This window comes from Argopecten irradians, chromosome 5, assembly GCF_041381155.1.
Source record: "Argopecten irradians isolate NY chromosome 5, Ai_NY, whole genome shotgun sequence".
NCBI classification, from domain to species: domain Eukaryota; kingdom Metazoa; phylum Mollusca; class Bivalvia; order Pectinida; family Pectinidae; genus Argopecten; species Argopecten irradians.
This window is the reverse complement of record NC_091138.1, coordinates 28,043,006-28,187,184: the sequence shown is the minus strand read 5'-3', so window position 1 is coordinate 28,187,184 and position 144,179 is coordinate 28,043,006. Positions and strand designations below refer to the sequence as shown.

General features: G+C 34.7%; 6 protein-coding genes and 1 long non-coding RNA gene across 11 annotated transcripts; 4 read left to right on the top strand and 3 right to left on the bottom strand.

The window, feature by feature from the left end:
* Window positions 1-5,261: 5,261 nt before the first annotated feature.
* On the top strand, window positions 5,262-14,508 carry LOC138323417 (transcription factor MafK-like). The gene is made up of 2 exons (XM_069268026.1): window positions 5,262-5,797; window positions 9,204-14,508. Exons 1-2 carry the CDS (start codon window positions 5,786-5,788, stop codon window positions 9,666-9,668), a joined length of 477 nt encoding a protein of 158 aa, XP_069124127.1. The 5' UTR covers window positions 5,262-5,785; the 3' UTR covers window positions 9,669-14,508.
* Window positions 14,509-15,385: 877 nt separating this feature from the next.
* On the top strand, window positions 15,386-17,828 carry LOC138323418 (uncharacterized). Its single transcript, XR_011208543.1, has 3 exons — window positions 15,386-15,817; window positions 16,351-16,455; window positions 17,450-17,828. It is a non-coding gene; the product is annotated as an uncharacterized lncRNA (long non-coding RNA).
* Window positions 17,829-34,688: 16,860 nt separating this feature from the next.
* LOC138323416 (conserved oligomeric Golgi complex subunit 6-like) lies at window positions 34,689-52,902 on the bottom strand. The gene is made up of 19 exons (XM_069268025.1): window positions 52,747-52,902; window positions 51,884-52,027; window positions 51,192-51,263; window positions 49,894-49,952; window positions 49,606-49,717; window positions 49,205-49,287; window positions 47,850-47,920; window positions 47,091-47,184; window positions 46,611-46,687; window positions 45,577-45,714; window positions 45,180-45,244; window positions 44,369-44,460; window positions 42,580-42,694; window positions 42,080-42,211; window positions 40,448-40,615; window positions 37,838-37,945; window positions 37,257-37,310; window positions 36,376-36,455; window positions 34,689-35,150 (listed from the first exon to the last, which is right to left on the bottom strand). Exons 1-19 carry the CDS (start codon window positions 52,852-52,854, stop codon window positions 35,003-35,005), a joined length of 1,920 nt encoding a protein of 639 aa, XP_069124126.1. The 5' UTR covers window positions 52,855-52,902; the 3' UTR covers window positions 34,689-35,002.
* Window positions 52,903-73,370: 20,468 nt separating this feature from the next.
* LOC138323415 (uncharacterized) lies at window positions 73,371-104,352 on the top strand. Of its 5 annotated transcripts, none has more exons than XM_069268020.1 (7): window positions 73,371-73,707; window positions 74,833-74,960; window positions 95,017-95,165; window positions 95,853-95,937; window positions 96,285-96,429; window positions 99,691-100,072; window positions 102,963-104,352. In XM_069268020.1, the coding sequence occupies exons 2-7, from the start codon at window positions 74,865-74,867 to the stop codon at window positions 103,240-103,242; spliced, it is 1,137 nt and encodes a 378-aa protein (XP_069124121.1). In that variant the 5' UTR covers window positions 73,371-73,707; window positions 74,833-74,864; the 3' UTR covers window positions 103,243-104,352. The 5 variants fall into 5 exon arrangements, with proteins under 5 accessions (XP_069124121.1, XP_069124123.1, XP_069124122.1 ...); XM_069268022.1 differs by lacking the exon at window positions 73,371-73,707 and adding an exon at window positions 74,530-74,630; XM_069268021.1 differs by lacking the exon at window positions 73,371-73,707 and having other exon boundaries at window positions 74,750-74,960.
* A 127-nt stretch (window positions 104,353-104,479) lies between these two features.
* On the bottom strand, window positions 104,480-121,580 carry LOC138323414 (uncharacterized). The gene is made up of 17 exons (XM_069268018.1): window positions 121,420-121,580; window positions 114,160-114,249; window positions 113,842-114,008; window positions 113,401-113,574; window positions 112,803-112,968; window positions 112,333-112,477; window positions 111,888-112,016; window positions 111,656-111,741; window positions 111,013-111,204; window positions 110,447-110,628; window positions 109,689-109,830; window positions 109,182-109,553; window positions 108,529-108,840; window positions 108,076-108,261; window positions 107,570-107,760; window positions 105,830-106,010; window positions 104,480-105,292 (listed from the first exon to the last, which is right to left on the bottom strand). Exons 1-17 carry the CDS (start codon window positions 121,508-121,510, stop codon window positions 105,186-105,188), a joined length of 2,913 nt encoding a protein of 970 aa, XP_069124119.1. The 5' UTR covers window positions 121,511-121,580; the 3' UTR covers window positions 104,480-105,185.
* Window positions 121,581-123,073: 1,493 nt separating this feature from the next.
* On the bottom strand, window positions 123,074-136,094 carry LOC138323413 (NAD-dependent protein deacetylase Sirt7-like). The gene is made up of 10 exons (XM_069268017.1): window positions 135,936-136,094; window positions 134,078-134,215; window positions 133,600-133,704; window positions 133,131-133,201; window positions 132,786-132,858; window positions 132,443-132,541; window positions 130,716-130,952; window positions 128,922-129,042; window positions 128,511-128,577; window positions 123,074-128,139 (listed from the first exon to the last, which is right to left on the bottom strand). Exons 1-10 carry the CDS (start codon window positions 136,080-136,082, stop codon window positions 127,008-127,010), a joined length of 2,190 nt encoding a protein of 729 aa, XP_069124118.1. The 5' UTR covers window positions 136,083-136,094; the 3' UTR covers window positions 123,074-127,007.
* A 187-nt stretch (window positions 136,095-136,281) lies between these two features.
* Window positions 136,282-138,233, top strand: LOC138323412 (thiosulfate sulfurtransferase-like). The gene is made up of 3 exons (XM_069268016.1): window positions 136,282-137,015; window positions 137,163-137,321; window positions 137,656-138,233. Exons 1-3 carry the CDS (start codon window positions 136,436-136,438, stop codon window positions 137,787-137,789), a joined length of 873 nt encoding a protein of 290 aa, XP_069124117.1. The 5' UTR covers window positions 136,282-136,435; the 3' UTR covers window positions 137,790-138,233.
* The last annotated feature ends 5,946 nt before the right edge of the window (window positions 138,234-144,179 follow it).

Here is a 144,179-nt window from a genome sequence, read left to right as displayed (position 1 = left end):
ATTACATCTATCATCTAACAATATATATTGTTTATAAGTGACTTAGTCACACTGGACTGTCCTATAAATTAACCTTACTACACCTCCCATCATCTAACAATATATATTGTTTATAAGTGACTTAGTCACACTGGACTGTCCTATAAATTAACCTTACTACACCTCCCATCATCTAACAATATATATTGTTTATAAGTGACTTAGTCACACTGGACTGTCCTATAAATTAATCTACTACACTCCCATATCTAACATATATATGTTTATAAGTGACTTAGTCACACTGGACTGTCCTATAAATTAACCTTACTACACCTCCCATCATCTAACATATATATATATTTTTATAATGACTTAGTTACACTGGACTGTCCTATAAATTAACCTTACTACACCTCCCATCATCTAACAATATATATTGTTTATAAGTGACTTAGTCACACTGGACTGTCCTATAAATTAACCTTACTACACCTCCCATCATCTAACAATATATATTGTTTATAAGTGACTTAGTCACACTGGACCGTCCTATAAATAACCTTACTACACCCATCCATCATCTAACAATATATATTGTTTATAAGTGACTTAGTCACACTGGACCGTCCTATAAATTAAATTACTAACTAACATTATATATTGTTTATAAGTGACTTAGACTCACTGGACTGTCCTATAAATTAACCTTACTACACCTCCCATCATCTAACAATATATATTGTTTATAAGTGACTTAGTCACACTAGACCGTCCTATTAACTAACCTTACTACACCTCCCATCATCTAACATTATATATTGTTTATAAGTGACTTAGTCACAGTAGACCGTCCTATTAACTACCCTAGCTACTCGTGATAGTGACTGATATACACGATTTCAGTCTTTCCTTTCGTTTTGGGTGAAAGTGTGTAAAAGGTAAAATGTTGTTCCATTTACACACACCATATGTCTATACTAACGAGTACATTTGCTTCATATATATATAACATCACACGAGGTTTTTATTGTCATATTTTCTTATATCTACTTTTTTATCCTCGACTGGGTTATGATAGTAATGTTTATTCTGTTTAGTTATCACCACGCAGTTCAAATTTCATTATCTATTATAAGCATGACTGTTAATTCTGAATAAAATACGTACACTTATTGTGTTAGCTAAAGACTTGTGATTTATTCTCCCACCTCCTCCTTAATTAACTCATTTATCCCTGAACATTCAAACATGACTGGTCTAAGGACTTGTAACGTAGATCGTGATAAAGTCTATTGTGTATACATGTGTATATATGTACTGTACTATTATATAAAAGGACTCGATATTGGTACATTTTTTTGTATGTACACAGCAGTGAAAGTAACCCCTGGAGTACCGAGGATGACCCTTACCTCCCCTCCTCCGTTTTATCCCTCCCATATCCTTTACTCCCGTCTCTTCTTTTCTTATTCAGGTCAAAAAAGTCTGTTTAGTATTACATTGGCAAAAAAACAACCCTAAAATGATGGCCGAAACCGGAGTCTGAGATCGAAATTCCGACTTTTTAAAAAAAAATTCGTAGAAAAGTGGGGAAAAAATTAGGGTCGGGGGTTAAAAAATTAGGATCGGTTGGGTAACCCTAAACAAACATTTTTTGCGCCTTATTGCTTCTCTTTGACCGCTCTCTATACTTCCTTCACTCAAAACATCCAAACTAACGAAGGGAAGTAACTCTCATACATCAGAAAGCCCTATCCAAAATAAACTGCGCAATTATATGGACATTGTCCCACGGTAACAAATGAACCTAATATCACCATTAAAACTATGAGTTATAAACATAGCTAAAGCCCAATACAAAAAATATACACAAAACGCCCACTCGTTAAATACAATATGTACTACATAAACAGTACACGGGGACCGAAAGTTTAGTTCATTATTTTGATGAGGTAAACCGTCTCTCCTCGACGCACAATCCCTCAAATCTTAAAATGACCGGATATCAACGATAATTTGAAGGAGTGTTCCAAGTTTAAAGCTCGCCACATTTTTATCAAAAACAATGATCCAACACGGTCTTAAATGAAGTTATCAGGATATACTGTCTATTGGTGCATGTAAGAAAAGTATTCCCATGGAATTTCCCCAGATTCCAAGAAATGTTCATAACACAGACTCAGGCAAAGGTCGTGTAAATAGGCACTGTTGGAAAACCCCAACAAAATCACTATTAATACTTACTAAAATGTCAGAAATAGTTCACCTAGATATTACAAAATAGTGAATTGTCAAAAAGTGACAAATCAAATTATTTACGGCAGGTAAACGTGCCGTAACACCATGCGTGTATTATCTAACAGCTATATATATAGTCATGGTATATAAAAAGATTACTTTTAAACAACTTCATTCTTGTTCAATATGATATTATACCCAAATATCTGGCCTACCAGGACCCAATTTCTCGAAACAAACTTATAAGTAGAAGAAACGGACTTACATGTGTATAAATAAAAAAAAAACACAATTTAAAAACGTTACCTAATGATAATAATGAAGTTTTGATTTCAGTGCGTCAATTTTCGTTTCGAGAAATCGGAGACGGGTATATGTAGGTAGGTGGGGATTATTACGTTATGTGTTTGTGAGGGTAACGTCATATTTTATTCAGAGAAAACGATGCGACTTACGTATGCGTAAACTAATGACATCATGATCAACACCTACTCACAATAATGTAATATACAAAGACTAAATACCTTGGATTAAATTCCACATGCCATGATAAGTATTTCACGAAGACTATTAATTCACATCTAAAATAATAATTTCTGCCTACAAATAAATGACATTGCAATCAATTATTACCTATGACTGCAACGGCAGATAACGAAGACAAAATACACACATAAAACTAAAACTAACAAGTCAAAAATAACCCCATAACAATAGCAGTAGTCTTTATTTCCTCCAAACTGAAGATTACAACATCAATAATGTTTATACAAATAAAAACATTAATATACAAAATTATGAAATTATGGTGGAAAATTTGCATAACAATTTTTAATTGTTATTGAACATGTAGTTGTAAATACATCTTTTTATGTTACATTCAATCTGATTATAGTTTTAATGACATAAATGACTATTCGAGTAGTTGCATGGTGAATAAATAACTTCGTTAATATATACAATCACAATCTAATTGATTAGTTGTTGTAGAGAGAGAACATATTGTAAATATTTATAACACAGACAATTCTAAAATCTTCTAAATTTTTCTTCTGTGATCTGAATTCTAATTCGCTTCCAAAAACTGAAGGGTTTATATATTATTTCATCTTCAGGTAATGAATGTATATACTGAGTAAAAGTTAAATCCATCCCTAATTTATCCCTATAATTGGTAGTAAGATCACATCTTAAATTATCATTCCACATTGATGAGAAAATTTTGTTGAATTTTCGTTTCTCATTTTTACAGTTAAATTCATTATAAAATATGTCTTGTCTCTATGAACAGGGTTATTCTTGGATATCATACATAAACAGTGTTAACTTGTAATGAATATTTCTAAATTTTCGGAAATCATGATCGTTTGAGATGTACATTCTCTGAATTAATTTCCTTGTTGTCTTGAGACAGACATTTTTTACAATTAGTTTTCCATTTTCTATTATTAGGAAAAATACAGTTATCTACAAAGTCATGTACATGATTATACAGACCTACTTCTGAATGATTCTTAATAAGTCAGGATAAAATCTCTGTTGGTGAATTAAACTGTTTGTCCATAGAACAAATGCAATCAGTCGATTCAAAAATATTTTAAATAATAATGTATTTCTCTTCCTTCTACACAACATTAAAAAAATAGCAATTTATTTGTATCAATAATACTTTCAATGAATGACCCTCCAATATGACTGCAGCACATGTCAGTGCGAGATTTTTTCTCTAAATCCCTGAATATTCTAATGCAATGATTCACAGCCATACAGTGCTGAAGCATAAACTGTATATTTAATTATTTTACATGACGTGATTGGGTTTAAAGCCCGTGTGTGTTTACCATTTCGTATAAGTTCAACGGTACCACTTTTTATTCTGCAACATGCTCTGGAAATACGATTCGATGAATTCAACTTTTGGATCTAGACTACATGTATAGGCCTAGATGTGAACTTTGGCTTTCGAGAAGATGGACGGTCACTCCAGACCTTTCCCTCTTACTTTTTCCCATGGACATGAAATATCTAACGTCATCTCTTGTTTCCTTTTCAGTTTAAACTTAAAACAGTATATTGTACAACAATAAAATAAACAAAGAGGGGAGCTAAGAACATGCGTTGATACTAGGCCTAATAATGTACAATCATACGGTAAATAAACCAGCGTTACTGAAAATAATGTTGAACAACAGGGGAAAATATATACTTTCTTGTCGAGTGTCCTGACCTGGAATCGAACCAGGGTCTCTGTCGTCAGAAAAAAACCATACTCCGTGGCATCAGCTGAGTGACCAAAATTACATAATGTAAATGTGTATAAGTCACACCCTCTCGTCCCTTCTAAAATAATTATAAGGTTCTTGTTTATTTTTGTTACGGAAGAAATTACACAAAAATCTACGTGTATGTCTGAGAAATATAATAAAAAAAATCTTCAAATTAATCCTAATAATTCAATCTACTTAAAAATAATATATCCAAAATTCCATCCCTTGAGGAAATCATTACGTCGTAATCAGAAGCGACGTTACAAAGACGTCATTTTTAATAGGTGAAAAAGTAAATTGTTAAACCAATGAAAAGTCAAGATTGAATTATTTCTGATTGTAACTACATGTACAATGATACTAGGCCTATTATAATTTTTATTTATTGATGTAATTGTTACATAAATGTACATGTATGTAAATTGAATACCATTTATATAATACATGTATCAATTCTTGAAAACAACAGCGTTTGTGTTTGATACAAATGATCGAGCTGTTTAAGCAAATCTCTTTGTAAAACTACATGCTATACATATTCTATGTACAGGAAATAATAAAGTAGATGTACTGTTCTGGCGCCTTTGTTTTGGTTCACCAAGTGCTTGTCTCTACCGAGAAAAATGTACTCGATAGAGTACAGTCAGATACAAGGTTGGCTGATTTTCTCAGTATCCAATGTCTGATCACATCGTACATTCGGAAGTATTCAATTTAGCTAGCTATCACTGAGACACAGATGAGAAAAGCGTGGGTTGTTTGTTACATAAGTATATATAGATCTATATCGCTGTGTATAACTGGCGGATTAGAGCGATAGCAGCGCCCCCTGAATGAAACTACGCAATAAGATCGACTGTCTTTGTTTACACGCTAACACAACCGCCATTGTATAGTAACTGTCCCCGTAGCGACTTAGTTGGAAAGGGTGTCCCCAAATAAACTGTCGAGTTGCCTATCTCTGTCCATTGTTTACCGGGTACCCATGGGATTGGCGAGTCTTTGTGGTGTGATTGTTGTGAAACTCAGTTGCTGATTCATCAGAATATGGCGGGGCCATTCGGTTCGTGCTGAGTCATCATATAGCACTGCGTCACAATATCGAACAGAAACGAAGTCCACGGGCGCAAAATACGCAACGAGCCGAGAACTGCCGAGTCGCATTTTTACTACGTAGAAACAAATCTACAAGTTTTCACATTGACTGCGAATCTAGAAGTTGGATATTATTTCAGTGAATTATTCTAAGGAATACCTTTAAAACATCTGTGAAGTTGGTTTAGAAGAAAACACGAAAAATGAGTAAAAAGGTGAGTATCGGTTGTATGTCGGTCACCATGCTGTTTGTACTACGAATCCTATGGCGTGCTAGCTTTGTTTACGTTTTTGTTGACATTCACAAATTCGCTTCATGTGCTACCATTAGCCACTTGAAGTCGATTTATAGTCACTATATAGTTAATATTTGATAGTTTTTCACATATTCCATCATGCAGACATGAAAATATGGTGTTTGTTGCTTTGTTTACTTGTTGAGAAATTACGCTGATCCGAGCCTATTGTGACTAGTCCACGTGATGCTTTGTGTGAGTGTACTGCGCAGGAAGGAGAGTCTCTAGTAAACAAGACATTTTGAACGTATTAAACTAACAGTCTATTTGTTTGAATTTATATATACATTGGATTTTCTGTTTGTGTGGTAGTTTTGTTTATCTTTCAGATATAAATTCATATCGAAGTGTAAAAATTCCAAAGGTGAATTTCGTTATATATATCCACAATTTAAACGTTGTTTCCCTCCATAAATAAGTTATACGAATTCAAAATCTTTTCGTTTTACCTAAGGTGTATTCAGAAAATATCAGCTGGATTTTATGTAGGCCTAATTCCGGAAGAAATAACGACAAAAAGAAAATAATAATAATAAAAAGAAAACATGTAGATTTCTATCTCTTTCATACAAAGTTATTTTTTAAACGATTAACTTTTGTTAAACGATTTTGTATAGATAAAGGTCTAAAGATCCTTAAAACGGAACAACCAACTGTTGCCATTATAATGTCTAATACATTTAGAATTATGAATCAGCCATTGTTATTGAAAAATCAATACAATGGACGTGTAATTGTAATTGTTCATTCTAAATGATTTGTTTAAATGTGAATATTTTGATCTTGTGAAGAAAGAGACATCGCCAGTCTTTAACATTAATGACGTTAAATTAATAATTCAGTGAATAAAATGATGAGTTTTAAAAGGAGAGATGGAGAAGAAACCTGTTTGATCATCAGTTCCGACAGAAAAATCAATCAATATTATGAGTTTTTTTCACTGGCTGGTGTTATTCATCGGTATGAGTCACACGGCCGTTCCATTTTCGGATTGTATACTGTGGCTGGGCCGAGTCTCCGAGGAGACGTGTGGAGGAATGGGCCCACCTCGTCATCACACAATAGCAGCGTCGTCTAACAGGTGCCCTTTGTTGTCTGTAGATCATCGTGTTACTAGGAAGTGGAATTGATGGAATAAATAATTTCTTCAAGATCCCTTTATTGTATCTCCAGATTTAATAAATAAAGGAGAAGATATGTAATAAACCCATTTCGTCGTGTGTGTCACAAAGACTCAAATGTCGACTCTTCTATCATAGTCAGTGGTTAATTAATTTCTTTGTTTCCGCTCGCATGTGTCACTCGTGCTTCAATTATTCTGTAAATTAATTAGAAGTTTTAATGTTTGAATATTTTAATAAATACGCGCTACTTTATACGTAAGGTTGTTCTGTACGGTATTTGTGTATTGTCCGTGATCAGCAGTATTTTGTAACAATCGATAAACTGTGCCGCGTATACAAACTAGATCTACCTTGCCGAGCGCATTCCTGGTGACGTCGTGGCCGAGACACGATCGAGAGGTAGATGTAAAAGTGTAAATAACCCTTACAGATTAAGGTCAACGGTCTGTTATTGGCATCTCTCCCACGGCGCGAATGAAAACTGTGTATCGACAATATCTAAAATAACTCAGGAAGCTTCTAGATACAGGTAAACATTGCGTCTAATTATAGGTATGATTTAAATGGAACAGTGGAGAGCGTCATGTTTATTATTTGTTATGAAATACTGGTTACCAACCACGCTAACAGTAGGAACACTGTTGTTAGGTGGCTGTCGTAATACAAATAAATTCCAATTGGAAAAACCTGCCCGGTAACGGTTGCTATTATCATCAACTCGTATTGGGCCTCATCCAAAACTACTAAGCACCTGTGTATGTTTAGATCTGCGTATTTGGCAGCCTCGCATATTTACACCGAACCGATTCATAAAACTGCGCAGTTTATTCTCAGCCATTAGTTCAAACTATTTATGTTATGCAAGGAGATATTTTCATTATTTAGAATAAAAATATACACAAGCTGTCCAATTTGTACCATCATTGTAATGAAAGAAATGAGAAATTGAGGACCTTGCTTAATAAATCACCTATTTTATCTACGACGACCGAGATCTGAAACGTAATGTAGATATATGCCGACACGCAATAAATCTCCCTTGATGCAATTTACAAAAAAAACCTCAAAAAGCATTTAAAATTCAAATGTTGAAAATTTGAGCTCGATCCTGTTAGAGTATTCGCGTTACAAGGTGAACTGCCGGGACAAGTTGTTTGTGTTCTCGAGTTTGACATGTAAAATAAATCACTTGGTATTCTAGGAATTTGTTTACGTTGTCTTCTTGTTCTACGTGTTCCCAAGTTACTATTAATAAACATATTTAGTACAATGAAAAGGTAAGGCGTAAGATGAATCACATAAATTTGGTTTTTCCGACAAGTCTACTTGACGAGAAGCCATTTTCTTTATCTTTTAAAACTGCTGCATGATCACTGTAAATATATAGATTGCGTCAGTCGTGTGACTATGATTAAAAGTTGTTTATAGAGATCACGCACCGACTCGCCTTAACACAAGGAAGTATGCTTCCTCTAAATAATACACCATAAAACGTGTTGTCAGTGTCTATGTTACCCTTTTATAAGCTGACTAGGAGGTTTACACCGCGACTGGGTACAAAGAAGGCACAATAGCATGTCCTTGTAATCTTGTTTATTGTCTATAAAATACATATTGTACATCCGTATGGATTGCATCATATTGCGCTATATATGTAATGCTATACACAATAAAACAGAACAAAGAATACATACAAATGATAAAATTACTAATAAATGAGTTGAGAACGTAAGTTCTTTTAAATGTGAGAAACATTTTAGAGACGGGGCGAATAAAAATTGGTTTGTTGCCGACTCCAATATCAGAGACAGATAAGCTACAGTGTGATGTGATAGGTCGAACAATAAATTACCAATACAATAAAGAAACAAAGGCAGTTAAAAGCATAGAAAATCCTGCCTACAGGAAAGACCAGCTGCTCCAGAAGAGTGAACGTCTTCTTTCTCAAGAATAATTTTCATAGAAATCAAGACTGGTCTTGCATTCAGTCACAATTCAGAAGGAAGAGTAGACGCTTTAAGTTCAAAGATCTACAAATAAATCCAATTGCAAAGGAACATATAACTTAACCAAATAGCAGAATATTGTTTACATCCCATGGTCGTATTGAAGTAAGCGTGTTGACAATCTCAAATATTTCACTCTAATAAATGTTACTGTCATTGCCCAGTTACTTATGTCTTTGTTTCATTCATTTCCAGATTTTCATGTCCTTGGTGAAGTCGGAAAGTGAGCGCGCCAACAGGGTGCCCGTAGTGGTATCCCACAATTCCCAGTTGACGGATGACGAGTTGGTCGCCATGACGGTCAAGGAACTGAATAGGATATTGAAAGGGATGCCGCGGGAAGAGGTAGTGAAACTCAAGCAGCGGAGACGAACTCTTAAAAATCGTGGTTATGCTGCAAATTGTCGGGAAAAGAGGTTGTCGCAAAAGGAAGAGTTGGAATACGAAAAAGATCATCTTCGTGCTGAGGTCCATAGGCTGAGGCGGGAAAATGAAGGTGTCAAAACAGAGCTCGGGTCGCTCAAGGACAAATACGATGCGCTGCAGAGGTTTGCCGAGGCTAACCGGATCAAAGTGTTAACACCACCCCTCATGTTCAGCCCACCTCATCATCATCACATGGACGCCATGATGGTCAAGTCAGAACCATCGCAGGCGTAGCTTCCGCCATTTCTGTCTGACTCTCGCTCTTCTATATGTGTCCGTAACTGTGTTGGATTTATTTATTTGTAAACGTATGTTTTTGAACGATCGTTTGACTTTCTACTATGTATAGTGGTATGTTGTCAGTCTTTGTGTAGACTTATAATGAAACTGTGTCAAATATGTGAATCAATGGAAATATTCGCTCAGTGTGGTACTGGACTGATACACACGGTGTGTTCATTATTATGGATCGGTAACCCTTTGTCAAGTGACCTGTCAAATTAGGACAGGTGATGTACTCTGTCCTTGTAAGGACAGGATTTGGACTGAAATTCCTGTTTAGTTGAGACAGGAGATGGACTAACTAATGCTTTGTCCTGTCTAGGACAAGTTTCGGACTAAAACCCTTACTAGTCGAGACACTGAATCCACAAACAATTTATCAGAATCAATTTGCTCCAATCAGCTAGAAGTCTTTTGTAACTGTTAGAAATTACTCACAAATATTATAACAAGTGTTACGAATGTTCAATTAACTTGGCAAAGGCTTACATTTCTAAAATTAACGAAAATATGATAGATGCTAAAATATGAGGCGAACGGTGCTGTAGACTAGACGATTTTTATACGGTCATATCATTGAAGTTAGAGATTTTATATTTTGATACCAATAGCGTGTGTTCATCCTTATAACGATGGTTGTGTATTTTGAATAATGTTTTGATGAAGAGGGGTGTGGTCACACATGGTAAACTTGACCACACCTACTCGTCAAAGTTCCAAAACATGAGGCAGTGGAGTTCCAGCTGTTCGTGTCATGTTTCATCTACATAGGAACTAATTTGTTTTGTAAAAACGTCATTTTCATCATTAGATCAATGTTGATTTCGTAGGATTTGTGAAATGTCAAGACACGAGAAAGGGAAATCCAGTCCATTTGTCCACATCGAATGCTATTTTTTTGACAAATTGTATATTTGATCATCATTCCATCAATTTTACATAGACGTCTGCTATTGATATGTAAGACTGTTATATAAATCATACTACATAACTCTCACTTTATCCGTATAACATATTGGACCGCTATCTTTAAACTTGAAATGATAAAATAGAAATGACTGAACATGTTTGCCAAAAGGTATTCTTTTTATTTGTTCATTCTGGAAACTGTATTGAAACCAATTTTGATACTTGAAATTGGAAGATGATACCATTATTGGTAAAAATATAAATTCATACAAAATAAAGGTATCATTTTCTTATAATTAGCATATTCTTGCCAAAATTCAGTGCTTGAAAAAGTTGGTATGTCGAGCAATCAGCCTTGGTCCTCCTTTCGTTTTCTCGTCGGTATCAGAAAAGAATTATCGGATGTGTTTCGTGTAGTGTTTAACGTTCTATATAGGACAGTTTTCTGTCGGTGTGAGGCAGTGTTGTGTATATTGTTGTAAGAGCTATTTTGGGTGTGTCCAACATGACACTTGAGGTTTTTATTTTTGCCGGATATGAACATTCCAGTTTAAAACGTGTACATTGACGGTAATTGTTTACCGTCAGGAAATGGCATGAAACATTTAAAAAGAAATGTTCTACGTGTTTTTGGAAAGGTTGGAGACAATTTTCGACAAGTGTTTTAGAGGGTGACTGATATAGTAGCCTCTTGGTTTATAACTTCATCATCATGTTTCTGGGTGTATACAATGGAGGCCAAATTAACGTTAATATATGTAATTTTTTCCTTGGTTTAGTTTATCTGTTTCCGTTCTTATTAATTTCCAAATACGTATTCCTCATTATCATTCCTATCTGTGGTTCCATCAGACACTAGCCTCTGCTAGACACCTGTTTAGCCTACCAAACGGCAGTATGAATCATCAGTGCTGCGTTCATTGTCTGCCATGCTGCCAGCATGTTGTCTGGACGATTGGTTATTTAGAGAGTCACATACTGTTCAGACCAGAGGTACTTTCTGTTATATCACATTACATTCTGATTGTTTTTATTACATTTTTGCCGTCCATTTTGTCACCAGTTTATGATACTAACATTATTTAGTTACTAACACACCCCTTCTCTTATTGTTTGGAACAATGCTGTTGGATTACAATTGCATAATGGTAGATTTAGTTGAGAGATTTGCCGTCTGCTGCCGGTCCATTGTTAAGCGCACGGTATCGATTTTGGCGGTAGATGATGTCAGACCCCATATGATGGATGGGGAGTGTTGGAATGTACTACTACATACCATACAACCAAATATTTCACGCTTGGCTGCATTTATACATAAATCTTAGACAGGTAAACTACTGGGCGTAGATGTTATACACAGGACAGGTAAACTATACCTATATCACTTGGAATAAAGCTGATTCAGCCATTCCAATATATAATATCGCACAATCGGGCTTTTGTGACGAATCTGTCAGCTCAGCGAAAAACTTGATTCTGACGACGATGCGGAAATGGCGAGAAAATCCGCGGAGTGTATTTTAATGTTGTTTTAAAGGGGGGTCGTAGTACTATATATACTGTAGTAATTTCTATGTAGTTGGTTGGTTTTGTCCTAATTTCAGTGGAGTATCCAGTAATATACACAGATCAGATTAAATACGCGAGCAATAAAAGGGGGTCACAATTACAGCTCACCACAATGTTTTGAGGTTTAGTTTTTGAAAAATACAGCTTGACGTCATACAATGTAAAATAGTTCTTCATTTTTCACTGGTTTGTGTTTGCAAATTAAGTACAAAAATATCTACATGGAGTGTGATTTTTGGAGAAATAGACTTAATTGTATATGATGATGATTGAAACAAGATTGTGGTTTTATAAGATAAATGTTCAGCACGGGGCAGATACATTTGGGTGATAAAGAGTTGTAGCGGTTTAGATGGAGGACCATCTTGTTACAGGGTTCTGTGTATTGGCAGACATTCCATTTAGATATTTATGATGTTTTTGACATGTTGAGTTTTCTCTTAACGATTATACGGGATTGTTTCCAGAAAGAAACTTTGTTATTATTTGACGATAGTGCTTGTGTTAATGTAGTACATATATAATATATATATATAGATATATTTACGTGTATCCATGTTTGTGTCTTGTTACGTTTTTATCTTGCTGTACATATTTCAGAATATATTATCCCAGGACTAGACAACGTAACAATGGTCTAGTGTTTATTTCATTAGTTTGTAAAACCTTTTTTTTCGAGCAATCGCTGGGCAATTCCCTTTATCATGTCAATTTTTTTTTATTAATTTTGATTTTATTTTTATTGAAAAATTTTGTTTTCATGGAATTCTGTAAGCATGTTTTCGGATGTAAGTTAATGTTATCTCAGACATTTGATGGTCAAAACATAATCAAATAGACATTTACCAAAACCTAGAGAGTAAAGCACATGCTACCAACTGGATGACTTGATTTTATGAAATATCAATCTTTATCCTATCCCTCTTTGTGAGAAAGTTTATTTTGACTAATACAGTATTCCGGATAAATTCTTTTAGCTACCCGAAAAAACATAAGCGTTTTGTTTTTCAAATTTGATAGGGAAACAAGAATATCACCAATATGGATTGATCAAATTCAAAAGGTTTTAGTTGTTGGCACGCGATCCATCAAAATAAAATTGAAAAAATAGGACATGACGATAAGTTGATCTATTTATAGAATTGCTTGTTTTATGGGCCAATCTATTAAAGTTGTGCTGGTGACGAGTTATGATATATATAGAACAGCTGATGACGAGTCAATCTATTTATAGTCTCACTGGTTACGAGTCAATCTATTTATAGTTGTGCTGACAACGAGTCAATCTATTTATAGTTTAACTGGTTTCGAGTCAATCTATTCATAGTTGAACTGGCAACGAGTCAATCTATGTTTTCACAGCTTTGTGTATAGTCCTTGCTGGGGATTAATAATAGATTAATTATGATTATATTCTGCTGATCACAAGTATATATTTATTTGACATGTATGAAATTAAAAAAACGTACGTGAACGGAATGTATGGTGCAATAGACTTGTATGTCGATGGAATTGGATGGAGGTTTTCTTCAGGCAGCTCATGTTTAATATGTTTACAGTTTATCGATAGACAAGCTTGATTAGTGCTGTGTTTGTTACAGTGGTTACGTACTGTATTTCATTATCAGATGATTTTTTGGTTTCTTTTTATGTGATATTATTTATACATGTAAATATCCTAGACGTAGTGTCCAAATTTTTTTGTTTTGTTTGTAGTTTTATGCAAACATTCTAATCTGTGTCACATTTACTCGATCAAGTCTAAAGAAATCTTAAAGAACAATGCTAAATGTGTTTTGCTTTTATATTGAAAAGACATAATTTAGTCATCATTAATTTGATAAAGGTTATACTTTGAGCTTATTTTAAGAGTTATCAAGTTCGAGTAAATGATGACCAGGTTGTCATACATTATTTGTACGACTAATCAAACGGGAATCCAGTAATATTGCTCACAACCCGCGTATAAGGTGACGTAAGTACACAAAAGATGGTAGTTTAGATTCTCTTGATTCACGACCGATATAACCACCTTACATACTGGGTGGCTAACTTTGGAGTATATTGACGAAGGCAACCGATGAGGAATTAATTCCTATTCAACATTGCAGACTTATTTTCACATCTGATGAAGTGTAAATAGGCTTGTATGTACCATACATCATCACATTCTGAGACTCAAGGATCATAGGTTGGGCGCTTACGCGACCTTACTGTAGGGGAGAATGTAATTTATGTCAGTGTGTAAAAGATAAGAGTCCTCTCACTCATTACTCATTGTATCATTTTCATTCAATAAAAGTTTGAAAACTAATTACATGTCTTGTGGTTTTGTATTCAATTTCGAGATGTTCTAAGATCTCCACAAAACGTACTGTAACGTTTGTTACTCTGGACGGGCTAGCATCCCGGAACAATGCCAAATGGATAATTGGACGGTGAAACTAGCAGCATTTCATTTGAAACTGAATCGGATTAGATAAAACAAATTGTAAATCTGCTTAGGGATTTAATGTTACCTTGGTTACGATTAAAGGTTACCTGAATCTGAAATCCGAAATGTTCGTAGATAGAGTTTTGCGAAATAAAGGTTCCCATAAGACCACATTGACAGGCTGTATCGTTCAACTTTAAATGTTGTTATTATCAGTTCGAACTTAGTCATAAATCCATTTTATTATATTTCTGGGAAATAAGTAAGTAATTTTCTTTGAAAGCTATCGTTCGTTCTGTTGAGCGACAACTTATTATACGTGAATTCAAATAAAAGAAAAGTTAATTACACCCATATATCAAAACGAGACGGGAAGGGAAAGACGTTATACTTTATATCTCCATTTCATGTCGGGAGCGCTTCTATAGCAAATGGTCGAATATTTCGATAATTACTGACTACGATCTATAAACACCATGGATAGTCGTTAAGACGTTTTGTCTTCGCAAATAACAAGTGGGGAGTACTACGTACCAGATTATCAGTACTATAATAGTATGGTAAAAGAGTACCAAAGACAAATGTATATCTGACGTTTGTTTTTAATTATTATGGTCAATGAGACACAAGAATCAGAGTGTAGTCAAAACAATGAGACATTGGCCTTCTACAATGATTCGGATACATTTTGCAATGTGGTAGCTGAAATATACATTACATTGTACATAAGTAAGTAAATCAGTAAATGGTAGCAACATCGACTAGACCCTTAATAAGAATGTTGTGAGTAAATATCACGTACTTAGTTGGAATGTTGTCAATTGTACAAAGTAATACGTCAACATTGTCAGGTAAGGGACCGAGGTCAAACAGCACCACAGGGATATCAAGGTCATTGTGTAAGGCATGTTGGGTTAGTGTTAGTGATCTAGGATGTCAGAAAAGCAGACCTTCATACGACTATTTCTGGACTGACGCACTAATCGGGCACGAACTATGAGATATGAATCCAAAATGTTCTCATTCGACGACGGCACAAAGACACTGTCTATGTTGGTGCCAGGGCTTTGAACGTGTACCAAATATCCCAGGCCAACACGAGAGCTGTGGTAGTGACCAAAGTGGCGTACTTGACGCGCCTGGAAAAAACTAAACTGAGCACACTTTATCAGTTACCTTCGAAGTCTTGGTACGTACCAAGAAAGGGCAGGTTGACAGCTAGGTTTGGCTACTGGCCCAGTATGGGAAATCCACACAGGAATCACAACATGGCAGTATTTATAATAACAAATAGACGATTAATATTATAACTAAAATAATAGTTAGTCTTTTAAAAGTACAAACTGTTGGTGTGGTCATAAATAGTTATCATTAGTGAAGTGTTAAATTCTAACTTATTTCGTATTAAGTTGTCATTTTTATGATTTTATATATAACGCCAAATTGTCATAAACTTCTGTCAAATTGAATAGATATAAAAAAAACAGCATTATTTTTCGTATCTTTTTCCTTCTTTTCCTTGTTTTTTTTCTCTCGTCTTAGATTAATTTTACCATTATTTTTCATGCCCGTTATACAGAAGCACAACAAGGTCTTCGCCGAACATATACCTCGGCCAAACATGTTCTACCTGTGATTTACCGCGATAAAAATCTCCTATTTAAACGTTTGATTGTTGGATCTTATTTACATTTTGATATAATCTATGTTGTCTTTTTTTAGCGACACAGAACGGGTGGCGGAGAAGAATAGCCTATCGGAGTTTATCAGTACCAGTCAGGGACATGGTGATGACCTCACGGGGTCCCACGCTAAACCTTACTACATGTATGTCATGATCTAGATCTCTATCTAAACCCAAACGTTATTTCAAAATAAAGCTGGCGCGCTCGACATCGACGCAATCAATTTGAGTCCTGGATAATATTTAAATAATATACTAACCCAAATTTTTAAAGACAGAATTATTGTGTTCATCAAACAGATTTTATACTCACGAGTAAAAATTGACATCTATTATATATATAGAATATCCTGTTTCTTCTGCCCACACATCTGCCACTTGATTTCATTCTAAGGTTTGACTCCGTTGTCATGACGGCGGTACTTTATAAAGCTGATGACAGTAAGATGTTTTAGATTACAGCATATTAGTTTTTCTCCTTTATTTTCCTATATCAAGCTTAGGCTATCACCTAAACAGGATCTTCTTCTTTTGTACGTGAGATTAATTCCTGTTGATATGTCTAGATATCTGTTAAAACTGTCCCTAGTTTAACTGTTTTAATTTTACCTCATATCGTATTTTATTTTAAATTTTATATCATATGGATACATTGTATGGGTACCATTGTAAGCAACCTATTTCCCCAAGTATATAACGATCTCCTTTGGACATATTACAGCTACCATTGAATTTTGCCCACGAACCAATTTAACAAAACCAAGGAGCATTTTGGAGTACTATGGTAGAGAACCTGTAAAGATGCCTTTAGACAATTCAAAAGGCCCCAAGGGATGTTTTAATGTTGCCCTTCCGAGGTGTACTTCAGGGTTCCTTTTTTGGTCCAAAACTACATCAAATTGATGTTCAATATCGTAAAACGATATCATATTCTGAAAATTATATATTTCTTGTAATACATAGTAATACAAAATGCACCCGAGTTCGGTTAAATTGGTTCATGGGCAAAAATATTTGGTAGCTGAAACAGGTCCGTTAACCAAAATTCGCATTCAAGGGTTATTTCTATTATCTCGCCTGATCTTAAAACGGGACCTTCATATTTTAGTTAAAGTAGGTTTGTTTATTTTTGTACAGAAAACGGGGACCGCCATTCATTTTGGATGACAATTGAGAGTTTTTTAGATAGACGAAGAATAACATTGAAGGGCGGCAAAATGACAAGGTTGGCAAAGGAATTAGGTAAAATAATGTCTATTGATTGCACATGAGACGGAATCTTAGTTGAGGTTTTGCGATCACTTTTATTCCAGCATCGTGCGTCGTTTTATATGTTCATGTAATTCATATTTCAGATTTCTACAAATCCAATGAAAATAAATATGGTCAGAATCATTATAGAATGAAGAGTTTCTAAATTGTTAAAAAATACTTCTACCACAATAGGCGGTGTTATTCAACTATCACATGAGATGGAATCTTGGTTGAGGTTTTGCGATCACTTTTATTCCAGCATCGTGCTTCGTTTTATATGTTCATGTAATTCATATTTCAGATTTCTACAAATCCAATGAAAATAAATATGGTCAGAAACATTATAGAATGAAGAGCTTCTAAATTGTTAAAAAATACTTCTACCACAATAGGCGGTGTTATTCAACTGTCAGGGTATCAAATAAACAATGCAGCTGTTGATTAGCAATTTGTATAGGCCTAACCCACGTGGTATTAACTCTGTAAGATTGGCTGACACGACACGGCGAACTTTTACCGAACTAAATGTACTTATTTCTCAGCATCACGTTATCATTTTTCAACATCATCATTAATCGAGTGACGTCATGCTATGTTGTGATCGTGGCTTGCATTGACGTCAAGGCTGCTGTTGGATATAGCGTACAGTATGTGACGTGGTCGTTGTGTCAAAAACGTTACGTGCTTACCTGTGGTGTAAAAGCTGTAACTCGTTTTGGCGGAAAAGGATTTTGGTATATAAACGATTCTGAAACGACTTGAACTTGATTACAATGGCTTGTTGATTATTTGGCGGGAAGTAAACGACACGGCTCTACCGTGCGCGTGCTTTATATAGTCCGACAATGGGTGTTATATTGTTGAAGTAACTTTGAAAATTTTTCTTAAATAATACGCCAAATGAAAATTATTTCACCCTAAAGTTGTTTCCAATGAGAAAAAAAATATATGAATTAATTCTTTATTAAAATATGACTTTTGAATATTAATTAGTGCCTTTTCGTTGATGAAAATATCACTACATCTTATTTGCATATCTCGGCAATCACATGTTACCTTATCTTCGTCGGATTTCTATCGGCTAAAAGCGGATATAATTGTGGTAGAAACAGGTCACACGACTCGTGTGGTTGATGAATATGGAATTTATTCCACATTCTTAAGTTGTTTTGTAAAAGTTACAAAAGACACTGGATAAAGCTCGTGTCTTTTATATTTTTTAAAAATAACTCACTCCTGTGGAATTAATTCCATATGCAACAACCACTCGTTGTGTAACAGCTATTTACATGCGTATCAACCGAAGATAATATATTGAATGATAACGTTTGGCGAATACTGGTCATACACGATCAGCTGATGGTATTTTATGATTCATAAGAATGATATCAAGTTTGTCTAGTTATGCTTTTAACTGACAATTTTAGTGATATTTGATCTCTGGGGATATTAAGCGACTACTTGTGGTATAAGGTTGAGGAGGATATTGAATAAACACGTGTGGTGATAGATTAATATTGTGGTGATAAAACAGGTTAATGAACGACTAGTTATGGCTCTAGGTTGAAGGATATTGAAATATTATTTGAGTGGTAATAGACCAAGAAAGAACAACTAAATGAAAATAAGAGCTTCGAAAATGGCTTTTGTATAGCCCATGATAGACGTGTGTCCAGAACACTTGTCAGTTGGTCGAAAGTGTTGGCTGACAGGTACTTACCGCTAGGTAACAATGATATAAATTTGAAAAGTCAGGTTTAAATTGAGGTTCAAAATACTGATTTATATGATGAATAAGCTACCTCGATTTGGAGATGAGCGGAAGGACTCGAACGCTGATATTGATTCAGTACCGATAGTTTTAATAGTGGATTCCAAAACTTTAACACCTTGCTCAACGGAAAATCATTAAGTTGATTGGTATTCATCAAGTAATTATTGATGATAATATTGTCTATTCATTGCACTCGAGACGAAATTTTGTTTGAGATTTCGCAATCATTATTGACTATTGACGATGATAGACCAACGATGAATAAAAAAGAAACTAATTATATGATATATAAAATTTTAAGGATGTTTGGCCTACAGATATATTGAGTGACAAGCTATATGGAAGGATATTGCTTTTCACAGTTACGAAGTTTTACATGCCATATTTAGCAATGTGTTGTGTGATAAATGTTACAGGAACAACAAATTAACAGTTTTATTCCTGGTTTATGTTAAACATAAGGATGGGCAAAAAGGAAATTTCATAATTTCTGTTCTCTATGCAATGATAAAAGATGTATAGTGACACAACGTACTTAGAGGGTCAAGATAAGATCCGGTAGTCCATGGTGATGGTGACACGTCCAAAAAGTGAGGAACGATCGTATCACCAAGTCCTCAGCTTTCTGACTTATTAACATTGCTCGAGGAATTCAGAGGTATATCCGAATAGTATATATATACATCACAACCAGAGAATCGGTAGCATATGATTTTTATATAATACATATTTCGTAAGTGCTATAGGAACAAGCTAGCCAATAATACGCTAATTTGGTAGATGGATCTATGTGAGTGCACTAGGGTTGTCTGTTCGTGAATGTCTCAGTAAGTGCACTTATCATATAAAGGAGAGAACAAGGTCACGAAATAACAAGTGTTTAAACGAGATTAAATACCATACTTGAAAATACATCGATGCTGCTGATGTGCTCTGGCATATTCAAATTGTTGAACACATGTTATTTCTTGTTATGGACGTGTCCAAGTGTGAAAATAATACCGGCACGACCGATATTTGGGGCTGTTGTAATATTAATGACATTGAGAAAAGGAGTCATTTACAAGAGTAACATTACACAGGTAAATCCATGATATACAGTCAGCAATAACCACTAAATATAACCACGTTACCTTTATTTCACCCATCCTAGACACAAAGCACCACTACAAAGGAGAACTAAGACTTTATTTACACAGTTATATATATTCACCAGATCTACATGCACGGATTTAACACTTAAAACAAAGCATGCCCTGTACCAAAGGATGAATATTCAACTTTTATGGTGTCTGGAATAGTAAACCGCATTCCATTCATTTTTGTCAAAATAGGAAGAGAATATTTGATTTAAATTACTAATACATAGGAATGTAGCACGACAGAGAAAGGATTTATGAAAATTGTAAATTTAGTAAATGTCGTCAGCAATACAAAGCTGTTTTGTGGGATAAACCATTAAAAGCAGGTAGTTAAATTGTGGAAATTCAGATAGGGGATTGGGAAAACCGGAATGACACATTTATTCATTAATAAAGAAAGTGCATTTAATCACTTTAGTAACACTTATGTATGATTATTGATTTTTGTATAGATACCTCCTGTCATAAACGTGTGGATATATTCAATTTAATACATGCTACGTGTCCCAGGTCAATATCTAGGACAACCGTTGTCCGATCTATAATCAGCTGAATGACATCAGCACTCGATTTTATAACTATTATCAACAGATAGACATGCCTCGTTCTGGCTCCCGTGCGGTTTTACATGCATATTTTAAATTCCTGACTGTTGATTCAGCCCACCATTCTACTATTGATCGACTGTGTCACCGCAATCGGACAGACATATTGGAAAGTCCAGGTCTCCTCGGCACCAGTACCTCCTCATAACTAGCGTTACATCACAGAACAGATTGCTACCGGCCTCAAGCACAATTCTCTCACGATAACCGATAGATAATAAGGCTTTTCTTTCATTTATTTTACAAATATTTCCATTAAAAGTAATTAACATAATGGTCATATGGTCGGCAGATCTGAATATTCGTCATCAACCAAATAAAATATAAAGATAATTTAATAGTTGTAATCTTACATTCTGAATAAATATATTATAATTATAATTTGTTGTACTTTTTGTCTTATCTTATCCACTTTATAATATCATACCTTTAACATCATACACAGTAAAATACATATACAACTTAGATTACATTGTAACTAGTGTATAATCCTTATCATAGACAGCTGACTACACCTATAATCAGACTATCTCTGATGTAAAATGTCAGTCGATCTCCCATATCTCCAGATCTTTCTGATATATTGATACATTTGCGCTCTGAGCATGTCTAATTAGAGTATTACATGGATACACTAGGTACAGAGCTACTAGTGTCCCGTGTAATTAAATCAAAAAGAGACATGTGTATTATAATGACACCATTCATGCTTTTCAGAGTATATTACATTTAAATAATATCATTAAACAATTGTGGCCCTATGTAATGATCTACTGTTTTTTCCGATAAAAGGAAACAACTGTAATGTATAGAATATTTATTTTGACTTCAATTTTTCAAACAAATAATACAAATGTTATACCGTGGACACATAAGATTTATCTATCTTGTTAAACTGTTGTGTGGCTAAAGTGGCATTTATACAGTTCCGTGTATGTTTTAGTAAGACATTTTTGTGTTTTGTATTGATGAAATATAATAACATGTATATATGATGTACTGTATCCCATACTGATGAGTAATATAGATGATAGACTTGTTAGTAATTTTGCATATTGTACAGAGTTATGTATCAATTATGACGTCATTATTTTGTGACCGATAATCCCTGGAAATTATGACGTTACGCTCGCTAACAGATGACGTCAGAATGGATACCTACACGTAAAGACCGATAACTCTTCGATTTGCAAAGACGGAATAAAAAATTCACGTATAGGAAAGAAGACAACTGACATAAAGAGAAATGATATTTTCGTCCTCGTTTTATATAAGTATATCTTACCTTCAGAATGCTGTACATCGTAGTTTGTAAATCAACATGTTTTTGTGTCAAGCGATTTAAGTTCGCCGACAATTAGAATTCACGTAAAATATAATCGCTGCAAAAGAGTTTTAGTTACAACATTAATAATAATTACATAGTAAATCGCGAATTTGAATCGCCGTTAAAAGTTTTAGGAATTTAAACATAAAATAAGTCTCCGTGAAAAGTTGGATTACATTGCATGTTTATCACGGAATATCGGCAACATGTTGGAAAGTGTAGGCTTATGTATCTAAAATGATATCTGTATAGTACTTTGTCATGTTTATGTATGTAAATAAATGCCAGTATTTTATGTAATGATGATGTCAATAAGGGCTGATATGATATTGATACTCCTCCCAGATGATCGTGAGTGGTTTAAAACGATCCGGATACGGATGATTTGTAACCAAACACTATTCAGGCCTTAATAATTCCTGAAAAATGTGAATATACCACGTGTACGATTTATACACAGCCTTTGTATCAGAATAAACAACTTTATGTAATGCGATATCATCGTCATGTCTGTTATATTTTTATCAAATAATAACACTATAATAAGTACACAAAGCACAGACGGACCAAGAGATTTAAATATTTCGTGAAACCCAACAGGAAAACCCAAATGCTTTCTTAGAAACCATGTAAAGAAACCATGTAATAGAGAGTTGATATTCCATCACGTTTGCAATGAATAGGTCAAAATGATTACTAACATCCGGTTCACTGACGATTGTCAAAATATTGTTTTATTACACAAAGTACAATCAACCGGATCTTAAAATAGGAATAAAAGGAACTACGAGTAAAGCCACAAAAAAAGAAAGAAAAGTGTTTTTTTTTTATAGATTTTTTAATTTTTAAGCTAAATAAAAATAATTGTGGTTCTGGATATAACTTTCAACATACCGTGACAGCCTTTGCTTATAATGCAACTATCATACACCTAAAGTGTTATATCTGAGAAAGATGCTTTTATAGAGCTTTTACTTTCAAAAAAATACATCTTTAACTGAACTCGTGTAACAAAATGCTGAAATAAATTTAACACATTTAACACTATGACATCATATGTTCCTTCATGTAAATGAACTTTTGAGCACACCAATACGATAAAAGGTCACCCTGAGCAAGAAAAAGGACCACTTGTCTGTTGCTACATTGTAATACATAAACAATGAAAACTGATACATCACCAAAGTTTCTACTGTAATCCAAACCAATGAAATGTAGTTGAAAGAGATCAGTAACAGCACACGTAAGCACTTTGGAGGTTTTTGAAGTAGAAAAAGTTCGATTTGAGCTGCATGCAAATGACCGGATCCTTGTCAAGGAATTTTAAGTATTCTTTATAAGGATATTTTGATGAATTAAGATAGCAGGACCACCTGTGTATAGCGAAGGAGCATCTGCCTTTAAAAGAGATCTTATTAAATCGTATTTCAGATATTATGTTCAATACTAATTAAGAGTTAATGTAGGTATAACACCAGGAAGTAGATATATTATATTTCAGAATAATTTCGAATATTAACATCCACATTATTGTCTTACAAGCGTATCCATTTGTTGAAGTAGAAGACGCTTCCTGCTCTTGATCACCTGGTCGTACTGTATATTACCAATGGCCTTTGTATGAATCTCTATGTGTTCCTACACCGACAATACAGGAGTTTTATTATTTTGTAAGATGTTATTCTTCGTTGGTTAAATGTGAATGTAAGTCGATATTCTTTCTTGTTAAAAATCCATTTTAAATCAACATATAAGTGTATATATATAATCATAAACATTTGAAAAAATCAATTCAAGATGCTCCACCGCCGACAGAGAATAAATTGTACTCATCATTTAAACAATAATTTGCTTTTAATCGCGTTTATGTATGTCAATTTAACACAACAAATAATACAACTTATTCATTTTGCTTTTATTGCATGCGCATTCAGTACTCTATTCCGTAAAGGACATAGTGCCGTATATTTTTTTCGGGATGCAATTAATTATCTTTAATATTTTTAGTTTGAAATGAAATTAGAAACCCATACTTTTCAATAGTGGTAATGGTGCAAAGTAAGTAACTTTTGTAACTGAAGAAAAATACTAAATCGCCTGCTCCTGTTTTTGACAGAGAAAAATACTATTCGTTAGCGATGGAGCATCTTTAACACACATAACTGAATATTAACGACTTGAATTACGATTATGCAGAGTAACTCTCTGTGTATTGATTCTATGATCAAAATGACTACATGACGAGGTTACTGAACTATCACATTATGAGGTTATCGAAAGATTATTTCTAAAATAGTACAGTTATTCCACAGCGACACATCGTAAATACACATCGAAACATTAAAATACAGTTACTAGAAAAAATTTTAATATCTTTACCGTCGTTATTAATAGATAATGCGTTTCTAATAAATAGGTAGGCAGTACGTGATCCTGAGCACAGCACTTACACCATCAAGTCTACCAAACTTTGACTTATGGCCCATTCTGTTTTTGCTTAATCTGTCTGACGACAAGTAAACAACAGCAGAATGGTAATAAAGTAGTTTTTTCTAAAATTCAATAAAGTTGAACTTTCTTCTATGACGTGATGCCATTACTTCTTATAAGATTAACCTTAAATAAATTCTGAGTTTAACAATAACAACTTCCATATGATTTGTTTACTTATTTCTATTTTTTAGTAGATATCTGTAGTCGAGGATTGACGAAAATCTTCACCAAATATTTTTGTTAATTGTATAACAGTAAATGTTGACAGATTAAATCAATATTACGAGTTTTTATAGGTTTGCTGACAATTCCATAAGGGATTAGGATTTATTGAACATATCATAAAACACGATACCACAAAACCTTTATTCAATATTTATTATTCAAGAATTCACTTTTATTAAAAACTTTGTAACATGATTAGGCTATATAAAAAAAACTTTCGGAGTAAGCTCTTTATTGTATATTTGAGACCACTTTCATCAACATTCTTTATTTTAAAGAACTCTAATGTAAAATGTATCCACAGGAAAGCTTATAAAAGTTAAGGAAAGTTTCGAAGCATTTTTTTTCTCAACATACAAATGACATGTGTGATACTTTTCACTGGAGAACCTTAATTACAGATATATTCCACTAAATGAAGGAACGTTGGCGAGACTGGGACCATTTCAAAATTACCATTCTTGTTGTCATTATAATAATTTGGTATGCCTGTAGGTTGTATTTTAGGATTTTGTATGGCTTTCTTTTTTTTATAATTTACTTTTTATTCAGGTTTTTCATCAATACATGTACAATATACAATGTATGAAAATGCTTGCACTCATCTTTCATTCATTTGCACCCACTTAAAGATATTGATTTTTTATATTCTTTCAAAAAGTATTTTACATGGTAATCAAATACATTACTAACACACATAAACACATATATATATCTACTATTTATTCCTAACAGGTTGCATATTGCGTTTAGTTTATATTAGCATATATTAGTTTAAAGTTAAAGATTATGTATTTTATTATGATTTCAAAGTGTGAAAACTATAATACATACAATTATTACAAATAATTTAAATCAAATACCAAATGCAAGCATTTATAATTAAGTAAATTTGATGTTACCAATATAATGTATTGACTTTATGGAAAGAAGGAGATTGGTAGAAAGAGAAAAAGAAGACAGAAAAAGAGAGAGAGAGAGAGAGCAGCTGGTAGAAGAGAGACAGTAGATTAGTTAAGTATGTTTATTTTGAGTGCGATGGCAGAGCTATGAATACTTGCAAATATAAGTTTTTTCTAATAGTATTGCAAAATATATATGGCTTTGTGAAGGGCTATCATCTGTATCACAGGATTTAAGGGAGAAAATTCTTCTGGAAAATATAATCCAGGGTATCTCAAATAACACTAAATTAGTCAAATTTGTTTGCTTTCTTTTTAATACTGTCAACCCCATGGGACATTTATATAAATGCATCATATTATGCATTAGATCTACACACCATTAGAGTACTATATATAGACCAGGTTATCGCCTAGATATGCATGTCCATTGTTATGATAATATCAGTAATAACGCCGGGTATTATAGGTCGGATGGAGGGGTTTTACCCCCTAAAAGTCTCGCCATACCTGGACCACCACGCAAGCTGAATTAATGAGGACATTTCGTGTCGGGTAATATGTGATTGTCAACAAAAAAATAACCGACTCAGCAGTTTAAGCGTATCATATGTACATTATCTAACGTAGGGTCACTTAGTGTGGTATTTCAGTATGAATAAAAACCGCAGAGTATGCATTTTGCTACCTTTAAAAATTGCAAGGCAAGCACAAATCCCGGAGTATGGTAAAACAGTTAAAATGGGTTACCTATACATGTAACACACTGTAGCCATTGTCAGTGGATACCATTGTATAATGTAATATTCATAATGTACATTTGAATTACAAAATATTGTTCAAGCTTCTCATTAGATCTAACACCATAATGTTGTATGGGAAGAAAAGATATGACGTCCATGATGAAATTAAATTTTAGTTAGATTGGTTTACATTGTTAAACGTCATTAGAACCTCTGAGACAGTAAAGTCTATACCAGATTCATAGAGTTTGTGTGATGTCAAAGTTTAACTGAAGAAAATACCGATCCATGGTCCGGACCTAGCTGCAATATTGTAGCTCAAAAGACTTTTTGACAGAAAATGGTGTCGTCTTTAGAGCTACAATTGGTGCCTATTACTGCTAATGGAGCAAAGTAATGATTATGCAAACCATTATAAAACGTTTGTTTGCAATTTTATCGTACTTGTTTGATATCGCTTACCTACTAGACAATAAAATTGAACCACATAAAATATCACATTCTCATCGAGGCATTATTATTTTTTTTTTACACATAATACCATATGAAGGTCGATCTGAAGGGAATGTATACGGCAAGTCCACAATTTGTGAATTTGACGTCTTGTGAGCGGTATGGTAGATATGTTTGTTTTGGACAAAAATAATATGTAAATGCATGAATACGTATAAATTAATTGGAAACTTACAAAAAAGTATAGAAAACTATGCCCGAGTGATTTTCGGAGGCAGTGCTCCATTACGACACATAGGGACCAATTCGTACCCGGCCGAAAGGTATAAAAAGTACGTATATTCGTTCTAAGTCCGGACCGAGCAACTGTCGGATATGCAGATAAATTACCAATCTTTTACATGGCTACTGTTGGATAGTGAAATAGCATGAACGTTTTAGCATGGTAATGAAGGTTAATAGCAAAATTTCAACATAATAATGAACGTTAATGAGATTTGACCGTAGACCTCTGGCCTTGATCCCACTTCATAGTAAAATATTGACACCATCATGTTTGTTTTAGAAAATGGTGACTTATATTGGGCATGTAATAATGTATAATGTAAAACTTAATAAAGAAAACCACACGGAAATCTTAGCTCCTACAAATCCATCAGGCTACGATCAAATTAATATATTGATACAGTATGAAAATGATATATATATATAAATTTCTGAAAATAAATAAATAAAAGATAACAAAACAAATTAAAAAAAAAACAACAACAAAAAACGTCTGCCAAAGATATTGATCTTGATCTGAAATATATGTTCAACTGAAACACAGAAAGGCCGACAGTCATTAGGAACTTTCAAATAGACATCCTATCGAAATTAACATCAAGTTAATAGATATATACTTGATCGTTACCAAAGCAACGCTCACAAATTACTTGACGTATGTGGACTGTAAAGGGGTGATAAAGATTACATAAGTGAGTTGAATAAAGCGTTATATTGTTCAAACATAATACTGAAATTAAAAATAAACGCTTCCTTTACTACATTCCAACATTTAGCCTCTTATATTACAGATACCTTCTTTCTATATATACTAAGATTTACAGAGTTGTCTCCCGTATATCGTTCTGCTTTTGTACCAGTAGCATTGCGGTTTCCACTACACATGAATTATGATATAAAACTGATGCCATTTCATGTTGCACCTTTCTTAAATGTCAGTTATTATTCATAGATAACAAATTATCATTATAAAATCTATACAAATCTTGAGGACGTATTTTATTAACGAGAGTTACCCTACATGTAGTTCTAAGCGATCACCGTGTGTGGGCTCAGTAGGAAACGTGATATTTTATAAAGGTAGCATACCCGCTAGTATCAATTGCACAAAGAGTCATTTAAACATAATTCCACACTTTTTTTACCAAATAAGACTTTGCTGAAACCATGTGGCTGACAAGATCAGGAAAATGACATGGCGGACAACGAGTGTTCTCCGTGTGATGGCTGAACAGGAATGCATCTTTAGAAACTTGTTTTATATTACATACATCAAACAGGAAACACAAACACAAAACAGATGGAAACCTAAACAAAAAGGTATATCCATCGTTTTATTTTAACAATTCCAGCAAGTGTGCATTATCTGAGAACTTTGAATGAAAATGTACTTCAATCGAAATGAGATGTGGTGATAACTTCCCAAGCTTCAATAAATGTAGTCATGGTACTGAAAGAAATTTGCTGTCGTTACAAAACTCAGTGAGATGAATCAGTAGAAAATACTTACGGATTTCAAGTAAGTAATGATGGAAACAAATAGTAGAATACTTTATATGAACATAATACTTACGGATTTCGAGTAAGTAATGAAAGGAACAAATTAAAGATTAGGTTATGCGAACATAATACTTACGGATTTGAGGTAAGTTATGATGGGAACAAATTAAAGAATAAATTATGCGAACATAATACTTACGGATTTGAGGTAAGTGATGATGGGAACAAATTAAAGAATAAGTTATGTGAACATAATATTTACGGATTTGAGGTAAGTAATGAAAGGAACAAATTAAAGAATAAGTTATGCGGATTTGATAAATGGAGCCCAAATAAAAAAAATACGAAAAAATCCTACAAAAAGAATACTCATTCATGAAACTTGTCCTGACGTCAACACTGTTTTGTGTATGTCCTATAACGATATCCCCCTTCTCTTAAGTCCCCTATAGAAGTTGTTCCTGCTCAAAATTTAGCAAACTCTGTTCTAAACGAGTTGGGTATTGCTAACAATTATTTTAGAATATCGAAATATGCTAGAAAGAGGGGATTTAGGGGTACATTACTGTATTTCTGTAAGTCCTAACGATAACCACGTTTGATCTGCAAGCGTACATTGTTTGTCCTTAAATGTTTACAAAAACGGCAGATTCTGTAAGAAATCCATTAACAGCCGATGAATCTTGAATACATTTAAAGTACTTCAGTACGTTAAGTATAGGAGACACACCGAAAACTGTGGAATAGCCAAGATAATGAACTGTTCGAGGCCCATAAGGGCCGAGAACTATTCATTATCATGACTATTCCACAGTTTGAGGTGTTTCTCATACTTAAAACATGGCACCGAAAGCCACTGGTACTCTCCACTATTACACTGGGTATTGTCTAACTATTCCACAGCTCCAGGTAAACCCTTGCTACCTATTTAAACCTTGAGACCTATTCAGGATTCATTTCACTCACTCGGAAAACAAAAAACATGATTTGCATGTTTTTTTGGAAAGATCCATGCACAGGTACTATATGGTACTCACACTAAAACATTTACTCAGTTTAGTTTTCACAATTCAACACGGAGGACCATACAGTCATATGTAGCTCTGTATGCAGATTTTGAACACAGAAATGATAATTTCTGGATATAAATTTTAAAGATGCTCAACCGCTGACAAATGGTATTTTTTCACTTCAGTTACAAAAGTTACGTACTTTACACCATTACCACCGTTAAAAAGTTTGAGCTTCTAATTTTTATTCAAGTTAAAAATATGAAAAATAACTAATTGCATCCCGAAAAAAATCCGTGGCATTATATCCTATATGGAATGAAGTACTGATTGCGCATGCACCAAAGGTGGAATAAATTATTTTATATTATTTTTTGTTTTAATTAGGCATATACATACACGATTAAACACCAATTATTGTTCAAATGAAGAATATCATTTATGCTCTGTCGGCGGTGGAGCATCTTTAAGTGATTCAGGCAAAAATCTTTTCCCGTGAAGCACAGCCTTTAGAGGGAGCTAATCAAAATGTACAACAACAAAATCAACAAATATTGCCATATTTTGGATTATTAATACTACCGGTGCATACAGGAAAAAGTGACATCGTGTGGTAAAAGAGTGTGTTTTTGAAAGTATTCCTTTAGGATTATTATCTTCATGAAAGGTGTTTGGATGTAAATTTGTTTGTTAGATGCCATTTTTATGAAATATCAAGTGATTTGGATAACGAAATATAAAACAAGAGCTGTTGGAGAACACCAAAGCTCGCCTATTCAGAAGAAGTTGATGTTCAAGTATTTACTGTTTAAACATGGAAATAGGACAAATTAACAGACTCAAAAACCCCCTAAAGGACCCCAAATTGGTTGTATTATCACGTTCAGCATCCATACACATTAGGAAAATAAAATCATAAACATTTATGATGACTTAAGCTTAAACAATAGACAAAATAAAAACTTGCTCAAAAACTTTTAAGATGGAAATATGACAAATTAACAGACTCAAAAAACCCCTAAAGGGCCCCAAATTGGTTGTATTATCACGTTCAGCATCCATACACATTAGGAAAATAAAATCACAAACATTTATGATGACTTAAGCTTAAACAATTGACGAAACAGAAAGTTGCTCAAAAACTTTAACGTGAAATGGGACGCCAACGCTGACGCCGACGCCAGGGTGACAACATTAGCTCCCCCTATTCTTCGAATAGGCGAGCTAAAAATCATGTCAAGCATTGCATGTGTAATTTTAATTGGCAGAGAATTCAGCATTTGTCTCATGGAATTTAATCTTCATCTTCTCTCCTCTGGATTTGTTAAAGTGATTTCTTTTCTGGATTGTGAATACAGAGACTGAGATAGAAATGATGAAATTTATTTTTGAATGAAGTGATGAAAATTGTAGATATCGGTATTATGAGAATAAGTTTACATATACATCACCACAACATTGACAAGTACATGGGTTAATATTTAATCCATCTCTCCATGGATTTAGTGAATGAGGATGTATTTCTGACTACATGCTAAGCTATGTTCACCGGTCTCTACATTTACCTTCAACCGTGGAATAGTTACCTTTTCCTGTGGAATAGTTCCACAGCAAAATGTAATTATTCCACAGTAGTAGGTGATAATAGTAGACTAGGCTCTGACTATACCTCAAGCTATAACAATAGATGACATCATAGCCATGTTTTAATAACTGATAAGTTGATTGATAACGATACGAAAAAAAAGGTAAACGTATCGCGAGGCGGGCCTCACGGCAGCCATTACGTACGTTTTTCTCTTACATGTAGTAACGTTTACCGTGAAACTAAGCTCAGCCAGATGTGTCATAATGTCTAAGTATGGTATCAGGGCCAGAGTATCTGGGCTACGTGAAACCCTAAGTAATTTTACAGAAAGAATAGATGTCGGTTTGAACAGTCCACGGTTATGGGTATAGTATTGGCTTTACACAAGGCACCTACAATCTGTATTTGTCAAACTTTACATTGGAGGGAGACCTTTAGTCATTGGCTCCAAAGTTTGGGGAAATTGTTTTGTTATTGGCTCTTTAGACTTATCGAAAACGGTCCACGCATTTTCTCAGCCGAAACGATCCCTACTTTAGCTTTATTATAGCTATAATATTACAATTCCTTTGTTTATTAATGCTTGATTGATTTTGAAAGCTATATTTACAATATTAATGATATATACATTGGATAAGGTATACTTATAAAACGGTGATATCCCTTACCTTCACCAGTTGTCTCTTATAATGTTTAAACCACTTTGATTATTTCAGTCTTTTGAGAAGTGAATATCTCATTGCTAGTAAACGAAAGGATATATTGTTTTTGATAGGATTGAAACAAAGAAAGGATACGTTTGACAAACTACTTTGACTGTTGATCAGAAGTATATAGAAACGCATCGGTGTACGAGGCGGGTTTGATAGCCAATATTCCTTCTACAAAAATTTCACCTCTAGAAATGAAAACCACCCTAATGAATTCCACTTGTTATACATCAATCATACATGACTCTAATGAACCTTTATGTACCGAGGAATTAATAATGAAATTGCTGGGGGAACTTGGACAGCAACAAATCACAGGGTCCAGACCAAATACACACAAGATTACTAAAGGAACTAAAATTAATTGTATCTAAACCACTTCATATAGTCCATTTCAACATTTTCAACAAATCAGTACATGGAGGTATAGTACCAAAGGCATGGAAGGAAGCCGGCATAACGGCATATTCAAGAAGGGATCAAAATCAGATGCAGGAAATTACAGACAAGTGAGTCTAACAAGTGTAGTTGGAAAGACAATGGAGAAGATAATCAGAGATGCAATAGTCAACCACATGGACCTAAATAATTTATTCAGTGATAAACAGTTTGGATTCATAGCAAAAAGGTCAACAATTCTACAACAACTGATGGTACTAGAAGATTGGACCGATATTCTGGACCATGGAGGAGAAATAGACGTTGTCTACATGGACTATATGAAGGCTTTTGACAAAGTGTATCATAAGAAATTAATCGCCAAACTCCGAAGTTATAGAATAAACGCGAAAATAGTTAATTGGGTGGAAAACTTTCTTAGTCAATGAAAGCAACGCGTAATAGTAAATGGGAAATCATCAAAGGACTATCCAGTATTGAGCGGAATTCCCCAAGGCAGTGTCTTGGGTCCGATCTTATTTGTGATTTATATAAATGATTTACCGGAACATACCACATCAAATACTTTCCTATTCGCCGATGACACCAAAATCTACAGGGAAATTAGAAATGAAGATGATAAAAAGGCTTTACAATCGGATTTGGACAAACTGCAGTAATGGTCAAACACATGGCTACTGAAATTCCACCCGCTGAAATGTAAGGTTGAAATCATAAAAGGAAAAAGCAATGAAAGTCGGAAGTACAACATGACAGATGCAAGAGGTAATAAATTAATCTTGAGAACATATCATCGGAAAAAGACATAGGAATGCTAAAATTTCTCTATACACATTCAACAAGCAGTCAATAAAGCCAGTAGTATTCTTGGACAAATAAGAAGATCATTTGTATGTAAAGGAGAAACACCGGAACTGTGGAATAGTCAAGATAATGAATTGTTCGAGGCCCATAGTTCACAAACTATTCCACAGTAGTAGGTGATAATAGTAGACTATGCTCTGACTATACCTCAAGCTATAACAATAGATGACATCATAGCCATGTTTTAAACATATATGAAATATCATTTTAACAACTTTTCAAAGCATTAGTAAGACCACATTTAGAATACGCTGCCAGCGTCTGGAATCCATACAGAACAAAGGACATCGAATCCATAGAAAAAGTACAGCGGAGGGCAACCAAACTAATTCCAGGGCTTAGAGATCTACCCTACAGCGAGAGATTAAAGCGACTAGGCTTACCTTTACTATCCTATCGGAGACTGAGGAGAGACATAATAAATGTATACAAGATAATGAACAATTTCCATGACGAAAGGGTTACCATTGGAATATTTGAGCACGATACCGCATCCCGGACGAGAGGTCATTTGCAAAAATTAAAGAAAAAACGTTGCAAGTACTCACCGTAATTAGGGACCAGGGTGCTTAAATATTATATCAAAGGGGACACTTATTAGGGAATCAAATGCAAGTTATGGACGAAAAATTCTAACACATTAAGTCATATTTTTAATCTTTCTGTACCCATGGTACATTAATCTGTCACAGCAAACATGCTTAAATGTATGGCTTCTTTCCTCCGAGATGCATTATTATGTCAGAATATACCAGGTACATGATAAAGTAATATGAGATACAATGCCGATAATATAAGTATCAAAATATTGTAAAACATCGCTAAATCTATGGGATGGAAAGGGAGCGTTTATATAACCTCAACTCCTTCTATAGCAGAGAGGAGGTCGCTTATAGTGGGAGGAATTACGACAAATGTGGTATATGATAGTTTAGCCTTTGTCTTACAAACATTGATCGAGGTACATATAATTTCGGGAGGAAATCTAATTCTACACAGAATATTAACAAAAGCTCATGGCAGTGTACCAATTATCAATTAGTAACACAATTAACAATTTTTATGATAGGCTGAAGTACAGAAAGAAAAAGAGGAAAAAGAGTACATGTTCCCACAATTTTTATTTTGCACCAGATTACCTTTACTGTAACATACAGTACATGATTCCACTTTACAAATTACTTCTATACATACTTCAATGTTAACATATCACAGTTACACATGGTAGTTTTACATAAATACACAGGTCATTATCACAAATGTCATACACCACTTCAAACAGTTAGTCCCACTTATCTTTTTAAAGATCTTTTAAAAGATCAGAGTCTCTGAAGAAGAAACTGGTGTATATTTTGATCCAAAATAAGTCTGTCAGCTTCAATTAGTCAGAGTATGTGGTGTATATATATACTCAGATCAAGACAGTAATCGAACGACTTGGTCGGGCGTACGTGGTACTATACTCGGAGATTCCTTGTACTCATTTGCCGGATTACATATTGCGTCATAAATCTGTTTGTAGGCGGAACATATCAAATCTGATGAATTCTTCTTCACTGTTTCCCTAGATGTAAAAAAACATATTAATTTATTGGATATTTAAGCATAAATCAACCAATTAAGCTTGTCCTAATTTCATTTTTACTACATGCAATTACTTACTGAAATAAACTACAGAAATTAATCAATCTAGACGCCTGACAGAATATGTCATTTGGTATATTATGTGATGAATTACACATACTATGTAGATTACTTAATTCTTCTTAATCATACATACCCAGATCACTTTGTATTAAGAAACTTGATATTTAACGTGAACAACAGGAACTTTTTCCAGTGAATCATGCTCTAGTAATTAAGATAAAGAGAAATAAACATTGCCTGTTCTTATTTTATAATTATTATTTTAATAACATGTGGTAGCGCTGTATTGACTAAGGTAGCAGTGTACAGTAGATTTTTTCAATTCAGCAAAATGAAGCGCATAATTTAAGTATATGTAAACACAGCTATTTAACCTTAAATATTTCCAATACAAAAGTATATTATAAGACTCTTTCATATGTTGATATGAAGGATAGGGATATTCTACCGGAGAATCACAAAATGTAGTAAAAGCCCAAGGCTTGATCAGGGTTTTGCAACATTTTGTGATCCCGAAGGTAAAGTATCCCTATCCTTAATATCCACTTATGAAAGAGTATTTTTCTTCATACCTTGACGTTTTATTGCAATTTTACAACTATAATACCCCGCCATTTTGAAATACATTCAAAGAAATCCACAACTGAAAGTCAATTTTCCATACATGAAAAATTATGTGATATTTTCAACAAAAATTCTGTTGTTTGCATCTTTTATAGTAAAACCAGTCAAGTTTATGAAAAAAATGTTAAAATTTTACAGAGGAAATAGAAATTTTGTTGACGCCCTGACGTTACGAGGCTTTATTGCATAGGTAGCCATGCAATACAGCCTCAGGCGACATGGGTGTTTTGCCCTAGACCAGCCTGTATTTTACCTGTAGGTATAAAAGAAATACAATTTGTATACAGTGTTCAAATTAAGACAGGTATGATTATTGTGGTTTTTCATGCCTGTCAGTGTAAAAACCATGATAATCAATTATTTTCTTTTGAAAAATTGCAAAAATATTGGATGTATCATACACTGCTATCTAATCTATCAATGGAACTTTGTGGAGGCACAAGTGGCTAGTGAAACTAACCAGACATTGGTCAAGCACGAATTATATAATTAACAGATTTATGTTGTAATTAACTTACCGGACTCGACCACTAAGAAGGAGTCGACTTTGGGGTAGCACTAACGAGTCTGGTGATGCCATGTAGCTATCAAACTTTGACTGGAACACAAACGGTACAGATATTATCTACATAAGAAACACGATATCTATATATAAAATGAGATATGATCTATACTGTGATATACATGCATATTTTGGGGTAATAAGATTTTAGCACATTTTGCATTGACCAATTTGTGCTAGAATATCATTACCATAATTTTCTTTTTCTGCATATTGATATATCAATTCATTACAAATGAGCTAATTCATCAATATGTAAAACCATTCAAAGTCATTTTCCCGTTAAATTTTGATTACACCAAAATAGGTACATTAACAGAATCTGATCTTTATGTAACTTTCAAAATTGAAAATTTTTATGACACAATTGAAAATGTGAACAAGAGGCCAAGAGGACCTGTATCGCTCACCTGGTTTGAAATGCCAAGTTATGTTCTGAACACAGGTTTATTGGGTTTTTTCCAGGAATTTATATATTTACCTCTTATTTCTCTATATGGCCCCACCCATTCTGCTCCAAGGGGTCACAGCCAAAATTTATATTAACTCTGTTCCCCTTCCCAAGAGGATGTTCCTAGCCAAATTTGGTTACAAGCCATGCAGAACTCTATGACTAGTAGCGATATAAAGAATTTACCTCTATTTCCCCTATTGGGCCCCACCCCTCCTGCCCTCGACGGGTCAGAGCCAAAATTTATACAAACTCTATGACTAGTAGCAATTTAAAGATATATGTTGACAGACGGATAGATGGCGGCGATGGACGCATCGCCATGACATAAGCTCACCAGCCTTTCGGGTCAGGTGAGCTAAAAACTCTGTGAAATAAATGCTCACCATTGCTGATTTGAGAGCTGGTGCATCCATATCGGGTAAAACTGATAATGGACCCTGGAACATTCAAATGTCAAATATACATGCAGTTATGGATGTAGTTATTATGTTTACGCAGGACGTGGAATAAGGGTAATTAACATTATGTCTGATTAGATATAGAAAACATAAAACAATAATGATTTCTCATTATACAGTTCAGTATCTTATTTCAAGGTTGATCATCAGTGAACAGGGCTCCATTGGTAGACCATCCTGCCAGCTTTTGAAAGTCCAGGGTTGAAGCCCCGGTCAGGATGCTTCATTTTCTCCCCTCCTGTTACACATGCAACCCTGCTCAATACTAGCAGCAATATATCGCTCTCTATAATCCAGAGTTCCTGAGTTCGATCCCTGGCAGAGGCAGTGATTAATTTTATTATAAATCCTGCACCGTGTTACACACATGATTGTAATAAAAAAGTAAAAGCTGTAAAGCTGTCAAGATACTTGCTTTCACTTATACTTAATATATATCTTAAACATATACAAATGACAGCAGATGATCAGACACAAGTTTAAGAATGATGATATGTAGTTGTTACCTGTTTAGGCTGATGCTGTTGCACTGTCCCATATACAATCGCCAGACCAACTTTATTGAGTACAAACGAGGCCTGTTCACTCACAAGTGTGTCTATCTGAGCATCCACCTAGTAAAAACAAATTCAAAATCACTGTAATTAATCTCTATGTATTTCATACTTCGTAATATAATATTTAGCTTATTACAGACTTATCTGCCCATGTGTGTGTATATATAGTCCTTTGTATCTGAGCATAACAGCATATCTAAAGATAACACTGTAATTTTTGTTAACAAAGTAATGGCTACACAATTGATAATAAAGTCAAAGATTCATGATCATATATTGACATAACTGTTCTCTTAAATACTCAATGGTTCTCAACTTTTAAGTTCCCTTTTTGAAAAGAATATCATCCACACATGCATCAAAGGGAGGAAGTTAATGTGTTCATTTAAAATTTAGCAAACAGCAGGAGAAAAGTATCCCATCTATATCATTATAAATTCGAATAGGGCCAGCGTAGTCTGTAATATCTATAGGTATGACTTACCTGTGCCTGTAACATCTCCAGTCGTGTGTATGTAAACTCGTACTGGGCCAGTGTAGTCTGTAATATCTATAGGTATGACTTACCTGTGACTGTAACATCTCCGGTCGTGTGTCTGTAAACTTGTACAGGGCCAGCGTAGTCTGTAATATCTATAGGTATGACTTACCTGTGCCTGTAACATCTCCAGTCGTGTGTATGTAAACTCGTACAGGGCCAGTGTAGTCTGTAATATCTATAGGTATGACTTACCTGTGCCTGTAACATCTCCAGTCGTGTGTCTGTAAACTTGTACAGGGCCAGCGTAGTCTGTAATATCTATAGGTATGACTTACCTGTGCCTGTAACATCTCCAGTCGTGTGTCTGTAAACTCGTACAGGGCCAGTGTAGTCTGTAATATCTATAGGTATGACTTACCTGTGCCTGTAACATCTCCAGTCATGTGTCTGTAAACTCGTACAGGGCCAGCGTAGTCTGTAATATCTATAGGTATGACTTACCTGTGACTGTAACATCTCCAGTCGTGTGTCTGTAAACTCGTACAGGGCCAGTGTAGTCTGTAATATCTATAGGTATGACTTACCTGTGACTGTAACATCTCCAGTCGTGTGTCTGTAAACTCGTACAGGGCCAGCGTAGTCTGTAATATCTATAGGTATGACTTACCTGTGACTGTAACATCTCCAGTCGTGTGTCTGTAAACTCGTACAGGGCCAGCGTAGTCTGTAATATCTATAGGTATGACTTACCTGTGACTGTAACATCTCCAGTCGTGTGTCTGTAAACCCGTACAGGGCCAGCGTAGTCTGTAATATCTATAGGTATGACTTACCTGTGCCTGTAACATCTCCAGTCGTGTGTCTGTAAACTTGTACAGGGCCAGCGTAGTCTGTAATATCTATAGGTATGACTTACCTGTGCCTGTAACATTTCCAGTCGTGTGTATGTAAACTCGTACAGGGCCAGTGTAGTCTGTAATATCTATAGGTATGACTTACCTGTGCCTGTAACATCTCCAGTTGTGTGTCTGTAAACTTGTACAGGGCCAGCGTAGTCTGTAATATCTATAGGTATGACTTACCTGTGCCTGTAACATCTCCAGTCGTGTGTCTGTAAACTTGTACAGGGCCAGCTTAGTCTGTAATATCTATAGGTATGACTTACCTGTGCCTGTAACATTTCCAGTCGTGTGTATGTAAACTCGTACAGGGCCAGTGTAGTCTGTAATATCTATAGGTATGACTTACCTGTGCCTGTAACATCTCCAGTCGTGTGTCTGTAAACTCGTACAGGGCCAATGTAGTCTGTAATATCTATAGGTATGACTTTCTTGTGACAGTAACATCTCCAGTTGTGTGTCTGTAAACCAGTACAGGGCCAATGTAGTCTGTAATATCTATAGGTATGACTTACCTGTGACTGTAACATCTCCAGTCGTGTGTCTGTAAACTCGTACAGGGCCAGTGTAGTCTGTAATATCTATAGGTATGACTTACCTGTGCCTGTAAAATCTCCAGTCATGTGTCTGTAAACTCGTACAGGGCCAGTGTAGTCTGTAATATCTATAGGTATGACTTACCTGTGCCTGTAACATCTCAAGTCGTGTGTCTGTAAACTCGTACAGGACCAGCGTAGTCTGTAATATCTATAGGTATGACTTACCTGTGACTGTAACATCTCCAGTCGTGTGTCTGTAAACTTGTACAGGGCCAGCGTAGTCTGTAATATCTATAGGTATGACTTACCTGTGCCTGTAACATCTCCAGTCGTGTGTATGTAAACTCGTACAGGGCCAGTGTAGTCTGTAATATCTATAGGTATGACTTACCTGTGCCTGTAACATCTCCAGTCGTGTGTCTGTAAACTTGTACAGGGCCAGCGTAGTCTGTAATATCTATAGGTATGACTTACCTGTGCCTGTAACATTTCCAGTCGTGTGTATGTAAACTCGTACAGGGCCAGTGTAGTCTGTAATATCTATAGGTATGACTTACCTGTGCCTGTAACATCTCCAGTCGTGTGTCTGTAAACCCGTACAGGGCCAGTGTAGTTTGTAATATCCATAGGTATGACTTACCTGTGCCTGTAACATCTCCAGTCGTGTGTCTGTAAACTCGTACAAGGCCAGTGTAGTCTGCATCAGATATATACAGTTTGCCATGTAGGCCGCCATGTCAGTTGAGTTGAGTCGACTGGCGGACACCGAGCACATCTGAACCAGAGGGTCAATAACACAGGATAGAATCTACAAACAAAAACATATACAGTATAACCCCTCTCACTCAAGCCTGGATTCCTCATGTACCCCTGAATTGTCGAACTGATTGTACGGTCCCAACCGTGTCCCTACTATTCATTGAATACCCCTTTTCCTCTAACAGTAATATATCCCCCTTTCATCAAGTATTTACCGATGTATTTGTTGACCAGGTGTTTGGCCCTTGTGGCGTTTTTTACCTGTGTCACACCTGCCGGCACTGACCGACATGGGTAATAGCTCACTGTTTGTGTTTATACAGGCATCATATCAAGCCTTTAGGTAATTAAGGGATTAATGTGTCAGTATTACCTACAGTATCTACATGATCACCAGTCGTATATAATATTTTTTAATTTCTATGTTGTTTTCATTCGAAAGTCTAACACAATTGTATCTATCGAAAGATGTGAACGATATCAAAATTTGATAATGCAAAGTTCAAATCATTATGCCCATGTTCGATTTTTTCAGTGTGTTCCATATCTTTTCCATCCTCGATACTCCAGGGCTTCCGATCACTTACGATCTCTACACCCCTGGACTATCTCATAGTAAAACTGGAGGCAACAGAATAAAACAGGTAATTTAGTCATTTGATGTACATCAAAAGAGCCGTATAACGGTACACTGTGGTTGACTATGCCTTTGATGTTAGGCGTCGCTCTCTCTGTAGTCTTCAAAGGAAATCTTTGCTAGCCTGTGATTGGTCAAATCTTTTCCGCTGAGCTGCCTTCAATTTCACTACGAGATAGTCCAGGGGTGTAGAGATCGTAAGTGATCGGAAGCCCTGGAGTATCGAGGATGTATCTTTTCCCGTATATTGTATTTCGTAATTTTAACTTTCAGCGAGAACACATGTAACATAAGGCTTTAACAAGGTAGGCATATATACCGTTTGTCTGCTTTTAACTAATATGGTGCATCGAACTTTGATTGGATGATTATCTGCTGTGAATGACATTTGATTTTCTTTCTCATCAGCATTTTCTTTTCAAAATCTCATGTTATGTAATACACATTTTTTCATCTTGAATTTGCTATCAGAATACACTTTCATAAAAAATCCAAAATGCTGAAATTTATGGTAATTGACATGCATTGTTTGTCATAATTAGAGAGTGAACATTTTGACTGTCGAAGATCCATCATGTCCAACCTTGAATGAGTGGAATACCCTGTATTCCTCAAACTAGTGATCAGGTCCCTTGCTGGTCGAGTTATAGGGGTTTTACTGTATGTTCACATTGAATACAAAAAGTTGTGTTTATGCCTGCCAGATAAATTATATGATAAAAATAAGATTGATTTTATATGAGGACTTGTACTCTTGTCATTTGATATTTTCGTTAGTACATCCTGTAAAACTCTGAATTGATTTGTTTACGACAGCAACATCTTTTCTGTCAGAGGTTATTATAGTGTATAAATCAGACTTCAGTCAATAAACACCTGTTTGTAGTCTTGTTTCTTGTCGTCTATAGCAACCACAGACGCATCGTGACAAGCAAGTACATCTTTAAGAAGCTGAAGTGTCTGGTTCAAAGAGTTTGTAGGACCAAGATCAGCAGGAGGTAACTCTACCTGGATAAAACACAAAAAAATAACCAAAATAAAATTCTTATAATTCAGGACAAAAGAAGAGGAATAGTTGTTAACCTTTCTACCAGCTAGCTCTGTTTTGCAAAAGCCAAGGGTCACTTGCTAGATCATGAAGAATTCTGCAAGCATTCCAGTTTCCTCCTACTCCAAGCCCTCAAATGTGATATGTATAAGTTATAGAACTTGTTTCATAATCAAATCTAAATAAAGTCTTTAAATACATGTACCTGTCATAAGGATAATATTTGTACTATTTTAAAGGAATTGCTGTTAAAACAGACTACAGACCTTGACATGAAATTCAAATACCTGATTGTACCTACGGTAATTTCAGGGTAATTGTCACAAACCTTGTCAAGAAGTTTGTTGGCGTTACAGTTAAGACTGTTGAAGAACATCCTATGACTGAGGTCCTGTATCTCTGCTACAGTGTTCAATAGGGCTGCATCCTTACAGATAATCTGACTGGCAGAGAAATGATAAATTATGAATATACAAATATTATTGTTACCTGACTCTCTATAAAATGTAAATGAAGTAATTTCGCCTATTGATTGGTCAATAGTTTGACTGTTGACTGGGGCGGAACGTTTGCATGTGTTTATTGTTGACGTCATAAACCAACACCTCAGAAAAGAGTTTTGACTGTTGACTGAAAAGACATGATACAACTGTTTACTGTCTAACTGAAGCTTTCAATGTAACATTATTAGGATTAAACCTGTAATCAGAGAAAAAAAGACATATTTTCCACTTCAACAATTCTGTATCAACTTCATATGTGTCAATAGATTTGGATGTTGAGCCTATGCCTAGTTATTTCTGATATACATGTAACATGTAGCTTCACAAGATATTACAGAATGCCACACCTATATTCACATAATACACATCACATCATCTTTCAGGTATATCAATCAGTATTTGGAGGCTAGGACATACCAAGAAAAAGTGAGAGAATTTAGACAATAATATGACCTTGTAAGTTTGGAAAATCTAGATTAAAACCAGATCTTCTATTACATTGCCTATACAGAAATTCTTAGTTTGGATTGGTTTATTATATCTACGTCCTATTAACAGCCAAGGTCATTAAAGGACAGCCTCCCGTGTACATGTGAGAAGTAAGAAGTGTGAGGTGTATGTTTTGGGAGACAATTTTAATAAAGATGAACTAACACTTCACATAGTTTCTGATAACACTGTGTAGTTTGTTGAGGATAACTGTATTTTGTTTTGATAATAAAGTCATTTATATGGAAATTGACCACTTATGACCCCGCCCCTCAGGCCCCCGGGGGTCAGCCCTATCATTTGCACAATTTGGAATCCCCACCCTATAAGGATGCTACCATTGCATTATGGGTGCTATACCACGCTTAGTTGCAGAGAAGAAGTCATTTATATGGAAATAGCCAAATTGACCCCTTTTGACCCCACCCTCAAGCCCCCGGGGGGCGGGGGTCAGCCCTATCATTTGCACAATTTGGAATCCCCACTCTATAAGGATGCTACCATTGCATTATGGGTGCTATACCATGCTTAGTTTCAGAGAAGAAGTCGTTTATATGGAAATAGCCAAATTAACCCCTTTTGACCCTGCCCCTCAGGCCCCCGGGAGGTCAGCCCCATCATTTGTACAATTTTGAATCCCCACCCTATAAGGATGCTACCATTGCATTATGGGTGCTATCCCATGCTTGGTTTCAGAGAAGAAGTCGTTTATATGGAAATAGCCAAATTGACCCCTTTTGACCCCGCCCCTCAGGCCCCCCAGGGGTCAGCCCCATCATTTGTACAATTTTGAATCCCCACCCTATAAGGATGCTACAATTGCATTATGGGTGCTATCCCATGCTTGGTTTCAGAGAAGTCGTTTATATGGAAATAGCCAAATTGACCCCTTTTGGATGCTACCATATAAATTTTGTTGAAATCCGACCAGCGGTTATGGAGAAGAAGTCGATTGTTGACGGACCAGGTGAGCTAATAATTGTGTAGTTTGTAGAGGGTAACTGTATTGTGTTCTGATAATGATTGTGTGATAATGATTGTTTGTAGAGGGTAACTGTATTTTGTTCTGATCATAATTGTGTAGTTTGTAGAGGGTAACTGTATTGTGTTCTGATAATAATGTACCTGATAGTGTTGTGGTAGAACTTGAGTAGATTGTGTAGTTTGTAGAGGGTAACTGCATCTTGTTCCGACACCAATACCTGCTCCACTCTCACCTATAATACACAAAAACAGCTCTTTCATTATACAATTAAAATACATTTATTACAATCATGTATATTGCTAATATAAGTTTGAGTTTTTTTTTGTAAAGTCAGAAAGAATTGTACTTCAAGTATTTTGATGTCATACATGAAGAAAATTTAACCTTTGGAAATGGCCAATCAAATTGGCACTGCCAGAATCTTGACTGGGCACGAAATAGTATACTGAGACGAAATGGGGTTATCAATTGACGTAGCAATGTGTAGAAAATGTGTTTGATCTGAAGTACACGTGGTAAAAGGTCATCCGAACATGACCCCTTATGGGATGTTGTCAGATCCTCTATTGAACGGAGTGGTTATAACAGACTTCCTCTTTTTTTCTCTTTGGCTTTGTAAACTCAAAGGATAATGAGAATAATGCTTAACATTCCTCCATACCCAGTGGGTCCATTGTATATTTTATCTTATACCCACAGCAGAAAACAAGTTAACAAAACATGAGTTCACAAAACCAATTTGGACATTAAATGTTGGTTCCTTGTTGGAAATGATTTAAGTAAAACATTCTTTCCTAAATATCACATGAAATATAAGTCTTGGACCCAATCTTTGATAACCACAAACAACAAACAAATCACCAACAGTTAAATTTTAAAAAACTGTTAAAATTCTGAGTGTCTCTGCTGTGACTGAACTTGGTAAGTTTAGGAACTGATTGTAATAAATACCTTGAAGGGTCGGCACACCCCTTCAGTTATATGACCCAGTATGTCCTGTACCTGATCACCATTAGCTGTAAAATCATAAATATGTCACACTGTAAATAATTCCATATCAAATTGAAAAGAAATTGAAAGAATATTTTGAAATTTTCTATGTATACAACATATTGTCTCCCATTGTCACACTGTGACTAATTATCTCCCATTAATACATGCCCATATGTTCATTGGAACTTAATTAGATGTGGAAGGAAGTAATACTTACATTAGAAATTTTTCTATTCACATGTATCTCCAACAAGTTATCTCCCCTTAATACACTGTGACAAATTACTCCCCTTAACACAGAACCATATATTCTATGGAAGTTATAATTAGATGTAAATTTCTAAGTGATACAAACATTGGCACTTCTTCAGAAGAGATTGAAGGTGTTCCTTCTCTGAGGCTGCAGCCTGATGAAGCCATGCTAACATGTCCCCGACATATCTAGTGGGGTCATGTGAATGTAACTCGATGGGGCGTGGCATCCCTCCTGGACCTGGGAAAGAGCACCAGATATTAGAAAATAATATCATATACAACAAAATTAACTGAAGGGCATGTTATACCTTAAGGACATAGAAAAGAGAGGCACCAAAAATCTGGAATTATTATTAGTTACAGTCAAAATTGCCTTAGCGACCTTCTGAATTCAGCGACCTTCTGTCTTAAACGACCTAAATTATTCCTCCCAGCGAAAATTACTATATAATCTATCTGTATTAAACGATCGTCTGTCTTATAAGTCAAGCGACCATACTTTTAGGATCCAACGACACTTGATGTTCTGTATTTAACGACCCAAATCACACATGCATTTGTCTTCTATTCAAATATAAAGCCAAGCCAGCTAACTATCCTGTAGGGCTTCCAACCCAGCCCCATTAAGGCAAGACAAAAGAGCTATCCATATGGCTTGGTTATATACACGAGGTGTTCACTTTGACATAAATTAGCACTTTGGTACCGATGGCCGAAGCCGTCTGCATGTCTGAGCTGGATATTGCAAGGAAAATGTGCTATTTATTCACGATGTTTGTGATAAAAATCAAGAATAATCACTTCCAAAACCAACTAAAATAATGATGAACAATGATTTACTCACATAAGAACGACATGAATGTAGAAATATGGTACTGAAAATGTATCAGTGTAGCTAAGCATGATGGCAGCCATTTTGGGAGATAGAAACAATTCAATCTCCTTTGGAAGGTCTCTTAAAACAATTTTGACTGTATTAGTTAATTTCTATTTTTTCCATCAAACCATTTGAAATTTATCCATCTTAACTGAAAGATCATTCCTGGAAATGACATTTCAAAGTGTGTAAAACCTAATTTATTCACATTAGAGCAGGCATACATCAATAGTTTTAGTTGCATGTACTGTAATTACCTCCTCTAGTCAAGGCATCGATGAGTCCACGGACAACAGCTGTTCTTCTGGCTGTACCAAACTCATCCAATGTATATCTACACAAATAACAGTATTAGTAAATAACATTACTGAAACAGCAAACAAATATTACTTAAATAATCATGTAAATGAATTTCAAATAAAAATAGAGCAAACTGAACAACAATTGATATATTTTTCAAATGTTGTCTGATTCTTTTAACAATACTTTGCAATTATATTATTGATATTTGTATTATTAATAAAATATTTCTGAAATGAAGTAAACATTTTTAAAACCACTATTTTCCGTTTTAATGTAATGCTTTCTAGTTTGAACTTTCCATCATCATAAGAACAGGTTTCCTACATTTTACAATGAATAGTTGTCACAAGCTAAGTGTTGAGGAAATGTATCCTAAACTACTGCAAATGATTATTGAAATAGGATAGTTAACTATAGAAGTGAAGTGTTCTAACCTGAAAAGTACTGGTCTGTCCTCGAGGGCTTCCATGGCCTGACACAACATGGACGACATATCTGGAGAGTCCCCAGTCAGTAAACGACACTCATCTGTTCATAACACCATACAGTTCATTAAACATCAGACTTAAAACAAAACATTTAATACAAAGTTATCTGTCTTTGTAGGTTGGTATTACATTGTCATGTTATTATTTTGTGAGGAAAACTCACATGTTTATTATTTATTATTTTTAGAATTATGTTGTATTTGTAAACACATGACATCACAATCAAGGTATCATCAGGACATGTAACTATGTTATATACAAAATTTATACAGAAAGCAACTTTTTCTGCAATCTAATTAAAATTCTATGTTCATTATCTACTCCTGTACGGAGTAGATAATGAACATCGAATTTTAATTAGATTGCCTATTCTGTAAATAAGTTTCTGGTTAATTCATGTAGTTGAGCTTGTATGCACATGACATCACAATCCATACCTACCCTCAAGGGCAGAAAACTACATAATATACAAATACAGAATAGCAACTTATCCTGTAAATAAGTTTCTGCGTAATTCATGAATCAATTGTCTAACAAGTTTAATACCATTTGTGAAGCAAAATTCAGATGACTAGAAAATTGTATAAATGTATTTATTAAACATTCATTAGAATAATTCATTGGTATTAAGAAAGCATATTGATTGAGATGCAAGTCTTATATTATGAGGCGAAGTTGTCTCCCCTCTTATTGCTTTAAACTCACTTTGTGCCCATCTGTACAGACGTTCATACGCAGATTCCTGGTGGAGGGCCATAGTCTCCATAATCTCAAGTCTACACAAGGAATTAAAAACTAAATGAAATATCCCACGTAACTAGTTTAATATGTAATTTTGTAGATATTGTAGTAACAGATTTAGTTCTGATGGCCAAATTAAAGGAAAGTCTTTTTAATATCATGGGTGTCCCGTTTACATGTATGATTTGATATACTTCATAGTCATCCATATAAGCTTTCTTTTGATTTGTTTCTTTTTATACAATGATTACAAAAGTAAAATCAAGTATCAACAAAAGGCAGGTTTCATAATTATTTAGTATACATGGTGCCAGAAGTTTTGAAGTACTGTAAACAAAGTATCTAATAACAGTTAAGTGATTCATGATTTTATTTATGCAAAGAGGAAATAAGAATAGGTCCATTTTAAGGTGGTAGTCTCACATTCCTCAATATTTTCCCGTAGTTCAATATTTTTTATATTTGTTTTATGAAGTAAATATGTTGTTATGCATCTTCTGTCAAAGTTTCGAAGAAATTGAACCATCCATTTTTTCTAAATCAATATTCAAATTTGTCTTTTTTGAGTAGTTTCTAAACATGAAAAAACAGCATTAGTCTGCACTAAATCCGCCCTGCAAATAAAAATCTTTAACAAAATGTTCTATGATATATCTCAATGCTTTTTCAAGAAAAAATGCTTTATTTCTCGTCATAATTAATTTTTAGAGATAATTTTTGGTGGAAATTAGGTAAAAAAGATGCATGTAAATTACCTAAAACATTCTCACAAAATTGAGAATAGGTCAAAATTGTGAAGTTCAATTTTTTAGAAAAGTAAAAGACTAAAAAGTGACATAGTTGCTTTTATACAGTCAATTTTCAAGAAAATCGAACCACAATATTTCAAAATAGAGCATTTTTAGCACCATAAAACCTTCATTTTTCATTGAAAACGACGTTAATCACAATAGAGTTATCTCCCTTATTATATACTTTCTATACATTCACTGTAGGTTTTTCTGTTACAATATAATCTAGATGTCAATACTTTTAGTTTTAAAATGAATAACAATGTTTAATCAATATATATATATCATAAAATAGCAATATAAGGTTAATGGGATAATTAGTATTGAACTTTTTAAAACTAATAAAATAATTTATTCATAAATTCAAACTTCAGAAAAGGGGATATTAATCAAACCGCGGTCATTCAAATGCTTGAAGAGCTTGGGACACTGTCATAACTTAGCATCTGCATGAAAAAATCATGATCTATCTCCCTTATCATGAGACTACATTCTTAAATAGAAAGACAATGTGGTACATGTATTTACCCTGCTGTTTGTTGGTTTGTCCTTAGTAATACCTTGCAGTGTTTGTGAATTTCTTTTGCTTTAGCCAATGCTCTGAAGAAGTCCTGAAAACACAAATGTGACAAAATAAAAACATGTTTCTGAAATCCAATATTGAAAATTCTAAATATGGAAAAAAAATCCTTTTAAAACCGCATCACTTTAGTCAGACTTTTACAATTCCTTTCACTTTTCTTGCAATTGATTTTAAATTTATCACAAATTTAACATTGTTGACTAGTTTGAAAACACAAATGCAGTAATTTTTGTTTTTGCTCAACTTTATCTACAATTTTATTTGTCTCATTTTCTAAAAGTGCAAGCTAATTGTCTGTAATTAGTGAATTCTCTTGTTAAAAACTCATTTAAATAGACAAACCGACCATGTGTAATGTTCCGTCCCGACTGCCCCGCAGTGCCGTAGCCTCCTCTGGTTTCAGCTGGAACTTCTCCAAAAAAGCATCAGCCACCTGAGCCTTTACTTGTAGGGTTTGACTGTAAAGTATCAGGAAATTCAATCAAAACAAATTGATATGATTTATTTCAATCAATATTCAAAAGTACAGTATTATTCTCAGCAAATATTCAGTTTCAAATTTAATCTTCAAACAAAAATGTCACATTTATCAATAAAGACTGTTTTCTTTTATGTAACATGTTTTTCTACAGACCTTTCTGAATGTAATTTAGTTGTTTGATTTATCAAGTCATGTGTCTGTTCTTTGGCAGCCTGAAATAAATGGTAATATATAATTTAACTGTACTTTTTATCTCATTTAAATGCATGGTAACTTTAGCATTTACCAGTATGAAAAATCATTTAATACATTATAGAGAGCGCAGCAGGAACAGGCCAAAGGCCAAAAGGCAAAAGACGGTATTCAAAATCACACTCTCGCGTAACTACAAACAAGTTATACTTTGAAAAATATCAAAATGAAAAGATTAGTGAAAAATAAACCTTCCAATTTATTCTGACCTACAGTATTTTGGCCTTTTATTTCGGATTATTAATTTACTAGATTTATACCATTTTTATCTCATTATTATTATTTTTTTTTCATCTTTTTTATTTTTAGAAAAACACATTGTATCATAATCGTTTTTGAAATGCATACATATTTTACATATTTCATCTCATTCTTTCTACACCTATCTCAATCTCCCTGGTTTTTGCTACTAATAATCACTCATATAACCCATTCATCTTTAATTTCAGTTTCCCCTTTAGCACATTATTATTCTTACCTGAATCTAACATACATTTTGTCATGAATCTTAACTTAAAAGCCGTTTTATGTGACCATTTGCTAATGAATTTTCCACCTGGCAACGGAGAATGACGTTGAATTATATTTTGTAGCTGCAGTCACGTATTTTTGCACAAAGTGAAAGCAAAAGAATCCTATGCTAATATTGTTTTCTTGTTATAAACTCAATGCCACGGCCAGTAATTCAGCAAGGCTATGATTCTAATATAAGAAAAAAAGATTTCTAGCAGTGCACTATGTCAATGTATACAATATGAACAAAACACATGACATCGATAGCAGTTCAATACAGGTCAGGGGAGATGACTCTTTCACCATTATAAATCCTTTATTTGTTTACCTGACATCTAAACTGCATTCATAAATATTATATATTTCTATTGGGTAACAGTTACAAAAACTAACAGACAAAAGAATGGATTTTCTGCTGCGCTCTCAGATAGAATTTGCCTTAAAAAATATTTTATAGATTTAGATGATTTTGAGACCATAAGAGATGACTTGTTTCAGATATTATTGCTCTGACAGCATTATGGTGACAGTGTTAACTGAATAAACATTTAAAATCTTTTGGATTCTTTTCTGTGCTTCCAGTAAAACATCTATGATTATATAGTTTTCTCCAGATGACAATGTTGTGTGACATTCTGTTAGAGTATGGATGACTACAATCTACTGACTACTGGTAGCTGACCTACCTTGAGCCGACTAGTCATGTCCTGACAGCATTCATTCATGGATTTCACATCGTTGTACACACTGTCAAGTTGCTAAAACATAATGTAATTTTGAGATTAAACATTTTCCCCCTTTTTTTAACACTCTTTAAATACAATCACATGTAATTAATAAATCTATCATTGGAACAGTATTGACAAGTGAATCAAATCAATCTCTATTGCAAACTTGTAGACAATCTGCACAGTCATTGAAATATCGTTAAACCTGGTGAGAAAACTAAATAAACGCTAGCTAGATAATAGAGGTTCTGACCATCGGTCGTATCTGCATGATCCACTTATTGAATTTAGTCAATGAAATTGACATCCCCAAGATCAACCAACACATAACAATGGATATTAAACATAGGTATTTAGCATGCTACAGTACTAAGGCAAATACCCAATATAGTCCATAAGCTATAGAATGGTCTCACTGGTTATTTTTAACAGCACTCTGAACTTTTGAATTTTTCCAATTTTGCATCAAGGAGGTTTTTCTCTTTATATTACTATTATTAGTGTTAAACACCTATGAATCAAATAGTCATAATCCTTTGGAGAAACTTCTAGCTTTCTACCTAAGGTGGAACATGATATAAAATAAAAGATCCAAATAAAACTGAGTTGGCATTTCATTTTTTAACTCAGTGTAAGTGGACAGTACTCACTTCTTTTACTGATTGGAACACTTGTAAGAAATCTTCATTAATGACTAAACTCCTGCGTTCAATGTCACTCCTCAAATTTCTTCTTGTCCGCAAGCTGTTCTCGTTAAAGAAAACTGATAAAGCTTTAAGTGCTTCCAGCATTTCCTAAAAGATAGAAAAATATAAAAAAAAAATTAAATTCCTTAAAATACTATATAGATCTACAAAACAGGATTCTGTGAAATGAAAACTTTAAAATATTCTCAAAAAAAAAAAGGATTCATAACTTTCATTTTGCTTTACAACTGATTCAGATTCAATGTTTTTGCACAGGAACTAATGATTGTGCGTGTGTGCCCAACCTGCAAAACGTAAGAACTAAAGAAGAACCTGCAAAATGTAACACTTTTGAGAACATGCATGCAGAGCTGCTGAACATACATTTTCCTCTAACAGTAATGGTAAATTAATTATTCAAAAGGTAAAGAAGTTTCTTACTTGTTTAAAAATCAAAACATCGATCAAAATTATTAGAAACATGTACAGGGCCGTTTCCGTTTATTCGGAACAACCGGTTCGACCGTTTGTAAAAGTCATTATTTCAAGTATAAATCCTGACGGACCTGTAGTTTATGATACAGGCCTGTAAGGGCTTTGTCAAGGCTCGTCTGAAAACAATATAAAATCACCAGGCCCGTCTTTAATTTATAAACGAACAACTAGGTCCAACCAGTCAAACCGCATAATCGAAAACGGCCCTGTAGTTTTAAAATTGTTTACATCCAGCAACCCAAACCACACTGTATGTTGACAAATCTAGGCGTGTCATCTGTTGATTAACCATAAAAAGCAATGCAATATAGATCACTTAGAATCTTAATTACTTTGTCATTGTCGAGTCGAGTTTCCAATATTTTGTTGAGCTTCCTAGACAGAGGATTTGAAGCTTGCGATGAAGAAAATGACGTGTCGGCGGATTCCTTGTCTGCCATTTTGTCTCATCAATGTACTTGAGAAGCTTTGTACTGAATTAAACCTTGTGTAAATCAAGCGCTAAAGTGACCCAAATGTACTAAAATTAGATAGGTCGACGAGACCGGAACGTTAATATTTTATAGAATACCCGTATACCAAATAATAGAAAAAGGTATATAAAATGAATTTAGGAAATCCTTTTTTTGCACCTCATAAGGAAATAAAAAGTCAAAATATAATCAGAGTACGATTTTTGAGATAAAAAATGTAATCTAGTCTATATACAATGTAATTTATTCTTCCACATCGGCGGTATGAAAAAATATAGCTAATGTCTATAATGATTTAATTTCTTTAATTCGATTAACTTATTTTAAACACATATTATCGTCATGTTATCTTCAATGTTAAGAACCTCAAACTAGAAAATACGAGTTCATTAGTTTTGAACTGTGAGGCTAATGAACCGAACTTGACCGACGCTTTTATATTTGGGGTTATTTCTAACGGATTTGAAGACTGAGAAATCCGTTTGTTTTAATTTGTTTTAAAATAAGTCTAAAAAATGATTGATTTCGTATTCATTTTAAAAGAGAATAACAACGATTCTTGATTGAAGAAATGTGCTTGCTTTATTATCATAAGTATTCATTCCGCATTTATGTAGATGGTGTACTGGTATATTATTTTTATATACATTCCTTCATTATTTAAAGGGACAATTCACTCACGCTAATTCTTTTACATAACCAAGAAGCAAAATATGGCATAAATGTATTGTTCTACCTTTCTTATGAAACATATAACATAAGATATTGACAAATTCCACGTCATTGTTTAGTATTTTAATTGATACCGTTGTAATTACAAATCGTTGATCAATACGATTAAGCAGGTACAATATGTACGCTGTACCAATATCCGAGCCAAAGTCACGCACGTTAAACAAATGAACTACATAACCACTGTGGAGGTGATATAATGATTTTTTAGGCAAGACAATTCACCTAATAAGGTAAACACACTTCTGTCAGAGCGATTTGAGCTGTTCTAGACAAAAGTAGCATTACTCTACGAGCAAGGGACTGGGTTCGGCATACAAAATATTCGACCACAATGTGTAATGGCGGACAGCGAGTGAGTTTGAATATTTCACACGCATTTCAACACCATGGGATTTTCTGACATATCACAGTAAAACCGACTGATCTAATTTGCATTAGAACTGGGGGTTTTCCGATATATATACAAATTTTAATGTTCTCGTAGAATGAATTGTCCCAGTTATTGTACCTACTTGTACAGTTACCTTACGTTAGATAGCGAGTCGATAGGACGCTCACCTCATTTGATCACATGGATCTATTCCCCCATAAATGTTGTTATGGTTGTTTTCACTATTTGAATAGTTTAGCTAGGGTGATGGTGGCATATTTCTGCCATCGTGTTATTTTAGGTCGAGTTATGTAACGTAACTTTGTCGAGATAATTATGTCGAACAGACGAGTTATAACATGACTTGTTGAGATATTTATGTCGGCAAAGCGACTTACATCATGGGAAGTCGACTTATATCCTGGAAAATTGACATTTTTTATTAAGAAGAGATCCACGATAGTCAGTCGCGATAGTGTAACTCGACTTTCCAATATGGATATGTGGATTTGTCGTGTTAAAACTCATCTTACCGACAAAACTATCTCAACAAGTCGTGTTATAACTATGGTGGCATATTTCTGCCATCGTGTTATTTTAGGTCGAGTTATGTAACGTAACTTTGCGGAGATAATTATGTCGTCCTGTCGAGTTATATCATGACTTGTTGAGAAATTTATGTCGGCAAGTCGACTTACATCACGGAAAGTCGACTCACATCCTGGAAAATTAACTTACCTTATTACGACAAGATCCACTATAGTCAGTCGCGATAGTGTAACTCGACTTTCCAATATGAATATGTGGACTTGCCGTGTTAAAACTCATCCACACAGTAAAACAAGACACATACAATCAGTTTTATAAAACTTGTGATGTATAAACCTTCTATGTGCACACTGTAAACTTCAAGCTGTATATACCCCCTGCTGGAGTTCCCGTAACTTAATGTTAACACAACATTCTGACCATTGCAGTCAAGATGGACAACATGGAAGTAGAAAGATGATATTGATATACTGTACGAATGAGTTTTACTTGTGCAGGTTCACTTTATTAAAGGGTATTGATATAAAAAATTGACCATTTACTCTTGTAATATTCCTACAGTAATTAATAAAACTTTGTTATTCTCTCTAGTACAATTGATCTGCCATCATATATATAATTCTTATTTGATAAGTAATGATTAATTAGGTTCCTATGTCCAGAAAATGTCTTTTTTGTACTCCTGGCATCCATTTTATTTGTAAATTTTCTAATATGTGTATCAGTTTTTATGATGCTGTGCCCCATCCCTATCCCTGCCAGCTGTGAGCTGGTCACTGATTGGTCAGTCTGGCCAAAGTGTGTACGTCTTGGTTTACAGGATAGAGCATGCTCTATTCTAAAATGTGGTTTATCTTCCTGGCAGGAGGATTATGCTACAGAGGAATAAGCTAGTTCACACAATGCTATTTGCTTTATGCAACAAGGTTTATCATCCTTGATCTACTGTGTGAACGGGCCTTTACCGACATAAATATCTCAACAAGTCATGTTATAACTCGACTGGTCAACATACACTGGTAACCCAAAATGTGTTATAACTCGACTTGCCGACATAACTATCTGGTCAAAGTTGAGTTACCCTAAGTCGACCTAAACTAACTCGATGGCAGAAATATGCCATAACTCGACTGGTCGACATAACTATCTCATAAAGTCATGTTATAACTAGACTTGTCGACATAACTATCTGGTCAAAGTCGAGTTACCGTTATTCGACCTAAACTAATTCGATGGCAGAAATATGTCACCATAGGTTTAGTTACATATGGTGGCATGTTCCTGCCACCACTTAAAGGCCCATTACCTTTCCGGAGCAAAATATAAAGGTTTCTTAAAAAACATTAATAACACCAGAAAATGCATACCGATGATCTAAAATAAGGTTACGACACCAAACATATGCAAGATTGCCTGCGTAATATATGAAAACAGTAGAGAGTCAATTCGCTGTTTTGCCGTCTGGCGCAGTGATAGTCAACTACCGCGCGGTATATAGGACGACGGCGGGAAACATAATACGACCCGCGTTATGAAAATAAACATTTTATTTATTTTAATCAAATCGTTCAGAAGGTGATGATAAATATAGTATTAACGGTAAGTTAATAATTTTTAGGACTCTACAAAATTATCGATCTTGTTTTACATTCCCATTTTAAAAATTAAAAGCCGTTTCGGAAAGGTAGTGGGCCTTTAATATTTAGCGAGATAATTATCTCGCCAAAATTATCACGATAAGTCAACTTATCATGATAATAAAGTCTACTTGCCATGATAATTAAGTCGACTTATTGTGATAATTATGTCGACTTGCCGTGATAATTAAGTCAACTTATTGTGATAATTATGTCGACTTATCGTGATAGTTAAGGCAACTTACCATAACAATTCCGTGTTGAAAATCTTTGCAAACTAACTATTCCAAATTGTTTCATTATAAAATGATCACATACTTATTTAACTTAATTTTAAAGCCACCACTATGGTGGCATATTTCTGCCATCGAGTTGCCGACATCATATCGGAAGATGTCGACATAAACAGAAGAATATGTCGACTTACCACATGACCCTGCCCACATAATGATTCCAAGATAATTATGTAGAAAGTCGGTAACTCGGCGATTAATCGTGTTTATGCTCGGGTGTGACACCGACTTGTCAGTTATCGATGTCGACATCTAAACTAAAAGATGTCGACATCTGGCCATGGTCTTGAAAGTAGAATTCAAAGGCCACCCTTTCATAGGGCACTGTGTATATGCAGCACGGCACCATACAGCAGAGTTCGACGTTGATTTTGTTTATTCAGAAAAGTTTTTATTTATTTGATTTCAAAATTAAAAATTGTGATCCTGCATATCCCGGCCATGCAGCTGTAGCCTGCGTGTATGTACACATTGTAACTGTTAGTCCGAGCAGAGGAAGTTAGAGTGCAATTTAAGGACTCTGCTTTGTACAACGAATTTCCATCCTCTTGGCCATAATCATTTATTAATATATATAACCGTGGGTTGAAAAATCGTTTAAAAGCTGTGTGTGTGCTTTGTGGATTAGCATTCGTACCAAGTCCATGTGGTACATACCGTACTATACTATATTACAATGATTTTTTCAAGATTTCATTTTTTGCGAATCACGAAAAATACCAGTAACGTAATTTAAAAGCCATAAACGTCACAGTACAGATACAAAATACCCATTTGGAAACCAGCTTTACTTGTTAGTTTGCCCTGTCCATATATATATACATAAATATTTACATCCCTCGACACACTTAAATAAAGGCACAACGATTTTTTGTTACGGTCTTAATGGCCAGATTCAACCTTTGGGCTAAAAATCCTCCCGCGGGACGCGGTTTTAGCTCCAAACTCGGGATATATCTGCATCTATTTTTTGTAGTAAAAACGTAATAAAAAAAGTCACGTGTTTATACCTCATTCATGCCATTGGCCGGAATATACAATTGCATTATGGGTAACTAGTGATCACGTGATTGTGTGTTTACTTCCAAATATGGTGATAGTTTGCTTGCCATTTCTTCGGAGAAATTGATTTATTTGAAAATATTTAGACTCCAAAATGTTATTAATATTGCATGCATATCATTTTGACTTGCACATATGTATTATTTTACTATAAATAATGAACTGAACTGAGTTGTAAAACTGTCATTTCCACGTTTTGTAAATAAATGATATAATACGAATTGACCAATTCAATAGGTCTAACCGTCTAATCTAAGATCAGCGAAGATCGGCTACTCCCGGCTAAATCCGAGAATTCCAAATTTATATTTATATATATTATTACCTGCTTTAGGGTTCAGAACATGTACATATAACACAGAGAAAATAAGATCTTCTTCAAAAGGCCTAATTTTGTATAAATACCAGGTCAGAGAAATCACTCTATTTGGAAGTAAACACACACTCATGTGATCACTAGTTACCCATAATACAATTCCATATTTATTTCGGCCAATGGCATGAATGAGGTAAAATCACGTGACTTGTTTTACTACGTTTGACTACATAGAACGCGTGTTTTGTACCATTATTGGGAAAATCCCCCACGGATCGTGATTTCATTTCCACCATTTGAAACAGAAGGCTTAGAGTAGACGTTGATTGTGAAACATTGATAAATTGAAGATTTAAGGATTGATTGTCAATTTTGTTGCTTTGCATTGACTGATGAAGAAAGTTAATCTCGTGCAAATGAAGTGAACTGCGAAGCAGTTCATTTAAGGATTGATTGTCAGTTTTGTTGCTTGCATTGACTGATGAAGAAAGTTAATCTCGTGCAAATGAAGTGAACTGCGAAGCAGTTCATGTAACATTTGCACGAGATTAACTTTCTTCATCAGTCAATGCAAGCAACAAAATTGATAATCAATCCTTATATTTACGTTAACCAATTTAAATATCCCGCTTTTGAAAAAGGTCAAATTATATGTATTCGGTATAAGATTATTATACAATTTGCAACATTGTACCAGTTATCGTACATTGTACATGTATGTACAGCTACGGAACAGCCACCAGTCAGTTCTTTTCGTCACCAAGGCAACATAAAATGTAGTTCCGAAAATAACTTCATTCTTTGCGCGTTGTTACAATTAAAAACGGCGATTTTGAAATATTGTTTTTATGTACAGGAATTAATGGCTTAAATTGTATCATAAAAACATGATCATGTAGCTTCAAATAAAAAAAATACTGCGCGCAGTACTAGCAGTGCAGTCAACGTGTAATCCGGTTGCTCGATTTAGCAGGGGTCCGGTTTTGAAGAAAATGACGATTTTGGTGAAAATGCTGAATAGTTGGTATCTAAACATAATCAAATCTTTTAAAAATCAATTGCGATTGTTATGGAATGTACCTGAATGTTGTATTTCCGTCTGGTAATTGTTTGTAGCTGGCAGTTAAATGTTTATTAACTAAACCTGTTGTGAAATCCAACCCCTGTGTCTATGGTTCAGGGGCTCAATAAAACGTGTTAAAATGTGGGATTTAGTCGCAGATCACTGGAAGACTTGTGTGTTATTCTTGAAATGTGATAATTTCTCTGTCAACTGGAGTTTTAGGATTAAAATTCTGTATAAAGTAAGTAGAGAAACATTGATTTGAAATGTTGGTAGTTTCCAACGACCCTCGAATGCCGTGGGTTTTGACACTCGCAGAATCGTTTCGTTAGGCTTATGTCACTGAAATCTTTATGGAATCTATCGTTTCTAAGCTTACATGTATGTCACCGTTTCACATATAGATCTATATATTGTACACATTATCCTAACTATTTGCGTTTGATTATGCCTACTTCGATGAGTGATGAACATCGCTGCGCTCACTAGCCTATGTTCAGCATTTTCCGGGGCTTGAGCCTAAGTCATCGTTTCTTCAAAATACGTGTAAAATATCTGTAATATCATATTACTAACAATTTCTAATATCACTTTATCAAACATTTCTGTCTGTGTTTCTAAATGTACAGCGATAGGCCACATCCCAGAAAGTTCATTCAAAACTGAAGCGGCGTAAAACTAGGTTAAAATGTAAACAATGTCAAAATGTATTCTCACGCTGGTCAGAGGTCAGCGCGTGACCAAGCATCTTCATTGGGAAATGAAGTGATCGGAGTTTACTAGTTTCATTGAGGCGGAGCGAAGTGAAAATGTAAATATTACATGTTGTGCCATGGCAGATGTCAAAGTTCATGTATACATACTCGACAATTACTTGAAACATCATCTAATTAATTTGTGTTGAAATTATAATTGATGTTGACCAGGAAATGCACCAGGCTAAATTTGGTTGAATAATGCATGGGAGGTGAATTAATCTTAACTTTTCCACTTTGTGGAAAATCCTTCAAAACGGATTTATCTCCCTTGATTAAAATGACAACCCATGTACCTTTGCTATGATATAAAAAAATCATTTTAAATTTCAATAATGAATGCAGATTAAATATATTAATCAAATATGTGTATTAATTTAATTTGAAACATGTTTGTTTTGCTGAAAATTTGCAAAAAAAAATAATATCAATACAAAATATTCATGATCGTTATTTGATTGTTGTTGTTTTTGTACTTGCTGTAAAAATGAGAGAAAACCGTGTTGTGGTAGAAGAAGTTTGTTTAAAATTTGTATTGTTTACAAAATGGCTATGAGATGTTGAGACTTCTTGAGCATAAGGAAATCCAATGGGATATAATACATCTATTCCAAAACACTCACCTAAATTCCGAATATGCCACAGTTATAAATTATAATGTTTTAAGTTTTAAACCAAGCGCGCGCGAGCGCGATTAATAGAGCGTTCCTCTGCCCTGTGACTGGGAGGCACATCTAGGTCAAGGATTCAATATTGGATTTGAGAGCGCGCGAACACTATGTATCACTTCATTCCCATCTTTGCATATGGGCGGCAAATAACAAGTCGAATGGTATGAGGTTCTTGGTTTATTTAGTAGATTGTTTTGTATATTTGTTACAACATGTCTAGGAATGAAATGCCAGCCCATAAGGACAATTGCATTTTGGTCTCACAGGAGTGAGCTTATATTATACACACAATCCATATTATAATATTTACTTGTTTTCTCTCATAATTCATGTCAAACTAATCCTTGTGACACAACCCACATACGATGAGCGACGCTAACAGCGAAAGGATTAAATGGGAATATGCAAAATGGCGTGCGAGGCGTTGAAGGCGGGGAGTTCGAAGGCTTTTGAGTGTTTTGGGAGCGTACGAGGGATATCCACGCGCTGCGTAATAAAAAATACGCACGAATAGAGCGAATCGTTGTGTTACGAGCGCCGAATTGCCGCGAGACACCTTGTGGTGCTTCTTGGGGTCAGGGTCCTCTCCACCCCGCGTAATAAATATGTGAATTTATTACGATTTGGAATGGGCCATAAATGTGAGTTTTATGAGCGTGTATTTTTGAGGATTTTAATGCGTTCTTAATTAACGTGATAATTTTTCGATTTACATTTACCTGCATTTAGAAATTATAATTGTGAATGTCGTCATATCATTATGCAACCCTGCTCGATCTGAACATACGACTTCACACCATCAGCACATTGTTGTTTAACTAAAAAAAATAATGAATTGATTTAATTGTCTTGCTTTGACATATAAACAATTTAATATTTTAAGAAGCATTTTTGAAATAGTAGAATTCCTTGATGGACATTTTTAGTTTAGTTCATGTGTATTGAATTTTTATTATTAAAGGTTTGGACATTACGGCTTGAACTTTTAGGAAATGCGCCGCAAAGCGGCAAAATTTTCTAAAGTGAAGTACGAAAAATGTGCAGGAGGACCCTTTTCTTCCTACGCCCCTGCAGTTGCACATTTAAAAAGTTTAATGAACTTGGTACCCACTACTGACTGATGTAAATCATGCCAATAAAAGATGGATCTTTTCTCTATTTCTGTAATTTTTTTACCTTTTTCTTTCCTCTTGGAAATGTTTTATAACATGGGAAAACTAAAAATTAAGTCTATATAGCAGGAATTACAAAACACATAGCCACCTGTCAGCCATGCATGTTTTTTTTTTCTGATTGGTCACCCGAGTTCGGATACAGAATGAAACAAATACATACACTGTATATAAGCACCATATATTAACCTATCAGGCCCATGAAATCAGCCAGTGACGATATCCATTTAACCTTTTAATATATGAAGAGTATTTGATTCAATTACATCTGTTTCCTATGAAAATTGAGCAAATAATGCTCATAAATGTGTTTCCCTATATAAACTATGGTAAAGACCCTATCCCCTGGGGAAAAATTCCCGAGACCCCAGGGCCATGAAATTCACAATATTGGTAGAGGGCCTTGAGACCTTTCAATCTATGAAGAAACAAAATGATACATTTTCGTACGGAACCTACCGAAGCATAATGAGTTAGGTCCTAGGTCCCAATTTACCAGGCGGGAAGCTGCCATGTAAGCACATAAGCCCGTGTTTCTTAGTATATGTGTACATACATGTACATGTATGTATTAGATTCCCAAAAAGCTAAGTGGGCTATGCGGAAACTTATAACTATTTGTTTGGAAATAATATGGAAAATAAACTATGATATGATAGTATTGCTAACACATTTCAAATGGTGGAAATGAAACCACGATCCGCGGAGGATTTCCCCCATAATGGTACAAAGCACGCGTTCTTTGTAGTAAAAACGTAGTAAAACAAGTCATGTGATTATACCTCATTCATGCCATTGGCCGAAATAGATATGGAATTGTATTAGTGGGTAACTAGTGATCACATGAGTGTGTGTTTACTTCCAAATAGAGTGATTTCTCTGACCTGGTATTTACACATAATTTGGCCTTATTTATATGTACATGTATATGTTCTGAAACCTAAAGCAGGTAATAATATATATAAATATAAATTTAGAATTCTGCGAATTTAGCCGGGAGTAGCCGATCTTCGCTGATTTTGATTAGACGGTTAGACCTATTGAATTGGTCAATTCGTATTATATCATTTATTTACAAAACGTGAAAATGGCAGTTTTACAAACTCATTCAGTTCATTATTTATAGTAAAACAGTGCATATGTGCAAGTCAAAATGATATGCATGAAATATTAATAACATTTTGGAGTCTAAATATTTTCAAATAAATCAATTTCTCCGAAGAAATGGCAAGCAAACTATCACCATATTTGGAAGTAAACACAAAATCACGTGATCACTAGTTACCCATAACACAATTGTATATTCCGGCCAATGGCATGAATGAGGTATAAGCACGTGACTTTCTTTTTTTTACTACGTTTGACTACAAAGAACACATGTTCATGCGAGTTGGGAGTTTAAAAAACCGCGTCCCTGGAGGATTTTTAGCCCAAAGGTTGAATCTGACCATTAAGACCGTAACAAAAATTCGTTGTGCCTTTATATAAGTGTATCGAGGGATGTAAATATTTATGTATATATATATGGACAGGCCAAGCTAACAAGTAAAGCTGGTTTCCCAATGTGTATTGTGTACCTGTACTGTGACCTTTATGGCTTTTAAATTACGTAACTGGTATTTTTCGGGATTCACAAGAAAATACAACATAAAAAAATCTTTTTTTATTTTTTTTTTTTTCATTCATTCTTTTAATATAGTATAGTACGGTATGTACTACATGGACTTGGTACGAATGCCAATCAACAAAACACACACACAGCTTTGAAACGAATTTTCAACCCACGGTTATATATATTAATAATTCGTTGTACACTTCCTTAGCTCGGGCTAACAGCTACGTACACGCAGGCTACAGTTTCATGGCCGGGATGTGCAGGATCACAATTTTTTTTTATTTTGAAATCAAATAATACAATTCCATATTTATTTCGGCCAATGGCATGAATGAGGTATAATCACGTGACTTGTTTTACTACGTTTTACTACAAAGAACGCGTCGTTTTGTACAATTACGGGGAAAATCCTCCGCGGATCGTGGTTTCATTTCCACCATTTGAAATTGTTAGCAATACTATCATATCATAGTTTATTTTCCATATTATTTCCAAACAAATAGTTATAAGCTTCCGCATAGCCCACTTAGCTTTTTGGGAATCTAATACGTATGTACACATATAGTAAGAAACACGGGCTTATGTGCTTACATGGCAGGTCTCAATGCCCTCTACCAATATTGTGAATTTCATGGCCCTGGGGTCTCGGAATTTTCCCCAGGGGATAGGGTCTTTACCATAGTTTATATAGGAGACATATTTATTTGTTTGTTTAAAAGCAAAACATTATTCATAACTGTGCATATCGGAATTCAGGTGACTGTTAGACATTCTCAACTCTCATCCATTTGTAAAAAAATCAAATTTTAACAAACTTCTTCTCCACAACACGGTTTTTCTCATTTTACAGCAAGTACAAAAACAACAACAATCAAATTACAATCATGAATATTTTGTATTGATATTATTTTTTTTTTTTGCAAATTTGTTTCATGTTTCAAATAAAATTAATACACATATTTGATTAATATATTTGATCTGCATTCATTATTGAATTTAAAAAAAAAAATAAAAAAAACTTTATAACATAGCAAAGGTACATGGTTTGTCATTTTAATCAAGGGAGATAAATCCGATTTGAAGGATTTTCCACAAAGTGGAAAAGTTAAAGCCGCATAATCCGTATCTTTCAGGGTCCGTAAATCAACAAAAGAAAATTAGGGTACATATATTATAAAAAGTTATCAACTTTCCCCTAATTACACACTAAAAAGTCTCGAGTTCAAAAGAAATTAATGATCAAAAATTCGATATCCAGAGTGTTTGAATAATTCACTTTCCATGCATTATTCAACCAAAATTTAGACTGGTACATTTCCTGGTCAACATCAATTATAATTTCAACACAAATTTATTAGATGATGTTTCAAGTAATTTTCGAGTATATCTACATGAACTTTGACATCTGCCATGGCACAACATGTAATCTTCAATTTATCAATGTTTCACAATCAAAGTCTACTCTAAGCCTTCTGTTTCAAATGGTAGATGAAACCACGATCCGCGGGGGATTTTCCCAATAATGGCACAAAACACGCGTTCTTTGTAAGTCAAAGCGTAGTTAAGTAAAACAAGTCTCAACGTGATTTATACCCCTCATTGTCATGTCCATGCGGCCGAAATTAAAGATAACATGAGATGATTGTATTTGGTGGGGTACTAGGTGTGTCACTATGAGAGTGTGGGTGTGTAGTTACTTATCCAAATACTGAGTGATTTCTCTAGACCTGATATTTATAACATATCATTTAGTGACGTTTTGAAGAAGATCTTTTTCATGCATTTTTCTCTGTGTTATATGCTACATGTAACATGTTCTTGAAACCTTAAAGGCAGGATAATTAATATAATTGAAAATATAAATTTAGAACTTTCTGATACGAATTCAAGCAGCCGGGAGTAGCGAATCTTCCGCTCAGTGATCCTAGATTAGACGGTTAGACCTCATTGAATGTGTGGTCAATTCGCTATTATATCATTTATTTACAAAACGTGAAAATGACAGTTTTACAACTCATTTCAGATCATTATTTATAGTAAAATAATACATATGTGCAAGTCAAAATGATATGCATGCAATATTAATAACATTTTGGAGTCAAAATATTTTCAAATAAATCAATTTCTCCGAAGAAATGGCAAGCAAACTATCACCATATTTGGAAGTAAACACACAATCACGTGATCACTAGTTACCCATAATACAATTGTATATTCCGGCCAATGGCATGAATGAGGTATAAGCACGTGACATTTTTTACTACGTTTTTACTACAAAAAATAGATGCAGATATATCCCGAGTTTGGAGCTAAAACCGCGTCCCGCGGGAGGATTTTTAGCCCAAAGGTTGAATCTGGCCATTAAGACCGTAACAAAAATTCGTTGTGCCTTATATTATTAGTTATATAGTCAGTTACTGACCCCCTATAAAGGCATAGAGGGTCAGTAAGATTTATAGGGGGCGAGGGCGTAGCCCGAGCCTCCTATACTTCTTACTGACCCTCTATGCCTTTATAGGGGGTCAGTAACTGACTATATAACGAATTTATCGCATCGAGGACCATTTATTTGATTCATTAATTCTTTGTTTCCTATCTGTTTGGTCAAGAATCTGAAATCAAACTTAAATCATACTGGCGCGAATGATAACAAACAATCGGCACTTTTAAAATAATTGGCCTAGGTTACATATTTATCTGTGTATTTCTTTCAAGAATTTTCAAATATACTGTATAAGGAACCTGCAGAAGAAGAATGAATAATTCATAAATCAACAATAATTTCGACATTCCTACAGTAGGCCTAACCTCAATACGACACCAGACTGTCTGTATATTGAAAGCATCACAAACAAGAGTGACACAAACATCCACCTAACATTTTAAGCACAATCTCCTTGATCATCTGTGCATTCTCGCTGAGATAATCACTTAAAAGTTATGCCGATAAATTGATTGTAGAGTGAAGATTGATATCACAGTCTAGAAAACGCTTGAATTGTTACGTTTGACTTTCGCCGCGTCATCAACTTTCAAACTGGCGTAGGGGAAGCAACTCGTATTTAAAAAAATGCATTTCATGTAATTTGAAGAATTAAAACGATTAAAGTTATTTTTACACAAAAATTAACAATAAATATAGTTTTACGGTAATGAAGTGGTATATTTAGTTGAAGATAATGTGTTTAAATTTTGAAGCGAGGGCGAGAGTCGCCATATTGCACCATAATAAAATTTACTGACCCCCTATAAAGTGAAAGGGGGTCACCACGTGACGGCTCTCCGCCAATCATTCGGGGACATTTCTGTCCGAGGTGCGATAAAAGTGTATCGAGGGATGTAAATATTTATGTATATATATGGACAGGGCAAGCTAACAAGTAAAGCTGGTTTCCAAATGGGTATTGCGTATCTTATGGTGGCATATTTCTGCCACCGTGTTATTTTAGGTTGAGTTACGTAACGTAACTTTGTCGAGATAATTATGTCGACCTGTCGAATTATCTCATGACTTGTTGAGATATCTATGTCGGCAAGTCGACTTACATCACGGAAAGTCGACTTACTTCCTGGAAAATTGACTTGCCTTATTACAACAAGATCCACGATAGTCAGTCGCGATAGAATAACTCGACTTTCCAATATGATTATGTGTCGTGTTAAAGCTCATCTTACCGACATACATATTTCAACAAGTCATGTTATAACTCGACTGGCTGACAAAACTATCTGGTAAAAGTCGAGTTACCATAAGTCGACCTGAATTAACTCGATGGCAGAAATATGCCACCATACTGCTGTATGGCTTTTGCTGCATATGCACAGTGCTCTATGAAAGGGTGGCCTTTGATTTCCACTTTCAAGACCAGATGTCGACATCTTTTAGTTTAGATGTCGACATCAATAACTGACAAGTCGGTGTCACACCCGAGCATAAACACATTAATCGCCGAGTTACCGACTGTCTACATAAATATCTTGGAATCATTATGTGGGCATGTACATGTGGTAAGTCGACATATTCTTCTGTTTATGTCGACATCTTCCGATATGATGTCGACTTAATGCCTTATAACGATGTCGACATTATTAAGTCGTAAGTCGGCAAATCGATGGCAGACACATGCCACCATAAAATTGCAATATTTTCTAATTTTCGGATTAACGGGCCTTCGAACTATTAGGCCTTAGCGGTTCAAGTGACCTTAAAATTAACAGATGACGATTACTGCGTACTAATCAGACGGCGTGACCAGACCATTATTACACGATTTTCATATAATAAACAAATTATTGAAATTCATAGTTCAGTGAAAAATACTTTGACAACTCTTGGTAAAGAAATTGTATGGTGGCATATTTCTGCCATCGTGTTATTTTAGGTCAAGTCATGTAACGTAACTTTGCCGAGATAATTATGTCAACCAGTCGAGTTATACCATTACTTGTTAGATATTTATGTCGGCAAGTCGACTTACAAAAAATGTACATCATGGAAAGTCGACTTATATCCTGGAAAATTGAACTACCTTATTACGACGAGATCCACGATAGTCTGTCGCGATAGTGTAACTCGATTTTCCAATATGAATATGTGGATTTGTCGTGTTAAAACTCACCTTACCGACATAAATATCTCAACAAGTCATGCTTTAACTCGACTTGCCGACATTTATATCTTGTCAAAGTCGAGTTACCCTAAGTCGACCTAAACTAACTCGATGGCAGAAATATGCCACCATACACCACCAATAAGAAATATATTAAAAAGTCATCACGACACAAGACGTAAAGTTCGTTATATTACAACAAGCCGTAGATAAATAACTGTGTTATGTTTAGAAACAACTCAACAAGTAAATGATTTTCAAGTTGTCTTGTTGATAAACAAGTAAGAAAGACAATATTAGAATAAAACGACTTGTTTTTAAAACTGTAACGACACATTCTCTTTTGTCGACATGTGAAATTAATTAGGCTGGACGGAACAACGTAAACTCGGTATTTCTAGTTCAACGTCAAATTATGAGAATGTTGAAGAAATTGATGTCATTTTGTTCTCAACTTTTGCAAATGTAAAAGTCGGTTTGTTGACAAAAATATCGACAATTCGTAAAATGTTAATGCGCCAAGATCATATCTAATTCGGAATGTAGACTTGTCTACAATGCTACTTCTAGTTCTTAACTTTACAACAGGTGACCAATATACGCTTCCATACCCCATAATTATCATAATAAGTCGACTTATCGTTTTATTTATCTTGCTAAGGAGAGGATTTGGATGGAGATCATCTACGAAGATAGAATCTTCAAGACATTTAACAGAAATAACAATATTGTTGATTAATCGGTTAAGTTTGGCGTCTTATTATGTATCCGAAACAAAAATAAAAAAAATCTGGAAGGCCCACTTCCTTTCTGAAAAAGGCTTTTGATTTTTAAAATGGGAATGTAAAATGAGATCGATATTTTTGTAGAGTCGTACAAGTTTTTAAATTACCGTTAATACTACACTTATCATACATTCTAATCAATTTGATTAAAATAGATAAAATATTAATTTTCATAACGAGGGTCGTCTTATGTTTCCTGTCGTCGGCCTAAATACCGCACGGTAATTTACTATCACTGCCCCAGACGGCAAAACAGCGAAATGTCTCTCCACTGTCACAATAGATTAATAAAATAATGATTATAAATAATAATAACAAAAGAACATTTATAAATCGGCTAAAGTTATACCAGGCTTTCCTGTAATTTCAATGGTCAAAACTGGACACTATAAGCAGAACTTGACCGTCGTTTTGATATGTAATGCCATTAATAAGGCCAAGCGATTTTGCTCGTAGTAGAATTGGTAGTATACACGAACATACAATTTTCGTACGTTTTCTGTGTTTAGACGGGGCCATTCGCTGTAAATGTGATATTGTCTAAATGTTATAGTCTACATTCAATTGCACATCTAACTTTTCTGGCAGAAAACATCATGTTCATTGTTAAAACTAATTCTTTGGTTGTGTAAAAGGATGAGTAAACACGTACCGTTTTGGATTGATGAGTTGACACGAACTGCTACATATTTCCGTTAATGTGACTAATCTTGCAAATATTGATAGTGTGTGTTCAAGTATGTTAGATTAACTTATACCAGTTAAAACTAAGATTAGTACACTTATTTAATTGATTAAACTTTAACACATAACATTGGAAGGTGAGAGGATATAACCTATTTGAAGTGACCGGAAGTGGACGTCGTTTGCAACTTCAGTCAAAATGGCAAGCATACATTGCTTTTTTACGACAAATATGCCATACAAAACAACAACAGGAATCTGTAAAATATGCCGTACAATCATTGATGGATTACATCATGTTGATATCTAGTGACTGCATTCCAACGGAATAAAGCACCGTCGTTGGGAAATATATTGATGAATTACTTTAACTTTTTAGAGTGTTGAATATAACAACTTAGTGATTTTTTTAATTGTTTGTAACATGGTGCAGGATTCACAATAACTTTAATACCTGCCTCTACTAGAGATCGAACACTGGACCTCTGGATTACAAGTCTGACGCTCAACCGATCGAGCTAAAGAGAAGTTCTCTCTAGCCGAGCGATATATTGCGGCTAGTATTGGCCAGGATTATTACATACTCCCCCTCTAGGAAACAACTCGTCCTCGAGTTTCCAGGGGTCACAACGATTCATTGCAGACATATGAATTTTTGGAAATAGGAGTTCATGCCATAAAAGAAAATAGAAGAAAAAACATATGTCCGTGTGCTCTTTTTTGAGCTATTGTCACTCAAAGATACCTAATTGACAAAATATTGGATTTTATGGGAATTTTGCCGTTTTGACCATATACACAATAGATTAAAGCCATAATTTCCGAATGAGGTGTTTGATATGTATAAATGTTTGTAGAATTTATTTTCTAGTAGTCTTCTTTAAAAATATACCAGTTTTGATCAAGAAGACTACATTTTTTTTCTCAGAATAACAACATATGCTACCCCTACCCCTTAATTTTGAGCTTCAAAATGCACCATTTTCAGCAATTTTTGCCAAATTTAGCCCTTTATAGAAAAAGTTCTGGTATTAAACTTTTGTTAATATTTTGCATATCAACAGGGAAAGGGTTGTTCTTTCTAAATCAGGCAGAAAAATGGGGGGTCCGTGTGCTTACTTTTTTGCCCCATTTCAATATTTGCTATTTTTAAGTATTTTCGAATAAAAAATAATTGTGCTCAAATCACCATTAAATGTAAAAATAAAGAGACAAACGTGTATCATATCACACATTAATGCTCAATATTTTAATTACCACGAACCCAGTAAAGATTTACAGCAAAAAATACCTAGATACAGCTAAAAATACTGGCGCAGTGATGATTTAAGTAAAAACAATTTCAGTAAAAAATGGTAAAACTGTGGCTCTACTCAAAGCGAAAAAAGACACAATTTCAAAATGGCCGCCAAATGGGCCATTTCTTAAAATCCCCATATAAAAAAATCTACTAAAGCTAGAAATGTAATTTTTTGATAAAATTTGCAACTGGTAACTTCCTTCAGATATTGATAGATTTTATTTGAAAATCTCATAACTTCTTTGATCTATGTCGAAACGAGACTTTAACGGGACTGAAACCTCAGAAGAATACAACCTATAATTTGAATGGACTTTTAGAAATAAAAGTGGGATCCTTATCATTTTCTGTGTTTTAAAGTATACGGTGACAGCGTAAACATAAATCGGGAACTTTATCTAAAATATAAGAATCCAGCTGCTGTTTCAATGTAATTGTAAGCAAATATAAGAGTCCATCTGCTGTTTCAATGTAATTGTAAGCGAGTTATCTGTGTAGTGGCATCGACATTTTTATATTATTAACTAGAAGTAAGTAGAATGATACATTTTCATGCTATTATATCTTAGACTCCGTGTAAAGAAGACTACAATCGTTAGTTTAAACAATATTTTATTCAAAGATAAGACAATACATGTAGAATACAATTCAATGATGTACATTAGGATTTGGTAACAAGCTTTAAGCTTATGTAAAACCATCTCCTTATTTGTGGTAGGCGTATATCTTATAAAGTAGAGTAGTAAAAAAAGGAAAGCTATGGATAAACAACAGTGTTACTATCCGGGTACTGATCCAGATTTCCATAAACATTTACAATTGTGTACAGAAATAGCATATACTATGTCATGTAAATGGTATGTTTACAGACAGAGAATATATACATTGTATCTCGAGCCACCTATACACATCCGTATGTAAAGGGGGGTAAACCTAGTAAAGGAACAATAGGAATATTGTATTTGACTTTATAAAACACAAATTACAACATGTTTAAGTAATTATAATCATTACAATTACACTTATACAATAAAGATTTTTTTTTAAATTTAAATATTACGTCATTATAAATAGTGAGTCGGTAAGATCGGAAACTATTTAATAAAAATTAACTATTAGTAAAAATATCTTTTGACATTTAATCCCAACTTCGCTAGCCAAGTGTATTCGGTACGATACTCTCATACAGAATACCCTTGGCTAGCGAAGTAGATTTGGCCCATGTGATTAAAAAATTAATTGATAAGAAACATTGAATTTACATTAAATGTCTGAAAAAAATAACAAAGTCGATGAAGTTTATCGAAGGGATATACATTTCAAAATTTACAGCATTAAACTTTACCTTTGATCGAATCGAACGAACAAACTTTTAATGTGTTTTTGCGGGTGCAAATATGTCACGTACAGATGACTGCCAGGGGACAACAGTGTCCACTTGCAAGAGCACTCTCATTCAACATTCCCGTTCCTATATACAATGTACTCTTTTACATTAAAGTTATTATATTCAAACATAATTTTATTCATTTGAAATTTGTGTTGCATTGGTTCTGTGATCCATTCATTCTGTACTTTATTTACTTTTCTGGAGCTTATTCATTCTGTATTCATCCTTACATTCTTGAACTCATTCTTTTATTCTTAAAATATTATCTAAAATATTATGAATATGATTTAATGATACAGATTTTATAAACATTTCCAAATTACTTAAAATAGGTTTTGGACTTTCTTATGTATTTAATCAACAGCAAATTAAACTTTGTTTTACTTTATATCATTTCTACACTTCCGAAAAGACCATTTAAACACTGACAGGTCATTGTTATATTGAAATTCGAAATCGAAACATCTGCTGTGAACATTTCTTTATTAAATCCATCTAAAATATCAATACAGAACAAATGTTCAGAATATTTCTGATAATACCATATTAAAAAGAATAAATTCATTTTGAAGAAGTGACAATTATCATTTGAATCACTTATATATTATCCTGCATATACAATGTTCTCTACACACCATTTGATCCTCATCAGGTTTAGCGCTATTCGTTATCAATTTTGCTTTTAGACTTTAATATCCTAACTTCCCTATTATCGTTAAGAATGACGTCTACATTAGAGTAGTATAATTGGATGAAATAATTTCCTGTTATTGGTTGTTCTATTATTCTATTATTGTTGATAAAAGAGCGGCAAGAGTTATAGAAATATGCCCCTGCTTCTATAAGGTTTCTCTCGATATGTCAATAAGTCGTAAAACTAAATAATATTTACATAGAAAATAGCTTACTATGATCTTTCATCCATATATTTTAACAAGTGTTTACTTATATATTGCATTACATGTGTCACGATCGCTGTGCATAATTTTACACAATATTTTCGATTTCCATTTTCCATTTTTTAAAAGAAATTATGACAATTTCCTGTTGACTAGATCCTTGTTTCCATTCCATACAAATTTCCATATTAATTATTTGAGATCTTTTATGTAACATTTTGGGATACCACGTGCTTTATAAACTATAACTGATTTTACCAAATACTTTATTAATAATCCTTTCCATTTAATATAAAATTTCTGCTTTATTCAAACCTGCGAACATGACTTAATATTTGGGATTTTTTTTCATTAAAATATCTTTATGAATGATTTTGGGAACAACATAAGAAAAACACTAAGAAACGAATAAACTAAACTTATCAGTAGTTTATTTCCGATAATTCGCGCTAAATGTTCGCTAATTTACTGATATCGGATATATAGCACCCGTGCTATATCATTCTGCATTTCCCTACAGAACTCTAGTATACACCAAGCTAGCATCGCGGTACAACATCAGGGGTATACCACCGAGACGGCACATACCGCGAGGAATGCATTAGAAATGGACCACAATCGAACCTGAGAATCGGTCGAGAATCACTTCCAGACCTTGTTCATGATATAATGAATCTCATACACTGTAAGAGCACAGATAAATAAAGCGGCTAGCATTTACCCATCTTTTGGCAGTGCTAAATATACCCTCCCAGGTCCAGCCTCAGACATACTACTATCACGAGTTGTTCGGAGTGCCGCTATTCGCCAGCTCTTTGATTTCGACTTTCTGTGTGTAGATACAGTGGCTGAGGGAGTCCAGATCCTCATTCCCGTCCGGTCGGGTCTCTTTAGCAGTTGCTTCACCTGAAGAGGTTAGTATCATATCTTAGAGAAAAAAAACATGTCGCCCTAGAAATCCCGCACGCGTTACCTTATTGTCTCATCCTCAACCCCGCGATCTTATCTATCGAAGGTCGCACGCGCATTTGTTGGTACTGATTATTATAGTCGTTTAGTCCATGTCGGTTATTGTCGGCGATTTATCACCAGATAAGATGGATTTCATGGCCCACTAACAATCCTCTCTCTGCCTCATTTATCTACATACGCCCGTGTCATTAACACTAATTGTATGTTAAACCATCGTGATTTATGCTACACTTTAATACAATGTTCAATACTTATTACTAATTATAAATTTATAGGATATTGTTCATTTATATTTGTGTATACATCTACTGTTCATGTTTATAACATTGAAATGTATGACTTTCAATTTTTATATACTTTTTTTTTCACTCCTGGCAGTGAGTAACCTCACTGTGTCTTATTTAATAGTCAATATCAAATTGCTTACTCCACAAAACATGTTTTATGCCCCATTTCATCCCCTTTCAAGGATCTTGGCTCGGTTCCACTGATTTTGAGTTTTGATTTCCTATTTCATGTCAGTATTCACTCGCTGTTTTATTCTATAAAACTGTCAGAACAAACAAAAATAACATTCCGAGAATTCTTTTTGTCAAATTAATATTAATTCCTTTGTTTTTATTGTATACTGTGGCATATTGTTTAGAAGTGTTTACCTTTAACGATTAATTTTGACTTTTATTATTTATATATCAAATGGGAATTACCTGTGTATGCATGTGTGTAGTTTCCGAGATGTTTTAGAGAAAGCATTTAACAGAGAAAACATACAAACTTCCAGCTGAGTTAGAGTGAGCGCCGTCCGATGTTGGGAGATAGTCTCCGACATTTCTAACACCGCCGCCGAGTTGGCACGTTCGGCGTGGTACGTATAGGTAAAACTTATGTCGAATACAATATCACACAGGGCTGATGCAGTAGGTAATACCGAGATTCTCTGCAACTTGTAGGCATAAGTAGCATTCCGATATTTCTGCATCCCTAACGCTCGCGTGTGTGTGTATGTTTGTGTATGCCTCGTTGTCTGGTCTACTGTTGGTGAACTTTCTCTCTTTTATTTTTTAAAGGATGGTTATTTAGAACTGACCAACAATAGAAGATGAGGGTGAAGCTCTTTCGGGATTCGTTCGATACCCCCTGGGGCTTCCGTCTGCAGGGCGGAAGGGATCTCAACCAGCCCCTTGTGGTACAGAGGGTAAGTGATAGTGAATGTGTGTGAGCGAGCACTGGCGCTTCGCCTTATATAGGCTACACGTGCGGCCGCGTGCGTGATCCTCGGTAGTTAGGAAGTAACTGACGAAATATGTTTGGGTGATTGTCAATTATCATACTAAAATAAGTGTTAGCCATTCCCCAGCCTCACTCCCATCTTCCGGGTCTATCTTTTCCGACACCTTCCGGTAGGGTAAGTGAAACTTTCTCTCTGAAAAACTCGCATGCGATATTTTCTGAGCTATTTATAACTTTCACCACTACAAACTTGACCTTTTCAAGTATTTCAATGTCAACTTTGTTGAGTCGAACGTTTCGCGTATAATAACTTTAAGTGTCTGAGACTGAAGAGCGGAAATAGAGAGCTGTTCCATATTAGTTTATGATTGGTTTGGATATTGTTCTCCAAAGCATGCGGTATTGTGATAGTCACGGTTTACTTAGACACTGACCTTGACCTTTTTCAATCTCAAATTTAAAGAACTTTGAACTTAATCTAAATGGGTCAAGGTTAAATGACGAATAATGTTACATAGGATTTTACATGGTAATCAGTACCATAGTTTTACTTAATCTTGATCGATCATAAACTAAGATAGACTAAATAATCTCGCTTTCTTGCTGTTCAATGGAGATGCAAGTGATTTAACTGGTCTATGATCTATAATGAGTTTGGTTTCAGACAAGTATTAGTTATGTCAGACAGATGCCAGTTACGTTCATTAATACCAATTAAGAGCTGCTTTATTGTTGTATGTTAATAAACTGAAAGGGACTGGTTTATTGTATACATACCTGGGAAGTAAATAAGATATTATTATTGGCATGGCATAAAGGTAGGTTACAGAAACCTACGATATATTAACAAAAACAACCATGGCCAAATATGTTTAATGGTCAAAGGATGCTACCATCAATAGGCCAAACCAAGGTTGAATCCAATACTTCAGAAACAGGATCAGTGACCAAAATTGACCACTTGTTTCTAGATAAATTTTGTATTGTAAGATTAAGGATTAAGATCAAATAATATCGCTGTCTTTGTGTTAATCAAATATTGCTTTTAAACTAATTTGATTGGAGAAGAACCTTTTATAACTGTGATTTGAGATATTATATCATCAAGGTGATGACCGGTCATTGTCACCAAGGGTGCTTTCTAAAGTGTCAAAGACTTATTGTACACATAGCATACCCATTATTTTGGCATGTTCTGTACACGTGAACATCTGTATGCCATTCTCTCGCGGCTTTACATGAGTACGACCTACGGGATACGGCATCCTTTACCTGGTTATGATAGACCTCGGTTGGGCAACCGTATATAAATATACCGAAATAATGCTGATTTTCCACAAAAATCTCTTTGTGCAAACCTGTTTCTTATTTGAGTAAAAATAGGGGTTTGTTTGAAGCGATTGTTTGATACATTCCATTAATGCATCTGTGCTTTGCGAGTTGTAGTTGTTTTAGAAGGTTTTATTAGAGGCACAAGCCGATATGGACAGAAATATTTTATTGGAGATATTTGGCCATATGGAAGATGATTTCATTACATGATGGTATAGAATGAGTAAGATGTCAAGATTCATGACGAGAGTATTGAAGAATGTGCCATCCCCCGATATGGTAAGGCATGGTCACGGACGGGTGGATCTGGGGGTACATAAAACTCTCCAATAGCTGTCAGTGACGGTCTTCACAAATACACTGCAAATCCATCTGGATGGAACCTGCGTGAAGATGATTAAGATATCGCTATATCTGTATATCTAGTGATTATTATTGGTTGATACATCGTTCCCTTTCTCCTATGCATTGAGTTGTTGTGTTTTCAAATTTTCGTTTATTTTTATGTAGTTTCCCTTCTCCTATGTATCCAGTTGATGCCCGCTTGTACAATACCAGTATGAGTTAATCGATGTGTTGCCCCATGTCCTCGACATCATAACGTCAATAAAAGATTAAAACATCACGAAGTAGGCAAACGATTCATCAAACGACACACTATAAAACCTTATTTTATATAGCGATGTCTCCCAAACGCAAACGAAATAATCAAACGCATTCATGTCATATACAGGTATACAAGGAAGGCTATTATTTTAGCTCTGAAACCTAACTTCTTTCCGCACACTGTAGCATTATGTCCTTCTGTTTGTCCTCTGAATTTGATTTCTCTACACAGATTATTATACGATATCTTCTTCATTAAACACATATTTCCCGGTGTTTACTTTGATAACTGTCCACGAAACAGGTGCTTGTACGTAATCTACCTAAGGATAAGGGGTAAATAACTAGACGTAAGACGTCTATTTCCTGTAGAAGTCGTGTCAATGTCATTGTGGTTATAAAAGCTGGACAGTTACTATTGTGAGATGCATCATTTATACATTTCTTTTATGACCTCAGCATAATGTTATTCGCCAGCTGCAAACCACGACTTTCGCTGACAAAGAAATTCCCCTTCCCCCCCCCCCACCCCCAAAAAAAACCCCACCCCGATTTCATCTACTGTTGTTCTTTGTTGCTTTCTATAGAGAAGGACCAAAACCAGAAACAATAGCATAACAGATAAATTATATTCTTTATGTTCAGTTATTAGTAGATATCCATAGATGCTGTGAATGGCAAATTAAAGAAGCTCTTTTTAATACATCATGTAATCAAACCTTTACGACTTTGATCAGATTGATACGTATTTCTTTCGGATAATATAATAAATGCATTTAGTAACATTTATGATATTTGAAATTTTGAATCTATTATGTTTTAATAACACGTAAACAATGTTTTTTTCTAGGAAAAATTTGCTTATCCACAAAATCATATAATTTATGTATAGAACAAATATATCGGAAGGCCTGCTGTACTAACGACAACTTGCAGTGATTCATGTGTCTTAAATGCTCTATAGTCAATGATGTGTCTGCTTGGATGCCTCGAAACATTCTATTTAATTTGTTATATTTAGAAAGTTATCATTTCAAAACGGTTCTTAACTAAGGCAATGTTTTTATTAAGATGTTTTCTCCAGATAAGTTCTATATTTAAATTTCAAAGGAGGCTAATTTACGTCTCCCAGTTTAGATAGAAGAAAGAATCCGACATATTGACGGTATCTTGTTTACGAAGAGAAATGGCCGTATCAAGTTTAATAAACATACCAAATGTTTACTGTTACCGATCCATCAGCCTACTTTCACTTTGACATGCCGCGTAAGTGAAGTTGACATCCTTATCACCTTATTTATCAACTTCCGCGAACTACAGCAATGCACACATCATACCAACGGCTAAATATCTACTTTCTCCTTACGATATAATAACTATGCTAAAATATTTCATCGTTATTTTGGTTTGCTTAATTATGCTTTCAATACTCATTTATAATAACTTATATGCTTTAATACATATCGGAATTAACTGGATACCTGACAGGATTAACTATGCCTTGGAGCTCGCAACAACTGTTGTTACCATCGTTAGATGATGTTACAAGATTCCTTCTCTATCGCCCAACCAATCACCCCGCTTCCCCGGTGTTTACTTTGATAACTTTCCATGGAACAGGAAGGAGGATGTCTGATGCCTTATCACTAGTCGCTACTTTTGAAGTTGGATTTAGTCTTCGGCCATAAGATGTTGGATAAATTGTCTGTCTTCTTTATCCTAGTCCCTCCTTATCTATTTATATTAACTTGCTCATTGTTGATGTTAGAATATCGTTTTTAAACCTTACCTGATTACCAACAGGTGTTTGAATGCCTAATGTTTTGCAGTTTTAATGTCATCACACTTCTGAGTGCCATACGTTCTACTGCATGCCACTGGACAGATACGACCTGGCCTGAATGTTACTGTTTACTCAATGTAATACCCTATGTTTTACTATATTGTATATCAGTTTAATCAAATTCTATTAAATTGAAAAAAGCGCACGACAGCAGTGATAATAGTTTGGATAAAGGTGGAATAGCAATTAAAGGTGTCTGAAATTAACATAGAAATTTAGAATAAATCCGTAAAGTATTGTTATGTGCAATGCATGTATACCAATTGGAAATGTCTAAGCATTAGTTTGCGAATTGGAGCATTGATCGCAGAAAAAAAATGAAAATATTTTTTGTTTTGTTTTCTTGGCCGAGAGATTACTGGACCTTTGTTTATGTATGAGGTGTGGGTAAGAAACCTCCCTCGCCAGACCCCTGTAAACAACACATGTGGACTGTATATTATGTGATATAGCGGTATTACATGTGTAGATTGTTGTACATTAGAACAGGGTGTAATTGTCTCAGTTTGACGTACACTCAGTGTAGCGAGGTTTATTATAGGGACGGCTGTTCATGTACCGATACCTGGGATGTGCTCAAGTAAATAAGAGATAATCATTGGCACATAGAGAGGTTACTGATACCCAAGGTACATTAACAACGAAAACAACAATAGCCAATTATTTTAAATGGTCAAAGTCAGTAACCATCAACTGGTCAAACCGAGGTTGATTCCAGTACCATTGACCTAGGAAAGACGTCCAGAGCACAAAACATCCTCTTACAGTTATATGAACAACGACTTTACAGTTATTCATTGCATTGTGATCTTTGTACATTACTTCATTCTTCATCGTTGTAGTGTATAGGAATTGCAAAAATTGCATCCATCATGACTGTCGATTGTCGGATTTCGTGCGAAGTTATTCACGAAGAATTTTGTGAATGTTTGTAATATCTTCTTAATTCTGGTGTGTTGAAAAGTGAGGTAAATATGGGTCCTGATGTATACACGTCCAAGGTCATAGGTAGCCAGGCGAGATATTATCTCATAGTTCTTAATTCATCACAGCTTGGCGTTCGTAGCGGTATGATATGGTGGGGAGAGCTAAAATATTGCAACGTAGGATATCACAAATTAAAAACATAATAGGATGTTTCAATACCTAAGTCGTTTTACATTTCACGTTAAACATTACACAAGAGGTCTTTGTAATTATGTAGCAGTAAAATTACATTATATAAGCTAATTGTCATGTGTCTTATGAATGGAGTAACTGTATCAGGATTTAGGAACTATTGAACCTTTAAACGTCTACACCATGGTATTCATTGGAAACTTAAATCATCTATTGTGATAGCTAATGTACCGACAAATCATAGTTTTTGTTATAAAATACAATATGGTACGTTTTGGAAGGGTATGAAGAGTTTGGATTAGGCAAAATTAATCTTCATTCAGTATGGAAATATAATGCGAAACAATTGAGATCCTAGTTCTCTAAAAGCAAATACCTGACGCCGTCTAAATCCGTCTATCTCCAACTGGCACTTGTAATGGCAACTAAGGTAACTAATGATAAGATTCATTAGCCACTCATTTCCCTCTACCTTATAATTCCCTTCACGTAGTGTCAAACCTGCACGTGAGTAATTAATTGACCCCCGATACACAGAACCACAATATCTATTGTCGCCGATTTCTATGCCTGACCTCCCGTTACCTTACTATCCCTGGAGAACTGCCATCATCTGTTAGAGGAAATCTCGTAAAACCCTTTAAAACTCTGCAGTGAAAAGTGGACATTCCTTGGCTTCCCATTGTTTTTATAGTTGCCAGTTGGCTGATATTCAGGTAAAGGATTATGCTCAAGTAGTATGACATCGTTTGTGGCTGCTTTCTGAACTGTGCCATATTCAACGTTGGTTTCATCGAAAATATTGAAAATTTGTTTTTCTGTATAACTTGAACCTTATAACGAATATTACGTTATTTAACCGATATTCGTTGAAATATTTATGGTGAAGCGGACATAGATGTCTTATTAGAACGATAAGACATCACATCCATAAAACCGATAATAGGAGAAATTTAGAATAAATCCGTAAAGTATTGAAATGTGCAATGCATGTATACAATTTGGAAATTCTATGCATCTAGTTTGCCAATTGGAGTATTGGTCGCAGAAAAAATGAAAACATTTCTTTTCTTTTTTGTTTTGTTTTATTGACCGAGAGATTACTGGACCCTTGTTTATGTATGAGGTGTGGGTAAGAAACCTCCTTCGTCAGACCCCTGTAAACAACACATGTGGACTGTATATTATGTGATATAGCGGTATTACATGTGCGGATTGTTGTACATTAGAACAGGGTGTAATTGTCTCAGTTTGACGTACACTCAGTGTCGCAAGGTTTATTATAGGGACGGCTGTTCATGTACCGATACCTGGGATGTGCTCAAGTAAATAAGAGATAATCATTGGAACATAGAACATAGTAGTTACATAGGTTTTGCTGTTTATATCTACCGTAGTTACTTAGGTTTTGCTGTTTATATTGACCGTAGTTACTTAGGTTTTGCTGTTTATATTTACCGTAGTTACGTAGGTTTTGCTGTTTATATCTACCGTAGTTACTTAGGTTTTGCTGTTTATATCTACCGTAGTTACATAGGTTTTGCTGTTTATATCTACCGTAGATACTTAGGTTTTGCTATTTATATTTACCGTAGTTACATAGGTTTTGCTGTTTATATCACGTAGTTACATAGGTTTTGCTGTTTATATCTACCGTTCTTACGTAGGTTTTGCTGTTTATATCTTCCGTAGTTACTTAGGTTTTGCTGTTTATATCTACCGTAGTTACTTAGGTTTTGCTGTTTATATTTACCGTAGTTACTTAGGTTTTGCTGTTTATATCTACCGTAGTTACTAAGGTTTTGCTGTTTATATCTACCGTAGTTACTTAGGTTTTGCTGTTTATATCTACCGTAGTTACTTAGGTTTTGCTGTTTATATCTACCGTAGTTACTAAGGTTTTGCTGTTTATATCTACCGTAGTTACTTAGGTTTTGCTGTTTATATCTACCGTAGTTACTTAGGTTTTGCTGTTTATATCTACCGTAGTTACTTAGGTTTTGCTGTTTATATCTACCGTAGTTACTTAGGTTTTGCTGTTTATATCTACCGTAGTTACTTAGGTTTTGCTGTTTATATCTACCGTAGTTACTTAGGTTTTGCTGTTTATATCTACCGTAGTTACTTAGGTTTTGCTGTTTATATCTACCGTAGTTACTTAGGTTTTGCTGTTTATATCTACCGTAGTTACTAAGGTTTTGCTGTTTATATCTACCGTAGTTACTAAGGTTTTGCTGTTTATATCTACCGTAGTTACTTAGGTTTTGCTGTTTATATCTACCGTAGTTACTTAGGTTTTGCTGTTTATATCTACCGTAGTTACTTAGGTTTTGCTGTTTATATCTACCGTAGTTACTTAGGTTTTGCTGTTTATATCTACCGTAGTTACTTAGGTTTTGCTGTTTATATCTACCGTAGTTACTTAGGTTTTGCTGTTTATATCTACCGTATACGTTACTAATAGGTTTTTGCTGTTTATATCTACCGTAGTTACTTAGGTTTTGCTGTTTATATCTACCGTAGTTACTTAGGTTTTGCTGTTTATATCTACCGTAGTTACTTAGGTTTTGCTGTTTATATCTACCGTAGTTACTTAGGTTTTGCTGTTTATATCTACCGTAGTTACTTAGGTTTTGCTGTTTATATCTACCGTAGTTACTTAGGTTTTGCTGTTTATATCTACCGTAGTTACTTAGGTTTTGCTGTTTATATTTACCGTAGTTACTTAGGTTTTGCTGTTTATATCTACCGTAGTTACTTAGTTTTGCTGTTTATATCTACCGTAGTTACTTAGGTTTTGCTGTTTATATCTACCGTAGTTACTAGTTTTGCTGTTTATATCTACTGTAGTTACTTAGGTTTTGCTGTTTATATCTACCGTAGTTACTTAGGTTTTGCTGTTTATATCTACCGTAGTTACTAGTTTTGCTGTTTATATTACCGTAGTTATATAGGTTTTGCTGTTTATATCTACCGTAGTTACGTTTTATACGTAGTTACTGTTTTGCTGTTTATATCTACCGTAGTTACTTAGGTTTTGCTGTTTATATCTACCGTAGTTACTTAGGTTTTGCTGTTTATATCTACCGTAGTTACTAGGTTTTGCTGTTTATATCTACCGTAGTTACTATTTTTGCTGTTTATATCTACCGTAGTTACTTAGGTTTTGCTGTTTATATCTACCGTAGTTACTTAGGTTTTGCTGTTTATATCTACCGTAGTTACTTAGGTTTTGCTGTTTATATCTACCGTAGTTACTTAGGTTTTGCTGTTTATATCTACCGTAGTTACTTAGGTTTTGCTGTTTATATCTACCGTAGTTACTTAGGTTTTGCTGTTTATATCTACCGTAGTTACTTAGGTTTTGCTGTTTATATCTACCGTAGTTACTTAGGTTTTGCTGTTTATATCTACCGTAGTTACTTAGGTTTTGCTGTTTATATCTACCGTAGTTACTTAGGTTTTGCTGTTTATATCTACCGTAGTTACTTAGGTTTTGCTGTTTATATCTACCGTAATTACGTAGGTTTTGCTGTTTATATCTACCGTAATTACGTAGGTTTTGCTGTTTATATCTACCGTAGTTACATGTACTAAGGTTTTGCTGTTTATATCTACCGTAGTTACTAAGGTTTTGCTGTTTATATCTACCGTAGTTACTAAGGTTTTGCTGTTTATATCTACCGTAGTTACTTAGTTACTAAAGTTTTGCTGACTTTGAGATTGCGAGCGTCTGTTTGTATTAACTCACTGGTCTATGATATAATAATTCTCTCAGTCGTCTGTCTATAAATAGCGTCAGTGATAAGGAAAGCACTGCCCCCTACTGGTGTATGTCTGAAAGCCGACATGCACGCGCAATTAAAGATTTTGGGGAATAGAACAGAAAAGGCAAACTAAAAAAGCAATTTATCTGTTCCATCGTGCTACATCGTTTGTAACTCGGTAGGTTCGCCTCACGTTACACCCTATATATGCCGAGAAAATGTCAAATTGACAAATATTTGCTTTTTATACTGAAAAATAACTTTAAGATAACTAGTTAGAAACAAATATTTGAACGGACGATTTCGCTGTTTGTGAAACACAGAAAATGCTCTAGATCCAGAACCCCAACGCAGAAACCAAATTGGAAATTGAAATCGTAACTGAAATTGATAAAAGAAGGATATTCCATAACTAATCACTCGTATTTAACGAAGTCAGACTTAATGTGTGTTTCTTATCGTACATTAATGTTCCATTGTGGATAGTCATATTCATTTCAAACCTTGACTTTACTCGGATTTGAACCACATTTGTATTATTAGGGGCGATAGATGAAGCAGCGAAACGCTTACTATTCCTGAACACATGGTTCTGTTATCATTGTATACCTTTATAGGAGTCTCCGATCGGATATGTTGTGTTTGTAGATATGTGTTTCGTTTACGATTTTGTTGTTACGGAAGAATTCCAATGGAAAACGTCAGTTCAAATATTGATAAAAGTAAATGAAGAACAAAATGCAAAAAGAGGCATTTGAAGCCTTCAAATATATATATACATATATATTTTCATCAAAAATAATTAATGATAATAGAACATGTGAGAAAGCTATCATTGTGTCTCCACAAACATAGATAAAGAATATAAAGATATTTTAAAATGATATTAAAAAAAAATCTATCTCAAAATAAATAGCTATATGATTTATCAAATGTGGTACTTTCAAAATAGATCATGATAATAACTATATTTCAGATTATTTTCGTCACTGTATATTGTGTACCTTTTGATGTTACTGTTATGAATGTACTTTTGTCACACATATCTGGTACACAAGCCACTAAACAGTCAGTAATTGGAAATCACATACCTCAAGTATGTTCCATCTAATTAGCAGTCACATGTACATGTGCGCAGTATCTCTTGATACTACTCAAAGGAAATGTAACGCATGTGCACTTACGTCATTGAGTCTGATAAAAAAAGTGGCACGTGCCTATATAAAGATGAAAGTGATAAAAATAAAAATGTTTGGAGAAAAACCAGATCATCGCGCAAAATGCACTGATTTTTACTGTACGCCGTTAAAACCATACTTACTTAGGGGGCATTGCATCGGATATCATCGCCGGCTTACGATTGTGTAGAATCTGGATGCAGTTTTATCCAGTACCATTTATAAACGTCGGGATTAATATTGATAAACTGTGAGTGATTGTGGTATTTCTGAAGAATGTATAGTGCAAATTAAATGTAAGTTAAGAGCTACCTGTGGGAACCCCGTCTGGTTTGTATTAGAAGGGAAAAGAAGTAAATGTAGGAAGAGAAACGAGAGATAAACTACTGTTGGAGTGATGAGCTCACGTTACAGATGTTCATTTTAGGAACAGTCTTGAACGCCTGCCAGTGGTAGCAGCTAAAAACCACTACAAAATTTGCCTGTATTATAACAGCGTACACGTAAGGTAGTTATTGGAGGAAAATTGATACTAGTTGTTAGTTTGGTAACCAAGGGGTCAGCGTTCATCAATCGGTTAGGTTTATATCTGTATCAATACACATACTTGTGGTATGATGTGTGTGAGTGAGTCAGAACACGTGGGATGTAGCCCCCAGCGTCTGTGGAACAGTTTGGCATTGTGTAATATATACAAAGGGTATTATATATACTATATGGGGTTACCTAATGCTAAAAGATATGTACCATGTACAATGTTATTTGAAATGTAATATATCGTTACTTTGTAGACCTTCAATAATTCTGAAATAGAAGCTGAGTGTATTTAAACAGGATTATTTAAGACCCCACTTTCATAACATGCATGTTTCCCCTGATACTTGACCCCACTTTTTCTCAGGGACTGACTTTTGACGTCCGTTTATAATGCTGACGTCATCCTTTTATTGTTCTCTGCATTCATTCGTTACATTAATCTATATTGAATGTCGTATATAATGGATTAATGTAATGTCTTTGATGATTCCGTAACTATTATCATGCGATGAGAGAGGTATGAGGAAGTCATGACGTAATTTGTGTCCTCTGATATAGATAAATAATTTATCGAAACCATTGAAGAGAATTCGGATATTCTGTCTTTACATAATGTAAAACTATCTTATTTGCGGGTAGATATCGATTGTGACGTAATTACATTGTGAGAAAAATATGACGTCATACTCATAATAGTATGACGTAACACTTAGTATCAGATAACCTTATTATATATACAAATTATGTGTTTTAATTATTATATGCAAGTGTACTCATTGTTCAGGAAATGAACGAGAGGTTCACTGTGGCTGCCCCGCGCAGCAACTCAATACATCTGTTAGTTAGAATTGCAGTCATTATCAGCAATTACGTTTTATAAATGAATCACGTCATTGAAACCAATTATAAACAAACCACACACCGCCTGTCTTTACATGTTCTGTACTTGAATGAACTCGAAACTGGTACAACTAAACTGCAGTTCTGCAGAAGAAGGCTTTTGACTCAGTGACACGGCTACAGATAAGAGCAGATAGAGAGGTTTTTTGATAGTCATTAGTCTAACGGCACTGGTAATATCAAACTATGAACTTCCGGGATGAAGTGCAGTTTTCGTCCTAGAATTATGACCGACCGCGAAAACAGCAGTATTTCATGACAAAAACAATACAAACCTAGTCAGTAGCTTCCAAAATGTCTTTAGCCAAGTGATGTTTGCTTATATATCAGTGTTAATTACAAGAGCGGATGTCTTACGGGAAACAGATAATTACAAGTACATGCTGTAAACATCACCAGGGAAACACAAAGAAGGTTTGATGTATATAAACAAAAGAACGCTTCAATAAGCCAATAGAGCTATTTAGGTCTAACCCACATAGCTTTTTGTTTTTATTACGGAGCATGGTATTGCGTGTAAGGTTTAGGGATTGCCAACGATCTCTTTGAAAACAGAAAGATGAGAAAGAAACAAAATGGCGAATCATTTAAATGTCAACATCCTCGTTAATCCAGTAATACACAATGATAACTAAAGAAATGACCAGAAACGAGTTTTTACTGTAAATTTTCACAGTTTTAGCCGTTGCTTTGGAACCAGGAATATAAAAAATCAACTACTACTGCCCTAGGTGTTACTGGAATCATTGTACTGTTGCCTAACCACGAACAGTCTGACCTTGACCCATTACCTTTGAAATAGTGTGAATGTCCCAAACCACTAAAGAAAGTTCCTAGAATTATATCATGTTATAGACCATGAGATAACCATAGACACAGCTTATCTTAAAACAGGTGAATGTGGAAGTTACTGAATGGAAGAGATTATAAATAAAAAGTGTATGGTTATTCAAAAGTAACAAACTAGGCTGAATCGTTTTACAATACAGGGAGAAGGGTTCAAAACCAATTATAAGTTTCTTTATTCGTTGACGGTAAAAGTGTACTAAAGCTGTGTTTCGAAAAGGATTACATCTATGGTGTTTTTTTCGACAAGAGTGTGGATATCCAAACAAAATTGTTCAAACTAACTTCTTTAGGCATATATTAATAGTTGATCCTGCTCTAAGTGAATACATTGTATCCTGATTTGCCGAGGATTTTACTCAAAAGCACTGTAGTGATGAGTTTACCGAGTTTCTATCCATGGTTCCTCTGGCTTTGGTAAATAGAAGATCGCGAATAATGCAAGACTGTGTTTCTTTGGTATCGTGGATCATTTCATGAATGAAACTGCGACACGAAAGAAAAGAAAGTATAATAAGTATGTGGACTATTATCGTACATTGATGTGCAGACGATATCTGTTAAGTGATAGTTTCTGTAATGATATCTACCCCCTGGCTTGGTGATATACACTCTGATGAACCAATAATGGGGTCCTACAGTAGGACAGGTATGACACGATAGATAGATAGATAACAGGCTGGCATTGATGGTGGCAGAGCTGCTGTTGGAGACATATGGTTCGTGTAACCCACTTATATACAATATAGATAGGATAACTGTTCAGATAATGCAGACTTAACGATCGGGAACCATAACTTCATCATTATATCCTTAATTTACACTCCTCCCTGTCTGTCCTAGTGTCCTGTTACGATTCAACATGTAATTCCTCTTAGTCTGGTCCTCATCTACCTACTACGAGCTGTCTTGATCTCTACCCAATACTTAACACTAAACGTCTTTCAGTTGGCATTCATAAGAACTATGAATGCCAACCAAAAGACGTCCAATTCTTATATCTTTATAAAAATCCCATAGGATTTTGCATCTAAAATAGATAAATTTTTCGTTATCCTCAAGGATGGAACAGCCAATTTTCCGTGATCGCTGGTACAACAATTGTGTGGTCACAATAATAATGACGTCATAGTAAGCGTATGTGTTTGTAGACTTTATAAATGCAAACTGCGCTTGGTAACGTTTTATAGTTTAGCTGCAGTGAAAATGTAAATATTAAGGTTTTCAACGAAATGATTATAATAACGCAATATTTTAATTATCTGACAAGAAAATCGCAAAAGTTGATTTTCCGTAAAATATATTTATTTATGTATATCGAATGCTCCAAAATCTATACGTCTTGGACAATATTTTTATCTTTGAAACTTAAAATCATTTTTTCTACACCCGATATAATTACGATTCGAAACAGATGTTTATTGTTTAACACTCTCCAAGCGACATTGCCTTTTTTCGGCCAGTGCAGATAGGTGTTCCAAGATAAAAGTGGGAAATGTTTTATCAAAGCCAAAGGTTAAATGGTCGTATGTAGTTTTTGAGGGATTACTTACCTCTCACTACAGTCTGTATCTCTGTAGGGAAAGACACAAACATGTTTATACTAATGCATCATCGTTAAGTACATGCGCACTCTTCGTATACATTACCCTGGTCAAGTATGTGTTCCCGTCTGTCTTCATCAAAACCACAAATGACGTTTGTAAAGTGTTAATGGGTTATCACTGTGGAACAGGATAACATTCCAATTGTACAGAGATGATGTTAAATTGGCACGTATTCTATGCTCTAATCTCGTGTCTTACCGTCTTAATGTCTTTGTCAATTAAAAATTGGATTCATTGAAACAATAATGACTAGGACAATAGCTGATGGATGTTTGTCGTTTTCATTCCTTTGTATACATGTTAAAGCTACATTTCCCTGTTTGTAAATCTGGAAGTCTTCGTTTTAGGTTTCAATCTTTTAAGACGACACAATCAATTTTAATTTATCGTCAATTTGAACTTATTTTTATCTTGAAACTGTTTTGGTTTCGTGTTTGAATATTGTTTTATCATTACATTAATCATTGCGGTAGAAGCAGTAAGGTGATTTGCGTTCAACTACTGTGTAAATAAGGATAAGAGTTTAACTAAAGAATACAGATAATTACCTATACACATATTGTTACCATTGATTTCAACATGCTTTCATAGTATTATCATAAGTGCCTATCATCCCTGTCCATCACTTTCATTACTGGGATATAATTATCTCTTAGATATCACATTTTGTTTTATAATGTGACTTGTCTGCTATTGAATAATTCATAAGATATCGTCTATAGTTTTGTTACGTGTATCTGAAGGTTGAACACCTCACCACCAAATTATGAATAGATCCTCTGGCTGATATCTGCCATAAGGTTGTCAATGTTGTTTCCCAAACATTGCTACATTTTGTTTAAACGTCTCGTTAAGGAATGCCTAGCCTCTTCACCTTAGTATTCCGTCCATATGGCTATAGCCAGCCTGTTATCCTTTCAGCCTCAAGGTAACATGCTTTACATACAGGAAAAAAACTAAACATGATCAGTATCTACTCAATGAATAAACGCTCAAGTACTAAACATAGCATGTTGCTGAAAATATAAAGCCGTCGGTTCATGTTCGTTGATCTTTATCATAAAATGTTGAGAAATATTTTGGAATTACTTTGAAAGCCCCTCTCCACCTACTCGGGGATGTGTATTGATTACCCATGATTCTATATAATTTATCATATTACATTAAATAAGGCAGCCGTAGCAGGTGTGACGGAAAGTTCTGCTGACATACGGGTTCTTTATGGAAGCTTAATGTTGCATTCTGTTGGAGAATGACTTTGCGCTACGAGAGCTACTCGACAAGAGAGGTAAATTATCTTTAATAGTTAAAGAATTTAAGAAATTCAAAAAAAATAATAGCAATTTAATTAGCAGGCCATTCTAAAATAGAGTGTGCGATAGATGAGTTCACAGTGTCCCTTTCCGCATGTTTCAATTTGTCTTTTTCGGTCTTAACCTGGTTTAACAAACAATACACAAGCAAACTGTTGATGTATTGCTTTTAAAGAAGTGAACTACTTTCTCTGTATCCAACCGAGGTGTTTAAAGCCATTGTGTTACTGTCTAAGCATTTTGTCATTATCTAAATGAAACGGTTAACATCAGAGCAAAATGCCAGCACGTCAACCTGCATATAAATAGGAAAAGGAAGACCACCTTTATGTTTTATTGTCAGAACATTATAGGAAGCACGCGCCAAGTTTCATCCACGGTAAGATAAAAGCATGCAAGTTCATTTGTATTGCTGATAAAGTAAGGAAATGATCCTCTGCCCTTAGGCATACAAGCTAACGGTCAGTGTCTGAGATTCTAAATAGCAATGATGTAGGAAGATTGTAACACAAACTTCTTTGTGTTTAGGATAACGTCCAAAATGTAGCATATCTAGCTTTCTGTCAGTATGTAGGGATTCATTACTGTCACTCTCTATGTTTACTGGTATTATACAACGTCACATATCTACTTCCGGTACTCTCCACAGCAGCAGGTAATTTCGCCCGGGGTCAGGGTATGGCCAATATCCGTGTCTTTCCTTGGAGGAGACATAGTGAACCCTTGGTAAAGATCAAGGTAAGTCCCAGGGATCGCCATTATCGAATGGTCCTACTAGTGGAGATGTTTGGAATGCCGGTAAACAAATTGTTTTAAAGGTTGTCCTAGATACCCCATCATAATTGGAAGAGAACTATATTTAGCAAACATGGTGTGTACATGGTTTAGATGATTTTGCTTCCGTCTGAACAACCTACAGATAGGATCCATTATTTGCTGAAATGTTAAAATTGTAAGTGAGGAACGATGTTGATTTGTATGAGCCAGGGGCTTTGTGGAAGCATTATTGGATCAGAGTAATTTTCGTTGACTTTTATTTTACAAGGGAAAATTGATTGTTTTGGAATGGAATTACGTAAATGCCGGAAAAAGAAATGGGGGAGGGGTAAAAGAAGAAAAAAAGTCGAGGAATGACGTGCTTGTAATGAAAATGAAGATATTTATAGATATGTTTAATGGTTATTTGACAGATTGATTACAAAGTAACAGAGTAGATATTTATTACCTTGGAAACAAATTGGTAAGTTATCTGTTAAGCATATTTGTGGATTTCTTGACCTCGGAAAAGTCTTCCTGTGTAGTTCTGCCCTAGAGTAACCTTCAGAATCGCTGGAATGCGTTGGTGTATAGTGGTAACACACACTGTAGATGTAACTCACTTTGACACCCGGGTAATGTTGTACGGACAGACGTGTCACTGTACACGTGTATAACGCCATCAACTGTCAGTTATCTCCCTTGTCTAATTGTTACTTACCTCCCTTGTCAACACCCTATCTGTGAGGATCACCGAAACCCTAAAATATTGCTATCTGGCAGTTAACGTCATACCTTCAATATAATGATGTCTGCTGAGGTAACAAGAAGAGTGAACATAAATAAAAAGAGCGCACATCCCAGTGACATTAACTTCCTAGTGTGTATTGAAGTGAAATGGGAAAAGTTTAAGATTGCGAAAGGAGAACATTGACAGTATCTTCCTATCAGTAAACAGATCGATTTTTGGCGATATTAATTGGTACGATGTTACTTATTTTGACGCTCGATGATTTTTCTAGTGTCGATATCAATTTCAAAATATGACTACATTTCGATTATTTCTAACGTTGTTTCAGGCCATAAACATTATCGTCATCGTTATTTTTATTATTTTTATCAGAAACTATATGGAGTTTGGAAATATAACTTTAATTTAGATTAATTTCTATTCTAGGAATGGTTTGCCCAAATCATTTCCCAGATCCAAGAGTAGCACTGAAACATGGTATTATCAATTAATGTGCAATCCAAAACTTTTTTTTTTCAAATACGCTGATTAATCATGTCTTTGATTCAACCCCAGTATCCGAGCTACGTTGTTCTTGCTACAACATTCGCGCTGCACTTATTCCTGGGTAGAGTATTACTCGAACTCGAACTACATTTTTTGTTTGAAGTTGTATTTTTGCGGCACAATCAAAGCTTTATCGGCTGCGTTTGGATTTTCTCATTGCCAACAGATGAATTAGAGGTTACTGGCTCAAGTATAAGCCAACCTTCTCATAATTTGTGTTTCTGATGATCACATGGAAATACCAGACTACCATTTGATATGGTTTTCCACAGAAACATTACAAGTGAATACTAATTGATGGAAGCTTCTTGTTATATCATTATCCGAGCTTCATATACCGATTTATGTTATCAAAAACCGCTTTAATATAGACCAATAATAATGGTGTATACTATGTATTTTATAATATCCAGATCTATCCACTAGTTTTAGTATAGGCTGTTCAGCTTTCCCAAGTTCACGGTAAAGGAAAGGTACATTCTTTTCACCATTATATTTGCTTGTCGAATGGGAGATTTTAAAAAAAAATCAACCTAAAGTGGACAAACGAGAAAGATGAATGGACGCAGATGTGTTGTCAGTAGAACAACATAGACACCGAACCTGTTCCTGCCTGGATGTCGATTGTGTGTTGCTCAAAACATAGGGAGATGTTGATTAGGACTAAGACTGTTGCTATGGCCTTATGGTGATAGTGGCTTATTTCCACCATACGTTATAATTAACATCGGCTATTTTTGAATTGTTTGTAAGATGGGGACGATGTAAAATGTAGAAAACTGTTTATTGATTTGATGTTCTGAATCACCATCGCTTGTGACGCATGTCATTTAGGGATGTGCAGTTCTATTTGGATTTCACCTATTGGTTTATTTCAACCAGGGTTTTTACAGTACAAATACCATAATCCTACATCGCTTATTAGGGGCTCAGCAAAACGTTATTAATTGTTTGAAAAAAGAGTCTTAACCTGAAGGAATTACGCATACTCATGTCTAAACAGGAACAATATTGCAGAATTCGTGTGCTCAGATTATCATTTACTTTCCAAATGGCTGCGGTGAGCTACTTGCATCTTCGTAAACGCTGATGTTGAGCTGGAGAAGTTACTTGCGTTGTTGTAACAGCGAGATATATTGAGGTTTTGAAGGTTATGGGATGTTTACACGATGTAATACCATACTTTTCGACATCCTCTCACCTGTTTGGTTTCTCGTCATTCAAGTGACAGCTTTGTACGACCACAGACGAAGGTGAATCGTCTGCCAGCGTTCTCAAACCTAATGCAATTATCAGTATGTAAACCACTTCGGTAAGGAACTTTGCAATAGGTGTGCTGTACGGCTTCCACAAGCTATGCGCGTGGGTGAAATTTTGCTTGTTTCCCCTCCCTTCCCTTCGTGTACCCCCTCCCACATAGCCGGAGCTCGGGAGTTGGGCAATTATCGAGAGACAAGCATTCCATCAGAACATGGTGCTGTGTACTCAAAATAAACACCAGGCAAGAATGTTTCCTTCAAGATCTGATCGTGTTGGGGCTGTGTGTGTGTGTACACCAGTACCTATTTATACCGTACACTCTGTGTTAGAAAACATCATGTTATAAAACGCATATATATCACAACTACCTTTCGCAATTCATGGTGAAAAAGTGCTTAGACGTATACACGTTCACATCTTGTTACAAGTAGCAATTTGAATAACTGTTGGTATCTTCTAAGAAAAATGCATTATATAACTATATTCTGTTGGTTTTTTTTTGTGTAAATTATTTATCATTTGAGAAGATTTTTTAAGATATATTTATCAATCTCAATATATGACATTACTGTTTTAAGCAAATTTGAGATTGTCAATGTTTTAAATTTCAATTTTGTTTTTTTCTACATTATCGTAATGTGTTAAAGACTGCGAAATAAAACCCTCAATGTAATTCGACATTAATGGTAACTTCATGATCTACACAAAATAAGTAAGGTGATCAACATTTTCTAAATAGGGGCCGCGGTGGCCGAGTGGTTAAGATGTCCCGACATATTACCACAAGCCCTCCACCTCTGGGATGCGGGTTCGAATCCCATGTGGGGCAGTTGCCAGGTACTGACCGCTGGCCGGTGGTTTTTCTCCGGGTACTCCGGCTTTCCTCCACCAACAAACCTGGCACGTCCTTACATGACCCTGGCTGTTAATAGGACGTAAAACTAAACAAACTAAACAAACCAAACTAAACTATTTTCTAAATGAAACATTTATTGGGATTTCCCATCTCCCCGAACCTGAAACATATTTTGTGTATAACATCACCATGACGACATTATTCCCAGAACAATAGATGCCAGCCTACGTAATGTTAGAGGTGATACGTGTGGGGGAGCACTGTTATCGTATAAATAACAACAAGGACTCTACAGATCCCGTCTTATAGATAATCTCATCTTTCTTCCAATGTATGGCAGATTTCTCTGTAAACGCCCTATGTGATATTGTTATATCCGATCATGATGCTCCAGAGAGACGCTGGTAGAATACGTTCTCTATCGTTTACTACTAGAGCAGTCTCTTGAAAAACAAACTTGAGCATACTGTTCCCAATGTCAGTTATTTGATGATATTAAACTCGTTTTCACGCCCAAACCAAAAACTGTCTTACATCAATAAATGTATGTTCATTAACATTTGTAGAGTAGACGGGTCCTGAATCTTTTTCAACAAATCAAAGTACAATTTTGACACTATTAGCCTAACATAGTTAGGTTATACAAAACACTTCAGGAGTGTCAGAAAAAAAATCCTGCACGACATCGTGGGTAAGAGTGAGATAAGGCGTAAAGATTTGAAACAAAAGACGAAGCATTTGTGCATTGGCTTCTTATTCATCGGTACTGGATATATACTTGATTTCTTTTCGTTTGTGTTTCAGGTTTTTTCGAACACTCCCGCTGAGGGAGAACTCCAAAGAGGAGACATTTTTCTTGAAATTAACGGGAGGGACGCTGACGGTTATACTCACAAACAGGCATTAGACCAGATCAAATTCGCCGGTGGACAGATCGAACTCTTGATAGAAAGGTGGGTGTTGACAACGGAGATATACATACAAATACTACGATGGTAACGGTCATATGGTGATTCTTGAACTAATTTTGGAAAATTAAACTAATGATCAATTAAGTGTGGCTATATCAAACAGGCATTTAAAAACAAAGCTGTAACAAACATTTCTCTTATTATAATGCAATACACATGCAAAATGTCTTCTAGGACATTCAGGTCCATTTCAGATCAATTTGATGTAAATAATATTGTAATAAAATATATCTAAAAAGAACAAAAAAAAAAAAAAAAAAAAAAAAACGAAATTCAGGGTCAACCTTGATTTAGGGTTGATGTGAACCTACCATGGCATTTCAGAGGTATTCTTAATGCGACTGTAACCTGATATTTAGATCATTTTCAAATGGGTTGTAGGACAGGACAAATACCCCGATTTTCCGAAAACATTTTGTCTGTTTAAAACAAAATACTAGTCATAGGCTTAGACTTATTATGCCAGAAGCAATGACATGATTACTGCGTAATTAATGTTGATTTGTTTGCACCATTTAGATTCAATCCATGCGCATTCATTCAATTCATTAATGAATTTAAATTATATTTTTGATTTCAATTAACCACTCTTGAACAATTTGTTTGAATAATGTAATAATAAATGTATCCAATGTTATCCAATATTTTACTTTACAATCTGTTATCTAGGCCGGCAACACCTAATATCAACCCTCTTCATCCTCAAAGTCCAACACGAGCTCCATCTAATTTACCACCGGTTCTCCCTGGAGCTGTAAGTATGCGTATATAACCGAATCACACTGACAAGGAATGTGTCCTTTTATGATAACAGTTGCTACATTGTGAACATAAATTTAATAAGTCAATTTACTTATTATTGTGGTAAACGTTTTTGTAATTTTATTTTTGTTTTGTGACTTTATGTAATATATCGTTTGATATATTTTAATTTATTTCTGAAAACGTCTGTTCTATCTTTAAAAAATAACCTTTGAAGTAAAGTGACAAATAACTTTATTTTATTGACCATTTTCAAATGATAAAATTGGTATTTATTTCTCAAATATGAATATAACTGCCTATCTCAGTCATTGATCCTATCCAATTGTATCCTGACAGATCCAGATTCCTATAAAGAAGCGGCCGGAGCCAGCCTACGCAGCCCCCAGTATGCCGCCACCACAGAATACGTCCGGGCACCAGCCGAAAAAAATTACACTCAACCAGTTTGGAGGTGGTACCACTAATTTTGGTGCCAGCTACGGTAAGCCACAGGCGAAAGCCGGGTGGTCCCCTCAACAACCCCCTTCTTCCCACCAACAGCAATATTCCCCTCAATCCAGTATGATGGTGCGTGTCCAGGATAGTCTTGATAGTGCTCTGTCACCCAAGTCTTTTTCCTCGTACCAGCCGATCACACCACCAGCTCCTCAAGCTCCTCCTCCAATGCGCCAATTTAGTGCCGGACAATCCTATCCTTATCAAAGTCCATCGTCGGCTCAGGTAGAACTGCAGGACCAACAGCCTAGTTATATTCGGTCGAGTGATCCGGTGCCTGAGGAGGATTACTCTTATGTCCCAGTGTCACAGAGGAAGCAGACATTTAATGCTAAGCCTCCTCAACATCAGCGTAAGTAAATCCCTCATCGTTGTAACGCATTTGCATAAACTTATTTCAAAGGTGATTGTTTAATATTAACAGTTATGCATAACGATAATTGCAGTCTAAAATGTTTCTGAAACACTCACCAGAAGCTAAATATGTCAAATTAACTGCCCCTCAATTCAGGAGTTTTTTCATTCTGTAACTGTAACAAATACACTTTGTCCATTCTTTCTATCTTCCTCGCCGTCTAACGATGTTGGGATGACTGTCGGATCTGTCATGTACTGGACTCCCTTGCACGCGCTTGTAGTGTGCCATACTTCATCCATCCAATGCTATTGTTTAAATCCCTCCCTCAAGTATCCACCTTTTAAAACTGTTTTGTTTGCTGTTGGGTGTTTGTTGGATTTCTATTGTCATCGTAGGATTTGTTGTTATGGTAGGATAATATGAAAATGGTCCGTATATACTATTATTGAAATAAATCCTTTGGACATAACAGAGGACATGCGTTATAATAATGGCAACAACGAGTTTCAAGAAGTCGGGGAGGAGGAGGAAGATAATTATCCAACAGCCCCTGTTTGGGAACGACGAAAAATGTTCGGTCAGGCTGCAACGTCTAAGAAAGGTGACATATTAGATTAGTAGGCTTTAGTGACGTCATCATTCTGTCTTCAACATAGTGTCTACTTCCGGTATGGCCATAAATGCAACCATTGTCGTAATATTCAAAAATACATGATGTAAATTAGAAAATATCTCTCCTAATACAGCTAGAGTATCTGGGAAAGTGAACGCCAAACTGTCCTCCATTTTGATTAGTTAATTTTTTTCGCTGTATTTGGTTGCATTTTCAAGCCTGGGGGAAACACAATGATGTGACATTTGATACTTTACTACACGGCAATATTACGTAGACCACTGCTGACAAACCGTATTGTTCTGCAGCTTCTTAACCGTGTTAGATATGCACTGTCGGGTATTATATAGATCTAGGAACGGAATAACATGCATTGTACGTTCTGTCACAGTTAAATTCTTTTCCTTTATTTTTCGTTTTCGTTTTATGTGTCTCAGTAAACAAATCATCTTTAACGAGAAAGGAAACTTTTAACATCATGATATTTTCATAAGGTCGAGAAAATACATGTTTCTTTGAAACGACAGCTATTTGTGTTATTTTCGATTTCGTCATCTGAAGTAAATGGTACATTAAACTATAAGTGGATAGCCATTTTTGTTGTTGAAACATATCCATGCATGCATTATTTTAAGTTGCCGTTTATCCTCTGCTTTATTTCCCTATCTTCTGAGTTCTCTTTTCTTTTTTGTGATGTATTGTTTTTATGTATTACTAGTAGTTGTTACACATTCTTTCATTTATTATTTGGATTATTTTTAATTTCTTTTATTTCTGATAATTTTGTTTTGAAATTGTAAGAATACCTCTGTGCATGGAGTTTATGTTTCTGTAAAACTACTCGTGCATTGTATAGGTATCAAATAAGATCAGCTACCACTAGTTATTCACTTATTTCAACTATTACAATTTTGTAATCGGAAATACTCATTTTTAAACTTCATGTACATGTATATACAATAATACTAATAATGTTAAAACGAGTGAAAAAACGAAAGTCTGATCATTTGAACTGACGTTTGTTAAATTTATTAAAATCGTTTAAAATGCTGTTATATTCAAACAAATTTCATACATGGTAACAAAATTATTAACATCATATTCGGTGTTGTTCCTTTCTACTTTTCTCCTAAAATGAATGATTTCATTTTTCCTTCAAATATAGATAAACATCCTATAAACCCTTGTGTTATTTTCTATAAAGCATAATTGGATCTCCGTCTTAATTACAATATAAATTGCACTTATGATATACCATGTAAATTATATGCATTTCCATTGGTTCCAATGTAAGCTATTCTTATTGATAACATTTATTTTTAAGCAGTGAGGCAACGATTTCTACAATAAAAAGAGTTGTTTAAAACAGAAGTAACGAACGCTGATATATATACCGTAATCGTATTATATAGATATTCCACAACTATGCTCCGCTTGATCAACGAGAAACGCCATTCAAAGTTAGGTCCAATAAATAATGTTCATGTAATTAAATAAGAACTAATGCAATGGTTTTCATAATGTTCATATAAAAATAAGTCAAAATGTTTTACGACACTACCGGGTATCATATTATACGTGTATCTATAAACGAACTGATTAAGTATAACTGAATTATAAAACAGCTTATTATAGAATTAGCCACATGCCTTCTTTTTTCAAGGGGAGTTAAGATCATAGAAATAATCATTGTATGTCAATTTCTCTCTAACGAGAAAAATATCTATCTAACATAATTGATAATTATTCTTTAATCGCTTGTATTACTAACTTCACGGTATGTTAACATTTAAAATTTCAAATACCACAGAGTAATTAATATCTAACACTCAAATCGATTATGCTTGTATAATGCTTACGTAGAGGTCTTTTACCATGTTATATTCAGTGCAATGTGATTCAATCAAGAAATAAAGCAGTAATTTCCATGATTATAAAATAAAAAAGAGTATAACTGATGTATACTCTATTAGCAATTATAATAACATTACAATGTATATTTGTAAACGAAGTTAAGTATGGGTGAATTACATACCACGCGTAGATGAAATATTCCTCAAATTGCCTTCTTTTCTTATTCCGAATTCTTATTTTCAAATTTAATTACATATCGTGTACAAATTGCAACTGATTTTTATTTTAAAAAAAACATGCTTTTTGATTCCTGTAGAAGAGGTTTGCATTACCGTTTGGGATCAGAGGTAAGTACCCATTTGAGTAAATGTGTCGAATTCAATACTTGTACGTTTCTGACCATTGTCTTCCATGCATTACAGCAACCCCAGCAGGCAAGAAGGGCCCAAAGCCATTCAAACCTCAAACGCAAGACCGCGTCGACTTTGGAGTGGATTATTCTAAGTTGAAAAAGCAGCCAGAGCCTCCTAGGTTCCAGCCCGTGGCACCACCACCACCACCACCGGCACAGCAGTCGAGACCAGTGAACTACGGCGGAAACACAACGGAGGATGGATACGAAAAGCCACCAGCATGGTCCAGTTCATTGAAACCGTCCAATGTCATCAAACCATGGGAGCGGGAACAGCAAGACAGCTTTATGCCTCCTCAGATGGCGCCTCAGCGAGGAAACCCACCCTCCGTCAGTCCCAAACCGTCGTCACCAAGACCCCCAGCCCAGCCTCAGAGACAGATCTCCGTAAGGTCGGTGCCTAATGGTGCGCCCTATGGTGGTGACGGTGGCGATCCCCGGGTGGTTCACTTACAGTACAATTCGCCCATGGGCTTGTATTCCGGGGCCAATATAAAGGACACATTCACAGGTCAAACACAAGGTCGATATCCGTAAGTTAAGAGCTAGGTGGGAATGGCCGCCATGGCATGCCACCTTACCTGTAGTGGCGGTACCACATAATCCACTAAGTCCATGATAGTAGCCTGATCCATGACAGGAAGTGACGTACACACAATCGTAGGACTTCATGGGAAAGTTTGCATAGGCATGGCGAAGACATTATTGAGAGTAGATTTAGACTGTCAACAATGCTTCTTTACCGTGCTGTGTTAATGTTACCTAAAAAATTGTGCAGATACGTCTATATCCCGTCTTATATCACAGCGCATGCGCATTCGGCTCTGTAGATACAAATTCAAAATAATTAGAATAAGACTTATTGAATCAAGTTTGACTTTGTCAAGCACCATATATCAAATAGTAATAGAGCTAGAGATATATCAATAATACCACAAGCAATTATATATATTATCATCACATGCATGTAAGCGTCACAATATGGACGACTTTAATAGCCTGCAGCTTTTCGATGACATGCAATGATATTTATGAATGAAGAATTAACAATATAAATAAACAACCTTTTAGGGGATAGAAGTTCTAACAAATCTTATGTTATGTATCAGTTGATCTTGACCTCGTACTCATTGCCTTCATTTCTCTGTGAATATATATCTATAACGATACTCGTATAGACTAATTAAATATCATTAAGTCTATTTGCAAAATGATATATTGCAGCATATTGCAAACATTTCCATCAATAATAGATTATTATCATGCATTACTTCAAATAATTTTGGCAGCGCCATTTAGAACGCATTAAAGGGACAATTCAGTCTAATTAAAATTTGTACATATATCGGAAAAACCCAGTTCTAATGGAAATTAGATCAGCCGGTTTTACTGTGATATGCCAGAAAAGCCCATGGTGGTGAAATGCGTGTGAAATGTTCAAACTCGCTCGCTGTCCGCCATTACACATTGTGGTCGAACATCTTGTATGCCGAACCCTGTGCCTTGCTCGTAGAGTAATGCAACTTTTGTCTAGAACTGTTTAAATCGCTCTGACAGTAGTGTGTTTACCTTATCAGGTGAATTCTCTTACCTAAAAATCATTTTATCACCTCCTTAGTGGTTATGTAGTTCATTTGTTTAATGCGCGTGACTCTGGCTCGGGTATGAGTAAAGCGTACATATTGTACCTGCTTAATCGTATTGATCAACGATTTGTAATTACAACGGTATCAATTAAAATGCTAAACATTGAGGTGAAATTTGTCAATATCTTATATGTTTCAAATGAAATATAGAACAATACATTTATGCCATGGCTTGCTTCTTGGTTATGTAAAAGAATTAACCTGAGTGAATTGTCTGTTTAATTGGTAATGTAGCGGCGTAATATTTTCTTGGAAAAAATAGTTCATCAAAATGATACCATAAAATATATATAAAAAACAACATTTGTAAACCTTAATCAGATGATAAGTAATGATGCATGATAAGAACCCTAATTTAAGCAAATTACCTTGACGCTGACGTCACTATCATGGACTGGTGGAGTGGAACTTCTGACGTCACACAAGACCCTGTAATGGTAGAGTAGACTCTGACTAGTGTCCGTGTTAACAGCATGACCTTCACCTTGTCCACCACCACGTTTGTGATTAGTCTGTTAGACCTACTGGCATGTTCCCAGTCTGTAGGATAAGGGGAGGTAACTATGATAGAGCATGACAACGGATGGCAAAAGTCATTAGTATCCCCATTGTAAGTTATTGTCAGGTAGAATTGTGTGAGTGTGAAATCCATTGTTTTATTGACGGTTGCAGTGGTCTTAGATTAGATTGGAGTGTTAGCTTTGTTTTAGGGGGCTGCTTCTTTTATTGTTTGACTGTTCATTATATTTGGTTATTGTTTGCGTTTTGTACGCAAAATAGGTAAATATGCATTATGACCAGAAATGTGTTCATTTAGGAAGTTAAGTAACTTATCAGATCAATTTCACAAATTGGGAACATGCCAGCAATTCTAATCAATCTTAAAAGCAGTGTCGTCTCTTACGACGCCTGGTTGTCCATGAGAAATTTTAGTCCCCGGTTACTACATGGATAACTATACAGGCCATTAGAGTTATCTTACCCCCCTATGTAGCTGTTGGTCCCTCCCACAAACATTTGTCACGCCCATTAATGAATAAAATGGAGAGGAAACATTAATATTAACAGGTGTGTTGTCTGATAAGGTATAAGAATATGATCGGTATACCGTTGCATTATGTATCATGCAGGAATGTTATACTATATTTAATATTTAGTAATGATAATGCTCTTTATAATGTACTGAATACTCCACGAAGGTAAGTAGAGGAGTAATTCAATAAACTAATGCGAAGACACAATATAATCTTTCATTATAAATACATCAAGTATATTGTCAGTCAATCTTAAAGTGTAATTTTACATTTATTTTTGATAGAATATTGAACGCTCTTTTAAAAGCTTATTTTATTACGCATTTATTTTATTTAATTTCTAAACGTACTTAATTTTGGCGGTAGTTTTATTTTAACGCTCTTCGAGTTGAGTTGTCTTTGTAGCGCTAATTTACATGAAACGCTAAAGTAAAACGGATATTTCATGCATTGAACGACTGGATTGTGCTATTTTATATCGCGCTAAAATAAGTACGTTTGCAGTATTTGTAAGCATATATGCTTTATTCTGTTGAATTTGAAAAGGTGTATTAATACTTTAATCTACCAGCCTTCTGACATAGTGACTTGTGTATCTACAGAATGTCCTCCACAGCTACGTCCTCAGCACCAGCCCCCGCCAACACTAAGACTGGGGAACGTGACTGGAGCGAGTCGTACGTATACAGGATGCTGCATGAGCAGGGTGCCCCACCAACCTCTCGCGCGGCACCGGCGGTGAACACGAAGCCACCGCCACCACCAGTGGCCTACAAGCCCGTGCCTCCACCGCCGGCGCCACCAGCACAGAAACAGTACCAGCAGGCTCCACAGAGCAACTACAGCGCCTACGACGAGAGCTTCGGAACGTCAGACTTCTAAGTGCAAACATTCGGCGACAGCAAGTAGACTTAAGATGCTGATATACTTGTGTGATCCATTAATGGATTGGAACGAAGATGTTTATCGATATTGGAATATTCATGTATAAGTTATAAAGACCATCCTTGTCCGAGCTGCCTTGGCCCATTGCTTTGAAACATTTCTCACTTGTCTTAGATTCATGCAAAGCTTTGAGTTTTGAGGTGTGTAGTGACAAATCCGGTCTTTTTGAGAAATAAGTTCCAAATTGTCTTCCAAGAACTTTTGAACTTAGATAAAATATTGACATGGTGCTAAATGTAGCGTTGAAATAAGAAAGTTAGAAGTGTAGTAACCCCTTTGAATTGTGGACTCTTTAACAAGCTATGGTCGCCATGGTTTCATTAGAATGCTATGGTTGAGTTATCTATTAACGATTATCATAGTCACAAGAGTTACCATGGTGACATAAGTCGCCAAAGTCTTTATTTATCCACAGTACAAAGGAAAATGTCTTCCATCGAACGGGAAGGCTATAAGATTAGTGTATATTAACTTCGAAAATAGTTTGAGATTTCGAGTATATGGGTTGCTATACGATTGTTAGATATACCGATATACCGTTTACGGTCGGACACGAAGAAAATGTGCAATATTTATTATACATGTTAAATGTGTGACAGCACACTTCTGTGATTGTACTATAAGTGTACTTATTTATATTAGAATCATTGATAGAAGTCTTCTTACCTATGTTAGCAAATGGTGTGGCGATATTATCGGATATAGTTGACAGCCAACTTGCTTACTAACATATGGTAACGTGGTTCGTATATGTGATAAAACAGTTCTTTTGATTGGATGATTTTTGTATGACTCGCTTTCGTGTGCTATTGTAGTCCTACCCTCTTTCCTGGAATGTTCATATCAAATTTACGCCATAAATAAAGATTGTGCAATAGAGATTTTATTTGTAAATGTGACATATTAACAGATCTTTTACACGTTTAATTTATATATATATTTATATCGAGATGCAAAAGGGATATATCATACACGGCAAATATTGATGAGTTAACATGCATTGTCTTGTACAGTTAATGTACACCCAATAAAGTGGTCAATCATGAACGGGTTTGTGTTAATTGAAAAACTATTGCTAAAACAACTACAACAAAATAATACACCTTTGTTTTGAAAAGTCATATAGTGTTCCAGTGAATCATTTAATTATTTTAAAAGACAACAAAAAAGGAACAAAGTTATAAAAATGCATTTATTGCTAAGATGATCACAGATATTTCGAAATCACAGGTAAAAATATAAAATAATTTACTGTATATGTTGTAAAAAAAGAAGAGCTGAATCGATTTCAGCACAGAACATTAAAAAACATACTATAGCTTAACAGATATGTTGATTGGTCAAGCTATCGACAAGGTAGTTGTATGACAGAAATGCACATAACATTATAGGCTTGATAGTTTACATTGTCAACATGTGTGTAAGTTTGTATATATATATTACCGGTAATAGCATTGAAACCAGCGCCCTCAATAGTCAATTGATAATTTATGTGTAAATTTGATTAGGCACTTATCTATGGAATCCTATGGAATCTATGGTTTGTACAGATGCAGGGAGCTTTGCATGCGTAATGCACGCTGGCGTATAGGAAGATATTTGAGTGCTTATATTTACATTATCAACTCATTTTGGGGTCTCTGTATTAAGTTGGACCAGGAGACCTGTTTATCAACGACGATATAATTCCCAAGATGTCAAAGGTTGTAACGTCTTAATGATCATGTTTTTGGTGTCATTTATACCCTCATAGACTTCATTTTGACTTTGATAGTTTATACAGTAAAAGTTATAAACGTCTTGTTTTAAACATATCGTAAGCCATTTGGCACCTGAAGTAGAGTTAGAGAGGAATCGCTGATATCGTAGACATGTATATCTTAGGGTGAGTTAAGTCCGATAAACTCAGCATCGAAAGCTCGGTACCTGTTACCGATTTCAATGTCACGCATAATCTTTTCAGCTCTTGTATCTCTTTTCACCAAATCTGTAAGACAAAATGCGACATATAGTACTTTGTCTCGCCTTTGTAACAGTTGATCATTTTCTCTAAAATCAAGTGATATGCAACATGACGATAATTCAAAATATAATTTCAATGAAATGGCCATTAAATGCTGTTTTATTTACATAGCTACAGTAATTTGATAAACATTACATTATGAAATACATATTGTATCTGAAAAATTGTGAAAGGTAACAGCACAATGAATAAAACTAGTACACGCATACTTATATTCGATCAAGCTGACAAGCACAACCTTATCGGATTTACTATCAAACGATGTGATTTTATATATTGAGGTAACCCTGAATATAATATAGCTGTTGTAAAAGTAGGAGGGCTAGAGTAATATGTCAAGACACCGTAATGTGACCCAGAAATTATTAAAAATACCAAAGTTTTTATCCAGGAAGCAAATCTGCTCGAAAGAAGGCTCTCCCCCCAATCCCCGACCCCTCCCGAAAAAAAATGTGACTGTTATCATTCGATTTGACCAATAAGAGAAAAATTTACACTTACGTGAGGCAGGGACGGTTTCGATGGTATATGGCGTAATTATTTTCCGTGTATACAGTGTACATCCAGTTGTGGCCATATTCTGGATTAAATTCTCTACCACTTCAGCCACAGCACTGAGACTCATAGCGTTTCTGACGTAGATAATGACAAGTGTGACGTCATGATTGTACATCATCACCGTCTGTAAAGACAAAAAGTTGAACATTTCTACAAATCATTAAACCGTTTTTAGATAATAGTGCCAGATATGACACTGAGCCCTCTATCATATATCACAGAATTTGGTCTTTTTCGGATGCCTTTGCGTTCCATCAGCATTCCCAACCTCTATTGTTTAGTATCATTTTAGGAGTGCAAGCAAGAGAGGGAAACAAATAATGAAGTGAGCTCGATCAAAAGGTTTAATACCATGTCTTTGTTTAAAATATGTAATATGTGATAACATGAAACTCGAATAAGGCTATGGAAAGAAGTTACAGAAGTTTTCTAGGTAGGATTTCATCTATGAAACAGGAATTAGATGCACTTTATGAAGGCGAATACTTATAGTGAAGGCTATGGAAAGAAGTTACAGAAATATTCTATGTAGGATGTCATCTATGAAACAGGAATTAGATACACCTTATGAGCGTCTATTTGCATCCCATTTCGGTCGTTTTTGGAGTTAATTTGTCATTGTTTTTTTTTAATTTCATGGTTAAATGATACGGAAAATGATAATGCTTGGTATTAATAAACAAATTTATAAAATCAAATGTATAGGTGTGTTTTTTACCTGTACCTGATAATCATGCTTTAATGTTTAGTACAAAGTGTATGAAAATCCCATTATAAGTCCTACATGTATCTTGAGTGACTCTAAGGGAATTTCAGGATAGATTGGTGGAATTTATTTACGTTAGGGTGAATGAATGAATATAAAAACAGCGCCTCGTATTATAAGGCATAAAAGTCGCACTGATAGAAAAATACAGTATACGAAATGTTGTCTTCCTAAAGTCTATCTTGACGGGAAGTTTTATTTCTCTATATCGTTCCAACAAGAGTATTTGTCAGTAGATTGTGAATTTACTCTAGGTTGGTATTTTGGAACACTAATCCCATATCTAGATATGGTGGCCTCTTCCTATTTAGATGACTAAATAGAATCTAGTCCGGTAAACCTGCCTATATTACAAGTTGTTTTTTTTTAATTTATTTTTTTGCCTAATATATAGATTTTATATTAGGCAAAAACATGATAAAAAGCCTAATAATTTAGGCAGGGTTTAGCGGACTATCTAAGTATAAAGTAGAATCTATTCTGTGTCACTATAATTTGCGAGGTGTCACTTTTCGATATTTCATCTGTCGTCCTTTGACTTTGCGTGTCTTTCGTTTTAAGCTTGGAAAAAGCCATACTGTCGTTAATTGTGTGTCCTTCATATTAACGCACCAAACAACACACGCACTAAACACCCAGAACCCGTAGGTTGATCGTAATAAACGGATACGACTTCAGGTTTCCATTTCCGGACTTCCAAAACTTCCAAAAGTATATTTCAGTATCATTAATTTTAGATAAATCATCTACGTTTAGGTTATTTTTTTTATTTTAATTTAACATTACATGCAAGACTTTGAAGGATCGACATAGATGTTTCAACTTTACAAGACCATGAATAACTCATACTAGGATTTTTATGTGCAAGCCCGTCCTTTTTTTATAGAGCAAGTTCCTTCCCTTCTGTTGATAAATACCTTAAGCGGGATTTCCATGGGCGTTATGTCTACCTCGTCCTCAACCCAGAATGTGACCTCGCCCTTAGCGTGGATGGCATATGTCTCCTCTAGGATTGACATTAGAGGAGATGGGTTATCTTCTTTGGAATACAGCTCCTCGCTTTGGGCCTTATTGGGATTAGGTCGGTATATGCGATACCCATGAGGGGCTAAACAGAAAACAAGAAACCATAATTTATTAAACGGTACGATACACATGAGGGTCTGATAATAAAGACAGAAAATAAAAGACTACACAATTCAATTCGTTAAATAATCCAAGACACTACACAGCTTACTTAATTTAAATACATATACATGAAATAGAAAATAATTTGTTGATTAGGACAGACAAGAAAGACGTGAGTGACAAGATGTCAAAGACTTCAGATAATTCCAATATGATTTCGCCTTAATAAAAAAAACCCGAAAACATAGAAGCAAATCATACGAAGTAAGGCTACACATGGTATAAAATAGCATACCTAATTTAGCATACGCGGGAGCTTTATGAATACAGTGGTGGCTAGGCAGGAAGCAGGCCAACTCCTTACTCCACACTAAATCACGCGCAAAAAAGTTGGTGACGTTATAGTCGTCGTTGAGCATTGGATAAGGCATCCAGTGGATCATGTTACTACAGTGCATGTGTTTCCTCTCGTAAATATACCCTAAAACACAATCAATAACAAAATATGAAATACGTGAAAATTCGTTAGTATTTCAAAGATTTAATGACGTTTGAATGATTCACATAATATTTCAACACTCTCATGTGGAGATTCTTGGATTTTCCGAGCATTTACATTTTGTACTGGCCACAATGTCGTTGATTTCCGTTTTTAACATATACATGCTCAAATATAGGACTACGAAGTAAATTAGAGCTTGTCTGGAACAAATCTACCAACTCGACTTCTTTAGACACGGAAACTTACCTTCCAAACATGTTCCACAGTCGTTAAAGCAGCCTTCAATAGCTTCCTGTAGTTCAGAGGCGGGTTCATGGTAAATGTAATGGCGGTTCATATCCGCCCACACGAGTTCAGCCTCCGAGTTTCTGTGGGACACTGTCGACTGGCAGAAGGCCGTGCTACCGTCAGGCGTGCAAACATCATTTGGTGCTGAACGTTTACGCCTGCGGTTTAAGATTTCCGGTAACTGGTAACGGTATGTAGGTGACTGTTTAAGTGGAATGACGGCAAGGTTACAAGCTTCTACAGGATCGTCTGGGTCCACTATTCTTCCCTCTTTAATGATAAAGTAAATATGATAATTGGCTAATCACATTCAGACTTATTCAATTAGCAACTTTTTCTCTTCCCAAATATCACAAACGCCTTCGGCCAATTCCCATTTTTCTCTTTCGATTCTGCACCAATGTATTGATTTGTAATACTACATTTCAGCGAGTCTTACAGGCCGCCTCGAATGTAAAATGAAAATATTTCCAAATTTGGAAATTTAAAAGATTGAAGGCAGAAATAATTCATGATCCATTTTTTTTTATTTTATTTTATTTTATTTTTTTGCAATTTTAAGGTGTAGAAGTTATACATGATCTATAAATGTTTAAGTAAGCAAAACCTACCAATTGCTGCTGTGTGTAGAGTTTCAAGGAAATTATCGTAGGCATGAAAGTCCATTTCCGGATATGGAATGAGGGTGTCAGACTCAACCCACACCTCAAACAAGTCCCGCATGTCAACGAATACGCTATCGGAGTAGAGTCCAAGGCCCATGGCTTCCTCGTGCAGGTGGAAAAGAGGAGCACATGTTTTGATTATTTCCTCCAATAGAAATGCTGAATTGTAATTCGAAGACGTATTATCAGCAAACTTCAGCTGCATTGCAACGCCTAAGGTGTGGGTATTGTAACGGTCATCTGTCGCCTGACTAAACAAAGATGGCTGTTCTGGATCGGCAAGGTAAGCCCTAACGACCTCAAGCTCTATCAGTTCTCCTGCCATAAATAGAAAATAACCTTTATATCCAAAATATCTCATATGTATTTAAGTGTGTAGTTTGTTTAGGGTTTCATTTCCATCATTAATATTGACGGTCCATCATTTGTAGCTAAACTATTATATTGACATACCATTATCGGTGTCACGGTTGAGCTGCGCCAAGAGACTGGAGTAGCACGTGGGAATACTAGGATGAAGACGGAAATACTGGAATGTGTCATCTGCTGACATGAACTGATGCAGGAAAGCACCCTCGGACAACTCGATATGACCCTTAAATAGGAAAAAATAAGTATGACCTATACCTAGCTACTGTTGTAGCGGAAAAGATATCACCTTCTGACTGACTTTTCCGCTACTGCAAGGTCCCTCTATAAAGGTGTGGGAAACCAAATCAGGTACGACCGACCATCGATTATGTCTTGTCAAAAACTATTCCGATCAAACATGGCTTTGACACATACCTGGATGATAGCGGCGGCAGTTTACAAAATGTCGGTCGATTTTAGCCGAGAAATCCTCAACATTAGATTCAAATGCATCTACCTGATTAAATAATGGTGATAAAGTTAAAAACTCGACGTCTACAGCTAGAATAACATCCCCTACTAACATCCAGGTATGTGTCAAAGCCGTGTTTGATCGGAATAGTTTTTGACAAGACATAATCGATGGTCGGTCGTACCTGATTTGGTTTCCCACACCTTTATAGAGGGACCTTGCAGTAGCGGAAAAGTCAGTCAGAAGGTGATATCTTTTCCGCTACAACAGAAGCTAACCTATACCGTATAAATGTTTCTTTCAAAATGCAACGTACTATGCCATATTAGCATCAGAATAATGAAGCATTTTAGCTTTTAAAACCTCTTCGTGAGAAGTGCGTCCATACCCGTCCTTTCCCGTAGAACAATGGATAATTTTCCTTGTCATCGTCGGTAAACTCCGGTGGAAAGTCGTAGTCAGTAGCCAAATACGTTGGTGGATCTACGGCTATGAACGTGGCAATATCGAAAGCTGTCGTCTTGGCAGCTGTCCCCTTCATCTTCTTCACGGCTATCTCCAGCCTGTCGCCTAAATACAATATTCTTATTGTTTAGTCTACACCTTTTATTCAAGGAAACAAAAAAAAAAAAAAAAAATTAAAAAAAAATTAAAAAAAAAAAAAAAAATGCGCACAGACCATTTTAGAAAACACCGTATTTAACATCTGTACGTTTGATAGACATGGAGACTAAACTTATTCAGACTCCCTATATTGCCCGTTGCAAGTTTTTAAACCCATCAACTATTGTCAGATGTCAACTGAATCGAAAATGGCTGACATTATGATGAGTGTGACTGCTTTATACGCGTTTGATAGCAATATTAATTAACTTTTGAGATACTGAATCTGTAATGATATAAATATCAATAACTATATGAATAACCTACCAAATACTTTCTAGAGTTACCTACCTTGATGTGAGACGAAGTCTGCTCCAGCACAGAGGGCGTAATGGCCGACCTCCTCTAAGTTACTGGCGGTATTTGTAGAGACAAGTTGTACCACCACCGCTCGGCCCTCAGTGTGTAGACGACTATAGGACACGTCACCACTTGTGGCGTCCGCATAGGGTTCGTCCCAAGCCTTCACCACCTTCAGTGTGTCTACAAGGAGAATGTGAATCTGTTGCTAAACCAAGCCAAAAATGTACTGTTCCCTACTGGAAACATGTATCTTTCGACAAAGCAAACTATAAACAAAACTGCATTGGGACCTAAACGGTGTTTATTGTTCAATTCTTCAAGATGCTCAGACATATGAAAATATCCACACAATCTTTAATCTACTATTAAGCCTGGGAATTTTCATAAATTAATGATAATATTGAAGTCCTTCAATACTTTGTTAAATTCTACTTTTAATTTGATAACGTTGATAAACGAGAACCAGTCGTGATACATCATTAAATTTGATAGTAATGACATATGTTCTCAGCCGATAGATGCGTGCACAAACCATTCGCACCGTTATTTCTTGATGGCAGTTATCAATGATACCAGGTAAGAATATCATACCTGTTACTGGATACGTGTATATAGATGTCTTGACCCTTACCTGTACTTGTTAGGTTAAATCTGACAAACGTCTGCAGTGTGTTTATCACCTTATACATTCGGTAACTCATCGTCCTCGCTGCACATCTGTAACAAGATAAACAAAATATGCCATAGGAAAATAAAATATAACAAGAAACATGTGCTGAAACAATCACTAACGTTGCATCCTTTGAATTCGACTGTCCTTGTTACTTGAACAATACCTAGATAAATATGTTACTAGTACCTACCTTTGAGTAAGAGCATTTCCAACGATGCCGGTCCGACAGTCTATACACGCCTGACCCACAGATCCACACCAAGCCGAGGTCCTCTCGTGATTTTCGAACTCCACATTGGTTCCCATGTACTGGGTTAGTCTATGACCAACAATAAAAGTATATGTTTGGCTGTATGCTGAATCACAAACTATGTTGCATTATCAACTAAGTAATAAAGCTCCTTCTATAATCTAAAGTTCAGTTTTGCTTTTTCTGTTAGTAGAGAAGCAATATAAAACACACAGACGCCTAGATATAATATTTACGCTCTAATATCTTACAAATAAACTAAGTGGAAAATTATTTGGAAACAACAGCGTTCTTCACTTCATCAACTATGCCAAACAAGTGTAGTTTACTCCAAAGAGACAAACAGTTGGTCACAGTGGGGCCATTCAGAAAATTTAAGTCTTACCTGCCAAAATCAACAGTATTTTCTCTCAGAATAGGAACATCGGGATCTCCCACCACGCTCCCTGCATCTGTGGCCCAGGAAGGAAACATCGAGCCACTGGGAACACTGGCGAAAGCACTGCAGTCAGTAGGGATAATGGTAGGTTCTGATGAAAATAAAGAAAATACAGACGGGATGTCAGGATTGGTTGGCGAATTGAAAAAGGAAAACTGTCAAAATAAATGTACTTTAGATATCGGTGAAATACAGCTGGGAGTCTCCTGCCACAAAGTTACTATCCATAGATACTAGCAAACTGATTCGATATGGCAATATGGTAATTATTATGAAGTTAAAAAATAATGTGTGATTTAACCTATTCTAGTTAATTACAATTTTCGGGCAAAAGACATGAATGTGTAGCAGTTAACACATAACTTGACATAGGTGGATATTGCATGTAGATTGTGTTAAAGCCACTCTGTCCTTACCGGTTGCCTCCCCAAGTTTAGCCATTGCGTATATATGGAAGGTAGCGCTGGTCATACCGCCCGTGTAGCCGTCAACTGAGAACTGTGGTGTGGTATCCTGTCGGCCAGTCATAAAGATATGGACCGAGTCCATCATCAGCACCACGCCCACATCACGCTGGATCACCTACAGACGAAAGAAAGCGCCACTCAACATACGAAGTACTTCGAAACATGGAGGCTAGAATCCTTTATTCTGAACAACAACCACATACATTGTAACCGACAGTAGAGCAATTTTAACCAATACGACTTGTCTGGCAAATAGTACGTTGGGGTCTTCTTAACGATGTCAGAACACTCAATGTTTCATTGGGTTTGTTGGGGTTTTTTTCAAGAAAATCCTTTTCTTTCATTTAAAATCTTGTTTTATACATGTTATATGTTTGAGCTTTGTTTGAACGTTGATGAATCGTTGAAATGTCTATAGCATTGTATTGTTCAGAACACAGCAAAGGATATTATTTCACCGCATGCGACTTAAGTAGCAAGTTTCATATGTAACTAACTATGAATCGCAAGTTAATTATCATGACTGTCAGTGTATAGCGTTATTTACCGAGAACATGGAAGCACACATGTTGATTGCAGTATCAGCAATGTCCCGGATGTCCCCCAGTACTCCTGGTCGGAACTTTAAGGTGGCTCCCGTACCACTTCTGGCGTAAATGTCCTGGATCTTGGTGCTTCCGGCTACATCAGAGTTTGTCTTAAATGCTGAGTTAACGTAGACCTGAACATATTCAACACAGAGTAGTATAGAGTAATTCCCTGGTGGAACTTATAAGTAATGACAATAGATTTTGTAGGACTAATATCAACAAAACTTAATGTCACAATTTGTATGGAAAGGTGGAAATATCAAACAGTTGTCTTATTTCAGCGAATATCAACCTCAACAAAAAAACAAACGTTAACCAATCAAAGTCTGGAATAAGCTATGTTTGATGTTACAATCGTTGGTATGAGGGCTAGAGTCCAGTCATACGGGATTGCCTACCGGTAGATCTTGTTTTCTCAGACTCGTTATAGTCGCTTGTAGGCATGTGATGAAAGTTGGGTGGGTCCGGAAGTAGAATGAAGTAGCCGACCGGAAGTGTTCCACCAGAACACTCAGAGAGAGTGCTTTCTGGTCCATGGAGTCATCCGACTGGAACAAGTAGGAACCTAAGGAGACAAGAACATATATACTGTTGTTTCGGTATTACCTCGGAACAAATAAAAAAAATAATGCTACAAAATTTCAAAAAAAAGAGTTGTTTTTGCAATGATTAAAATCTTATATCATAATTTGATATTATCCAAATGTTTCCTCTACCTGTGTCTTTCGGGTCGGCATATTCGCTAGCACCGGTCACGGTGGAGGGGTCTATCGCCGTGAATGCTTCCCCGGAGTCAAACTGGATCGCTGAAACACAGTCAAACATATGATCAGTCTGGTGGGTATTTCTTTCACCAGCTACTCCTTATGATGTGTTGGTATTCGTTTGTTATACTAATCAGTGAAAAATATATTAGATAAAACCGATTACATTCTGTTCCAATGAATAATGAAAAACTAAAGTATCGCCATAAGAATTGTCCTGTATTCAACTGAATATTTCCGTGTCAAAATTTCTTTAGTCTCTGTACAAAATATAGTGTACATAGAGAAACATATTTACAACATTCAACAAATGCAATATAGAAGGAGGAGAAATTATATAACTTTTTAAAGAGAACTTTAATAATTTTACTTAAATATTTCAATGTTTTGATTTTTGTAGAGTTCTTTAGCTGTGAAAATCTAATAATATTTGGTATCATGTAATAGTGTCATATTTATCATATGATTTTTGTCAAGTTGTACTGCTGTTATATCCTATTTAATAACCGGAAGACGAGAGGACACTGATCTAATATTGTCTTATTCGAAGACTTCAATATGAACTGTGAGTGGGATATATGCCAGAATTTTGAAATTACCGTCTACGTAAAAGACGTGATCCTGACGCTTTAGAAAAAAATATAAATTGTGGGACCTTTCTTTCTACCTGTAAGGATTGGCCAATTCACAAGTAAAGTGCAAAGGTAGGATCTACTTAGTCGATGACACATGTGGATAGGTCGAGCACTTTCTGATGAAGGCATTCAACAACAGTAATAGTATGTGTGGTCATTTTGATTGTGATTATAAATAAATAAATAAATGAGCAACTGTATTTTCGTGTGAATAAATCAATCAATAATTATGTCATATAAGTAAAGGTAAAGAAAGATGTAAATATAAACTGGGGCATTGACCATAGAATTTGATCTACACATTGTACATATTTAAAATGGTTTATATGTATTGAAAAAGTATTTCTGAATGACGCCTAATGTCTGGTAATTGCCAACGATCTTTAACATCACCAAATTATATCCGTGTTCGTCTTTAAAACTGCTATGCTTTAAAATCCATCCGTTCATTTATTGATTTACTTATTTTTGTATCTATTTACTAACCGACCAAACCAGTGGAGCGTAACGGCCTATCCCATGACCATACAACCAGAACGTGTTTAAATCTCACTTAACCTAAACAAGGAGTTACTAGTATGGTCACTTTCTGGCTCTATCAAATTCAAAATACACGTTGTCATGGTTGTCGTTTAGACTTTTGACTGAGAACATGAAAAGTGGAATGATATAACTCGATTTAGTAGAGTTTAGAAGAAATCAATAATTAATTGTAGACATGGGGTAAATACTTATATATACATTAGCAACACAGATCTAAAGTAAATATATCAATACGCTATCAGTTAGTAATGGCATATCCAATATTTGGATTGTATTGGCACAAATATGGCAACCGAATATTTACATACGAGTCATTGACAACAAAAATACTGGGGAGTTCTGAGATAAAAAAAACACACTAGAAAATGAAGTGAATATTACTGCACACTAAAATAAAAGAATAAAATAGAGGATATTACTTAGCAATAGTGAGACTTAATGAGACTTCTTTTCATGCAGTACAACAGGCGAGGACCATAACAGAACCATACAGGCCAAAATCCCACACCAGGACTGTCGTTAATAATGACACTGATAGTAGTAGGAAAACAGTGGAAATACAGAAAGCAAACATCGCGCGCCCTAAAGGCGATATCGACAGATCAACAGGTACAAAACCACAAGAGATTCGTCAATATAGCGATGTTGTATCATGTTGGTACGATACCTGTGCACTTTCCTTCATCAATGTGTCAAACGATGTCAGAACGTAGCAAAATTCTCGTTAGTGAGTTGCAAACTTCTAGGCATAGCGGGCCAGATTTAGCTGACAAATTCGTAGGTCCTCTAAAAGAAAGGTTAGTCGTTTCTACATACATGGAATGAACAGGAAAGTAGCGTCTGAGTTGGCCATAAGAGATTTCCTAGACAAAGCCGGTGTCCGTGTTACTCACTTAAGGTATTTTGAAAGTCGTTGGAAGTCGACTGCATCTGCACAGTTGAACATCCTTGCAGATGATACCCCTACAGTGACGGCAAGGGATTTCTGGCCAAGCGGAATCGGCATGAGGGAATGGATCCCGAGACAAGTCTTTCTTAACCAAATTAATGATGGTTGACAAACTTAATATCATGTGTTGGAATATCGACGGTGTGATGGCGGGTACTCATTATCTGCTAGAATGCCTTTATAAATTCCAAGTGGACATTTGTGGTATATCTGAACATTGGATTAGAGAATATAATTTGTCATTTTTTGATACATTTAGACAATGCGGTTATACGCCTATAGTTAAACCTGTGTATGAAACTGACCCGTTTCGTTACAAATGTAATATTAGGGGAGGTGTAGCAATTCTTTGTAAATCTGATAAATTAATATTGACAGAATTAACTATCGATAGTCCTAGAATAGTAGGCGTGGAAATCCAAACACCTAACAAAGAGTTTCTGTATTGTTTTTCAGTTTATATGCCAGCATCCTCTCGATCTATTGAAGTATTCATTGAGCATACTGAACTACTAGAGTCGTTGGTATAAGTGAATTCTCCGAAAGGAAGAGTTATTATTATTTGTGACCTTAATGTTAAAATTAGAGGAGACCGATGTAACTTCGATAGTAATGAAAGGTCATCTGTGTTCCAATCATTTTTAGATAGAACCAATATGTTATCTGTAAATGTCCAGGAAAATTGCCTCGGACCTGAGCATATTTTTATCCTGTAACAGGGAAATGTACGACGATCGATCATATCCTAATCCAGACAAGTTTTGAAGATCTAGTAAATTATTGTGAAGTACTGGATGATGACTCTCACAAGTTATCAGAACATCGTCCAGGTATATGTTCTTTATCTTAACCGGTCTCGGCACCGTTAAACGCTAGGTCGGGTTATGTTAAATACAATTGGGAGAAGGCAAGAATCAATAATTGTTTGAAGAAATATAATGAATGTCACAGCGAATATCTAGTTTCAGTTACTATACCCACTTCAGGAACAATTGAAAATATTGAAACTTTCTATATCAGTATTGAACGTTCTTTTAAGTGTGCCGCAAATAAAACAATGCAAACAAGTAAATTAAAAAAAAATGAAACCATATTGGAGTAAGGAGTTATCATAATGGCACAATATTGTGACATATAAAAGGAAACTTTGGATTGCGAATGGTAGGCCAAGGTCAGAAGACGTTAGTTTCTTAAGCTATAAAGAAAGCAAATGTACTTTCCGTAGGCACTTACGAATTGCATTCGATAAGTATATGTCAACACAGTTTTCTGAACTTAATAAATTTGGCGAGTTAAATCAAACTTTATTTTGGCAACTTTACAATAGAAAAGCACGGAAAACAACGCATACTATATATAACAGAATTGAAATATAATGGAAAAACTCTTAGAGAACCTTCTGATATACTAGGTGCGTTGCATTAAAATTTTAGCACAATATTTAAAGACAATCATAGTGATTTATTTAATGTTGAATTCGCAAACTTTATCAATACAAAAGTCTAATGTCAAAGCTGAGAAGGACTGTTTTTTCGATGCCGCTGTTACCAGTGTTGAAATATCTAATTTATGTAAAAAAAACTAAACACCAACAGGGCTGGAGGGCATGATGACATAGTTTACGAACACTTTAAACATGGTGGCAAAATGTTTGATTATATTGCATGTTTATTTAATATGATCATAGATAACGAGTATGTACCTAACCATTGGAAAAAAGGTTTCATTATTACCTCATATAAGGGCCAAGGAAAGCCAAAAGAAAATCCGGACAGTTATAGGGGCATTACATTATTACCAGTGATTTTTAAGTTGTTTAAGATGATAGTTTCGGACAGAATAAGCTCTGTTTTATGTTCGAAGAGCTTTCCAAACAGACAACAGTCCGCGTACCAAAGCCAGTTATGTAGTCTATGTACATACTTTAATTTACATGAATGCATTAATTACAATTTAGAACACAATTCAAATGCAAGTTATGTAGCATTTTTAGACAGCAACAAGGTGTTTGAGAATGTGTGGCACGCCGGTTTGCTCTACAAAATTCATGAAATGGAGCTTATAGGCAAAGTATGGGTTATCCTCAAGGAAATGTATACCAATGTTAAGAGTTGTGTAATGTATAAAAATTTGATGTCCAAAAGTGTTTTAATGGAGAGAGAAATTTTACAAGGGGGGTCGCTCTCTTCCAAAATTTATCTGATTTTCATAAATGAATCATTAAAGGAAATAGAAAAATGTGGTAAAGGCACATTGATTGTTAATATACTCACTCCAGCAGATGCTTTGTGTCTTTAAAGTACAAGTTATCAAAGTTTGCAAGACATGGTAAACATATTTGAAAATTATAGTAGGAAGTGGCGGTTTACGTTCTCTTCAACTAAAAGAAATATTATGATTTTTTCCAATAAACGCACAAAGTATAATGTATCTAATATTTTACTTTACAATTGTGTTCTACCAGTAGTTACTGAAATCAAACACGTTGGTATATTGTTTAATCACTATAGAAAAAGTGTCAAAAGAACTAAAAGGGCATGTTGTAAGTTAAAAACTGGTATTATGTCATTTCTAAAGTCAGGTGCTCATCCTAATCCTCTTAACCCTGCAACTACACTGTATTGCCAAATTAGTCAAAATTAAGATCTATCCATATGCTCTATTCGGATGTGAGTTGTGGCGTCTTAATAACTCAGGGATAAATATGCTAGAACGAACGCAGAATTTTATTGTCAAATGTGTTCAAGTCTTTAGGATGAATACCAGGACTGACATGTGTGTTTCATTGCTCGGGTGGGTTACCATTGAATCGTATACTGACATAAGAAAATTATTGTTTGTAAGAAGAATTATTGCCATGGATAGTGGATTCTTGATTCACAAAATTTTTGTCACCAGATTTTTTACGTATTTTTTGAATGCAGAAAAACAACAAGGTTTCATACCAGACATCATAAGTATATTTCGAAATACTCATTGTATGATTCTTTTACTAATTATATTAAATCTGGTACTTCTCCTAGTAAAAAATATTGGCGAAAACTTGTTTATAAAAATGTTTACAAATTTGATGAAAGATCGCGTCTAGAACGTATGTCAAATGATAAAGTTTTATTAGATTCAAATATATTCACCCTAAAAATAGGTTGCACTTTCTTTGGGAACTCGCTGTAAAGTTCCCACAGTATAATAATCATGTACATTGTATTTTGAATGTTTGTGTAAACTCACGAATATCAAATTGTATAGAATTATGTCAATATTGTGGAATACTTTTTAATGATCATGTTAGCCATATTATTTTGCATTGTGATAAAAATAGCGAAATTCGTGACGAGTACTGGTGTTTTTTGGTGAATAATTTTGGATTAGAATTCATGTCGTCGCTTCACAATTTAACAGATTTTGATTTATGTAACACCTTGTTGGGTAAAGAATTTGCCTATAATTTCTCAAACAGTGCCTTAGAGGAGTTTAGATTAGGAAATGTATCTTTTTTGTATAGACTCCTGAAAGCATGCGATCCTTATTGCTTTGAATAATCTCAACTAATTACTAATTATTAGACTTGAACTTGTACATATTTTGTAAATATCTATTTGCTTGTTTTGTTTCTTGTTTTCATGTTAAATGTCATTCTTTATGTAATCTTCAATTTTGGAGGAAATAAAGATAATAATAGTGTCAACTTAAACAAAAAGGTTGAAATGGAAAATAGCTTTCAAAATTGCACTTATATATATATATTATTCTAGCCATAATGTCGAAAGTCGCCTACCTGTTCAAGCGAGTATGTATGAATTGGTGGTTTATAACTTGAATTTCAGTCATTTATAGCTTTAAAGAACACTAAAATGTCGAATAATATCTAATTTTTATTTATTTTGTTTTTTTTTATTATTATAAGGTACACACCCAACACAGATGCAGATTTTATGCATAAATGAAATCATGTATGGAGAAAGCGAACAATAGGTTTGTAAATAGAACCCGGAAGTTGTGCCAGTAACGGTAAACATGATGATGATTGGTGTGTTGTCGGGTAAGTAGAGCAGAACTACCAGTATATCCTTAGCAATGCGGGTTGTTTATAGATAGTGATTCTCTGAATACTGAATACAAAAAGTAAACTCATCTGAATTTGTATTGACATGGATATTGGTTTGAAGACTATTAATTTTGAAAATAAATATCATTAAATACATCTGTCATATGTACGGCGGCGTATTAGGGCCACTATGTAAGCAAACTTTTTTTTATATTAAATCATAAAATCGATTTCAACAATATTTTTTAAATAAAATTATCAAATTATCGTTGAGACTTAGACATAGTTTCCTTGACAGTTATAGTCGATAAGACAAAGGACGCCGCCTCTCCCGAGCTCCTGGTTATTTCTTTCTGAAGTCTTTTTAAAACTCAAATGTAAATCGTTGTTATATTGGTGTTCACCTTTTTACCTGCAACCCCTAATATATTGATCAATTGAAAGAAACTGGTTTTGAAATAATTTGCCACGGATTACGAGCTTTTGTGGCTATAGATGGATATAAATGACTAAAACTTTGTTGGCAAATTCTATTGTAGATTGGGAAAGTGTCAAGTTTGTTGCGTCTTATAGAAATATACGCCATAGAGAATTGAGAAGAATTGTATCGGTCTGCCACAGATTTACGCAATAGAAGAAACATTATTGGATTATCGTGTGTGACTGAACGTGTGCTGCCGAAGCCATCAGGTTTAACACCACAATTATTATTACTGCAAAGGTACGCCAATTATACGTGTGTCACGTGAATGAATGAATGCCAAGCTATATTTCTTTTTGATTGTACATTTGAACGAAAGCCTTGAAAATAAACAAATATCGATAAAAATATCTAGAAACCTTAAACTGTCAGGCAAAATCAATTTCAATATTTTACATATATGTCTGATTTAAAGGTCTGTTCGTCAAATGCGTGTATGTATATAAAGCTAGCCATGTTATAAAGGTATAATAGTATCGATTTGTCTTTAAATCAAATCGTTACAGTCCAAATCACAGACAGTAGTTAGTAAGCTACAGTAATGTACATTACTTACATTGGCACTGTATTTCTCCGTATAAGAATCCAAATACCATGAGATACAGCATCAGACACGGGAACATTTTCTCAGGTCGGTCCATGCTCATCAAAACATAGTCCCGTTATAACATCCTGGGTAGAGGCGTTCCACCTGATTTGATACCAATGACTCCACATTATTATCACGTACGTCAGATCTTACTGGACATGCTAGGGCCTGCTGTACAGGTAGCTATAGATATACAACAACCTGTCAACATTGTATGGGGCTGTGATTCAGGGACAATTTACTGCCAAGTAATATATGGGTATTGTACTTCTATAAAAGATACGAGTATAACACGGTGAAACATACACTTATGCTTACAAAACATAGGATTAGCGTTATATTGGCGAATGAAAATATATTGATAGGGCTTCGGTGATATACAATGCTTCATTGTACTCGATTTAGCAGTTATTAAATGTCTTCCTGTCAGCCTTTCTTATATATTATACTTATGTAACAATGGGCACACAAGTCGCTGCCTTTCTACTCTCCCGAAAGTTGTGTTAAACGTACACATTTTGATTGATTTTGATAAATAAATAAATTATTCTTTTCTATTTGTGCTATATTGTGATTTTTCATACCATGGTATTTTGTCGGAGGTTTGAAATATAAAGTATAGGGTACCAAAGTACTAATAAGGTACGTTTTCCTTTCCATAATCAACGTTCATGCTGTTCCATCTATACGCAACTTTAAAGATGGAGCCTCACGTATTTGCGTTCAATTTTTTTTTTTCGAAAACACATCACTGTTTTTTTTGTATTTTTCTTGCGTAGTACGTTTGAGTTAATACGAAAATTGTAAGGTAACTTGCAGTATAAGTAATGACCTATTTTTTTCGTATTGTGTATGTGTTTGAAATAATACTAAAAACATAATTGTCTTTTAATAACTTATACTTCGAATAATTTGAAATTGGTATGAATGCAGGTCTCATTATTTAAACCAAAAATAAAACATCGATGTAGAGAATGGAAATTGAGTACAAACACTCGAGGGTCATTAATTGTATATTTAAATGTTATCATTGATAAAGATGGGCTCCTTTCCCGCTATATAACATCAATCTAAATTCTTTCAATATTGTAACTTCCTTTTCATCACTGAATTACTCTAGAGTTTGTATCAGTACATTATTCTACAATACCGCTTGTCTTTAGTAGCTGGTAGTTTTATTACATTCGTTTACGGAATGAACGAGTATGTCACAGAGTTATGGCGATTTATGCACACTGTAGTAATTACACAGACTGATTATATCCAATGTATTTGTTATATTTCAACAAAATGCAACAATAATTTGTTATTGAGAGCATCATTCTCTTTGTCTAGATACTTATTATAGGTGGCTGATTTATGCCATTTCGTCTTTTCGTCTTTTCGCCCCGAAAAGACGAAAAATAAATATCTTAATTCTCGTCTTTTCGCCCCGAAAAGACGAAAATCAACAAATTTAACTTTGTCTTTTCGCGGCGAAAAGTTTTAAGTTTAGTACTTCGAAAGTTTCAAACCACCTATGAACGTACCCAGGAACATTTCTTGTTGGTAGTACAGTATTTTAAATCTTTCAATACAGGAAAACTTCTCTATTCAACTAGAAACAATGAACAACATAAAGTAAATTTTACAAGAAAATTTTAATGGTATAAGAATAATATTGAAAACCAACCATTTATATAAACACCTACATCAAACATTTTGAGACCAAAATAAACATATAAATTACCTTCCACATCCCGTTCAAGTTCTCAAAAGGAAAACAATATCATAACATTGCTACGAGTAGAAAAGAAACGGTAAATATGGTAAGCTTAAGGGCTTACACACAATAGAACAATATTGGAGTTACACAGTACTGGTTTATGTCTAGTACATCACAAAATGTTTGATAAAATAATAGTTATACATAGTATAGTTTTAAAAGTACACATACATGTAGGCCTAGTCTTATTAGTACCTCCCAAATCAATTTTGTGTCACATATATGCTGTATTAAAATAGATATATTACATATACATTTTCCCCTCCTCAGAACTATTTGTAATGTTTTCAGTAAGATTCCCTTCTTGACAGATTTGAACGGTTCTTCATGAAACCATTTATAGTGTCTTTGCAGAAACAAGAGGAAGTAACTCTTAAAGAGATGGACAAACCAAGAGGAAATGATTGTAAGTACTGGAGATACACCAAGTTAAATCGAGTGTATCAGATATATAGGTAAAAGACTAAACCAAATGAAAATGAACATACAACGCCACTCCTGACTTCTACAGAACATACACATACACCAACATCTACAGACACAACATAACACTCCATCTCAGGCCAACCCTGAGTAATATTAAACACTCGAAACTGACCATGTAAAATTCATTACTGTACATACCAGTCATGTATTGACTGGTTTACTTACTCAGCTTGTTTATCATCATGAGTTCATTTAACTGAATGCATGCAAACTTTTTGATCAAAAGTACATATGCATGTATATAGAGACAAAAACTCTCAATTGTATTTTTGTTTTGTTATAATTTCTTTTTAAGACAAATGTGAAAAAGTAGCACTAAGTACAGTACATTATAGATGGTTTAAAGTGAACAGTCGGGCAAGGATGGCTTAAGTCGGTAAAAAATGGTGTGAATGTATCCAGTATAATTTCTTATGAAATAGAAAAATAACATCTCTCCTAAAAATCTGTCTGCGTACGAAGAAATTAATTTAAAGTATAGGAATCCTAAAACGTCCTCCCAACTGACTATGTCCGTGGTTACATTTCCACGCAGCCTCGTTTTCAATGCTTTCAACTTTCCATTATTTCAATGGTCAGAACTGGGAAACAAAAGCAGAACTTGACCGTTGTTTTAATATGTGAGAACTTTTGGAAGGCCAATGAACGCATTTAGACTGGTTTTCTTTGCTCGACTATTCACTTTAATAGTTACATTATTAATAGTAAATTTATAGTTGTTATATTTATGTTACTTTGTATTTTACTGTAACTAACACTGGTAATGCATTATTTATTAGCCAAAATAAAACTGCTACTCTAGAGATCTTTAGCTCGTAGGGTGAGCTTAAGTAAGTCAAGAGTTTTCATCCCTTCCAGAAGTAGAGATTTCTTCAATATATTTTTAACACTAGTACTGTTACCTGTACAGTACAATTACATAATGATGTACTTCAAATAATTCTATAAACCAAGGCACCAGTTCCAGAATGTTATGATTGTATGGACAGAGTAGATGTAAACATTACATATAACATTGCATCCCTGTTACCATTTCTATATACATGTAATCATTTACTGCTTTACTGTTGTTCTGACATACCAGAGTTACTTCCCTTCGTTTCCACTCTGTCAGTGCTAATGGAGTGGAAACAAAGGTAAGTAACTAAGTTACTACTAATCAACCTCTTGAAACAAGTGTTGTATTGTAAGTGGAACTAATATTGTCTGTAAAACTAAATGTCAAAACATACATGTTGATCTTCTATAGAATAAACCCAAATAAATCTAGTTCTATGGTTCATGTTCCAACAGGACTGATGTCAATTATCAGTTTTTGAAACATAATTTGAATGACGAGATAATATATCAAATGATGTACTAATGATCATAATCTGGCAAAATAGACTAGGCACATGACATTTTGTTTGTTTAATAAACACACAAGGATATAAAGAAATGCTGGACAAAATGGTTTTCTTATTCCCAGGAGCAATAATGATCACTGTAGTTTGCCTTTTCGATTATACAGTTTAACTGGTTGGACCGAGTTGTTCGTTTATGAATTAAAGATGATATGGATCTGCTGATTTTACAACCTTGATAAAGCCCTCTAGGCCTGTATCAAAACTGCAGGTCTGTCAGAATTTATACTTGAAATAATGACTTTTACAAACAGTCAAATGGTTGTTTCGAATAAACGTAAACCGCCCTGTTAGTATAATAATATCCAATTCTGATTTATCAGTATTGACAGAGTGGAATCAAGGGAAATAACTCTGATATATAAGAATGATAAGACAGTAGTATGGGAATGTAACTAATGTCTGAAGACCTACAGAGGTAGTTATACAATGATGGATCAGTGAGTATTTACATTATATTTAAAGGAATTAAATTAAAACTTGGAGAATAACAGTTTGACTAATAAGATAAGAAAATCAACAAAGGGAACAACTGTGTTATTGTTACAAAAATGTTTTTTATAAACTGGAGTGAAACAAAAAAACAATGTATACAGTACATCAAGACACCCACACAATGTCAATGGATATGATTGTTAGATCAGGTTTCTACAGCAGACACCTGAGTGATAATGAGATCAATCAACTAAATATTCCCCGACCAATACATATATATGTATATATAGCTTCAAAAAATACACCAGCATATATATTGCATACATGCATGTTGTTGGTAATTTTCATGGAGATGATACGTAGTTAGGTAATTCCTTGGCACATTGGCATGGAAATTTTGGTTATGAAATGTTTAATCCACAAATTAGTATGCAATAAATAAATCATTTGAACCTCTTGTAGTCAAATTGAAAAAAAAAATATGCAGCAATTTTAAAAGATTTTAGTCCCATGAAAATAACCAACTTCATTGTATACAGTATATTAGCATAATTTCTACATATGTAATATCAGAATTCCTAGCTGCATTCCCACTGGAATTATCACAACTTAAATAATTTATCAAGAATCTGTTTTTAGTGCCAGCCCGTAAAAAAATATAGGTTAACAGAGAGATTGTAAGACATTAAAATATTATACCATAATTCTTGATAAACACAGAGACATGTAATTCAACAAAAAAAGGGTAGTTTTAACATACATTTCTTATCAAAACCGATCACCACCAAGAATAGAGTGAGGAAAATATACACACCAACTTAAAAGGGCCCAATATTAAAATAAAGCATTGCAAACTCGCAGACAAATTTGCAAACAAAATGGCAAAAATAAACCCAAAATATAAATGTTGTTTGAAAACCAAATGAAAGACAAATTAAACGTGTAATCATTATCCAAATCTAAAATTAAACATCTGTACAGCCGTTAAACTGTATTAATCTGGTGTCAAAGAATCAAATTTGGTGCAGCAGTTTATTTCTCTTATTGTGAGTCAAGAGGTTGTGGTACAACTTTTTACCTCCATATCAAATAAATTTCTCATAGGTTTGTTCTGAAGCTATAAGGTAACATCAAAATTATAAAACAAGAAATTATTTCATTAAATGAAGATTTCAAAAATAATCTTTAATCCTATGAAACCTTCTGAAAATATCCAGATTAGAACCATATCTGTGCTTCTGATTTCAATGCACATTAATTACAGACCTAATTTTCTGCTTAGGCAGTCAATCTTCAAATCAACAGCTTGAGTAAGTTCATGGTAGTTTCCGGATATTCTTCCACATAATCTCAGAAAAAAACTTATCAATACCTGAGTTTCATCAATGATATCACAGAGAATGAAAAAATAACTTAAATTATAAAAAGGCCTTGTCTATTTCCCTGTATGTAGCTGATATATATAGTCATCGCTTTTTCTTTCCTATCTTCAGTCCTTTTCCAAACCAGCCTGGAACTGAAAGACTTCGGCACAGTTTAGGTTTTTTTGAGGTTGAGTCGGCTGTGGTATCTTCATTGTCTACAGTGCTAGTGGTATCCTGAGATGTTTTGCTGCGCTTGTGGCGACCTTTTGCAGTGTCAATACACTCTGGTGTACACAGTAACTGATCTTTTACTATTCTAGCCTCTTCAGGAATGTCCAAGGCTGTCTCAGTAGGCTGAGATTTGCGTATGGCTGCCTCAGCAGGCCGAGATTGAGTAGCACTTGCTTTGCCGGGAGGAGGTCTGTCACTAAAGTTTATCTCCTTTTTCACAGGAGAGTTAATGGAACTTGGCGACAAACTCCACTTGGAGGTCTGCTCACTTTTAGGGGAGAGTTTCTGCATCTGATCCTTGTTGAGGTAGCAATGGTCTTTGAGCACATTGTCAATCTTGTTACTGGGCTGAAAGACTTGAGGGATCAATGGTATTGACCACAAGTTTGCATGGAGGGGAGGTAACTGGAGAAACCTGGGATCGCCCAGCATATGAAGGTAAGACATGTAGTGTAATGGCAAGTTAGGTAAACCCTGAGCTGGAAGATTTAGTCTTGGCACTGGGGAACATATACATAATGATCCTACACTTCTATTAGCAGCACATTTTGGACACGCACCATACAGTTCAGGTTGTTGAATACCACTGCCCCATACAAACGATCCAGCATGGTGTAAATTCAAAGTCCTGGAAGTTGGTCCTGACATGGTTAGATCTAATGGGATGGACTCCAGTGACTGACCAGGTAGGGTGCTAGGCAGACCATTGGAAGACAATGTCTGTATTGGTGTATGTAATGTGGGCTTGATCTCACTGAATTTCTCTTCCGATACACACTCCTTCTTTATTCCATTTACAGGGGAGGTAACCCCTGATAGGTCCATTTTTCTATCTTCAGCTAAGCTATCTGTATTGACTTTTTTCATAACATCTTGTTTCTTTCTGCTTGGAGGTCTTCTTCTCCTTGCATAATTTGCGGGCAATTCTAGGATTTTTTTGTTCACATTCTTTAGTTCATGATGTTTTAAAGGAGTTGCTACTCTGAATATTGGATCTGTATTCCTACAAGAAACAAATGATAATTATATATAAAGACCAAGTGGTGTATGAACGATTCCTCTATTCTTTTTATATTTTTTTAATTGGGATTTACAGTATTTCATTTACCACATATTTCCATTAATCACTTCACTCATAAAGATGTAAGATAAACTGTAAAACGTGTGTAACAAACTATGCTTATATGTTATTTTCCATACATTAAGCTTATATTAAACCAGTATTTTTTTGGTCAACAGGGGTTAATTATAACTGTTTTACTGTACAAATAAAACATGTTATTTTATTAATCATTTAATTCATAAACTAAATCTTTTATACCTTTATGTAACAATCCAAGTTGATTATTTAACATGACACAATGATGTATTTACCTGGAGTATGATGGTATGGTGTACCCAAACCTATCCATTACTCTCTTCATTACATCATCGCAACACCCTGAAATTGATTATCAATAAAATTCTGTAGTACAAATTTAAATGATACATGTACATCACAATAATGTGACAAAAAAAGTTGGAATATGATCATTTTGATTAAATGATGATAAAAGGCATACAAGCACATAATTTATTTTATGATATATCTGTATCTTATCCTTAAATAAATTGCGATGACACAAATGGATGTATGTACTTAATTCTTTATGGTAGGAAGAAATATCATCACAAAGAAGCCAGAGGAAATCAATGGATTGGCTAGTTGTATATTTTGATACAGTAAGCATATTTCACAATTCGGTGTAATAAGGTAATAATATGTATAAATGGTTATAAAAATACCATTAATTTTCAGAGCTGCAGAATCATCCTTTGGAGTCCACTGAAGATTGACAATGTAGAGTTTGGGTCGACGGTTCGGTCTTCTGTCCATACACCACAAACAGGCATACATTTTCAAAATCTGAAAGAATCAAAACATCTATGTTTGAGTAGCCTAGCACTGTTTTGTTTGTATTTCTATGTTTAAAAACTTAAAACTTAATTCCTTGACCATTGTATCCAATTCCAGAAGGACACAAATACTTCAACACTTTGATACAGTTTGCATTGTTTACAGATAAAAAAGCAGAGTGCTTTTACATCATCGAGATAACTGTATTTAGTTAGACAATAAGACTACTACAGATCACCTATGGACAAATCAAATCAGATATCTACTTAACTAAACGACGCCTATTTATCAAACAAGAGCCATTGAAATAAATGACATTATTTCATAATATAATGCTTATTACCAACTTTTCTAGCAGTCATCATGGAGACATTTTTTGATTTCCAGATTCCCTTTACCACATTTCAGGGTTGGGGTCAATTACATTGCAATGTAATTAATTACAATTACAATTACTTGGTCAAAACTCAATTACAATTTCTCAGTTTTGTAAATGTAATTAACTACAATTACAATTACATTCAAAAAGTAATTAATTATAATTACACATTACCTTTTCTTAATGTGTTTTTTTTTGTTTATACCAAGGATTTATAAGTGAGATATACGTCCTTGCATACACACATTTGTATAATCATACACTGTAGCAGTTATACAGATATAATAAGTCGATATCAGTAAATTCTGATAGAACACATGTTCACTTCACATAAACCGCAAGTTGCAATTGAGTATTGGTAGCGTGTATTTGTTTTACATATACATTTTTATTGGACCTAGCAGTAATATTGTCAAATGTGTCAGCTTTATGTACCAGGTATTCATATTTTTTATTGCATTTTATCATCATTAGCATCTCAAAATCATCATCAGACAGTCTGTATCTGTCTGGTCGGAATACTTTGCCAGCAATTAACACTAAACAATCTCTCTACTCGAGCTGAAGTGGCTGGTATAGCTAAGTACTTGCTAACTAAAAAAAGACGAATTTAGAAATCTGCAAGAAAAATCTTTCCAGAACTTTAATGGGTCACAATATTTCTCTGTGCAATCTTCACTAATGTAGATGCCTACAATTCATTGGATTTAAGACCTCAGTTGCGTCTCTTTCGTAACAGTGTTATTTATATAGTTGGAAGAAAACTGAAAAAAAAGTCTTCTGTTATAATTTTCTTGGCAGGGGCAGTGAAGACAAATATGAGCTATCATTTATATGTTTGACTTCATTAGATTTGCTAATTAGGTGATCAACAGGTGTTATATAAGCAAGACCTTTGTGAGTTGTAATCACAGGCTTTGTGTTCACAACTTCACACCTCACGTACACCTAGCTTGTATATTGCTTAAGGGGTAAACTACAGGTAAAACAGGTACCTATACTATACTGTATACTATGGTTACTGTCTCACATATGTTACCTGTTTAAATTTCTACATAGCCAAATAAATGTCATGCATTCATTAATCTTGGTAATTATTTAGACATTAGTAAATATATAAATGTAATTGAAAAGTAATTGAAATGTAATTGTTAATTACACATTTTTATAATGTATGTAATTAATTACAATTACATGTAATTGAAATATTTCTTAATTACAAATTACTTTCAATTACTTGAAAATTACATTTTTAATTACCCCAACCCTGCCACATTTATAATCTCGCGGAAAGATAAATTACCTTTAGACTAGTTCCCAGACACAGTATAAGATCACAGTTGTCGGCTGCTTTGCCTGCCTCCTTCCATCTGTACGGAGACTTCACACCACCCTTCTCTCCGAAGTGAACAATGGTGTCTCTCAGTGGTTTCTTACAGGTGTGACAGTTACGATCAGTACCGTGCCGACGTACACCAGTCTTCTCAGTCACATCAAACAAACGCACATATTCTCGTTGTGGTTTACAGTTGTTGCATAGCTTCAAAGGACATAATAGAAAACAAAATTTAATAAATCTTATTTTCCATGGAATTTAGAATTCACAACTATTTCAAATTGTTCTCTAGAATTGTTCTTTTTGCACAAATTTATCAACAAAGAAATAACCAGTAGTAAAGTGAAAGAGAAAAGAAATCTTTTTGAGGTGACACACACAGTGTTCTCCCTTAAGGAATTTTCCCTGCTGGTCCTAAGGACCGGCTGACCCTAAAAGTTACCGGTCCTGACTGAAAGTTACTGGTCCTTACAAAGTTACAATTCATCCTTGTAGTTTATATAATTACTAGCAAAGTAATAGTTTTACTAACAAAATACATCTGCATATCCGGATTACTATCATAGGCTCTCAACAAAGTCAGTGGCATAGGAAGATGAAACGTAATTGACAATTAAGAATGACTGAGATGAGTTTTACGATTTGTTGAATTTGCGAGCGCCGAAGTCACGAGATTTTGGTGATTGGGAGGTCCGGGGGTTGCCCCGGGAAAACATTTACGATTTAGAATGGCTGAGATGAGTTTTACGATGTATTTTGATGAATAAGCGTGCGCCGAAGGCCCGAGATTTTGTTGTTTGGGAGGTCCCACCCCGGGGAAAAAATTACGATTGAGAATGGCTGAGCTGGGTTTTACGATGTATTTAGATGAATATGCTTGCGCCGAAGGCCCGAGATTTTGTTGTTTGGGAGGTCCCACCCCAGGGAAAAAATTACGATTTAGAATGGCTGAGCTGGGTTTTACGATGTATTTAGATGAATATGCGCGCAGAAGGCGCAAGATTTTGTTGTTTGGGGGGGGTCCGAGGCTCTCCCCTGAGAACAAATATTACAATTTGGAATGGCAGAGATGCGTTTTACCATGTATTCTAGTGATTTTAAAGCGTTCTTAATACGGTAATTTTTAGATTTAAAATTACCTGCATTTAGAAATGATAATTGTGAGTGGCATCATACCATTATGCAACCCAGCTCGATCTGAAATACTGGATTCACACCATCGGCACATGAATTGTTGTGTAACTCAAAATAATAATGAATTGATTTTCTTGCTAAGACATATAAACAAATCAATCTTTTAAGAAGCATTTCTTGAAATAGTACCCTTGATGGACAATTTTAGTCTAGTTCGTGTGTATTGAATTTTCATTATTAAAGAACATCTTGAATGTTTTAGTAAACTTACCACGCAGCAGAAAATTTTCTAAAATGAATTTTGTACAGTTTGATCTTCAACCTTTCTACAATTCTACAGCCATTTTTGTTTGTATATATATCTTCTATCTGGACCAAAAGTTGCCGTTCAAAGGACCATCTACACAGTAAAAATTGTCTGCCCGACTATAAAATTGCCGGTCACGGGCAGACGAACAGGCGTTAATTTCGAACGCTGGACACACATCAGGCCAAGTTATGTACTTCTGTGACCATTTATACGACAATTAGAAGATTCCATAGAAATGAAGTCCTCTTACCTCAATGAACATGTTACCATGCACTTCGGACAACTTCTTTCGAGGAAAACCACTTCGAAGGTGAAGGCCGTCACAATTTTGTGACACTACATGACTCACCTGAAAAATATATCAAGTTTCAATTATTTAATTCTAAAATCCTACTCATCTCACTAAGATGTTCTTACATAGCTGATTATCGGAGTTGTGAGATCTGTTTAATCTGTGAAGTATTTATTTTCAAAAGTAATTAAATAAAGTCATGGATTTAATATCAGGAAAGATTTCTTAGTTTAATTGTACATTCTATGAAGTAATTTTGAGTGTTGAGATTTCAGAATATCAACACTAATTGGGTACTCACATGTCCTTCTTTTTCCAGTTCTGTTATACACATGTGTGTTACAGTTGGCTCTGCATCACTAAGGTCCTGAGCCCTGTAAAAAATGGAAAAAATTTTATGGGTATGTTAAAGACAGGGAATCTATTTATCTTATCTATAAATAAACCGATCAATATTCATTATTTGTTGAAGTTCATTTATAAGGTAATAAACAATATGAAACCTTATTTAATTAAAGTATTTAGCCATCTATACCAAATAATTAATAAAAAAGTGTAATTCTGTGATTTACACGAGGTATTTAGAGGACCTATGTCGTAAATTATAATGAAATAGTGTGTGGAGATAAAAATAACCAGGCCTTACGTAGGCTGTTGTCCCTTCAGAAGCAGTGTCCACACACCATTTGGTCCTCTGTAGTCAGGTATCGATGCAGCCTGTCAATGAATTAGGTCACAATGTTCTGAGTTCTTCAATATTAATTTTCTCGGGGCAATTAACCTTGTCAATTCCAATTGTGCAATGCCATCCTTTAGAATTGTTTTTTATATAAATTCAATTTCCTAAATGAATAGTATCTTATTTTGATTGGAGAAAGGTCTTCTCTGTGAACTAAGATATTGTTATAACATTGTAAAGCTAATCCAATATACATTCATATGGACATGCAAATCTGTCTCTATACCAGAACTGATAATTTTGAATTATGTACAGATGTCTGAGACATGTCTTATTCAAAATAAGTATGTGTCATCTTTATAAGACTATATTTTAACCCAATTTCATATTATATACATATGGGTTGAAACTTAAAACAAAGACATTAAGAACTTACCGTACTTATACCAGCACCTGTATAGATAACTATATTCTTTGATCCTTTGATTGCTTCTGCTAATTGTTCACATTTCTGTTGTAAAACTTCTTCTGGGTCTTTTATCTGAAGGTAATCACCACAAATGACAAAGAGATAAATTCTGTATTTGAAAATGCACTTTTACTCATTTTCAAGAAACTTCACACATGCATATTGTATATTAGCAGATTAACAAAACACTATAACATAACAATGATTTAATTACAGTATACACAATTGATAAATCATTTAATTCAACATCCAAATTTGAGAGTGGTTCTATAAGCAAGCTGTCTAATTTATGGACATATAGCCAGTTTTCCAGCAACTTATAAATAATTAATATAGGTTAGTATTGTTTCACTAGGTGTAGCTTTCCTAAAACCTGTAGAATACCCTTAAATAACTGTGATATATAACAAAATCAAACAAAACCAAAGCTTTTACTTATCCTCACCTCTAAAGATCTTTTCTTCATAGCATCCCTGCGTAAGGCTTGTTTAGTTAAGCGTTTTGTTATTTCTGGTGAGTTGGCCAAAACTTGTAGATCCTCCACAGTTTTTTCTGATTCAAGCTTCTTCAAAATATTTGAAATCTGAAATTTGTCAAAAGAAAAATAAAACTTTAATGTTAATCACTTAATGACCTAATAAGAACTAAAGAACATCTTAAATACTAAAAGTCAGTTTTGATTTGAATAGCTAAATGTATGTCCAGTGACATCTGTCTTCCATCGATCAGCTAAGGCTTTATAATCTTAACTTCTTTATTAACTTATTCAATTCTGTAATCCAGGAGGCCAACTTAAACACCACCCCTTTATTTGTCTAAAAGGCACTTAACTCTAATCTCCAGTAGTGTATGAGGAATAGCAGTTTAATTGGTTTGTAATAAAGAGGTATAACTCTGAAAAAGTTCTGATATTGATTACACATATCTACCCTGCATGTACAAGAACTATTGCCACAAAGTTTTGTTGAAATCCATCCTGTAGTTTTGGAGTAGTATACATGGAGATCAATCATTTTAAAAACAAAGGGCCATCACACAGAAAAAGGTATACGTAGATCACATTATTTGTTTTACTTCCTTTAATTAATTAATAAAATAAGCCTTAGAGAAAAGTTTAGTGCTGTGATCTCTAGAGAACTATAACATAAAAACCTTATGTATTATGGCAGGCAACCTGCAGGCAATTCATTTTGTAACTACACAATTGATGGTACTGTGTTCAGATCATGATTTTATTAATCAAATTTAACATTTGGAACTACTCCAACAATGTTAGAGTTATAGCACGACGAGACACTTTTGAAACATTTCGTCGTGTCGAACCTCTAACTTCCGATAGACCATTTACCCAATGCTGAGAGTTACATATTCAAAGTTGGGACTGTGACAATATAAAATGTTTGAATTACATTCAAATAGTTACTGATGTCAAATGCCTACCTCTTTTTCATAAATAAACAAATATTTTATTTATATTATAACACTGGACGAAAGCATAATGCCTATATATCCAGATCGCAATTCAGATAATGTGTTGCCACGAATATAAATTAAGTTCATTATCATCCAGGCCTATCTCTTCAAAATAGAATTCCGATTGCCACCAATGTTTATCCAAGCAGAATTCAATTTTAATGTTTTTATTGTTGGAATATTTTCTCAAATTCCAACAACTTTATCGTTATAACAGTGTCTTGTTGTACATGTGGCAGTGTAATTACCCTGCCACATGTGCAGATTATAATTTTATCACACATTGTTGAAAAGTTCTCTCTAAAATATTTCGTTTCGTTTCTTTCTTCCATTTTAGACTACTAGGCTATTTTCGATTATGCGGTTTGACTGGTTGGACCTAGTTGTTCGTTTATTAATTAAAGACGGACCTGGTGATTTTATGTTGTTTTCAGACGAGCTTTGACAAACCCCTCACAGGCCTGTATCAAAAAATGCAGGTCCGTCAGGATTTATACTCGAAATAATGACTTTAACCAACGGTCGAACCGGTTGTTCCGAATAAACGAAAACGGCCCTAATCACACGTTGGGCCTACTTCGTAAATACTGTCATTCGTTCAAGCTGCATGAATGAATCAGCTCATAGAAGAACGCTATATCCGATTTCAATCGATCTATGATGCCATGAAAACAGATCAGTTTCTATATGCACAGTCTGTTTTCCATGATATATTTCATAGAAAAAAAATACAACTAAGCCCCTGATCAAACACCATTGTGATTTCAAAACATGGATCTGATCAGACATGCTAAGTTCCGTGTGCTATTTTTAACTACAAATCTGCGCACCTGTTTCACCCTGGCTTTATGTTCTTTCTTAAGGATAGATTGTGATAGCCAAGAACATTTTCTTGCATTTCTAACAGACGGTCCCTCCTCCTCGTCACTTTTCTCGTCCACGGACTCTGACGAATCTTGTTCTTCTTCATCCGCCATCTTTTCTGACAACACTAACCGCTTATATCGTTACAAATAAAAATACCATGATAATAAAACATTTCTAAGTCGTCTCTATAAATTTTCTGATATTTAATTTTTTGTATTATAAATAAAGGTAAGTCCTACATATTTGAATAAATAAATGCTTAAATTGTTGAAGCCATACATATACTTTATTTATTTTGCACTGGTATAAGCGGCACGATATTTCTCCTTCAAGCTTTAGGGTGGCTGTTTCCAGCTGATTTTCAACCTTCAGCCTTGGCCTGTCATGACGCTCGAATACGACAGTGACATCGCATAACAGAGAGTGTTTGTCGAAATATTTCAGTCATTAAGTAACCGACATAATGAATAAATTCAATACTCTAATCTCTTCCAAATTACTTCACGATTCCCTAACCGGGAACCTGAAGAACATCAGAGTCCTAGATGCGTCGTGGCATTTGCCAAGCCTTAAAAGAGATGGAAAACAGGAATATGTTGAAAAGCATATACCTAAGGCTTCGTTCTTTGACATCGACGATTGTTCTGATAAAACATCAGAGTTCAGTCACACAGTTCCACGCCAGTCCCACTTTGAAGATTATGTAGGTCATTTAGGAATCTGCAACAACACTCATGTCGTTATTTATGACAACAGTGAGACAGGCTTCTTCTCAGCCCCTAGGGCATGGTGGACATTTAAAATATTTGGACACCAATCAATTTCTCTTCTAAATGGAGGTTTCCCAAAATGGTGTCTGGCTGGTTATCCGACTTCTTCCGAGATACCTTCTTTTCCAAAGCAAAGCTATTCTGCTTCACTGAATAAATCCATGGTGAAATCTTTTGAAGATATTGTTAGAAACATAGAGGACAAAAAGTTCCAGCTTGTGGATGCCAGAGGTTCTGGGAGATTTTACGCCACAGATCCAGAACCAGAGACGGGTAAAATATTACTTATAAAGAGTTTGAATTGTAGCTTTAGATGGTTTTACACTGAAGGTATCACAAACATTGTTATAATTGTCAGTTGAAATATTCATTATATCACTTTAAAGTTGTGGTGACTGTTCATTGTACCGTTCATTGTAGGAGCACCAAGGGGACATATTGTAGGATCAGTTAACATTCCCTACAGCTCGATCATTGATCCAGAGACCAAGGATGTGAAGAATACTATGGATCTGAAGAAAATGTTTGATGATGTTGATATTGATTTAGAAAAACCCATTACCGCTACATGTGGATCAGGTATTTATACTGTGTTATTTAATATTGAGATTAGTTAGTATATGACTACATTTATGTATGTTGGGTATCATGTTTTAGGATAAACAGGAACTAATTGACAAAAAATGTGGTCTAATAAGAAAGAAAGGAGAAAGAAAATTATCACTAGATAGCAATATGCAAGTTTCTAATAAATGATGTCTTTTGGAAAAAAAAAGAAGAAAAAACTCACTGTTGGTCTAGTGCATGATTGATGTTTCTAGTACACTAAACACGCTCTACATTTAATTTTATTTCTAATATGATGATCTATGGTGATAACAAATAAGATTGATCCTCCATTTCAACCTAACAGGTGTAACTGCCTGCTGCCTTGCCCTTGCGGGACACTTGTGTGGTAAAGATATAGCTGTGTATGATGGTTCTTGGTCAGAGTGGTCCAAAAGATCCAAACCCCACCAGAGAGTTCCTGGAGGACCAGAGGAGTGATCTAAATAACAGACACTCAAGTTGATTTTTATTACATTTTCATTTCAACAAATTTTATTGCATGAATATACATATAAATGGATTAGATAACAGACTAAGCCTATACAATTTTTTGTTGTATATGAAGTTTTGTATCAGACATAATAGCAATCTTCTTAGTATCATTTGTAAATATGGATCATTTGTAAATATGGAGAGATAGTATTATTCTTATTTTGTGGAGAGGTGCTGTATGGGAAATAATTTTTTACATTGATTTTTATTTTAATGCGTGTGACCAATTTATAAAATCCAATATTTTCATAATCTATTGTTTAGTATAGATTAATGCATAATGAAACAAACATTTCTTGATTTGCATAATGGCAATATTTACATTCATTGAATTATTTTGTAATCAAATAAACAGTACTTGAATGCATAAAGCATTTTCATTGTTGTTTCTGGACTTGAATCATTTCATCTGATTGAATGATCACCTTTCCAAAATGCCTTTTGATATTTTTAAATGAGAATGTAAAACAAAATTAATAATTTTGTAGATTCGCAAAAGTTATTAGCTAATGTTAATACTATATTTTATCATCACTTTCTGAACATTTTAATTAAAGTAAATTAAATGCTTATGTTTCCCGCCGCCATCTTAATTTCTGGGCGTAAGTTGCTATCACTGCACCAGACAGTAAAACAGCGAAATGAATCTTCACTGTTAACATTAATTACACAAGGATCTTGCATTTATTTAGTGTTGTAATTTCATCTTAGGCTATCAATTTTTATGTTATAATTGTTTATAAGGAATTTTTATTTTTTGTTTCTTGAAAGTAGTGGGCCTTTCATATGGAATGAAATATGGAACCATTATATTAACTAGTGTAGCCATATATTACACACAGCTGTATAGGTAAAGACTTCTGACTGTAATAGAGTAAACAATGTTTAGGTGATGGATCAATCATCAGATGTACTCCATGTGAGAATGGCTATTTTTTAAGAATTGTCCAAAAATATTTTAGAAAGTTTTTCAAAACTTCAGAGAAAGAAATTTTGGTAATGAAAACACTTTATATTTCTACAAACCTGCACAACTTTTTCAGGATCTGCCGATATGTCTGGGTTGCAAGCTTGAAACTCACTATGGGCAATTGCCAGTACTGACCATAGTTTGTGGTTTTCTACAGAAGTTCCAGCTAAACCTGTTATCTAACCTTTAATGACCTTTGCTGTTAAAAGTGTCTATGTCAAGCAAACTTTGTAAACTATCATTTTTGTATAGAACGACCTTAGACGGTAAAAAAAATTCAGAAGGATGTTGCATGGAAACTGTTGATTGTTTAAAGAAATTGATTGCAATAGCAAATTTTGTTAACAATCGTTAGTAAAAAGCTATTGTTCTTTCAGGTAATATTTGATATGATTTCAAAAAAATCTCACCACTTGGTGAAGGATGATTTTGCAAGAAGCTAAAATTTAACGACTTGCGTTTGTAACTATTATACGAGTTCTGTGTACGTAAATGTACACGGTATGATAAGATACATCATAAAACGAATTTAATAATATTCTAGTTGAAACAATTAACACACAAATAAATGACCATGTACCACAAAAAATAGTTACAGTGCGACCGAATGATAAGCCTTGGTTTACAAACACAATTAGATTAAAAATTAGACAGAGGAACCGCATTCACAAAAAAGCTATTAATTCAAACTCACCTACTCAATGGGAAAGGTACAGATTAGTTCGAAATGAAACTATTAACCTAATTAGAGAAACAAAACAAAATTATTTCATGAAACTTGAATCATCGTTAAATAATAATAGCTTGTCTCCAGAGAAATGGTGGAAAATTGCTAAATCTTTGTTAAAAATTGATAATAAGCAAACGTCTATCCCCCCTCTAAAACACAATGAGTTTTTCTCCAGCCTTAAAAAGTGGAACTTGTAAATACATCATTCTCTTCAATCTCACACTTCACTTAATTGATCTTGATCATCTTCCCCATCCTCCCACGAGTTTCCTTTAAATTGACAATATTGTATTTACTGAACAGGATTATCAATACACAGCTATCGAATCTTAATGAAAAGGAGAAACGCACAATGGTCATTGTCCCAAAATTCTGTGCAACTTTTTAACACCCTTTTTCTATGCATGACATCACAGAATGAAATAAAACTATGTAAACCATTGTATTCCCTTGCCATGATGCTAACATTAATCCTTTACTATAAAAGGTCTATGTAAATATTTTGGCATTAAGGGACCCATTTCTATCACCTCTTGCTTCAGTAAATATAATAGAAAAAGTAACTTTTACTGAATCTCTATAAACACGTGATCGTGATATAATGACCAAACATCAGTCCGGCTTCATTCCCGGTGATTCAACTGTGAACCAACTTCTTTCGATATACAATAATATCACTAACTCATTAGACAAAGGAAAAGAAGTCCGGTCTGTTTTCTGTGATATAAGTAAAGCCTTTGATAGAGTGTGGCATGATGGACTATTATTTAAATTAGAATCTTATGGTTTTAAAGGGAAATTATTAGGGTGGTTTAGAAATTATCTTACTGATAGGAAGCAACGTGTTTTAACTGAAGGCATTTTCTCTACATTTAAAACTGTTAACGCTGGAGTCCCTCAGGGATCTGTCTTAGGCCCTTTTTTATTTCTATTATATATTAACGACATAACTAATATTGTTACAAGTGATTGCAAATTGTTTGCAGATGACACTTCGATTAGTGAAGTAATTGATAATAACCAAATCTATGCTGCCCATACACTTTCACAAAATCTTTCGAATATAAGTACCTGGGCTCTGAAATGGGACATAAAGTTTAACCCCACTAAAACTGAATCATTAATATTTTCAAGGAAACGAAACGTCATTCATCCCGAATATATACTTTGACAATAACACGGTTCATACAGCTAGCACACATAGACATTTAGGAGTTCTACTTTCTGACGACTGTAAATGGACTCACCACATAGATTATGTATACCAGAAAGCATTTAAAAGGATAAATATTTTAAAAACATTAAAAAAAAAGAGTGTCACGTAAAACTCTTTTAAACATTTATAAAAGTTATATTTTACCTATTTTAGAATATGCTGATGTTTTATGGGATAACTGTACTGAACAATGTAAACTTCTGTTAGAGTCTGTCCACTTAGAAGCCGCTAGGATTATAAAGGGATTGCGCAGAGGTACCTCCCATGATACACTTTATAAAGAACTAGCTTGGGAATCTCTTTCTGATCGGCGTCAAAAACACAAACTTATTCTTATGTTTAAGATACTCCGTGGATTTGCTCCACAGCATTTGATTGAAATTGTACAACCATTTTTATATCAGCCTGAAAATGAGAGATATCCACTAAGGATGACAAGATATTTTAATATTCCTATGTGCAGAACTGCAAGTTACTATACTAGTTTTTTTCCAAGTACCTTTAGAGAATTTAATTATTTCGCTTTAAAACTTTGACTTATCGAATGTTAATACTGTTGCACAATTTAAAACACTCCTTTTTAACATTAATAAAATGGAACCTGATATAACAAATACCTTTATAAACAAAGGTTCTCGAATTATAAATATTACTCTGTGCCAGCTCAGAAATTCCTCTAGCAATCTAAATTCTGACCTATTTCGCGATCATTTGAGAGATTCTCCAATTTGTTCTTGTGGCCTTGGTAATGAAACAGCCGAACACTATCTTTTCATATGTCCTTTATTTAATGAACAAAGATCATCACTCAGAACCAAAATACATAACTCTAATATCCCCCACTCGCATTTTAACGCAAAAACTCTACTGCATGGCTGTGACAATTGTGATGAAGAAAAAAATACATATTTATTGCAATGCATATCAGAATATATATCTGAAACTAAAAGATTTTTTTAGATTTTTCTACTATGATAGGTTGGGGAGATACACTAATAATAATATTCATTCATAATGTAATGTTAAATGTTAAAATATTTTGTTGATAATTGTACTATACCGGATTTGTTTGGAGATGGCTAATATAGGCTTTGCCTGTTGCCAAATCCATTTGCATATTATTTGCAATAAAATTTGTTGAAATGAAAGATACATCATAAGATATACTACAGTTTTGTTAATGTTTAATTTGTATAAAATGTTATACACTAGTGGAAGAGGGAAAGGGTTGATATAGGCACTGCCTGTTACCCATTCCCATTGTGTATAATTTATATAAAATAAAATATTTTTAATTGAATTGATATGCAAAATAGTTCCTGCCAATTTAAGCAAGGTGCAGCAGCTGTGATGCTGATCATGAGTCGGCTTATGTCATCAAGTCAATGGTTCCGTTCTGGTATCCTAAATAATGTCTGTATATCCTAAAATTGGTCTGATATATGAGAGATACAAAGTTCTTGGTGAATTTCTATCTAGTTTATGTTTCAATGTTCGTAATAAGTTCTGTCTTGATGAAACTTTTTCACAAATATTAAAGATGTGATCCGACCATGATCCTTTTTTTATCAGCCCATGAAGAAATTGACGATAGATCATCATCCAAGAACTCTGCATGTATTACTGTCAGTAAAAGGTCATCATGATTATCAACACAGAGATGTGTCATCAGCAAATATTTTTATATAAGATATTACATTATCTGTTAAGTCATTTATAAACAATATGAAAAGAAAAGACCAAATACTGAACCTTGCGGTACTCAAGCATTTATCGGTTTTTCATTAGATTACCGGGTAATTGATATTCGTTTATGAATACGAGTTGTTTTCTGTCCGATAAGTAGGCTTCAAACCAATCATAGAGTTTACCTTTAATTCCATATTTTTTCAACTTATGCATTAAACTTTAATGCCTTACTCGATAAAAAGCTTATGTCAAAGAAAATAGATGAAAATAGTGATCGATCCTATCAACAAAGGGAGGAAACATCTTCACTTATAAGAGAAATCCCTCCACTAAGTGTTTAAAAGGGTCAATTTATGATATTTCAGATCATATCTGACATTATTTGTTTCTCCTAAATATTGCCCAATCAGAAGAAATCCTCTGAATTAAAGAGGAAGATTCTCATCCTTGAAAACTGAAAAAATAACACAGTCAAGTATAGATCAATAATAAACTGTAAATTCGACAATTCTAGTACAGATGTTTTACAAATGTATATTAATCTAAATCTGAAAACTAAAATAAGTCAGAAAGTACTAGAAAATGATGAAATTGAATGATCTAGAATAGTATTTCTATTAAATATTTACACTTATAAAGCTGAGAAATAGCACAAAAATGTATATATTAAGACTAAGACAATAAAGTCTACAAATAGAAGTCAAGTTGATAATTTAACTTTCTATTCAAATATCATGGCAAGTATGATTTTTTCTGAAGTGTGCACCTGTTTTATACACCATTCTGCAGCATCATGACGATAACAGTTACTGATTTGCTGATCACCTACCAGGTGAGTTGATTTACCTGAGATATACCTGTGATCTTACACTGAGAACAATTCTGAGATAGACTATAACTCCCTATCAACACATCTTAACCCCTATGAAAACACCCCACCCTACCCAGAGTTGGTGTTCGGGGAAGACCCCCATCAGATGTACTCCATGTGGGAATGGCTATTTTTAAAGAATTGTCCAAAAATATTTTAGTCAGAAAGTTTTTCAAAACTTCAGAGAAAGAAATGTTGGTAATGGAAACACTTTATATTTCTACAAACCTACACAACTTTTTCAGGATCTGCCGATATGTCTGGGTTGCAAGTTTGAAACTCACTATGGGCAATTGCCAGTACTGACCATAGTTTGTGGTTTTCCTACAGAAGTTCCAGCTAAACCTGTTATAGCCTTTAATAACCTTTGCTGTTAAAAGTGTCTATGCCAAGCAAAATTTACTCGAATCCACAAGTGTACTTTGTAAACTATCATTTTTGTAAAGAACGACCTTGGACGGTAAAAAAATTCAGAAGGATGTTGCATGGAAACTGTTGATTGTTTAAAGAAATTGATTGCAATAGCAAATTTTGTTAACAATCGTTAGTAAAAAGCTATTGTTCTTTTAGGTAATATTTGATATGATTTCAATAAAATCTCACCACTTGGTCAAGGATGATTTTGCAAGAAGCTAAAATTTAGCATTTTTATCACCTCATTTGGCATCAAGATTTTCCTTTTAAAAACAACTCCTACAACAAACGTCTTAGTGGCCTCATCTTGGGTCTTTAGAGTGATAGAGTGGATTGGTTATAGCCTCATCAGGGGTCTATAGAGTGGATGGTTATAGCCTCATCAGGGGTCTTTAGAGTGAATTGTTATAGCCTCATCAGGGGTCTATAGAGTGGATGGTTATAGC

What these genes read in the sequence shown, in the direction of transcription:
- LOC138323412 (XM_069268016.1), top strand. Translation starts at nt 136,436, where the DNA reads ATGAATAAATTCAATACTCTAATCTCTTCCAAATTACTTCACGATTCC. An exon ending in AGATCCAGAACCAGAGACGG is followed by an intron (nt 137,016 to 137,162) that starts GTAAAATATTAC and finishes CGTTCATTGTAG; the next exon opens with GAGCACCAAGGGGACATATT. An exon ending in TACCGCTACATGTGGATCAG is followed by an intron (nt 137,322 to 137,655) that starts GTATTTATACTG and finishes TCAACCTAACAG; the next exon opens with GTGTAACTGCCTGCTGCCTT.
- LOC138323414 (XM_069268018.1), bottom strand. Translation starts at nt 121,510, where the DNA reads ATGAGCATGGACCGACCTGAGAAAATGTTCCCGTGTCTGATGCTGTAT. An exon ending in CCATGGAAATCCCGCTTAAG is followed by an intron (nt 106,011 to 107,569) that starts GTATTTATCAAC and finishes TTGTCTTTACAG; the next exon opens with ACGGTGATGATGTACAATCA. An exon ending in CGAAACCGTCCCTGCCTCAC is followed by an intron (nt 105,293 to 105,829) that starts GTAAGTGTAAAT and finishes TTTGTCTTACAG; the next exon opens with ATTTGGTGAAAAGAGATACA.
- LOC138323416 (XM_069268025.1), bottom strand. Translation starts at nt 52,854, where the DNA reads ATGGCAGACAAGGAATCCGCCGACACGTCATTTTCTTCATCGCAAGCT. An exon ending in TGTTCCAATCAGTAAAAGAA is followed by an intron (nt 51,264 to 51,883) that starts GTGAGTACTGTC and finishes ATTATGTTTTAG; the next exon opens with CAACTTGACAGTGTGTACAA. An exon ending in GGGACGGAACATTACACATG is followed by an intron (nt 49,288 to 49,605) that starts GTCGGTTTGTCT and finishes TTGTGTTTTCAG; the next exon opens with GACTTCTTCAGAGCATTGGC.
- LOC138323413 (XM_069268017.1), bottom strand. Translation starts at nt 136,082, where the DNA reads ATGGCGGATGAAGAAGAACAAGATTCGTCAGAGTCCGTGGACGAGAAA. An exon ending in TGCAGCTCTGAAAATTAATG is followed by an intron (nt 128,578 to 128,921) that starts GTATTTTTATAA and finishes AATCAATTTCAG; the next exon opens with GGTGTTGCGATGATGTAATG. An exon ending in ACCATACCATCATACTCCAG is followed by an intron (nt 128,140 to 128,510) that starts GTAAATACATCA and finishes TGTTTCTTGTAG; the next exon opens with GAATACAGATCCAATATTCA.
- LOC138323415 (XM_069268020.1), top strand. Translation starts at nt 74,865, where the DNA reads ATGAGGGTGAAGCTCTTTCGGGATTCGTTCGATACCCCCTGGGGCTTC. An exon ending in AGCCCCTTGTGGTACAGAGG is followed by an intron (nt 74,961 to 95,016) that starts GTAAGTGATAGT and finishes TTTGTGTTTCAG; the next exon opens with GTTTTTTCGAACACTCCCGC. An exon ending in CACCGGTTCTCCCTGGAGCT is followed by an intron (nt 95,938 to 96,284) that starts GTAAGTATGCGT and finishes GTATCCTGACAG; the next exon opens with ATCCAGATTCCTATAAAGAA.